The sequence below is a fragment of the Anabrus simplex genome, chromosome 1 (assembly GCF_040414725.1).
Source record: "Anabrus simplex isolate iqAnaSimp1 chromosome 1, ASM4041472v1, whole genome shotgun sequence".
Taxonomy (NCBI): domain Eukaryota; kingdom Metazoa; phylum Arthropoda; class Insecta; order Orthoptera; family Tettigoniidae; genus Anabrus; species Anabrus simplex.
In genome coordinates this window covers 1,723,502,888-1,723,647,066 of record NC_090265.1, presented here as the reverse complement: position 1 = coordinate 1,723,647,066, position 144,179 = coordinate 1,723,502,888, and the positions used below count along the sequence as shown (strand labels likewise).

The window sequence follows — 144,179 nt, the reverse complement described above, 5'->3', positions numbered from 1 at the left end:
ACTAACATGTTCCAGGAACCTTTCATTTTTTGTTTATTTTAAGTGTTCAATTTGCTTGTACGAATAGAAAAGATACAAGATTATGGGCGCGCTATTCTTAATTAGAATCCGTATGTTTTGTTAACATGGTTGCAAACAAATACAGTAGATATATGTCTTATGAAGGCTTTGTTGAATATATGTTCAGTGAATAAAATCCCTTTCAGTTTATCATTTTCTGGCAGTGCGTCGAAGTACTAAAGCAAACAGCCCGTACGAATAGAATTGGTACATACTGTATAACCCTGTCTTGTACAGCAGTAGTGGTTATATTTGGCAGAGAGAAGAAACCTTCACTCGGTCTCGCTTGTCCACATCCTCCGTACAGACACACCACGTTATCCGAGAATGGATCTTAAACACTTGTCATCCCCAAACAATATACCTTCCAGGTCAGAAACCTCTTCCCTGCTGAGCTTCCCAATTTACCGCACGACGAATTACGGCAACTCATTCATACCTGCAACCACACGCTCCTAGAATTCCCTACTGGCTGTAATTAGAGGCATAAGTAGTAAAAATAAATTTAAAAAGACATGTTGTAAATGGTACATAGCCGGGCTGAGTGGCTCAGACGGTTAAGGCGCTGGCCTTCTAACCCCAGCTTGGCAGGTTCGATCCTGGCTCAGTCCGGTGGTATTTGAAGGTGCTCAAATACGACAGCCCCGTGTCGGTAGATTTACTGGCACGTAAAAGAACTCCTGCGGGACTAAATTCCGGCACCTCGGCGTCTCCGAAGACCTTAAAAAGTACTTAGTGGGACGTAAAGCAAATAACAGTATTATTAATGGTACATAGGCCTAAGAAATCAGTATATAATGTAATGTTACTTTATAGTAACTCTCAGAAATTTACCTTTCGTTTATCACGATGATTTAAGGTGGTGGTGGTGATTATTGTTTTAAGAGGAAGTACAACTTGGCAAACATCTTCTATATAACACTAATCAGAGAGAAAAAATGGACACTTCGACAAATGAAGATATCGGCCAAAGGAAGACAAGGGCCACGAAGGGCGAGAAAATGAAAGACACCCTAGCCCTCGCAAACCTAATAGCGTCGGGGTCGGAAAAGAACAAGAGTTGACCAAGAGAGGTCGGATAGGATAGATGAAAGTGAGGAGCCTGGCATAAGTAAGTGGAAGCAATGCCAGGACTCAGCTGAGGGCCCCGTGGTCGCCAACCCACGCTCCAAAGTTCAGAGCCCCTGGGGCTCACGATTATTTAAGTTTAATTTCATAATTAATTATATGTAATTAGGAACATTAAGACACTGTAGTTTGTATACTGTAGCACTGTAGTTTTCCGGCGAATATCGCTGGAGAGGCATGTGCTTTAAATTAAGAAGGGTTAAAAAATTGCGACTGTTATAATTTGAAAAAACGGCGTTTTTCGATTTTAGATATTAATTTGGACTATGAAATCATTTTAAGATTAAAGTTGTTGAATTTACTTGATACATACAGTATATACAATGTTTTTAATGTTTTAGACCTTGTTTTAAGTGATTTTTATATTTGTGCACAACATTATGTAGACAATATCTTATTTATGGCAATTTTTAAAGTAGACTATTTGCAACAGCTGAAGATGGCTCTTAGGAGCCGAAACATGTACTGTATTTTTTGTAAATACAATCGATCGCTGAGAGTGATTGGAAGGCTGTATTGATTTGGTGGCTCTCCTCAACCGTTTTAATTTAAACATGAAAATTTGTGGTGGAAATTTGAATGTGATTTATGCTTTCAGCATCCCTCCTGATGAACTCTTTCCTCGTCTAGGTGTTACCCCCTGTGGGTGAGAGACGCAGATGAAGAATAAACCACGATATCCCCTGCCTGTCGTAAGATGCGAATAAAAGGGGCAACCAAGGGATAATACCTTTGGAACCATGAGATAATCTGTGATTAGTAGCCTACCATTACGCGATGAACACCATGGGTCGACTTTACTTGCGATTAGTACTAATACATGTGCCTGGTTCTGCTCCCTCTTAGAGCAATAATCACTACTAGCTGAGGAACAAGTACCGCTACTGCCTCCAGCGGGGTCTATGATTATAAATCAATCAATCAATCAATCAATCAATCAATCAATCAATCAATCAATCAATCAATCAATCAATCAATCAATCAATCAATCAATACTGATCTGCTTTTAGGGCAGTCGCCCAGGTGGCAGATTCTCTATCTGTTGTTTTCCTAGACTTTTCTTAAATGATTGCAAAGAAATTGGAAATTCATTGAACAACTCCCTTGGTAAGTTATTCCAATCCCTAACTCCCCTTCCTACAAACGAATATTTGCCCCAATTTGTCCTCTTGAATTCCAACTTTATATTCATATTGTGATCTTTCCTGCGTTTACAGACACCATCCAAACTTATTCGTCTACTGATGTCATTCCACGCCATCTCTCCAATGAAAGCTCGGAACATACCACTTAGTCGAGCAGCTCGTCTCCTTTCTCCCAAGTCTTCCCAGCCCAAACTTTGCAACAATTTTGTAACGCTACTCTTTTGTCGGAAATCGCCCAGAACAAATCGAGCTGCTTTTCTTTGGATTTTTTCCAGTTCCTGAAACATTATCATCGGGGGAGGATTACTTTGGTAGCAGTATAATTATATGAAGAACACCATGGGTTTGTGTTGACTGTGGGTGGTGCCATAATGTGTGATACACCGTGGAGCTACATTGCCTGTGATAAGTACCACTATGTGAGCAACACCTTGAGTATAAGTAGCCTGTGATGAGTACCACTATGTGAGCAACAAAATGAGTATAAGCAGCCTGTGATGTGTACCACATACGAGCAACACCATGAGTATAAGTAGCCCATGACGAGTACCATTATGTGAGCAACACCATGAGTATAAGTGCCTGTGATGAGTACCAGTATGTGAGCAACAGCATGAGTATAAGTAGCCTGTGATGAGTAGGACTACGTGGGCAGCACCATGAGTATAAGTAGCCTGTGATGAGTAGGACTATGTGGGCAGCACCATCAGTATAAGTAGCCTGTGATGAGTACCAGTATGTGAGCAACACCATGAGTATAAATAGCCTGTGATGAGTACCACTATGTGAGAAACAAAATGAGTATAAGTAGCGTGTGATGAGTACCACTATGTGAGCACCACCATGTGTATAAGTAGCCTGTGATGTGTACCACTATGTGAGCAACACCATGTGTATAAGTAGCGTGTGATAAGTACCACTATGTGAGCAACACCATGAGTATAAGTAGCCTGTGATGAGTACCAGTATGTGAGCAACACAGTGAGTATACGTAGCCTGTGATGAGTAGGACTATGTGGGCAGCACCATCAGTATAAGTAGCCTGTGATGAGTACCACTATGTGAGCAACACCATGAGTATAAGCAGCCTGTGATGAGTACATCTATGTGAGCAGCACCATGAGTATAAGTAGCCTGTGATGAGTACCAGTATGTGAGCAACACCATGAGTATAAGTAGCCTGTGATGAGTACCAGTATGTGAGCAACACAGTGAGTATACGTAGCCTGTGATGAGTAGGACTATGTGAGCAACACTATGAGTATAAGTAGCGTGTGATTAGTACCATTATGTGAGCAACACAATGGGTATACGTAGCCTGTGATGAGTACCTCTATGTGAGCAACACAATGAGTATACGTAGCCTGTGATGAGTAGGACTATGCGAGCAACACTATGAGTATACGTAGCCTGTGATGAGTACCAGTATGTGAGCAACACAATGAGTATACGTAGCCTGTGATGAGTAGGACTATGTGAGCAACACAATGAGTATACGTAGCCTGTGATGAGTACCACTATACGAGCAGCACCATGAGTATAAGTAGCGTGTGATGAGTACCACTATGTGAGCAGCACCATGAGTATAAGTAGCGTGTGATGAGTACCACTATGTGAGAAACACAATGAGTATAAGTAGCGTGTGATGAGTACCACTATGTGAGCACCACCATGTGTATAAGTAGCCTGTGATGTGTACCACTATGTGAGCAACACCATGTGTATAAGTAGCGTGTGATGAGTACCACTATGTGAGCACCACCATGTGTATAAGTAGCATGTGATGTGTACCACTATGTGAGCACCACCATGTGTATAAGTAGCCTGTGATGTGTACCACTATGTGAGCAACACCATGTGTATAAGTAGCCTGTGATGTGTACCACTATGTGAGCAACACCATGTGTATAAGTAGCATGTGATGAGTACCACTATGTGAGCAACACCATGTGTATAAGTAGCATGTGATGTGTACCACTATGTGAGCACCACCATGTGTATAAGTAGCCTGTGATGTGTACCACTATGTGAGCAACACCATGTGTATAAGTAGCATGTGATGAGTACCACTATGTGAGCAACACCATGTGTATAAGTAGCATGTGATGAGTACCACTATGTGAGCAACACCATGAGTATATATGGCCTGTGATTAATATTGCTATATGAGGAACACCACGGATCTAGCCGCCGCCCGTGATTAGTACCTCTCTGTTAAGAACACCATGGATCTACAGTGCTTGTGAGTAGTACCCTTATGTGAGGAACCTCATGGGTTTGCGTTGCTTGTGAGTATTACCCTTATGTGAGGAACACCCTGGGTCTACGTTGCTTTTTACGTACGTGAGAAACCTCATGGGTTTGCGTTGCTTGTGAGTAATACCCTTATGTGAGAAACACCATGGATCAGTGTTGCCTGTGACTAGTGCCGTTATTTGTGACATATCCTGGGTCTACATTACCTGTGATTAGTACCACCATACTAGGAACATGATTCTTCTTTACCTGTGATTAGTACTATTACTAGGGGCCGGTGACCTGGATTTGGACCCCTTTGGACAACAAGCATCATGCCAGAAAATAAGGCGTTGTGAATCGGACCCACTGACTGTTTTGGACTCATTGTCATTTCTTCATCATCATTCGTTTTAAAATCTAGTCAGTGATCAATTTGAAATTTTAATTATCGTTTCATTTCGTTACACCTCATATCATTAGGGGCTAGCCCGAGTCGTTGGCCTTCGGTTCAGAGGGTCCCGGGTTCGATTCTCGGCCGGGTCGGGGATTTTAACCTTAATTAGTTAATTCCAGTGACACGGGGGCTGGTGTATGTGTTGTCTTCATCATCATTTCATCCTCATTACGACGCGCAGGTCGCCTACGGGAGTCAAATAGAAAGACCTGCACCTGGCGAGCCGAACCCGTCCTGGGATATCCCGGCACTAAAAGCCATACGACATTTCATTTCATTAGGGGCTGATAACCTAGTTGTTGTCCGGCTCCTTGGCTAAATGGTTAGCCTGCTTGCCTTTGGACACAGGGGTCCCGGGTTCGATTCCCGGCAGGGTCGGGAATTTTAACCATCATTGGTTAATTTTGCTGGCACGGTGGCTGGGTGTATGTGTCGTCTTCATCATCATTTCATCCTCATCAAGACGCGCAGTTCGCCTACGGGAGTCAAATAGAAAGACCTGCTTCTGACGAGCCTAACTTGTCCTCGGACACTCCCGACACTAAAAGCCATGCGCTAGTTGTTAGGCCCCTTTAAACAACAAACATCATCATCATCATCATCATCATCATCATCATCATCATCATCATCATCATCATCACCATCACCATCACCGTCTAGGTCTCCGGAATTGGAATGGTGAGGCGATGACAACCTGCCAAGTAGCGCTTCACTTGTTTGCACCTGCTTTACACACCACTGACTCCGCTGTCAGTGAGTCTTTGTAAAAACGTGAATTTATAGACTATTTTATTTTTGCTCGTTTTTATACAAAGAACTAATCACAAGGTTGACTCTTTCTTTCGTACTTCATGTTTAGTTTGCTTTGCAGATTTGAAACATGTTCTGTGAAACTATTCTCGCTTCTTACTCTGACGAAGAAAGAAATGATAAGGAAGATGCAGCTAACTTTCAGACTTACACATTCAAATCTCTCTCTCATCAGTTAAAACTCGAGCACTTCAGTTCACCACCAGACAGGACTATCACAACGGGGCTAAAAGGTTGTGAGTTTCACAAATAGGAAAAGTCCTCTCAGTTTTAATTACTGCGTTATTGGGGTGAAAGTTCTTTTTGGGGATCATTGTAAGTATCTAGGTGTTAATATAAGGAAAGATCTTCACTGGGGTAATCACATAAATGGGATTGTAAATAAAGGGTACCGATCTCTGCACATGGTTATGAGGGTGTTTAGGGGTTGTAGTAAGGATGTAAAGGAGAGTGCATATAAGTCTCTGGTAAGACGCCAACTAGAGTATGGTTCCAGTGTATGGGACCCTCACCAGGATTACCTGATTCAAGAACTGGAAAAAATACAAAGAAAAGCAGCTCGATTTGTTCTGGGTGATTTCCGACAAAAGAGTAGCGTTACAAAAATGTTGCAGTGTTTGGGTTGGGAAGAATTGAGAGAAAGAAGAAGAGCTGCTCGACTAAGGGGTATGTTCCGAGCTGTCAGCGGAGAGATGGCGTGGAATGACATTAGTAGACGAATAGGTTTGAATGGCGTCTATAAAAGTAGGAAAGATCACAATATGAAGATAAAGTTGTAATTCAAGAGGACAAACTGGGGCAAATATTCATTTATAGGAAGGGGAGTTAGGGATTGGAATAACTTACCAAGGGAGATGTTCAATAAATTTCCAATTTCTTTGAAATCATTTCGGAAAAGGCTAGGAAAGCAACAGATAGGGAATCTGCCACCTGGGCGACTGCCCTAAATGCAGATCAGTATTGATTGAAAAATAGAAAAAGAGAGAAGAAAAGTTTTCCAAGGAAAATCCTGGAATATCCTGCTGTTTCAATTTACCTAATAATCATGCGAGGACTATATAATTTAATGAAGATGCAGATGAATGAATACACTAGTTCGGTCGAGTCTACATGTGTATCGCACAAGTATAAACTGTTATGTGAAATCCGGAAGGAAGGAGAACTATCGCAGCTATCTCCAAGCTAGCTAAAAAAGATCGATACATCGATTGAAAATAATGTAAATCGATATTTTTGGTTTTTCTAGCATAACAGATAGATTGTATGCGAATAACAAATGGTGTATAGCTAAAAAAGATCGATACATCGATTGAAAACAATGTAAATCGATATTTTTGTTTTTCTAGCATAACAGATAGATTGTATGCGAATAACAAATGGTGTAATTCAATAATCGATATAAAATATATAACTTGTTGACGATACGACATGAAAACAAAAATCGATCGTAAAAATGTACGCCAACGCTACTATGTGCGGCACGAGTAGCATTACTACACTCTTAGCTACAAACATCAGTCGTGATGCCACCGTAGCGTGCTTGCTACGCGGCGAGCTTATCAGCAGGGAGGTCCTTGTTCAAGTCCCTCCCCTGGAGAGGTTTATTTCTTCTACTGGCGCTCTCACGTCGGTCATAAGCTATGTGCAGATTCAGCAACACCGCCTCGCAAAGCCCATCTGAACTCGCCCGCGAAGCGATCTGATTGGCTAATTTCAGCAGCTGACAAAATGATAATGGCGCGAGATAACAAATTATTGTTTTCCAATTGGATGCCTTTATGCATCATTAGACCAAGCGCCAAAAGTTGGTTTCGAGATATTCGCGTTTAACTTTAAGGTTTATATGTAAATTCGAGTACACATAATTGTGTGAAACATGGTAATCTTGGTGTTGTAGGATAATACAATAGATTGTATCATCTCACCAAATTTCAACATTTTTATACTCACAGTCCACAGATTTTCCTGCAAAAATGGCGCTTAGTCTACTGATGCAATTCAAGGTATTTCTCACGTGTGAATAATGCACCACAATGCTACACCAATAACCCCTCACTGTTAAGTATTTACTGAGTAAGCCTTCAAAAAATATGTGACCGCAGTCGTGATTAAAACCTGAATCTTCTACTGAACTAAGTGCTAGAACCATCGCGAGCCGCGCCACAGCTCCAGCACATTATTCAAGTTTTACATGGAGAAACATTTTTTCTTTTTCTATTTGCTTACGTCGCACCGAATCAGGCCTAATGGCGACGATGGGAGAGGAAAGGTCTAGGAATGGGAAGGATGCGGCCGTGGCCTTAATTAAGGTACAGCCCCAGCATTTGCCTGGTGTGAAAATGGGAAACCACGGAAAACCATCTTCGGGGCTGCCGGCAGTGGGATTCGAACCCATTATCTCTCGGATGCGAGCTCACAGCTACCCGCCCCTAACCGCACGGCCAATTCACCCGGTGGAGAAAGTTTAGCAGGGGAACTATTCCCATAGAGTTAGTAAATTATACACTAGAGGTAGCATTGGCGCCACCGTCTACGAGAGAATCACTGTAGCGAGCGGAGCAAGTTGAAATCGCAGCTGTTTGACAAAAAGCTCACTCCGCTGTACTCATCAATGCAAATAGGGGAATTTTAAAACTGTGTGGTTATAGAAAAGGTTTAAAATGCCTGCATGTAAATATGCTCATATACTACAGTATACTTGCGATGCTTCTCTCCAGTAAAAAAGAAAGCTCAAAAAGCATTAATACAGGACTAAATTTAGGTCTTTCAGGAACCTATAGCTAAAAAATATGCAGATGGTCATTATTACCCCTTAAACGGAAATCTGTACGAAAATTTTGCCAAAATAGTCAGTGCACAGCACACGGTCGTTACGATTTGATTTATATAGATAAGGAATCTGCTCCACCTTTTGTGCTAGGTCTGTTTGATTTAGCCTGAGAAACCGACCTTTCATGATATCTCCCTTATTAATCCTCCTGTTGAAAAAATGCACATGAGAAAAAATAGAATTGGATTTCCATCAAGTTTGGGCGATTTTCAGTTAGGTTGGTCTTGCACTTTATATATTGTGGGAGAGTATAATCACCATTTTGGTTCCCTATAAAACCCCAGTCCATTCTGGGAATTTGAAATGGTATTGATCTTAAAACCTACCCTTGACAGGTGGATGCTAAATATAAAGTTTGGCTCAAATATATCTAGTAGTTTTCAAGTCGTAAGAAATGCGCTTTACACGCACCCGCTCTTGCGTTAAGTCCGGTGGGACTTGTACCGAAAAAAGGTCCGTTAATGATATCTCCCTCCTGTAATCCTGTTATCGAAATGATGCACATGAGAAAAATGTTTAGAAATTATTCATTAAGGCAGGTACATTTCCATTAAGTTTGGTTGTGTATATTTTGAGGGAGTGCAAAATCACGGTTTCGGTTTCGTATAAACCCCCAGACAGTTCAAGGATTTAGAAATAATTTTTGCTCTAAAACCTATCCAAGGACAGGTGGATTCTAAATATGAAGTATAATGGAAATATATCCAGTAGTCTTCAAGTTATAGAAGGACAGAAAAACAGACAAACAGACACCAAAGCTAAAAATTATGCAGATGGTCATCATTACACCTGAAACGGATAACTACGGAAATTTCGCCAAAATAGTCAATGTACAGACACACGGTCATTACGATTTTATTTATATAGATGACGGACAAGCATGAGCACGTTTAAAAGTGCAGACCTCAACTTCGAAATTCATAATTCCTAAACGCTGCATGATATTAACAAACAATTTGTGCCATCAGACGCCTCTTTCATCGCTCTATATGCCTGTTTCTAAACCTTTTGCTCGTATCTCCTATATTTAGCGGGTAAATTGAGTTCAAACATTTGAATAGGGTGAAACTGGGGTACATTTTTAACGCTTTACATTACTTTTTGCATACTTATGTATAAGGTAGAATCATGAAATTTAGTCCACATATGGTCTTTGATCGTGCCAATGTGCTCATCTAACTTGATGATCCTATCATTCTTATAAGTGTGTCAAACAATGAAGTATACTTGTAAAAATCACCAAATTTACGAACAATCCAGAAATACGGCCAAATCTAACGTATAAGGGAGAGAGATGCGACAAAATGTCATAGGACCAAAGTTGTAGATCACTCCAAATTGAACCGAGATTGTGCCATCCATTTTGTGATACGACTTACTGTTTATCCAACAAATACCACAAAAGCCTCCTCAGCGAACCAGGTGACCTTGCCGCGGTGGGGAGGCTTGCGTGCCCCAATGATGCAGATAGCCGAGCCGCAGGTGCGACCATATCGGATGGGTATCTATTGAGAGACCAGACTAACGAATGGTTCATCGAAAGGGGGGTAGCAGCCTTTCGGTAGTTGCAAGGGCGGAAGTCTAGATGAATGACTGATACGGCCTTGTACTAATACTCAACATAGATTAGCTGTGTTGATACTGCTACACGGCTGAAAGCAACGGGAAACTACAGCCGTAACTAACTCCCGAGGACATGCAGCTCTCTCTGTATGAATGATGTACTGATGATGGCTTCCTCCCGGGTAAAATATTCCGGAGGTAAACTAGTCCCCCATTCAGATCTCCGGGTGGGGACTACACGAGAGGGGGCGATCATCAAGAAGATGGATACTGACATTCTGCGAGTCGGAGCGTGGAATATTAGAAGTATGAATCGTTGTGGTAGGTTAGAGACACTGAAAAGAGAGATGGATAGACTAAAGCTAGATGCAGTTAGTGTAAGTGAAGTACGTTGGTAGGCAGAACAGGATTTTTGGTCAGGCGACTACCGAATTATCAACACAAAATCAAACAGGGGAAATGCAGGAGTTGGTTTAATAATGAATAAGAAATTAGGGCAGCGGGTAAGCTACTACGACCAGCATAGTGAAAGAATTATTGTTGTCGAGATAGACACCAAACCAATGCCCACCACAATAGTGCAGGTCTATATGCCTACTAGTTCAGCGGATGATGAAGAAATCGAAAGAATATATGAGGAGATAGAAGATTTAATACAATATGTAAAAGGTGACGAGAATCTAATTGTGATGGGAGACTGGAATGCAGTGGTAGGCCAAGGAAGAGAACGTAGTACAGTAGGAGAATATGGATTGGGACAAAGGAACGAAAGAGGAAGCCGGCTGGTTGAATTCTGCTCTGATCATAATTTAGTCCTTGCCAATACTTGGTTCAAACACCACAAACGACGCCTGTATACGTGGACGAGACCTCGAGACACTGGAAGGTATCAAATAGACTTCATTATGATTAGGCAGAGATTCAGAAACCAGATGTTGGATTGCAAAACTTTCCTAGGAGCAGACGTGGACTCTGACCACAATTGTTGGTCATGAAATGCCATCTGAAGTTGAAGAAATTGAAGAAAGGAAAGAATGAAAAAAGATGGGATCTAGACAAGTTGAAAGAAAAGAGTGTGAGGGATTGTTTCAAGGAACATGTTACACAAGGACTAAATGAAAAGGCTGAAGGAAACACTATAGAGGAAGAGTGGAGAGTTATGAAAAATGAAGTCAGTAGGGCTGCTGAAGAAATGTTAGAAAGGAAGAAAAGATCAACTAAGAATCAGTGGATAACTCAGGAGATACTAGACCTGATTGATGAACGACGAAAATACAAGAATGCTAGAAATGAAGAGGGCAGGAAATAATACAGGCGATTAAAGAATCAAGTGGATAGAAAGTGCAAGGTAGCTAAGGAAGAATGGCTGAAGGAGAAGTGCAAGGATGTCGAAGGTTGTATGGTATTGGGAAAGGTAGATGCTGCATGCAGGAAAATCAAGGAAGCCTTTGGAGAAAGGAAATCTAGGTGTATGAATATTAAGAGCTCAGATGGAAAGCCACTTCTATGGAAAGAAGACAAAGCAGAAAGATGGCAGGAGCATATCCAACAGTTGTATCAAGGTAAAGATGTAGATAATTTGGTTCTGGAACATGAAGAGGCTGTTGATGCTGATGAAATGGGAGACCCAATTTTGAGGTCAGAGTTTGACAGAGCTGTGAGTGACCTCAATAGGAACAAGGCACCTGGAATTGATGACATTCCCTCTGAATTACTGACTGCCTTAGGAGAAACCAGCATGGCAAGGTTATTTCATTTAGTGTGCAAGATGTATGAGACAGGAGAAGTCCCATCCGATTTTCGGCAGAATGTTATACCTATTCCCAAGAAAGCCGGTGCTGACAGGTGTGAAAGCTACCGCACCATTAGTTTAGTATGCCTGCAAAATTTTAACACGTATTATTTACAGAAGAATGGAAAAACAAGTTGAAGCTGAGTTGGGAGAAGATCAATTTGGCTTCAGAAGAAATGTAGGAACACGTGAAGCTATCCTGACTTTACGTCTGATCTTAGAGGATCGAATCAAGAAGGACAAGCCCACGTACATGGCATTCGTAGATCTAGAAAAGGCATTCGATAATGTTGATTGGACCAAGCTATTTATGATTCTGAAGATGATAGGGATCAGATACCGAGAACGGAGAATTGTCTACAATCTGTATAAAAATCAGTCTGCAGTGATAAGAATCGAGGGCTTTGAAAAAGAAGCAGCAATCCAGAAAAGAGTGAGGCTACGCTGCAGTTTGTCCCCTCTCCTTTTCAATGTTTACATAGAACAGGCAGTAAAGGAAATCAAAGAGAAATTTGGAAAGGGAATCACAGTCCAAGGAGAGGTAATCAAAACCTTGAGATTTGCCGATGATATTGTTATTTTATCTGAGACTGCAGAAGATCTCGAGAAGTTGCTGAGTGGTAGGGATGAAGTCTTGGGTAAGGAGTATAGGATGAAAATAAATAAGACCAAAACAAAAGTAATGGAGTGCAGACGAACGAAGGCAGGTGATGTAGAAAATATTAGATTAATAAATGAAGTCTTAAAGGAAGTAGATGAATATTGTTACTTGGGTAGTAAAATAACTAACGATGGCAGAAGTAAGGAGGACATAAAATGCAGACTAGCACAAGCAAGGAAGAGCTTTCTTAAGAAAAGAAATTTGCTCACTTCAAACATTGATATCGGAATCAGAAAGATGTTTTTGAAGACTTTCGTGTGGAGCGTGGCATTGTATGGAAGTGAAACCTGGACGATAACTAGCTCAGAAAGAAAGAGAATAGAACCTTCTGAAATGTGGTGTTACAGAAGAATGTTGAAGGTGAGATGGATAGATCGAATCACGAATGAAGAGATACTGAAGCGAATTGGTGAGAGGAGATCGATTTGGCTAAATTTAACGAGAAGAAGAGATAGAATGATAGGACACATCTTAAGGCACCCAGGACTTGTTCAGTTGGTTTTTGAAGGAAGTGTAGGTGGTAAGAACGGTAGGGGTAGACCAAGGTATGAATATGACAAGCAGATTAGAGCAGATGTAAGATGCAATAGTTACGTAGAAATGAAAAGGTTAGCACAGGATAGGGTGGCATAGAGATCTGCATCAATCTAGTCTATGGACTGACGACTCAAACAACACCACGAAAGAAATGGTTGGGCAGTCATTAAAATTGCCTCCATATTAGGATATCTTTGGGGGTAAAAAGTGAAAAATTTGTACATCTTGGAATTTTCCGTCGGTTAGGGGCAAAAGGCTATAATTTCTCCAAATTTCAATTTTCTACCTCGTCTGGCAGGCTGTGACGCCATCTTTATTTGGGGGACGGGGGATAAAAATTAGGAAATTCCTGAAAATTTTAAGCCAACGAAACCTATAGGTATTCACTTTGGATAAATTACACGGCTGCGTTCTTATGCTGAGGCCCCCAGAGTGCCCCCTTCAGGAAATTTTGATAATTTTCGATTTTTCTAGGGATCCTGGGGTCATCGGCTTCTCCAGTACCAAGTTTCAAAATTCTGAGATTTCTGGAAGTGCCTCATTAATTCACGTCTATTTTCATTTTTAAATATTTATACACTGACTGACAGTGACAATGCAACACCAAGGAGGAGTGGTTCGAAAGGGATGAAAGTTGGGGAAAAAACAGAGACGGCACGGACGAATAATTGATGTTTATTTCAAACCGATATGCAGGTTACACAATGCGCACGGCATCGACTCAGTGGGATGTAGGACCACCGCAAGCGGCGATGCACGCAGAAACACGTCGAGGTACAGAGTCAATAAGAGTGCGGATGGTGTCCTGAGGGATGGTTCTCCATTCTCTGTCAACCATTTGCCACAGTTGGTCGTCCGTACGAGGCTGGGGCAGAGTTTGCAAACGGCGTCCAATGAGATCCCACACGTGTTCGATTGGTGAGAGATCCGGAGAGTACGCTGGCCACGGAAGCATCTGTACACCTCGTAGAGCCTGTTGGGAGATGCGAGCAGTGTGTGGGCGGGCATTATCCTGCTGAAACAGAGCATTGGGCAGCCCCTGAAGGTACGGGAGTGCCACCGGCCGCAGCACATGCTGCACGTAGCGGTGGGCATTTAACGTGCCTTGAATACGCACTAGAGGTGACGTGGAATCATACGCAATAGCGCCCCAAACCATGATGCCGCGTTGTCTAGCGGTAGGGCGCTCCACAGTTACTGCCGGATTTGACCTTTCTCCACGCCGACGCCACACTCGTCTGCGGTGACTATCACTGACAGAACAGAAGGGTGACTCATCGGAGAACACGACGTTCCGCCATTCCCTCATCCAAGTCGCTCTAGCCCGGCACCATGCCAGGCGTGCACGTCTATGCTGTGGAGTCAATGGTAGTCTTCTGAGCGGACGCCGGGAGTGCAGGCCTCCTTCAACCAATCGACGGGAAATTGTTCTGGTCGATATTGGAACAGCCAGGGTGTCTTGCACATGCTGAAGAATGGCGGTTGACGTGGCGTGCGGGGCTGCCACCGCTTGGCGGCGGATGCGCCGATCCTCGCGTGCTGACGTCACTCGGGCTGCGCCTGGACCCCTCGCACGTGCCACATGTCCCTGCGCCAACCATCTTCGCCACAGGCGCTGCACCGTGGACACATCCCTCTTCTCAGCCCGATCACCATACCCCTCGTAAAGTCGTCTGTCTGCTGGAAATACCTCCGTTGACGGCGGCCTGGCATTCTTAGCTATACACGTGTCCTGTGGCACACGACAACACGTTCTACAATGACTGTCGGCTGAGAAATCACGGTACGAAGTGGGCCATTCGCCAACGCCGTGTCCCATTTATCGTTCGCTACGTGCGCAGCACAGCGGCGCATTTCACATCATGAGCATACCTCAGTGACGTCAGTCTACCCTGCAATTGGCATAAAGTTCTGACCACTCCTTCTTGGTGTTGCATTTGCTCTGTCAGTCAGTGTATATACATCGCTCCAGACCGACTTGCTTTTATATATATAGATGAGTCATTTTCTTACATGTTTGAACATTTTGAAGCATTTACGCGCGTGGTTTTGGATATTATCGCAACTTTAAGTGAGGATGAATACGGAGACTTGAGAATCATCACAACGCTTTGTCAATCTGGGGATTAAAAAAAAACTTGGTTCACACTTACTTCTTGGAAATGTTCACATTCCGGGAGAGACTACTCCAATTGGAGAAGCCTTCCTCGTGAACAATCGAGATTTTCTTCTGAAGACGCTAAGCAATGTTCTCTGCGAAATGTAAGGAATTTCAGTCTGTTTTCTTGACATGGCAAAAGCCTAAAAGCTGATTACAATGTCTATTACATAAATATAGGCTGTGTCAACTCTATTAATAAATTGATTGTAAAATTTCATTTAACATTTATGTCACTTTTTAAAGTTTTCTGATCATTTTACTGGATTTTTGCTGTCATTTTATAGATCTTTTTAAAACATTTTAGGTCATCAAAATCCTGGCCCTGCTGTAAGCAAGAAATATCTCTTGTAAACAGAAATCTTATTTGTCATAGCATTGTTCAATAGTACTTTGTCAACTGCTAAAACCTGTGCAAATGAACATTTAAAAATGAATAAATTAAACGATGTGGTCAGCAGACGTCTTGTCTGTCTAAACAGATGAGGTCACACTCATGCTATGTGGGGGAAGGGATCAAGAAAGAACACAAGTTATAATGAAGCTCTAACTTTATTTACAACAAATTACTTACTCACTGTAAACAACTTTAAAATATGTACAAATATGTCTGATGAGGCTGACACCGACAACATTCACAATAACAAGCACAACTTCTCTTCAGTATTAAATACTGCGCATATAAACAGAAAAGAGTGTAATATTGGCAAGAATTCTTCTCATTTATTACATAAGACACAAATTCCCCACAGTGGGGTCAGAACACCTTTAACAGTTCCCTAGGTATGTACATTCTATGTAACTATCATAAAATCTCAGGGTTTATGTTGGTAGAAAAATATTCCACTTTCTTGAGTAAAATATTTCTGTCACTCGGGATTTAGATTTGTAGGGGAAAAATACCAAAGCAGAAAAAAACATTCCTTTCTGTCCCAAAGATCATGAATGAATGTAACGCAATAGATGAGGTGAGCCTTTGATAGCTGCAGTAATATGTGACAAGAGTAGGAGGTACAACGGACATAGAATTAAACAAAGTAGATAAACAGTGCCCACAGGGGTTAAAGGATAACTGTTACATTAAATACCAACATTAATTTTAGACAGATTATCCACAAGAAATGTAGCTAACAGATAAAACAAGATGTTGTGATTTCACAACGTTTGAACTTTATCAAATGAAAATAGAGTCAATTTTCTTTTACACTAAAACATCTCACACCATCTAATTGCCGATGGGCTTTTGATATGTGACTGTTTGTACTTTGTGGTACTGGGCTTCTCTCTTATTTCTAAATACCTACATCTACATCAGTGAGGTAGCAGCAGAACAGCGTGCTCTTGGCGGCAACCGCATTCTCCCTTGATACATAAGACTGTTTAGATCAGAATTATGTAAAGTTACCATGTTTTCTCGAAAGAAGACTGGGACAGATCATTAAGTCAAGTCCAGCATATATACGGCAGATTACGTAATATGTATTTAAGTTTAATACCTGACCTCATTATTCGCATAACTTCGGATATCTGTTAATTGAAATTCAGCACCAAAATTTGAACACAGTTCACAATGGATAATACATTTATTTCATATGAGATTATTCGAATTTTTCACTGAAATGTATTATTAACACCATTTCAAAGGAACAAATAATACATTTCCATGTCGAAAATACAGTATATAAAATCATATTTCATTGTTAAAACATTGACAATACTTGTTTGAGACGTGTTTCTTATCTCTTTTCTCCAGTATTTAATTACTGAAACAAACAAAAACCTGAATTTCGGCTTTCGACTCTGGTAAACAAATATGAATTCAATGACAATGACAAAAGTTGAAAAACACATTTAGACCTTCCAGAATCATGAGAACAAGCAGTTACATAGTTCATCTCCAGCCTTTGTAATGAGCTAGGAATTTTAGGTGTAAACGTTTGGTTAAAAAGGTGCAAAAAAAGGGCTTTAATTTAGTCGAAAGAGATGTAAAAAAAAAAGGTGCAAATTGGTAATATAAGTCTTCATACAAACGTCACCAAAACCAATTTTACATCATATAAAAGAACACAATATTCACTCATGTTATCATGTATTACAAATCTGCCTAAAACAAGTCGCAGAACACAATGTTATCAGAATCACACGTGCAAAATACTGCCAGCTAATAGTTTAACAATCATCAGGTTCGTTCTTAAGCTCCCGAGTATTGCAGTATAGGGAGCCTACGATCCTTGCGGCGTATTGAGGAACTACATAGAACCAAGCTTTGCAGAAGAAACGTTCCGTTTTTCTTTTTTAATTTCTTTAGGAATAAAATGCGGCAAAGGATCCAAGAAACGTACCGTATGAAAAAGTGCGAAAAAGTGCTGACATTAAGAATAGGTGCAAAATGATGTCTGCTTTGACAAAAGGTACAAAAAAAGTGCAACTAAAACACATTTAGGGGGTGTTCATTTTAAGTTTTCCTTGCAAGACAAGCTAATTTGGACATAGTAACAGCGAAAAATAATTAAGGTGTAGCACCGAAAATTCCCAGTTCTAATAATTACGGACTTCACAATGGAAATATTCCTTAAAGTACTGTGCAGACGACAGCTTAGTGGCACGGAGAATGACGGCGTGTGACGTTCAGATTATTTTATTAAAAACCTAATTCTTCATTTGGACGTCCCAAAGGCGCGACAATGACCTCAGATTCGGACTGTTCCGTTTCCTCACAAGCGTTGTACGTGCACTTGTCTCTTTAAAACGACATAAACCCAAAGTTTTCTCAATGAGAGATCAAGTTTCTTACAGCTTTAGAAAATAAACTGAAGACTGGGATGCCAAAGGCTTTGTATGGGACAGGTGAAGTACGTGCAAATGAATATTTAAAGAAATTCTGTAACTAACGCGCTTGACTACGAGTACGGAGATCTAGGGTTCGAGTTGTAGGAAATGGTATATGTATTATATCAATCTGAAGCTTATGAAAAGCAGCCACCAAACATGTATATCTATATCTCGTAAATAATGGAGAATATTTTAGTTGTTCAATAGAAATCAAAAAGGAAGAATTTAAAAGTTGAATGTTGCTCGTGGGTCAGAAATGATCGCGGGGCAAATGGGAGCCTGTTGGCTATAGTGTTCCGCTCCGCTGACTCACTGTGATCAAACTATTTGTGCTGGAATGTATCCCACCCCGTCTTTCTTGTTCGCACGTACATGGACGACTAGCGACACCTTAAACACGCGTGAGGTATTCGGGAGCATTCGACACTTTATGTTATACCATCTCGGCGCGTAAAACACATTTGATGTTAACTCGACAAAACATCGGATTGAGATGAGCCACATCAGTCCACGAACTCAACACAGAACATTTTGGAGCAGTGTCACATCCACTCTATAATTTCAGGGATAGTGATGCGCCACATCAGTCTTCTTCGAACAGAGGATCAAATGTGTTGCGTGCTTCATTCACAATTCCTTTCGATGAGGACAGATTTTTACACTAGACCCCTTTACTTCGATCAGGTAATATAGTACGTGGTTCTACATCAGAAGGATACTTTTAGAAATAAGAACGTGCTATATTTATACATCAAACTGCTTCGTTCTGTGCTCGCTGTTTCTCAAAGCCAAGTAATGGACATATTGTGAGAAGTCAACTACTGGCTGTAAAACTTTATAGACGATTGCTTGTAAAAGAAATGCCTCATAAACTCTTCCAACAACACCAACATGGCAACTGTATACGACCGAGAACAATGCCCTAAAGCAATATGATGCCAGGCCTACAGGTTTTATTGCTCAGTACTCGGGAGTAGAATTACTGAAATACTTTGCGTCCGCCAATGAGGTGAACAGTTTTAATGTTATTGGGCAGGATCAAACCACAGCAGTAATGTTATCGATCAGTTATAGCCCGACTTCATTGACACAAGCTGGAACATGCATCCATGTTCTACCGTAACACTTCACCTTTGTAAATATTGTTGCTGATCAGTAAGCGTGAGCTAAACGGCAATTGTGTTGAAAGAACAAAACATCTTCGAATGAATGCATCTGGCTGATCGTATGTATCAGTTTACCAGCGCCACAACATGTGTCGGCTTGAAAGCTGAGTCACATGATGGAGCGTCAGATATGTACACAGTAATAGTCTGCTAATGTTATGTGAAGAACCGCAACTGACGAATACACTACGTGGCTTTATATTTCACAGGCGAGATAGGGAAAAGAAAAAGCGAACGGGGGTCGGGAGAAGGAGCATTTATGCATCAAAGCAACCATGAACTGATTTCTGGCACTTCCAATCTCCTACTGCCCTGTTTTAAAATTTCGAGGAATTGATAATTACTACACTTTTATTCATATCATTCTAAGCAAATGCTGCAGGATTGTATGTCTTGTAGAAGTAGCACTTACTTAAAGTGTTATTAAAAAAATATGAAGTAATTGCTTGAAGAAATAAAGGAAAACAAATTCCTTGTTTTTGTTCATCATCATCATCAAATGACCTACAACACAGAGAGAATTCGGACGAGTAAGCCAATATCAATTATCATGTCTACGAGAGTGCTCCTAACGACTTGCATGGCTCGTTCTTACAAAAAAGTGACGCGTTAAGATGTGAGTGCGACACGTAAAACACACATTAGTCTAAACCTCTTGACATTTTCATTTCTTGTGCTCGCAGCAGAAAGCGTACATTTGTCACGATGGGAAATGTTCTTCTTTCGCGGCATGAAAGAACGGACTAACAGGGAGGACAAAGTGAGTCCAGCAACAAAACATTTACATTACGGTATTCTTCATCGCGTCTTCGAGAACTGGAAATCTGCTTTGCCACTAGAAATCGCTTCTCCTAACAGTTCACTCTTTTTCGTCCTCTGGGCCCTGTTTCATAAAATATTATTAGTAAGAAACCAATAATATTAACTAATATTATTAGTATTAAGTTTCATACAGTTATTAACTTATCATGTTAGTAATTAGTTTATGAGTCAAAATCATTAGTAAATATTCCTAACAATATTAGTAAATCCCCGGTCTAGAAAGCCAAGAATAACGACCGAGAGGCTTCGTCGTGCTGACCACACGACACCTCGTAATCTGCAGGCCTTCGGGCTGAGCAGCGGTCGCTTGGTAGGCCAAGGCCCTTCAAGGGCTGTAGTGCGATGGGGTTTATATTAGTAAATCGTTTCATAGACAACATGACTAATAAAAGTTGACACATATTATTGGGATTATTTCCATGATTTCCATTAGTGTATTTTGACTCATACTCCGTATTATTAGTGAAATCAAAATGAGCGATATTTTAATATTTTGACATTAAATCGTGAAGATCAGTGAAATGGTCGACTCCGATTTAAATAGTGACGCGCGGCTGTGAGCTTGCATCCGGGAGATAGTAGGTTCGAATCCCACTATCGGCAGCCCTGAAAATGGTTTTCCGTGGTTTCCCATGTTCACACCAGGCAAATGCTGGGGCTGTACCTTATTTAAGGCCACGGCCGCTTCCTTCCAACTCCTAAGCCTTTCCTATCCCATCGTCACCATAAGACCTATCTGTGTCGGAGTGACGTAAAGCCCCTAGCAAAAAAAAAAAATAGTGACGAGGAGCGAGTATTCACCGTCCAATGAATTTTAGATCAAAAATTGCCTGCACTGGTATGTAACAAACATATTAATACAACGAGAGGTTAGATTACAGAACTTTTGAGTATCTGCTTGACAGGATTGATAACAGAATGTCTCACTGCAAGGAATGAAGCATTAACCTCAAAACAGCAGCTTCAGATTTCTCTCCACGGGTTGGCAGTGATACACAGTATCATTGTGTTTGTGAAAACTGCAAATAGACCAGCATTTGTTGGTTGATATGGGAAACATTCCTTGAACGTAATGCTCGTATGTAGACCAAATTTGTGCGAATTGGCCAGGCAGTGTCAGTGATACTAGGGTTCTAAGGCCAAGTGACTTGAACAGTTAGATAGTTAATGGTTGGAGACCATTGCCTGGTGCAGTTCTGCTCGAATACTCCTTCTAGCCTTTAAAATCTTGGCTTATACCACCAGTAAACCAAGATTTTGCTAGTTTATCTCAACAGAGATGTTTAAGAGCACATAAAATGAAAAGGTAAAAAGAACAAGGAGGTAACTGAAGCACTTTCCGCAAAGAAACGTTCTTCACTCACATTATTTTCACTTCTTTCACCCATTCTCATATGTATCAAAGTTACAAGAACGAAAATGTCAAGTGAGCCTATCGAACATATATGCATCAATAGCCGGCTGTAGTCAAGCACTAGTATTCTGCTAGGAACAACCGCAAACCAAAAGCATATGCAACAAACAGATTCTAACCTCCATTTGTATCAGCTGACTAATGAGACATTTTATTAGTCATGTATAAAACTTTATGAAACAGAAGTTGGATACGTAATAATTATTTTTATGAGTTCTAATATTATTAGGTAATATTATTAGTTAGTTTTATGAAACAGGGCCCTGCATTAACGAGCTGGTTGAACCATGAAATATCTCGTAAATGTAACACTGTCGCAGTTGGAACAGTTGACCACGGGACGTCGGGGCTGGAGAGACTGCGTGTTATTATGCTGGAGGACAGTGTTGTGTGTGGACCGCCTCCTGAACATTCAGGTTCATAGAAAGGAGCATCACACATACGAATTTGGTAACCCAGAAAGTCTGGCGTCTTACGAATGTATTACACGTGCACAGAAATATTACGAGACAAAATTGGCATGATGATCATCTTAGCGATCAAAACGTTGCTGTTTGGGTCCAAACGGACATGTTTCTCCCTTGGCAATAGAATCAGGGGCATAATGTTAGGGCTTGAAGGGCCAGTAGTACAGGCAAAATTTAAATTGAGGATATGGTAGTTGATAGTTTCATTGAAATATATCTCGTCCAGTCCAAACAGTTCCCTTGTTCCGTTTTTTCTTGGAACAAGTACGGTAAGGAAATTCCACATAAAAACTATACTGTACGCGCTGTTTGAATACAAACCACACGTAGTCAGAACAAGAATTACTTTACGATGTCGTAGTTTCTCCACGTCACTCAAAAGGGGGACTTGATTCTCCTGTTCGGATGATGTAGATATTCAGAGATACTCCACAAAGTACCCCGGCGAGCAATCATTTCCTCGCTTTCAAGTCTTTCCATACTGACAATAAGACGACGTCTGTCATCTGTAAAGGCATGACTTTTTCGCATTTACGATAAACGGGACAGAAAATATTTTGAAGTATCTTAACGAATCATATGATTCTGGCTAAGAAATGAGGGATTTTGTTCTCGCGAATGAAAGAGACAAGGCCAGTTTAAAGCGAAATTGATTTATTTTGCGAGAAGTGTGAAAATGCAGTGAAATTCATGGAAAATTCGACAAAAAACATCTCTTCGTATTAATATTCTATAAAATCCCTTAATGGCATGGCCATATAGAGTCAAAGTTATGCCCATGTAGGGCGGAAGGGTAATTCGTTATGTAATCTTGATTAAGGCTATATTATAGTTCTAATAAAGATTACATAAGGGGTAATGAATAATTATCGACATTGCTTCTCTTTATTTAGCTATCTTTCACATAAATAATTCACAAATCTCACGAATTGCACTTTTTATGAATAACTTTAGGAAAGGATTAAAGTGAAAATAAAGCGATGGTGTCAGTCCTCTTTCTCGAAATAAAGCGAAAAATTATTTCCATTTCGCGAAATCAAACATAAATTAATGCGAAAAAATCATGCCTCTAGCCATTTGTCTGTTGGCGCACAATGTTGAGAATCGCTACAAATCTTGTGTCTCTATGGCAAGGGGCATTACAAGCACCAATCCGCCGAGCGACCGCTACCACTACCACCGGGTGAATATCACGTCACTGGCCAGTCCTGGTCCTGGGTTCAGTTCCAAGGAAGTAGCGCCGACATGCAGTGCCTCTACGGCTTCCCGTCACTAAAACTATATTTGTACATTACTTGCAGTATCCTCTACAACGAGGTCCCTGAAAACTTTTAGTCATGATGAAACACTAAAGCACTTGAATGTCTCGAAAACTACCACGCAGAACGGCAGTATCACAGAAAATAACTGGCTTCACTGCCCTCTTAAAGCCACAACATACCGGATCTGTGGGCACAGACGGATGTCTTCATGTTTATAAACAATCTCTTATCTAAAAAATACAGAGGATATAAAAGAGGGATCATCCTGACGGAGGATGGATGTTGCAGAAAGTCTCGACGAGTAGCGCAACAGGGGCGCTAGTGGTATTGTGATGGGATCGGGAGGCTTCCTGCAAGATACGTTCCTGCTGGGACATGAGGTGCTGACGTAATCCCTGGACCACAGGGTGTTCCACAGAGTACTGCTCCTCTTCGACCAGGTACCTTATCGCCTCGTCCATGCAGTCTGTGTAGCCCGCCAGAAGGTGCGCGTCGCTCTCGACTAGCGGCACATCCTCAAGCTCTGAAAACATAAAAGCAAATTGAAAATTACTATTTAAACACATAACATCCAGTATTTATGCGATTTATAAAGGTCACAATATAAAAATATTAAAATTTCCACCTGTTCAATACTATGGGTTTCGACCATAAAGATTAGGCTTTAGTCAGTGTCAAGCAATAACACACACATTATACACATTATAGATATCAGATAACAATCAATGAATCAATCAATCAATCAATCAATCAATCAATCAATCAATCAATCAACACTGATCTGCATTTAGGGCAGTCACCCACGTGGCAGATTCCCTATCTGTTGTTTACCTAGCCTTTTCTTAAATAACTGCAAATAATCTGGAAATTTATTGAACATCTTCCTTGATAAATTATTCCGATCCCTAACTCCTCTTCCTATAAACGAATATTTGCCCCCATTTGTCCTCTTGAATTCCAACTTTATCTTCATATTGTGATCTTTCCTACTTTTAAAAACACCACTCATAATTATTCATCCACCAATGTCATTCCACGCTAACCCTCCACTGACAGCTCGGAACATACCACTTAGTCCAGCAGCTGGTCTCCTTTCTCCCAAGTTTTCTCAGCCCTAACTTTGCAACATTTTCGTAACGCTACTCTTTTGTCGGAAATCACCCAGAAAAATGGAGCTGACTTTTCTTTGGATTCTTTCCAGTTCTTGAATCAAGTAATGGTAGTGAGGGTCCCAAACACTGGAACCATACTCTAGTTGAGGTCTTACCAGAGACTTATATGCCCTCTCCTTTACATCCTTACTACAACCCCTCATAACCATGTGCAGAGATCTGTACCCTTTGCCATTTATGTGATTACCCCAATAAAGATCGTTCCTTACACCAACACCTAGATACTTACGATGATCCCCATAAAGAACTTTCACCTCATCAACGCAGTAATTTAAACAGAGAGGACTTTTCCTATAAGTAAAACTCATAACCTGACTTTTAACCTCGTTTATCATCATACCATTGCCTGCTGTCCATCGCACATTATCGAGGTCATTTTGCAATTGCTCACAATCTTGTAACTTACTTATTACTCTATACAATATAACATAATCCGCAAAAAACTCATTCCAGTCTTTACTCATATCATTTATGTATACAAGGAGAAGCGAAATTAGCGCACTCGGGCGTCGCAGCGCGACTCCTCACATGCCAGCAATAAAATAATGTCCCTCACAAACGTTCGTGCAGCGAGTATATCTGGTAGAAAAAGGACGTTGAAGAGTGGCAATCCGGCAACCCTGTAACCACATGAATGGTAACTACCTCTGTCAGCAGGTGTTAGTCCTGCTCTACAGTTGGTGCAGTGGATAGAGTTTCGCGCTAGCATTCAGGAGTTCGAGGGGTCGATCATGGGTTGAGGCGAATGTTTTTTATTTCGTAAATGTAGTCCAGTCCGCCTCTGTGGTGTAGTGGTTAGCGTGATTAGCTGCCACCCCCGGAGGTCCGGGTTAGATTCCCGGCTCTGCCACGAAATTTGAAAAGTGGTACGAGGGCTGGAACGGGGTCCACTCAGCCTCGGGAGGTCAACTGAGTAGAGGTGGGTTCGATTCCCACCTCAGCCATCCTGGAAGTGGTTTTCCGTGGTTTCCCACTTCTCCTCCAGGCAAATGCCGGGATGGTACCTAACTTAAGGCCACGGCCGCTTCCTTCCCTCTTCCTTGCCTATCCCTTCCAATCTTCCCATCCCTCCACAAGGCCCCTGTTCAGCATAGCAGGTGAGGCCGCCTGGGCGAGGTACTGGTCATACTCCCCAGTTGTATCCCCGACCAAGAGTCTGAAGCTCCGGGACACTGCCCTTGAGGCGGTAGAGGTGGGATCCCTCGCTAAGTCCGAGGAAAAAACCGAACCTGGAGGGTAAACAGATGATGATGATGATGATGATGAAATGTAGTCCAGGTGGTATGGTATCTAGCATCTTAATCGTCAACAGAGATTGCAGCGGGTCGGCTAGAAACCATTTGCACTTACATACTACGATCCTAGAGATGGACGAACAATCGTTTTCATTGGTCAGCTTTGAAAGACGCCCTTTCCACGTCGTGGAAGTGAATTTCTTCTCTGTTGACGATTAAGATGCCAGATATCATACCACCTGGACAACATTTACGAAAGAAAAAACATACGCCTCAACCCAGGATCGACCCCTTGACCCCGTGCATGCTATCCCAAACTCTACCCATTGCACCAAGTGTACAGCATGACTAACATGTTCTGACAGAGGTAGTTACCCTACATGTGGTTACAGTGTTGCCAGATTGCCACTCATCAACGTCCTTTTCTGCCGGATATACTCGCAGGACGAAGTTTTGTGACAGACATTTTTTTTATTGATGGCATGTGAGGAGTGCGCGAATTTCACTTCATCCTGTATATACTGCACATATCGTATACATGTTCTACACCGTATTGACAATGGTACATCAAGGACAATTGTCGACATAACAAGAATTACTCTTAGAACCAAATAATTTGGAACCTTTGGAGTATATGGAACAATACAAGTTGTACATTTGTATAAGACTTTCACCATACTTTAACTGTGTTTGTCTCGATCACGTATTTTAAGTGACATGTTCAAGAATATCAACATTGAACTTATCAAGAGACATTTTATCCAACATGCGGAAAACTATTTCATCATCATCATCATCATCATCTGTTTACCCTCCAGGTTCGGTTTTTCCCTCGGACTTAGCGAGGGATCCCACCTCTACCGCCTCAAGGGCAGTGTCCTGGAGCTTCAGACTCTTGGTCGGGGATACAACTGGGGAGTATGACCAGTACCTCGCCCAGGCGGCCTCACCTGCTATGCTGAACAGGGGCCTTGTGGAGGGATAGGAAGATTGGAAGGGATAGGCAAGGAAGAGGGAAGGAAGCGGCCGTGGCCTTAAGTGAGGTACCATCCCGGCATTCGCCTGGAGGAGAAGTGGGAAACCACGGAAAACCACTTCCAGGATGGCTGAGGTGGGAATCGAACCCACCTCTACTCAGTTGACCTCCCGAGGCTGAGTGGACCCCGTTCCAGCCCTCGTACCACTTTTTAAATTTCGTGGCAGAGCCGGGAATCGAACCCGGGCCTCCGGGGGTGGCAGCTAATCACGCTAACCACTACACCACAGAGGCGGACGGAAAACTATTTTATATCTCAATTGTACCGATGATGGCTCAATAGAGCTGAAACATGTATACGATATTTTGTAATGTTTACTAATTAAAACACACAGTATTGGAAGGTGGAAGTCTTAATAGTTCTACATTGTGATTAACTTCAATGGATTTCATTTCTTGTAATTTATAAAGTTTTAAAAACCTAATCAAGAAAAACGGGTCTGGTTATGACCTCACATATGAAGCAGTAATCTAGTAACTGTCTTCAGTTTTAAAACAGCTCACATTTAATCATTATGTTTATGTCAAGAATTGTTCTTACAATAAATAATGCAGTTAAATAACTAATATTGTATTTTTTTCACGAATTGAATTGTTGTAAATAACGATCATAAGATAATACTTATATTCTGTAAGATGAATTGTTTGACAAATATACGGATGAGTTATAAATAGATTTTCGGTTCATCACCATTAAAAGACACAAAATAATTTTCTATTAACGATAGCAATAAAATACGCTAATTTCACACAATACACACACAAAGGGCCTCAAAACTCGGCATTTTTTTTTTCAACTGTGAAAACTTTTCCGCGGGAGGACCCTCGGATCCCTGCTATTCTGAGAGTTATTACATACCTCCCGATGTACACCGTCCAGCCAGAGCTAAATTTATAGTTATATCACTATAAAGAAAGAAGGAAAGAAAGAAAGAAAAAAGAAAGGAAGAAAGAAAGAAATAAATAAAGAAAGAATCAGCTTATATTCGGGAGATAGTGGGTTCGAGTCACACTGTCGGCAGCCCTGAAAATAATTTTCTGTGGTTTCCCATGTTCACAGCAGGCAAATGCTGCGACTGTAACTTAATTAAGTCACGGTTGCTTTCTTCTCATTCCTAGCCCTTTCCTCCACCATGGTCACGACGTCAAATTAGAAAGAAAAAAAGCTGGAGGTGGCAGAAATGAAAATGTTGCGACGGATATGCGGTGTAGCGGGAGTTGGAGGATCTGCATCAGCCGAAGAAGAACATATGAATTTTTAAATTTCAGTGGGGCCTATACGTTTCACACTCAAAAGTCGTGCGTTCCCCGACAGAACGTGTTTTCCTTTACAATTCATATTTAATTGATGAAGAACGCCTAATTCAGAATCAGAAATGTGAATATACGTATGGACCTTGTCTTTCTTTGGCCGACACCTTCATTTTTCGAAGTATCGAATCCCTTCCAATCTTTTCTCTCTGATTAGTATTATATAGAGGATGGTTGCTTAGTTGCACTTCCTCTTTAAACAGTAATCACCACCAACCCTCGTTCGGAGGTTCTGCCTTAAGGGGACTACACATCAAATAGGCAGTCATTGCGATCTATGGCTGACTCATGCAGAGTCGAATGCACTTTTCAAAACAAAAATCAGTCCTCCTGATCGCGGGAATGTAGGCCACGACCTACTTACAACCACCACCCGGAAGCGTTCAATCCTCCAGGAAGTACAGTGAGTTCTCCAAGTTCTTACTTCGTACCTGACATTGTTCACCGACGTCCGGGAGCTTCAGGGGACTTGTCTTAACAAGCATTGGTTTCAGTGGATAGCAGTCTAATGAAGACACACAACTAGGGTTGCCATTTTTTAAAGAAAAGGAAGACTTTTCATTGACATATTTTTTAATAACGCATGCCTTCATAATTTTTACTGAATGCCACTTCCGATCAAAACTCACACATTTATGTCTTAAAACCTATTGCTTTGTAACACGTTAATATTTTGAAACTGATTTAACTTTATCTAGCGATCTACTGTTATTGTTTAATAGGTTTAAAAGCTCTTTGCAGGACATGCCGAAATTTATTACAATTTGAAGCTCTGATTTTATGAGTTCCTATTCCCTAACATCAGTCTACTTGATGCTTTTAGGGCCGGTATTATAACAGAGGTTTAAACTATTGGTTCAGTTTAAACTTCGGTTTATCTGTTAGTCGTGTATTATAAAATTTAATCTTGAGTTTAACTAGAGATTAATTTTACTGCCACTCATCTACCGTTTAAACTGAAGTTTAAGAATACATAACCTAACAACATGGCAGAACGAATCTACCTCGAAAATATTTTTGAGTTGTTTGAAGAAATACTAAGCGATGACGAATGTTATGTTATTTGCTTTACGTCCCACTAACTACTTTTACGGTCTTCGGAGAGCGATGACGAAGAAGGGGTTCAAATTATTGAACGACCACGGGCACGACGAGTTTTCCTAGCAAGGGGACGTCACTTTCATATATGGAATGAAAAATAGTTTTTAAATAGGTTTAGGCTTATAAAACAGACTGTCATAACCCTATTTCAGCAAATTGTGCTAGAATAAAACATGCAACGTAAAGGTAAGAATATAAAAATGACTTTTTGAACTGTTTGGATGTCAAAAGTGTAAATTATAGAAAGTAAAGTAACTTCCTTCTATTTCAGAAATCATGCTGTAGAACCCCTCAGTCAGCTACTAATAGCATTGCAGTTTTATGCCTCCCGTAGTATGTTTATTAAAATGGGAGATTTCGGAGGAATTCATAAGGCCACGGACTATATACATACGAATATTTCTGTACTAATTGCACAAGCAATTATATTTCCTTACAAGTAAAATTAGGACAACATTTATTGTTTTTATCCACCATGTTACCTACAAGAAGTAAACAAAACATTGTCGATAGTCATCTTTTCTTGCAAGTCACTGCAAAAAAACATTATCGACAGTCATCTTTTCTCGCAAGTCAAGTCAAGATCGTATATTTCCTTCTTCACCTCAGTTTAACTTAGGCCGGCCATTATAAGACCCAACGTCGGTTTAAACTAAAGTTACAGTTTAACTCAATTTTCACTTTAAACCCTCATTATAATACCGGCCCTTAGGGCATTTCAGGACATTAACAAAATCACTGATACTTTTAGATGCTAATATGTCTGAGTTCATCTCCCCACAGGAAAGTTTTACAGCTGTTCCTGAATCTGCGAATATACACATCAATTTATTGGCGCAATCCAAACTCGCATAACTGAAGCAATAATAAAAGATAATCATTAAAACAATGTGTATTTTTGTTATATTAAGAAATGTTATGGATTCTACTATAAGCCAGCGCCAAATATTAAAAAAAGAAGAACATGCTGTGCGGGGAAATAAAAAACGTAAAGCTAAATTAACAGTAAAAAACGTAAGAATACGGGGAAAACGTACAACCTGGCAACCCTACACAAGTTTGGTCTACTCTCCTCCGGCTAGCCTATATTGAGTTTGTTTTGCTTCTAAGATGGGGTTGGTTAAATACATGCCCGTGGGTTGCCAACCACAGTTACCCTACCTCACTCTGGTACTGGTTTAACTTACTTGTGTGAGACATCCTCCCTATCCGACCTCCATTGGTCAACTCTTGTTTTTTTCCGGTTTCGACGGTATTAGGTGTCGGTCGAGGCCTAGGGAGTCTCATGTTAAAGCCCCCTGTGGCCCTTGTCTTTCTTTGGCCGATATCTTCATTTAAGTGATTAGTACCTCTTCCAATTTTACCTCTGATTTAGAGTTCCCCAGATAAGATAGTAATCACCATCGCTATCACATTCTTTTACAACACAGGCCAACACCAGCCCAAAGTAAGAAGATAATAGATCACAGTAATAACTAATTGGAATCTGTTTTTCCATTAACATCCCGATCGATGATCAAGCCCATCTCGGGGTGCGTCTGCACTCAAGCATTTGACAACATCGCTGAAAAGTCTGACTTACGACCTAATTTTGTACACAGCGTCTCACAGAGGTGTGTGGTAGAGGGTTGACACCCCATTTTGTACGATTTAAAAGATCGCTCAACACAGGTACGGTATGGTTTACTCTGCCATTTCGCAGAGTAAGACAGAACGTCGAAACTGATACGGTGGCAGCCGAGCGAGTTGGGTCACGCAACAGCTTGCATTCGGGAGATAGTGCCGCTGTCGGCAGCCCACAAGATGCACCTAAATTAAGACCACGGCAACCATAAGACCTGTCTGTGTCGCTGCGAGTGAGTGAATGCCAGCACACGGCTGTTTAGGGAATACGATTGTTATTATTAGGGCCCGAATTCATATGTTATTACATATTCCATTCCTTTACTTGTAGACCACTGAAAATGTCGGCGGATAGTGGTTCTGATATATACCTGTGTTTCATTTTACACATTCTCAGGGTTATGTAGACCAAAGGTATCGACAAAATGTTACTGTAATATTTGTCCCAAATAAGACATAATAATTGCTTTTACACCAATAAAGTGAAAAATCCGCGATAAATTAAGAAATACCGTCGTTACTAGAGAAATATCTAGAGAAATATGTATACGTACTTACGGGCCGTAGACAGGACTCCTTTATGTTGTATTCCACTGCTCGTGCCGTCTTTTGTTTCTTTCGTGAGGTCCAGGGCTTGCACCGACGAGTGGGAGTGCTATGTCTGTCAATTGTCATTATCTTTGTCCATATGACTAGCGCGGGCAGTTCAAACATCAAAATAGCATGATCCCTGGACCAATAAATACATCATTTAATGAGTTAGGGCACAAAACGAATGAGCAATATGAAGGTAACGACACCTAATTAATTCAAACAACTTCAGTGAGCAAAGACATCACATTTCACACCTGTCAAATGCTGGGGCTGTACCTTAATTAAGGCCACGGCCGCTTCCTTCCCACTCCTAGCCCTTTCCTATCCCATCGTCGCCATAAGACCTATCTGTGTCGGTGCGACGTAAAGCCAATAGCAAAGGCATCACACATGAAAGTGTTAGACAAACAAAGCACATATGGATGTGCTGCGACGTAGCAGAAAACATAGTTGTAAGGTAGTAAAGTATGTATCCATATTATTCCCTGCAAGTAAAATATTTCGTTCTATTTCTTAATTTACCGCAGAATTTTACACTTTATTTGAGTAAAATTAATTATTATATTCCATTTGGGACAAATATTACAGTGACATTTCGTCGATACCTTTCGTCTACATAACCCATTCTCACTACTTTTACACATTTTGAAGAATGTAACATTTTGTACTATCTAGGCAATTATTAAAAACATTAAAAAATTGTGTCAGCTCATTTAATTACAGACTATAGTAAAATAACTGGCGAATTTCATCACATATATATTTCAATGGCTAAAGTTGGCTTTAAAATTTGGGTTTCTAACCCTTTGTCTGTGAAGTACAGTAGGTCGGAGTGGCTTAACTGCATACAACAGCATTAATCCTTTCTCAGAATCTGGTATGGCTAGGTGCCTTTATTGGTTAGAGTTTCTAACAGACTCCATACAGTCTTGAAACGAAATTCAGATTAGTCAAATCCTCTCTATTTGTTTGTTAGATCATTAGAGGTGAACAAAGAGAGCCCCCAGGAGATCCTTCACCCAGCTAGTTTTATCTCTTAAAATATGCACCGGTAACCTCCTGCGATGCTGAACGGTCCTTCTCACCCTATAAGAAAACTTTACCGAGCTCAATAGCTGCAGTCGCTTAAGTGCGGCCAGTATCCAGTATTCGGGAGATAGTAGGTTCGAACCCCACCGTCGGCAGCCCTGAAGATATTTTTCCGTGGTTTCCCATTTTCACACCTGGCAAATGCTGGAGCCGTACCTTAATTAGGGCCACGGCCGCTTCCTTCCCACTCCTAGCCCTTTCCTGTCCCATAGTCGCTATAAGACCTATCTGTGTCGGTGCGACGTAAAGCAACTAGCAAAAAAAAAAAAAAAAAAAAAAATATCGGAGCAGCACCAAAACATCACAATGTAAAACACAGAGAAGTATTTGCTGATACACTGCGCATCACGATTTTTAGAACTGTTGCCGTAATAGTTGTGTCACTTAATAGGGGTTAAACGACAGATTCTACATTACTTAGCAAACATTTATTTTTTCCATTTTCAGGGCATGAGGGCAACAATACAATATGTAACATACTCCATGTTTTACAGTGTATTCTTTTAATGCTGAAAACATTTCTTAGCACACAAGGTGGGGGTCCCCACCAAGGGGGGCAAGGTGGGGCTGCGGCCCCCCCTCTAGCTCTCAGGAAAAGGCAAAACTCTAGTGTAGTCATGCGTTTTCCTTTCAAGAAAATGACTTAAAAGTCAGTATTACGTAAAAGCCGTAGTACCGTCCCCCAACAACAGGCAGGGGATACCGTGGGTTATTCTACCGCAGAGTAGAAGTCGCCATTTATCTTCCAAAACATTAAAATTACTATGTACCTCCAGGTCTGGGCCCCTCTCTAGAAACTGTCGTATGGGTGCCCATGGTCCCCACACGAGGAAAACCGTACAATTAAGCAATTTCCTCAATTGTGCCGAAAGTTGAAGGGCCAAAGGGCCCAGAAAGGTTTCAAATTGTGAGTTTTGGATAGCTATATTAAACTAAAAAAGGAAATTTCGAAAATAACTTCCGGCCTAAATGCAGTTCCAGAAAAACAGCCTAAAATCGCTTGTTTCTTTACCCTTTTTCTCTTTGATTCAAATCCTAGCCAAATATTTACATAATTCTTCCAGTAATGTGTTCCACCCTCAGGTGGTTTTTGATTGTTTGAAAAATGACCACACCGAATGTGGTTATAAGAACTCAAGTGAAACACTGCACTGACTCACATTAGCGCTCGTAGTGGTGCTTAAGTGAAACAAACCATCGACTTACATAAGCACTCGTAGTGGTAGAAAAAGGCAAACTGCTAATGTAACCGACCGGATAATGACGATACAGAAAAAAATATAAAATAAGAGTTTTGTCTGTACATTGCTCAGAATGTAAAAAGGATGGTATTTCTGTATTAGTCATGTCCACAGTAACAAGGAAATGCACTTTTTAATTGTCTGTCTGTCTGTCTGTCTGTCTGTCTGTCTGTCTGTCTGTCTGTCTGTCTGTCTGTCTGTCTGTCTGTCTGTCTGTCTGTCTGTCTGTCTGTCTGTCTGTCTGTCTGTCTGAACACGCATCACGAAAAGACGGCTGAAGATAATTTAATGAAAATCGGTACGCAGAGTCGGGGAATAAGTCGCTATAATCTAGGCTGTAAATAATTTTATTCACGCTGAGTGAAATGGTAGTTTAGAGGAAGGCCTAACATTTAATTCTCGAAGTTATAGTCTATAGTATTAAGTTTCCGATCATTTATGTCTTATACATTGTTTACCGTACCGGCTATGATCACAGAGATATTCATGAATTTGGATTTTTGTTACTAAGTCCATATCAGCGCCGAGTTACGAGAAAATGTGTAAACAGAATTTAATGAAAATCGGTATGTAAAGTCGGAGAATAAGGAACTACAGTCTACGCTATATATATATCTTTACGTCGCAACGTCACAGATATGTCTTATGGCGACGATGGGATAGGAAAGGCCTAGAAAGTGGAAGGAAGCGGCCGTGCTTAATTAAGGTACAGCCCCGGCATTTGCCTGGTGTGAAAATGGGAAACCACGGAAAACCATCTTCAGGGCTGCCTACAGTGGGGCTCGAACCCACTATCTCCCGATTACTGGATACTGGTCGCACTTAAGCGACTGCAGCTATTGAGCTCGGTAAAAGACGCCCTAATATCATGAAGTCTTAAGAAAACTAAATGTGAAGGCCTACAACATAGAAAGCTCATAAAAGTGATCAGCAGTAACATTACGTTGACCATTGTTTGTTATAATGTGCTTTGTGCCTTCTGTTGTCACTCATTTCTGATAGATAGGATTACTGCTGTGTGCCAGTGAGGAAAGCAATGGCAAGCTACCTCACTCTTCATCTTGCCTAGTACGCCTCATTTTGGTTCTGCCATTGGTTTTTGGGGTTTCCTTATAACCGCATAACCTTTGGTGGTGCTATTTGAGGATCCAACCAGCCTCTGGGCTGATGACCTAACAGACACACCGAGTATTTTAAAAAAAGAATCCTTTACGTTGCACCGACACAGATAGGTCTTACGGCAACGATGGGATAGGAAGTAAGCAGCCTTGGTCTTCATTAAGATACAGCCTGGTGTAAAAATGGGAAACCACGGAATACCATCTTCAGGGCTGCCGACAATGGGGTTCGAATCCACTATCTCCCGGATGCAAGCTCACAGCTGCGCGCCCCTAACCACATGGCCAACTCGCCCGGTCGTATCGAGTGTAACAGCCTGCCTGAATACTGGCGGGAAGTAGCTGGGGAGTTAAATAACTTTCTTCTTTAGCATGCCATTATTCCTCTGGTTCTGACACTACTGGTATGTAACACACTGGTTCATCATAGTATTCGAGTTATACAGTTCCTACACTGAGGCACTGATTGGAATGAGCAGTGTGCAGATTTAACGGATTAATGGCAGAGGAGTGTTCACGGCAGTCTGCGACCTGGTCATTCCAGCTCTAGAACTTTGGATTGTTAGATCGTCACCTTAGTAATGTTCGTTAAAGGTGAGAAAATGTGCGTTTTTTCATTTGATAGAGTATTTTTTATGATAACATTGCTTTTAATCGCTACACTCCTACTGATGTTTTTGTAATGACCTATGTTGACTTCAGTTAGGAAAACCACAAAGTTAGTCTTTCTGAGAATTCCGTGTAGCGGAAGTACGGGGTACATCAGCTAGATTTTAGGAATAAATAAAGAATATATTCTCATCATCATCATCATCATCATCTGTTTACCCTCCAGGTTCGGTTTTTCCCCCGGACTCAGCGAGGGATACCACCTCTACCGCCTCAAGGGCAGTGTCCTGGAGCTTCAGACTCTTGGTCGGGGGATACAACTGGGGAGAATGACCAGTACCTTGTCCAGGTGGCCTCACCTGCTATGCTGAACAGGGGCCTTTCGGGGATGGGGAAGACTGGAAGGGATAGACAAGGAAGAGGGAAGGAAGCGGCCGTGGCCTAAAGTTAGGTACCATCCCGGCATTTGCCTGGAGGAGAAGTGGGAAACCACGGAAAACCACTTCCAGGATGGCTGAGGTGGGAATCGAACCCACCTCTACTCAGTTGACCTCCCGAGGCTGAGTGAACCCCGTTCCAGCCCTCGTACCACTTTTCAAATTTCGTGGCAGAGCCGGGAATCGAACCCGGACCTCCGGGGGTGGCAGCTAATCACGCTAATCACTACACCACAGAGGCGGACTATTCTCATACTTTATTATATTTTATTTAGCTAAAATTGGTAGCTCATTTCCCTAGGATGAATTTAACATTGAGTTCCTTCCTTAAAGGCGAGAACTGTGGATTTTTAAATATTTGAACTATTTTAATTATGACTTTAATTTGATTGTTTAATACCGTCAACATTTGGAAACCGTAAACTATATAAATTATCTAACGCAACAACGATGACTTCGTCATAAAATATGGAGGTATTTAAAACAATGTTACTGCCTCATATTAAAGGAATATACGAATATTTTTGTAAATTTAGTGCATTAATGCGATAACATACTTTATTTATATTACATATTTAATTACACATTTCACTGATATTTACTGTATTTTATGTACATATTTAGCACTTTGCTATTACATAAAATTTCGGGACATAGTTATTATTTACTTAAAACTCTCCTCAGCTTATCGCAGGTATGTCTAGGGTCACTAGAACCGGTTTTGGCCGGGATATTAAGACCGGATGCCCTTCCTGGCGCCACGTAAATTTTCAAGTTAAAATGCTAACCCGTAATGGACCAGGATTCGAACCTCATGCGCCCACGTGGAAAACCAGAACCTTAGCCACTTATTTCTATATTGTACATAGTGATAAGCACGACTCTTCTTTACGAGATCTGTCGCTGTGTAAGTGGAAGATGCTGAGCACCGTAACGGATTTCCCACGCTCGATCAACAACTTACGGTGCACCCAGTGTTTCATCCCCTTGCTCTAGATTGTAAGATGCAGCCCTCTCTTTCCATTTCTCACGGGGCGGAACAGGGAAGAAGAGGGGAGAACTTAAGAGACGTTGGGAAAGAGAGATTTTGCATCTAATTCGTTATATAGGGCGAGCGTCTTTCAAATGAGAGAGAACAGAAGATTACTAAGATCTAGACTTCGGAATTATTTACAGGCTTCGTGCCCTGAAGGTGCTTTTCTATGGTTTTCAATGAAAAATGAAATGATGTATGGCTTTTAGTGCCGGAAGTGTCCGAGGACAACTTCGGCTCGCCGGATACAGGTCTTTCGGATTTGAACCTGCGCGTTGTGATGAGGATGAAATGATGATGAAGACAACACATACACCCAGCCCCAGTGCCAGCGGAATTAACCGATGATGGTTAAAATTCCCGACCCTGCCGGGAATCGAACCCGGTACCCCTGTGACCAAAGGCCAGCACGCTAACCGTTCAGCTATGGAGCCGGACTATGTTTCCAATTTTATAGCGCGTTACATGAAGATAAATAAGTCCAAAACAAAAGTAATGAAGTGCAGTCGAACGAAGTCAGGTGATGGAGGAAATATTAGATTAGGAAATGAAGTCTTGAAGGAAGTAGATGAGTATTGCTACTTGCGTAGTACAACAACTAGTGATGGTAGAAGTGAGGAGGACATAAAATGTAGACTAGCACAAGCACAGAACACCTTTCTTAAGAAAAGAAATTCGTTCACCTCGAACATTGATATAGGAATTAAAAATATGTGTTTGAAGACTTTCGTCTGGAGCGTAGCATTGTATGGAAGTGAGACAACGACGATAACTAGCTCAGAAAGAAAGAGAATAGCTTTTGAGATGTGGTGTTACAGAAGAATGCTGAAAGAGACATGGGTAGAAAGACTCACGAATGAAGAGATACTGCATCGAACGGTAGGGGTAGACCAAGGTATGAATATGACAAGCAGATTAGAGCAGATGTAGGATGCAGTAGTTACGTAGAAATGAAAAGGTTAGCATAGGATAGGGTGGCATGGAGAGCTGCATGAAACCAGTCTATGGAAGGATGACTCGAACAACAAAAACAACAGTACGGTGTTAAGCAAAAGGAAAAAGGCATCGTGTCTTAACAGAACTGTATGAAGGAACTCTGATTGTGACCGCTCTCCTCATCATGTGTCCTTGCTGTTAAACTCGTATCTCCAGAAATCTCAAATATTTAGGAAGGACATCAATATTGGCAGATAAGAATGATTAACTGTCATCTCAATGCTAAACATACAATTTAAAAACGTTATACAGTACAAAGTATCGGCATTAATTCAATGTCGGGCCGATGACCTCGACGTTAGGCCCCTTTAAACAACAAGCATCATCATCATCAGTTCAATGCCAGCTCTACGACGTTTTGTACTGTAATAGCAGGAACATCAACATAACAAGAAATGTGCTTTTGTTTTTGCCACTCGCAGGAAAATCGTATTTATTGCCTCACCACGAGCTTCCATTTCATTTAGTACACCCAAAACTATGGCCACGGGATTAATAGCAACGTTGACAGTTTCTTCTGAATCGGAACAGTTAGGCCTATCGGAGTTTCTTGAAGCGAAGCATTTTGTCGGAGGAGAACGAAGGAGTATTCGTCAAAGTATTGTGAGCTTCTGAAACGAGTCCCTTTGTCCCATTTTCCTGGGATGACGTGACGGGACGCCGGGTGCCCTTCCTGACGCCAACCTCAGTTCATGAGCTAATGAAGATGAAGATGGTGCATGAAATTGGGTAAGGTGGAAGGAATCGGATGTGGCCATGAATAGGAACTGTCATGGCATTAGCCTGGAAGTGAAAATGGGAAACTACAGAAAAACATTCTCAGGACAGTACCGTACCAAATAATAATAATAATAATAATAATAATAATAATAATAATAATAATAATAATAATAATAATAATAATAAAAATAATAATAATAATAATAATAATAAATAATAATAATGCCGCCTCTGTGGTGTAGTGGTTAGCGTAATTAGCTGCCACCCCCGGAGGTCCGGGTTCGATTCTCGGCTCTGCTGGAACGGGGTCCACTCAGCCTCGGGAGGTCAACTGAGTAGAGGTGGGTTCGATTCCCACCTCAGCCATCCTGGAAGTGGTTTTCCGTGGTTTCCCACTTCTCCTCCAGGCGAATGCCGGGATGGTACCTAACTTAAGGCCACGGCCGCTTCCTTCCCTCTTCCTTGCCTATCCCTTCCAATCTTCCCATCCCTCCACAAGGCCCCTGTTCAGCATAGCAGGTGAGGCCGCCTGGGCGAGGTACTGGTCATACTCCCCAGTTGTATCCCCCGACCAAGAGTCTGAAGCTCCAGGACACTGCCCTTGAGGCGGTAGAGGTGGGATCCCTCGCTCAGTCCGAGGGAAAAACCGAACCTGGAGGGTAAACAGATGAATAATAATAATAATAATAATAATAATAATAATAATAATAATAATAATAATAATAATAATAATAATAATAATAATATAATTTAAATATATAACAACAAAGAATTACAAAATTACAAAACGCACACAAAATTGTCTGGAGCAGATACAACAAAATATCTATCTCTCAAAACGCAAAATTACAACACTACAACACAGTTGTCAAACCATAAGCCCTTTATGCGTCAGAAACTCTGATAATTGGTGGCAGATCACAAATTAAAAAACATCGAAAAACAAGAGAGGAAAATTCTCAGGAAAATTCTAGGATCTAAATGCGAAAATGGTATTTGGATGAAAAGGAAATCACAGGAAATCTATCAAGTAACAGAAAAAATCACAGGCGCCATTAGAAAAAGAAGATTAAAATTCTTTGGTCACCTGACAGGATGGATGACAATAGGCTAACAAAGAAAATACTAAATCTCGCTATCTCTAAAAAAAAATCACAAATGGCTTACAAAAATGAACGAAGATCTTCAGGAAATTAGTATAAATGAAGGAATCTTGCAAGAAAGAAAAACATTTAGAAATCTCATAAACAAACACAAAATTGCTGATCAACCTAAAAGACAGCTGCAGGATTGACGGAAGAACGCAAAAAGAAGCACAGTGAAAGGATGAAGAAAGTTTGGGAAGACGAGAAGAAACGTTGTGATAAACAAGTTCACACGCGCTCGTTAATAATAATAATAATAATAATAATAATAATAATAATAATAATAATAATAATAATAATAATAATAATAATAATAATAATAATCGGGAGATAGTGGGTTCGAACCCACTGTCGGCAGCCCTGAAGATGGTTTTCCGTGGTTTCTCATTTTCACACCAGGCAAATACTGGAGCTGTACCTTAATTAAGGCCACGGCCGATTTCTTCCCATTCCTAGGCCTTTCCTATCCCATTGTCGCCATGAGACATATCTGTGTCGGTGCGATGTAAAGCAAATAGCATAATAATAATAATAATAATAATAATAATAATAATAATAATAATAATAATAATAATAATAATAATAAAATTGGTCTGCATGTGTGGTTTATTGACTAGTGTGATTAGCTGTCACCCCCGGAGGCCCGGGTTCGATTCCCTGCTTTGCCACGAAATTTGAATAGTGGTACGAGGGCTGGAACGGGGTCTACTAAGCCTCGGGAGGTCAACTGGGTAGAGGTGGATTCGATTCCCACCTCGAAGTGGTTTTCCGTGGCCTCTCACTTCTCCTGCAGGCAAATGCCAGGATGGTACCTATCTTATGGCTATGGCTGCTTCCTTCCCTCTTTCTTGTCTCTCCCTTCCAATCTTCCCATCCCCCATAACGCCCCTGTTCAGCACAGCACATAAGGCCGCCTGGGCGAGGTACTGGTCATCCTCCCCAGTTTATCCCCTGACCTAAAGTCTCACGCTCCAGGACACTACCCTTACGGCGGTAAAGGTGGGATCCCTCGCTGAGTTCAAGGGAAAAAACAACCCTGGAGAGTAAACGGATTGAGAAAGAAGATAATAATAATAATAATAATAATAATAATAATAATAATAATAATAATAATAATAATAATAATAATGGTCCGCCTCTGTGGTGTAGTGGTTAGCGTGATTAGCTGCCACCCCCGGAGGTCCGGGTTCGATTCCCGGCTCTGCCACGAAATTTGAAAAGTGGTACGAGGGCTGGAACGGGATCCACTCAGCCTCGGGAGGTCAACTGAGTAGAGGTGGGTTCGATTCCCACCTCAGCCATCCTGGAAGTGGTTTTCCGTAGTTTCCCACTTCTCCTCCAGGCGAATGCCGGGATGGTACCTAACTTAAGGCCACGGCCGCTTCCTTCCCTCTTCCTTGCCTATCCCTTCCAAACTTCCCATCCTTCCACAAGGCCCCTGTTCAGCATAGCAGGTGAGGCCGCCTGGGCGAGGTACTGGTCATTCTCCCCAGTTGTATCCCCCGACCAAGAGTCTGAAGCTCCAGGACACTGCCCTTGAGGCGGTAGAGGTGGGATCCCTCGCTGCGTCTGAGGGAAAAACCGAACCTGGAGGGTAAACAGATGATGATGATGATGATGATGATAATACTAATAATAATAATAATAATAATAATAATAATAATAATAACGCGAACAGAGTATTTGGACCCAAGATTCAAGATGGTAACTGGGTGCGCTCAGAAGAACTGTATTCGCTGACTGAACTATTCACCTCGCTTGCACGGAAAAGACGTATGAAATTCTACGGTGATATAGCATGAATGGACCACTCTGGCTTGACCAAGAAAATCTTCCACGTCTTCAATGAAACCCGACAATCCAAAATACCTGGTTGGTAGACACCCAAGTGGCCTCACAAAAATCGATATTGACCCACTGGCAACTACACGGACTAAATAGAGGCAGAACATCATTACACATAACTTCATACCCAAGAAGCCAACAACTTGGCAGGTTCGATCCTGGCTCACTCCGGTGGTATTTAAAGGTGCTCAAATAAGTCAGCCTCATGCCGGTATATTTACTGACACGTAAAAGAACTCTCACGGGACAAAATTCCGGCACATCGGCGTCTCCGAAAACTGTTTATATTTTGTTACAAGTAGCTTTATGCCGAAGCGACACAGATAGGTCTTATGGAGACGATGGGACAGGAAAGGGCGAGGAGTGGGAAGGAAGCGGCCGTGGCCTTAATTAAAGGTACAGCCCCAACATTTTCCTGGCGTGAAAATGGGAGACCACGGAAAACCATCTTAAGGGCTGCCAACAGTGGGATTCGAACCCACTCTCTCCCGAATACTGGATACTGGCCACACTTAAGCGACTGCCGCTATCGAGCTCGGTCCGAAAACTGGCATAAAGTAGTTAGTGGGATACAAAAAACAATAACATTACTTATTAAGAACCCGACAGGAAGGAATTTTAAACTCAAAAAACCCATAGATTCAAGAATGAAGACGGCCCAAAGCGAAAGGATAAGAAAGTATTGGGAAGATGAGAAGGATAAAAAGAACAAGAAAACCAGTACTAAGTAATGGTTCTACGTGCTCATTAGAGGGCGAAACGCAATAATAATAATAATAATAATAATAATAATAATAATAATAATAATAATAATAATAATAATAATAATATAATCTAGCTTGAGTTCATTTTGTCCGTCCTACGAATTAGAGGAAGACTGTTCAAGACACCCAGAAGTTCCACGTAACTTTAATACTAGTAGTCTCCCAATATTAAATCAGTTTATTTTCACCTATCAGAACCAGGACACAGCACTGAAAGTCGCAGGTAGACTATTCAATATGCACCTTTACACATATACCTGACTATTTTTCAAGAAAATCTCCGAGGGATGTTCTCACGGTAGTGTGGCCTGTGCGAGCTGACCCCTGGGGTCAATACACGGCCCAAGGGTTGTGGTGGGAAACATTCAAGGTCGCCCCTACCACGGAGGGGTGTTTCATTGTGTGCGCCACGGCCGTTATGATACATATACATACCGAGCTCGATAGCTGCAGTCGCTTAAGTGCGGCCAGTAACCAGTATTCGGGAGATAGTGGGTTCGAACCCCACTGTCTGCAGCCCTGAATATGGTTTTCTGTCGTTTCCCATTCTCACACGAGGCAAATGCTGGGGGCTTTACCTGAATCAAGGCCACGGCCGCTTCTTTCCCCCACCTAGCCCTTTCCTGTCCCATCGTCCCCATAAGCCCTATCTGTGTCGGTGCGATGTAAATCAACTTGTAAAAAAAAAAAAAAAAAAAAAAAAAAAAAAAAGACATATACATGACGTAATTAACCAACCTTCTCCTCAGCTTTTATACACTTAGCAGACAGGGCCTGTACAGTGTGTCTGAGTCCAGTTTTGCGGCCAGAAGCCCTTCTCCACTCCCGCGGTGGTTCTTGGGGGAGAGATATAATTCTCTTAGCTCGGGGAATGGGTATTTGTGCCGTTCAGTTTCCTATACAACAATCGAGATGATTGGTAATGTGAACCCAGTGTCTTGTGAACCATTTAGCAAGTTGTAAGTGGTCCATTTTTTACCATTTTGCTTTACGTCGCACCAACACAGATAGGTCTTATGGCGACGATGGGATAAGAAAGGGCTAGGAGTAGGAAGGAATTGGTCATGGCCTTAATTAAGGTACAGCCCTAGAATTTGCCTGGTGTGAAAATGGGAAACCACGGTAAACCATCTTCAGGCTTGCCGACAGTGGGGTTCGAACACACTACCTTCCGGACGCAAGCTCACAGCTGTGCGCCCCTAACCGCACGGCCAACTCGCTCAGTGTAAGTGGTCCAAGTTCACCGCAGCTATCTGAACTCACTCCACAGCTTACGGGAGATCAACTTTTGACACAAGTAAAATAGTTTAACAAATCGACAGTAATTTTTGTTCCATCTTATCGATACAATGTGTTGTGTCCCTTAAGCAAGTTCACAAATTAGTTTAGGTAAAAACATGAAACGTACAAAGACACAGTTTACTCCCTGTGGGTGGGGGACGCAGACGAAGAATACACCAACGCTATCCCCTGCCTGTCGTAAGAGGCGACTAAATGGGGCGACCAAGGGATGATGAAATAAGAACCATGAGAATACTTGTGATTAGTACCAATATGTGTGGAACCCCATAGGTCGACGTTACTTGCGACTAGTACCATCTTGCAAGGAGAACCATGGGTCTACGTTACATGGGAGCAGTACCATTATGCGAGAAACACTAAGAGTCTGAGCGTTGTTTGTGACAACGGTCATCGTGTGTATTCCACCGGTCGGTTCCACTATATTCAGAATGGGTCGGCGTTCCTATCAGTAATATTACTTTGTGAGAAGCATCATGGGTCTACGTGGCCTGTGATTAGTTTCACTAAGTGAGAAACTCCACGGGTATACCGGCGCCCAAGTTTAGTCCTACTATGTGAGGAACACCACGGGTATACCGGCGCTGAAGTTTAGCACGACTATGTGAGCAACACCATGAGTATACGTGACCTGTGATTAGTTTCACTAAGTGAGGAACACCACGGGTATACTGGCGCCCAAGATTAGTCCTACTATGTGAGGAACACCACGGGTATACCGGCGCCCATGTTTAGTCCTACTATGTGAGGAACACCACGGGTATACCGGCGCCCAAGTTTAGTCCTACTAAGTGAGGAACACCACGGGTATACCGGCGCCCAAGTTTAGTCCTACTATGTGAGGAACAGCACGGGTATACCGGCGCCCAAGTTTAGTCCTACTAAGTGAGAAACTCCACGGGTATACCGGCGCCCAAGTTTAGTCCTGCTATGTGAGGAACACCACGGGTATACTGGCGCCCAAGTTTAGTCCTGCTATGTGAGGAACACCACGGGTATACTGGCGCCCAAGTTTAGTCCTGCTATGTGAGGAACACCACGGGTATACCGGCGCCCAAGATTAGTCCTACTATGTGAGGAACACCACGGGTATACCGGCGCCCAAGTTTAGTCCTACTATGTGAGGAACACCACGGGTATACCGGCGCCCAAGTTTAGTCCTACTAAGTGAGAAACTCCACGGGTATACCGGCGCCCAAGATTAGTCCTGCTATGTGAGGAACACCACGGGTATACCGGCGCCCAAGATTAGTCCTACTATGTGAGGAACACCACGGGTATACCGGCGCCCAAGATTAGTCCTACTATGTGAGGAATACCACGGGTATACCGGCGCCCAAGTTTAGTCCTACTAAGTGAGGAACACCACGGGTATACCGGCGCCCAAGATTAGTCCTACTATGTGAGGAACACCACGGGTATACCGGCGCCCAAGATTAGTCCTACTATGTGAGGAACACCACGGGTATACCGGCGCCCAAGATTAGTCCTGCTATGTGAGGAACACCACGGGTCTGCGTTGCGTGTGAGCAGTACCCTTACATGCGAAACACCATAGGTTTGTGTTACCTGTGAGTGGTGCCATTGTGTGTGACATACCATAAGTTTACATTACCTGTGATCAGTACCAATATGAGAGGCCGGTGACCTGAATTTGGACCCCTTTATATAATTAGTATCTTCCTTAATGAAGGCATTGTGAAATGGATCCACTGATTTTTTTTTGTTTCACGATCATTTTTTCATCGTCATTCGTTTTAGATTTTAGTCAGTAGATACATTTTTGAATTTATAATTTTCGTTTCGTTCACATCGTACCATTAGGGGCCTAATGACCTAGCTGTTAGGAACTTATAAACAACAAACATCATCATCAGCATCACAATCATCATCAAGACATAGTCTTCTCAAGATGATCTTAAAAAATACTTGACTAGTTTAAAATATTCAATTTTGCGATCTGCTAATTTTTTTGCAATAAGAACACACATTTTACTCTCGTTTTTATTTAATCACGGTGTGCAAGTGTAGGCCTATACAAAGACTTTTAGAAGAACATTATGACAAATTGTCACAGTTTACATAAGGTTTCAAGTTCGTAGTTAGTAATTGTTTTTAAATCCCTCTTTTACTCCCCCCATCCCAGCCAATCATTACAATTTTCCAATAATTTTACGTAGTCAAGTAATTTTTTTCCGCCTTTGCTGGCAGGACCTAGTGTTTACAGTGCACTATGTCTTCTGGTATGGGCTAGAGCAATGTTGTTACTTTCATTGATCTGTCTCTGTCTTATCCTTGGCTTTGACTATATGAAAGTGACTGAGGTATGAGCGATGCTAGTATAGTAATGTCATTCCTTCTGCAGCCAGACCCTGCTATGAAGGGTGTGAAAATGTTGCTCATAGGGCCGGTTGGTGCATGCATTTCAGTGGGCTTGGCAGACTGATGTGTAATACCAACTTCTGGATCGGCGAGGAAAGCAACGGAAAACTACATCACTCCTCATGTCCGTAGTACGCCTCTTCAGTGATGCCTAGGCCATCTTTGACAGCTGATAGCGGAGCTGTTGAGGATCCTACCAGCCTTCGGGCTGAGGACTAGACATTCATACAAGTATGTTTATAAGATGATCTTGAGAAGACTATGTCTTCGTACATTTAATATTCTCACCTAAACAAAGATATATGTAGCTGATGATGTTAATAATAAAACGAAATCTGTACTTACTACTAATTTGTGAACGCACAGTAGCATAGCCAGGATCGACCGACCGGGGAGGGGGGTTATATATAAAAAATGATGACAGAACATATTGAAGTTGCTTGTGCGTGTGTGGTGCGTGCATGGGCAAATGTTATTACAGTAAAACGTGCTCAAAACGGAACCTGAATAAAAGGAAACTTGTCCACTATGGACTATTTTCACGGCGTTATAATTTTCTTACTTTTGTATAATGCGGAATCTCCTCAACGCGGAAACGGAAACGAAAAATGAAACATATCTTTAAAATCCACTTGTACAATGCGGAAAATATTAGGAACTTATGGAGTCTTACGCACACCGTTTCTGCATTTCTGGTGCTGGCATAATCAATGTCATTATTTGGACGAACTAATGCACTTGTTTGAAGAGAGTGATAATACAGATGGTGGAACGACTGATGTGTTTGAAAACAAGTCGGCAATATCTACTTGTGTCAAGCAAGAAACGTACCCTGCGAGATAGAGAATTTCATTCGAAGTGATGGACAACTTAACGACACACAACACTTTCGAATCAGTCACAGCTCTTCTAGCAGCGAGAAGAGAGGAGAAAGAGTAGGAGACGGAAGAAGAAGAGGAAGGAGGAGAAGAATATCAAAACAGGATTAGAACCCACGAAGAGGCCCACAATGTGACGTAAAGCTATTTGCCATTACATCTAACTCTTCCACTCTTGTTGAATTAATGTAATAAGCACAGGACTGCATTCAGAAAGACTCGATTTGAAGGAAGTTTCTTTGTTTGATCTGGCCTTGGGGTTATGAAGTAATGTATAGAGTTTTATAATGGAAATAATTTTAAGGCACGTATATGCAGAGTTCTGAAATTGTGTAATATAGTGGTGTGATAGTGCCTAAATGAGATATTGTGTATCACGCTGTATGTAATAATAAAGCGCTGTGATAATGATTATTATTAACAAATCAGTGCACTATAGTACTACAGTCTGGATAGCCGAGCGGCATACGTAGGCAGATACAGGTACGTTCTAAATAATATATAATTTGTTCGGGGCGTCGACCCTTGTGGATCTTTTGCCCCTGCTGGCACCATATGAGATGAACCTGCGTGTAAAGTGGAATGGCGGAAGTGTAGAGTGTAGTATGTGAGGAAAGGAACATTAAAGACGACACAAACATCCAGGTGGTGGTGGTGGTGGTGGTGGTGGTGGTGATTATTGTTTTAAGAGGAAGTACAACTAGGCAACCATCCTCCATGTAACACTAATCAGAGGGAAAATACGGAGGGGGTCCGACACTTCGAAAAATGAAGATATCGGCCAAAAGAAGACAGGGGCCACGAAGGGCGTGAAAATGAAAGACTCCCTAGCCCTCGCAAACCTAATAGCTTCGGGGTCGGAAAAGAACAAGAGTTGACCAAGAGAGGTCGGATAGGATAGATGAAAGTGAGGAGCCTGGCACAAGTAAGTGGAAGCAATGACAGGACTCAGCTAAGGGCCCCGTGGTCGCCAACCCACGCTCCAAAGTTCAGAGCCCCTGGGGCCCCTTTTAGTTGCCTCTTACGACAGGCAGGGGATACCGTGGGTGTTATTCTACCGCCCTCACCCACAGGGGGTCACAAACATCCAGTCCCCAGGCCAGGGATATTAATCATTACAATTTAAAAACCCTGACTCGGCCGAGAATCGAACCCGGGCCTCCGGGGGTGGCAGCTAATCACGCTAACCACTACACCACAGAGGCGGACGTGTAATGCGGATACTTGTCTAATTCTGAAAGCAATTTTGGTCCCTTGCGATTCCGCTTTGAGCAAGTTTTACTGTATAAGGACATTGATACAAATGAATTATGTTGATATTCAGATTGCAGTACAGTACAAAATCTTACATTAGAATACAGAACAAGAACAATGCGATCAAAGTAAACAGTTTTACAACGAATGGTACGTTCAGACTGCAATATCAAATCCAACTTTTAAGGCTTCTTAGAAAATATAGTCGAACCTCAATATCTCGAACATCCCATTACTCGAATTTTCAGCATCTCGAAGTAACTTAAATTTCCTGGCAATTTGCCCTATTCTCCACGTGTCTCTATTTCTCTATTACCCGAAATTCGGTTACACTAATTTCTCGAAGCAAACATTTCCTCCCTTGAAACTCGAATTTTGTGCAACAATAACTGTGCAATGCGGCATTTGTGGTTTGTGAGGGACCGTTAACAAGTAAAGAAAGGTTTACAGTTGATGCTGGGAGATAATATGACGGGAACGGAAGAACTAAAACTTCTAGTGATCGGAAAATCGGCGAAGCCTCGCTGTTTCTCGGGTGTGAATTAATTGCCTGTCGCGTACGGAAGCAACAACGAAGTCTCGGATGGCAAGCTCCATTTACGAATCTCGGCAGCGTAGTATTGACGAGAAGTTTCAACGTGAAGGGAGGAAAGGTCAACAATAACAAACAGAAGAGACTAACGGATTTTAATAATAATAATAATAATAATAATAATAATAATAATAATAATAATAATAATAATAATAATAATGTCCACCTCTGTGGTGTAGTGGTTAGTGTGATTAGCTGCCACCCCCAGAGGTCCTGGTTCGATTCCCAGCTCTGCCACGATATTTGGAAAGTGGTACGAGGGCTGGAACTGGGTCCACTCAGCCTCGTGAGGGTTCGATTCCCTCCTCAGCCATCCACGAAGTGGTTTTCCGTGGTTTCCCACTTCACCTCCAGGCAAATGCCGGGATGGTACCAAACATAAGGCCACGGCCGCTTCCTTCCCTCTTCCTTGTCTATCCCTTCCAATATCCCGGCCCGCTTCCTTCCCTTTTCCTTGTCTATCCCTTCCAATATCCCCATCCCCCACCAAGGCCTCTGTTCAGCATAGCAGGTGAGGTCACCTGGACGAGGTACTGGTCATCCTCCCCAGTTGTATCCCCGACCCAATGTCTCACGCTCCAGGACACTGCCCTTGAGGCGGTAGAGGTGGGATCCCTTGCTGAGTCCGAGGGAAAAACCTACCCTGGAGGGTAAGCAGATAAAAAATAATAATAATAATAATAATAATAATAATAATAATAATAATAATAATAATGGTTTTACGTCTCACTAACTATTTCTACGGTTTTCGGAGACGCAGAGGTGCTGGAATTTAGTACCGCACGAGTTCTTTTACGTGCCAGTAAAACTACCGCCACGAGGTATCTGAGCACCTTCAAATACCACCGGACTGAGCCAGGATCGAACCTGCCAAGTTGGGGTTAGAATGCCAGCGCCACAACCATCTGAACCACTCAGCCCGGCTAACAGATTTTTTCCAAAGGAGTTACCCAAGGTATGTTTCTTGTTTCACTACTGTATGTACTATATCCTGTCTTCTAAAGGTAGGTAAGGGTTGTTCTGCCCGAAGGCAGGTCCGAACATCCGCAGAGGTGTTCCTGAGCCGGAGTTTACGTGCGGTAGGGTGGCCAGTTCCTTTCCGCTCCTCCATTCCCTTACCCCCCACCAACAGCGCATGGCAACCCATCCAACTCCTGACCACGCCCAATGTTGCTTAACTGCGGAGATCTCACGTGATCCGGTGTTTCAACACGGCTACGGCCGTTGACTGTCTTCTAAAAAGTTACTATAATAAGGGTTATAATTAAATTGATACCGTAAAATAGAGTTTGTTTGTATATTTTGAAATACTGTTAAAAATGATGTATTCAATATAAGTCCGTAGAGCAAGTATCCAGTATTCGGGAGATAGTGGGTTCGAACCCCACTGTCGGCAGCCCTGAAAATGGTTTTCCGTGGTTTCCCATTTTCACACCTTAATTAAGGCCACAGCTGCTTCCTTCCCGTTCCTAGCCCTTTCCTGTCGGTGCGACATAAAGCAACTTGCAAAAAAAAAAAAAAAGCCCGTAGATGCATATGATCCAACTATGTGCTATGCATGCCCTCCCGTCCCAGAACCCCGGTATTCTCTATATCTCGAAATAAAATTCAGCTCCCGAGGTGATTCGAAATGTCGAGGCTCCACTGTAGATCCTAGAGATCTGTTGGTTTTACAATTATGTCTCTGTGAATGTTCAAAAGAGCCAACCCATTGAGTCAACTTTTACTTGTTTATTGTCAATTTGTGTTCATTTTCTTTTGTAAAAAATCCACAGTGGAGGTGGTGGTGATGGTGGTCGGGGGGCAGGTTTTAACCCCCAGTAACACCCCCTTGGCTCGCCCCTCTTAAACCTCACAGCATTTTGGAATCGATAAGGTGGAATAATAATTACTGTAAATCTGTTAAATAACGCTGCACATCGAAACGAATCATGAAGTTGATTACTTGCAACAAGTAAAATAGGAAGATTCAGTGTTCTAGAAAATCCTTCGGGAACACCAGAGTGCTAAACAAGAAGCAGCCTCTTAATAAATTGTAAGGGTTCCCGACGTGAGAGCATCGCGCATGCTACGTGTGTCATTGGCACGTGGTGTTAGCGGAGCATGAAGGATGTGTACAGATGGTGTTGGGAATTCCATCAGGGGAGGAGTAAAGACGTGTCAAAACTAGGTCAGACACAGTGAAGCAGCCTGGTGAGAACAAAGAATCAACCAACGGATGCCGGTTCTGGTCCGAGACGCCGTTTAAGAGTGGTTCTTGCACGTTCACGTATTCCAAACAATAAACCATCAAGCGTTTCAGTTTCATTTGTACAAACCGTTGAACTGGTACAATAAAATTTTAAAATATCAGGCAATCCCCGATCACTGGAGAAGTTTTGTAATGGCATTAGCTGCCTCTGTGGAGCAGTGGTAGAATGTCGGCCTCCAGAGCCCAAGATAGCGGGTTCAAACCCGGCAGAAGTACAGCAGTCAGATCTTTGAAGGGCGAAAAAAATATAAAAAATAAAATAAAGGGTCCATTCGACACTCAATGTCGTAGGATGTCGGTATGTAAAAGGTCTCTGGTGACACATTTGGAGTTTACCCGACAAAATTCAATAAATCTCGGGCATAGACACAAAATGTCTGCACACGGTCGCTGAGGCCACACGATTATTATTATTATTATTATTATTATTATTATTATTATTATTATTATTATACCGGGAGGTACACCCCAACGCCGCGCATTCAAATCCTGCGCCTAAATGAACTACTCTATTGGTAAAACAGTGAAAGTGCAACTACACCAACTTTAAAATTTAATCAGAAGATGTCACCACTAAAATATTATGTAATTTTGTTATTATGCAGTTTCCTAACATGAGTGAATTTCTACTTGTTTTGTTTGACATTCATCAAGAAGTTTGGACATGCTTCCACAGATGACACCACTAAAAACAATGATTATGCACCCTGGTGCGAAGTGAAAGAACCTATAATTTAAAGAAGTTTTGTATTTATAGGTTTTTTAACTAATTGATGTTCATTTATTTTTGGGTTGGCAATATTTACCTTTTCTTTCCGCCAGTTTTGAATCCAACCAATTACTAATTTCTGCAATTAATGTTCCACCTATCACTGTCTTCTTCTCCGATTCTGAATGTTACTTTTGAAACCTGCCAATAAAATTCAGAGGGTGAAATGAAATGTATGGCTTTTAGTGCCGGGATATCCCAGAACGAGTTCGGCTCGCCAGGTGCAGGTCTTTCTATTTGACTCCCGTAGGCGACCTGCGCGTCGTGATGAGGATGAAATGATGATGAAGACAACACATACAGCCAGCCCCCGTACCATTGGAATTAACCAATTAAGGTTAAAATACCCGACCCGGCCTGGAATCGAACCCGGGACCCTCTGAACCGAAGGCCAGTACGCTGACCGTTCAGCCAACGAGTCGGACAATTCAGAGGGTGTGTCTTGATTAATCGTGAATGATCTCGAAACTTCCCTGGGGGCTTATAAACTGCGGCTATTCTCGTTTCTTGGCCAATACCCCTGTATAATCATTTTCCAATTGTAAGTTGTGCCTTGAGAGGCCAGAAATTGTAAGTTGACGTTGACTTGAGTAGGCTTGGAAAACTGAGAGCCTGATAGCTCTTTTTTCAAAGTTTTTGTAAGATTAATGAATGCCTCTTGAAGGCTAGATGTTGTAATTTTGGGAGCAAGTGCTCTTTGAATTAGGGGATTTCTACCCTTGTTTAAATCTGTGCTCTTTTGTAAATCTGAGCTAGTAGCTCAAGAATCGTAAAGCGAGGGGCTTGAAGCCCAGGACTTGTAGAATTCACCATATTGTATTTTCCTTGCCTTGTTGCTAAATTGCTAATTGTACGTGTTACGTTATTTGTAGATTTTTGAAATTCTAAAGAAATATAACCTTTGTTAAAGCTTTAAATTAACTTTGATATCGTAGTTAGACCCATTCACCCCAGCACCTTCTTTCACTTCGGCGTTCCACAGGTACCCCCGTAACAAGTGGTAGCAGAGCGTGGTTGAATGGGTCCCAATTAAGCCCTTGTTGACGGCTAACCATAGTATCCGTTTCGAACTCGAAGAATTTTCTCGGTCGCTGGAAATTTTCTAAATTTGTAAATTTTCTTTCATCATGTCTGGCCCTCGCGAAGTCCTCCATCCTGACTACTTGCGCAAGGAGGAATTAATTGACGAATTACTTATTAGGAATGTTCAATCTGGAGGCACGGTTGCAGCAGATACAACCAAACTTAAGGAATCTTTAGAATTACCAATTAGTATCCCAACTTTGGGAGAGAAGGAAACTGATGAGACTCTCTCCACTACCACTGATAACACCACTGAGTTAACATCTGTAGTTAGCTTTTTTGAAGTAAGTGATCCATCTCCTAATCAACTTAAAAGAGTACAGGCAAGATTGTTCCACTTTTACAATAGAGTTAGGGACCTATTGTCTCTCAAGTTAAAAGAAGATCATGCTAAGGAGGTGAGTAATTTAGTCGATCATCTATCAAAAATGTTAAATAAGGTTAGTCAATTGATACCTGGGGCAGCTGCTCCCAAAACCGACCAAGCCACTGTGGTAAACATCGTGAGTGAGGAAGATTCTTCCAAGGATGTTGAAAGTAGGAAATCTGTGGCAACTCAACAAACTTCTGCCCCATTAGAAAACGAGTCTGATCGTCGTACCTCAATTCCACCTTTCTTTTTAAATAACAAATATGTGTCTGAGACTTTTCAATCTCCTAGGCTGTTACCTACTATGTCACCTGGGTTTAGCAGTTTGCCTCATCCATTGGCTATGTTGCTTAGGGGAATTTCGAAATGTTCAGTAAATTCTACTAACGATGTCATCTCATTTTTAAGATTTTTAGTTGAATTTCAAGATCACGCTGTAGTGTTTTCTCTCTCTCATTCTCAAATTCTTCAAATTATTTACCCTTACTCCATAGGTGTTCTCTCGGACAAAATAGTCAAAGCAATAGCTGAACAGTCTTCCATAGAAGACTTCCATGGACACCTTTTGGCGAATTTCATTCCGGCTAGGGCAATGTCCTCTCTAATACAGAAGTACTATTTTTAGAGTACAACGATTGGATGAAAATCTGGCAGACTTCATCCAGGATATTAAGTTTTACACAAGGGTCTTCGCTCTTCATTTCCCTGAAGTTCAAATTGTGCAGACGATTGTTGAAGGCATTTCCCCGACCTATAGGTCATATCTGTATTTTGCGTCGCATCCTCAAACCTTTGCTGAATTAGAGGTTATGGCAGTCTCAGCCGAAGGAGTTAGGTATGCCGACACCTTACGAGTTGCTAAGGAACACCCTCCATCTTCTAGTGATTTTCGGCCTCAGCCTCGCCGAACTTTCACCACCCGCAAATGCTATGCTTGTGGTTCTACGGAACATCTCCGTAACAAGTGCCCTATGATCAAATCCAGTGGGACAAAGAATGGAGCAGGGCCATCACAAGGATGTTTCAAGTGTGGCTCCTTTAATCACCTCGCTAAGAATTGCCCTAATGCCAAAAACACCCCCTCCTGCTCAACTTCTGGTGCAACCTCCACGAACTCCAATAATCGAAAGTGACTAGTGTCATCGGCTGAGCCTGCAGGGTCATTTTTCCAAGGCTCAGGCCCCGTTAAACCCAGCGAAAGCTCGGGTAAGGATAACGGTTTTTCTAATCCATCATTTGAATGCCCAAAAGAATGGCTTAGGGTTGCGGCGGAGACCCCCGCACTTGTGCCTTTTCTCAAAATCGAACTGAATAGTGAACCGATCACTGCTCTATTAGACTCTGGGAGTGTTTGTTCCATTATTTCGGCTGGATGGCATTCGAAATTAAAGTCTGTATGTAAATTTGCTGATTATTGTTCGTCCTCGGTCCAATGCGTTTCGGCTAACTCCTCTCCCTTAGAAATTTTAGATTTCACACTCGCCAACATTCAGATTTCTAAATTCACCTGGGAAGTTAAATTGTGGGTGTTTAGGGGTTGTAGTAAGGATGTAAAGGAGAGTGCATATAAGTCTCTGGTAAGACCCCAACTAGAGTATGGTTCCAGTGTATGGGACCCTCACCAGAATTACCTGATTCAAGAACTGGAAAAAATCCAAAGAAAAGCAGCTCGATTTGTTCTGGGTGATTTCCGACAAAAGAGTAGCGTTACAAAAATGTTGCAATGTTTGGGTTGGGAAGAATTGAGAGAAAGAAGACGAGCTGCTCGACTAAGTGGTATGTTCCGAGCTGTCAGCGGAGAGATGGCGTGGAATGACATTAGTAGACGAATAGGTTTGAATGGCGTCTATAAAAGTAGGAAAGATCACAATATGAAGATAAAGTTGGAATTCAAGAGGACAAATTGGGGCAAATATTCATTTATAGGAAGGGGAGTTAGGGATTGGAATAACTTACCAAGGGAGATGTTCAATAAATTTCCAATTTCTTTGAAATCATTTCGGAAAAGGCTAGGAAAGCAACAGATAGGGAATCTGCCACCTGGGCGACTGCCCTAAATGCAGATCAGTATTGATTGATTGTTTGTATCTAAGCACTTGTCTTGCCCCGTTATATTGGGAGCGGATTTCATGTATTCTACTGGTCTAGTGCTCGACATTCAGAGCAAGTCGTGCACCTTCAAATTTGCTAAACATTGTAAAATTCCGTTGCTAAAATGTAATTCTGTGTCATGTTCATCTGTTTCAACTACCCAGGATGAGATGTTGTTAGACCTTAGACATCTTCCTGAGGAGCAGGCTGAGAGTATTCGTAAGTTGTGTCAGTCATTTCCGGATGTATTTTCCGACACTCTTGGTGTTACTGACCTTATTGAAAACAAGATTGAAGTTACTGATTCAATCCCGGTTAGATTTCCACCTTATAGGCTATCTCCTCCTAAAATGAAGGTTCTAAAATAATCATCGACCAAATGCTAAAGGGTGTTATTATTCGACCCTCTAAGTCGGCGTATTCATCGCCCATTTTTCTGGTGCCGAAACCCCAAGGCGGCTTCAGGCCTGTGATTGACTATAGGGTTTTAAATCGGAAGGTGGTGTTATAATCTGTGCCTCTTCCGGACCTTCACTCTTGTTTTTCATGGTTTCGGAAAGCTAAGTTCTTCACCGTCTTATACCTTAATCAGGCGTACAACCAAATCCCTCTAGCTGAAGAATCGAAACATCGAACTGCTTGGATTGGAACTTGTATGAGTACAACCGCCTGCCTTTCGGGCTCCCCACGGGGGCAGCTGTGCTCACGAGACTGCTAGATGGGGTCCTCTCCGACATGAAGTTTTCTTTACTTTTTACAAGTTGCTTTACATCGCACCGACACAGATAGGTCTTATGGCTATGAGTGGAAAGGAAGTGTCCGTAGCATTAAGTAAGGTACAGCCCCAGCATTTGCCTGGTATGAAAATGGGAAACCACGGAAAACCATCTTCAGGGCTATCGACAGTGGGGTTCGAGCCCACTATCTCCCAAATACTGGATACTGGCCGCACTTAAGTGACAGCAGCTATCGAGCTCGGTCAAGGGAAAAGAGAAATTCAAAGTATCTAAGAGGGTTGAAGAGCTGGAAAATGACAGTCAACTGTGTGAGGTGGTTGTGGTTTAAGAAAAAGTACATCTAGGCAGCCATCCTCTATATAACAGAAAGAAAACAGGAAGGAATCCGGCACTTCGTAAAATGAAGGTATCGGTCATAGAAAGACAAGGGCCCTCGGAACTAATAGCGTTGGGGTCGGAAAACAACAAGAGTTGACCAAGGAAGATCGAATAGGATAGATGAAAGTGAGGACCCTGGCAGACGTAAATGGTAGCAACGCCAGGACTCAGCTAAGGGTCCCGTCGTCGTCAACCCACGCTCCCAAGTTAAGATACCTTGGATCCCCTTTTAGGCGTCTCTTACGATAGGCAGGGGATGCCGTAGGTGTTATTCTACCACCCCCACCCATAGAGGGAGTATACTGAAGAGTGGTGATGCTAACAGGCTCCAACACCGGCTGGATATGTCCCAGCAAGCAAGACGGCAAGAGGACCAGAAACTCCATGTCATAGAGATGTGCCAGTTAAGACAGAGCTTCTCGCTTACGTTGGTTTGGTCGTGTTATAAGAAGATCTGAAGATCATATGACATGAGAGTCTATATAAAACGTGGCGTGAATCACATCTTCTTACACGGAGACGTAGGCTATGGAAATGGTGTTCTTTTTTTTTTTTTTTGCTATTTGTTTTACGTCGCACCGACACAGATATGTCTTATGGCGACGATGGGATAGGAAAGGCCTAGGAATGGGAAGGAAGCGGCCGTGGCCATAATTAAGGTGCCTGGTGTGAAAATGGGAAACCACGGAAAACCATCTTCAGGGCGGGCGACAGTGGTGTTCGAACCCATTATCTCCGGATTACTGGATACTGGCCGCACTTAAGCGGCTGCGCCATCGAGCTCGGTCAAATGGTGTTCAAGAAGAGGCGATGCCATAAAGTGAGGATAAGAAAGAAGAAGAAGAAGCTGAATTGAAAATGGTAGAAGTGATTGAACGCACGGTTCGTCTCGCTTAATTCTAATCACCGATCTCGCAACAAACTTTTACAACACCATTCAACACCACGACAACCCTCTCTAATCAGCATCCTAGGCCAATACGACCCAGACAGAAGGGATAAATACCACGTCCGACTCGTTGGCTGAATAGTCAGCGTACTGGCCTTTGGTTCAGAGGGTCCCGGGCTCGATTCCCGGCCGGATCGGGGATTTTAGTCGCTTCTGATTAATTCTTCTGGCTCGGAGACTGGGTGTATGTGTCCGGCCCAACATGTTCCACATCATATTCAGACAACACATTACACTACCAACCACCACAGAAACACGCAATAATGATTACATCCCTCCATATAGGGTTGGCGTCAGGAAGGGTATCCTACCGTAAAACAGGGCCAAATCCCCATGTGCGACGCAGTTCGCATCCGTGACCTCACAGGTGTGGAAAAAGCGGTAGGAAAAGAAGAAGATATAAATACCACTGCCGGCCTAAATATATATTGTTAACAAAAGACATGTCCGCCTCTGTGGTGTAGTGGTTAGTGTGATTAGCTGCCACCCCCGAAGGCCCGGGTTCGATTCCCTGCTCTGCCACGAAGTTTGAAAAGTAGTACGAAGGCTGGAACGGGGTCCACTCAGCCTCGGGAGGTCAAATGAGTAGAGGTGGGTTCGATTCCCACCTCAGCCATCCTGGAAGTGGTTTTCCGTGGTTTCCCACTTCTCCAGGAAAATGCCGGGATGGTACTTAAGGCTACGGCCACTTCCTTCCCTCTTCTTTGTCTATCCCTTTCAATCTACCCATCCCCTACCAAGACCCCTGTTCAACATAGCACGTGAGGCCGCCTGGGCGAGGTACTGGTCGTCCTCCCCAGTTGTATCCCCGACCCAGAGTCTGAAGCTCCAGGAAACTGCCCTTGAGGCTGTAGAGGTGGGATCCCTCGCTGAGTCCGAGGGAAGAGCCAACCCTGGAGGGTAAGCAGATTAAGAAAGAAAGAAACGAAAGACATTCTAACAAACCCAAACTAAACCGCACGCACCACATACACACCACTATCACAACCAACTAGAAGAAGAACTAATACACGCCATAATCCATCACAAACCCCATAAAAGACAACACCACCATTAAGATAAGGCCCGTTTTTATATCCCCTGCCCCTCCCCCCCCCCCCCCCGCAAAAAAAACACATGCCGAACACATAACTGCCAAATAATGCTGCTAAAAACGTAATCCATCCGCAATACTTATTAAACAAATAAGTGGGTGAATATACGTTGCAGATGTTGCAACTATAACAGCAACATTCAGCACGGGCAATCCCTGGATGGGTAACCAAACAGAGAAAATCACACCGCATTACTAAATTACTATGTCAGCCATCGCGAACAGAATACCGAGACCCTGGCAACACACACATACTAAATAACACTACATATAAATTCTCATACATAATGAATAACTATCTCAAATTTATTATCTTAAACATTTTCAAAACCTTACAATGAAAGGCCGACAGAGTGCCAATGGGCGCACCGTCATTGGTACCACACACACCACCGATCTCTTCGGAGATAAGTGCACAAACGGAACATCAGGAAAGAAACCGACCCCGAGGAAGTACCATCAGAAGAGGTGCGATATTTGAATGATATCGGCAAAAGATAGAGAGCAAAATCACAAAGGTTCTCACAAACCTAACACCACACCGCTTGTTTTACGTCGCACAGGGGGGTTCGAACCCGCTATCTAGAGTTGGAGGGAGGAGACTGGAATAAGAAACAACACGCTGTCTTCTAGGTTTGAGAGTTCAATTTCACGGCCTATATTAACTGTTACCTTCACTCTTCACCACACCAAGTCGTCCGGCTTCGTGGTTAAATGGTTAGAATGCTGGCCTTTGGTCACAGGGGTTCCGGGTTCGATTCCCGGCAGGGCCTGGAATTTTGAACATGATCCGTTAATTCCGCCGGCACCGGCGAAGGGTGTACGTGTCGTCTTAATCATTATTTCATCCTAATCACGACACGCAGGTCGCCTACGGGTGTCGAAACAAAAGACCTGCCTCTGGGGAGCCGAACTTGTCCTCGGACACTCCCGGCACTAGAAACCATGCGCCATTTAATTTTCAATCAATCACTACTGATCTGCATTTAGGGCAGTGGCCCATGTGGCAGATTCCCTCTCTGTTGTTTTCCTAGCATTTTCTTACATGATTACAAAGAAATTGGAAATTTATTGAACATCTCCCTTAGTAAAATATTCCAATCCCTAACTCCCCGTCCTATAAACGAATATTTGCCCCAATTTGTCCTCTTTTCCAGCTTTATTTCATATTGTGGTCTTTCCTATTTTTAAAGACACCACTCAAACTATTTGTCTACTGATGTCTTTCCATGCCATCTCTCCAGTGACAACTCGGAACATACCACTTAGTCGAGGCAGTCGACTCCTTTCTCCCAAGTCTTCCCAACCCAAACTTTGCAACATTTTTGTAACTCTACTCTTTTGTCGGAAATCACCCAGAACAAATCGAGCTGCTTTCCTTTGGATTTTGTCCAGTTCTTGAATCAAGTAATCGCGGTGAGGGTCCCATAAACTAGAACTATACTCTAGTTGGGGTCTTACGAGAGACTTATATGCCTTCACCTTTACATTCTTACTACAACCCCTACATACCTTCATAACCATGTGCAGAGATCTGTACCCTTTATTTACAATCATATTTATGTGATTACCTCAATGCAGATCTTTCCTTATATTAACACCTAGATACTTACAATGATCCCCAAAAGGTACTTTCACCACCAAGGAATTTTCGCCACGAAGTGGCACCATATTCTTCCCTGCTGTGCTAGGAACTCAGATCACCTGACATTAGGCCTCACTGCTAACCATTCAGCTAAGGAGTCGAAGAAAACAATAATCACGTCTGGAATAAGTAAACTGAAGTGACTTGTTACTTCATGCCCTTCCCTTCCTTTCGCCGCTACCCTAATTAATGTTAAAACAATAATCAAGTCCTTATTCTTCTTCTTCTTCTTTTTACTACTACTACTACTACTACTACTACTACTTTCCCCACACATGTAGGGTCGCGGGTGCGAACTGTGTGGATCTGACCACGTTTTACGACCGGATGCCCTTCCTGACGCCAACCCCAAGTGAAATAATGTAATCACAATTGCGTGTTTCTGCGGTGGTTGGTAGTGTGGTGTGTTGTGTGAATATGAAGAGGCGTGTGTTGGGACAAACACAAAAACCCAGTCCCCGAAACAGACGCGATTAAAATCCTCGACTCGGCCGAGAATCGAACACGGAACCTTCTGAACTGAAGGCCTCAATGCTAAACATTCAGCCAAGGAGTCGGAGAAAACAATAACCACGTCTAGAATAAGTAAATTGAGGTGACAGAGAGGCTGGTGTTACACGAACAAAATGAGGTCAGTGTACTGCACGCTCACCTTGTTGTTCTTAGGGTATCAAAACTCCCAGTGATGAATGGCTTTAAGATATTGATACGATTTGTGTGAGACAGTGTTCGTTGCACGATTCCGTTACGAAAATTAAGAGAGACCATTTAGTGAGCTAATTACAGTTGAGACATAATTAATATCGTTAATTAATATACTGCTTGTTGCTGTTGTTGTTCTAATTGGCAATCTTGTAAGAACACAGTCCCTAAACATGTAATCTGAGACTTGATCTCCCCCCCGTCAGGAAGATAGCACGTGATATTTCAATCTCTCCCCACATCCTTGGGAGCCGCTAGGTTCTACGACCGCAAAAGATGGCACTCACTCATCCCGCAGTATAACAGCCAATCGTGGGCAGTAACAAATTATTAGAAAATTCAAGACCGAATACTCACAAAGTCAATTCGCCGATTTCATAAACTAGAAAAATGATTTTGAAACTATAGAAAATCCTGTAGACGTCCAAGCTGGAAACATTCGTGTCGCAGTAAGGTATTTAGACCTGTTCAATTACTAAACACACCAAATTAATATAATTTCCAACTAAAACGTCCAGTTCGCTTCCAGTTATTTATGTCTGCTGCTGAATGGCAAATCAATCAATCAATCAATCAATCAATCAATCAATCAATCAATCAATCAATGATCAGCATTTAGGGCAGTCGCCCTGGTGACAGATTCCCTATCTGTTGTTTAGCTAGTCTTTTCTTAAATAATTGCAAAGAATTCGGAAATTTATTGAACATCTCCTTTGGTAAGTTATTCCAGTCCCTAACTCCTCTTCCTATAAACGAGTATTTGTCCCAATTTGTCCTCCTGAATTCCAACTTTATCTGTATGTTGTGATTTTTCCTTCTTTTAAAAACACCACTCAAACTTATTCGTCTTCTAATATCATTCCATACCATCTCTCCTCTGACAGCTCGGAACATACCATTTAGCCGAGCAGCTCGTCTCCTTTCTCCCAAGTGTTCCCAACCCAAACTTTGCAACTCTTTTGCCGGAAATCACCCAGAATAAATCGAGCTGCTTTTCTTTGGATTTTTCCCAGTTCTCGAATTACGTAATTCTGGTGTGTGTGTGTGTGTGTGTGTGTCCTCCGAAGAGGCCTGGTTCAGGTGTTTCGAGTTGACGCCGTATGGGCGACCTGCACGTCTGTGAGTATGGGGTCCTACCTATGATGAATTCTAATGCTGAAGGCGGCACACACACAACCAGCCCCCCCCCCGAGCCATTGTAATTAACCAATTAAGGTTAAAATCCCTGACCCGGGCGGAAATCGAATCCCGGACCCTCTGGACCAAAGGCCAGCACGCTAACTATTTAGCCATGGAGCCGGACAGTAATTTTGGTGAGGCTCCCATACACTGAAACCATACTGTAGTTGGGGTCTTACCAAATACTTATATGCCCTCTCCTTTACGTCCTTACTTCTTCTTCTTTTTCTACTGCTTTTCCCACACCTGTGAGGTCGCGGGTGCTAACTGCGTCGCACATGTGGACTTGGCCCTGTTTTACGGCCGGATGCCCTTCGCGGTGCCCACCCTATATGGCGGGATGTAATCACTATTGCGTGTTTCTGTGGTGGTTGGTAATATGGTGTGTTGTCTGACTATGAAGAGGAGAGTGTTGGGACATACACAAACACCCAGTCCCCGGGCCAGAAAAATTAATCAGAAGAGATTAAAATTCCCGACCCGGCCGGGAATCGAACCCGGGACCCTGTGAACCGAAAGCCAGTACGCTGACCAGCCAACGAGTCGGACGCTTTACGTGCTTACTATAATCCCTTAACACCCTCATAACCATGTGCAGTGATTTATACCCACTATTTACAATCTCGTGTATGTGATTATCCCAGTGAAGATCTTTCCGCACGGCCAACTCGCCCGGTGTGAATTAACTAAGCGCCTCCGCATCCCTTGGTTGTCGTAAACTTGGTGACCACTTTCATCTTTACTACCCGACCTCCCGTTGTCACTGACCACTGGGGACAGACTTGCCGATAGCTCCATTCTTCCAAGGACCTTATTGTTAACAGAGGATAGCTGTACCTCACCACCATCCTCCATTCGCATCACATCCTCCTCCCAATGTCCCACCTGCTTGTTACTTCCATCTTATTAATAAGATATTCTGAGTCCACCCAGCTTTCTCTCCCATACAGTCTTTTTCGTCCGAGAAATGACTTCTTTCTTACAGAATATCGTTGATCGCAACTGCGAGCTCACTGCATTAGCTGTCCTGCTCCTTCACTATCTTGTAAGTTCTTGAGTGATCCACCCGTTTCCATTCCTCTTACCTTTCTTACCAACTTTAGACTTGGTAATGATAATTTTTATTTCAAACTCGCTGCACCTGTTTTCAAGCTCCAAGGCTTTTGGGTAAATAAATAAATAAATAAATAAATTAAAAAAATAAAAAAATAAAAAAAAAAACAAAATCAATCAATCAGTCAATCAATCAATCAATCAATCAATCAATCAATCAATCAATCAATCAATCAATCAATCAATCAATCAATCAATCAATCAATCAATCAATCAATATATAAATAAATAAATAAATAAATAAATAAATAAATAAATAAATAAATAAATAAATAAATAAATAAATAACGCTGTGATAACGGCGAACTCTCACGAATACGACTTACAGTGAATTTCCTTGGGGAAATTTCTGAGCCTTTAAAAATATGTACGGGCTTTCGTCAAGGTGACGTTATCTCCCCTATTCTGTTTAATTTAGTTCTAGACAAAATTTTTAGAGAATGGGAAAGGGACGTCAAAAGTGTGAGCATCGGAAATTGGGGAAGCGAAATGAAGGTGAAATGTTTTTTAGCCTTTTTGATGATCGAGCAATTATTACCAAGACCAGAGATGAAACCAGATACGCCGTACAGAGATTACACAAAATAGCATCAAAGGCAGGCCTCCAGATATCGTACGAAAAAACCAGTGCATGGAAAAATCTACACAAACATAAAAAGAAAACACCACTAGGGACGGAAAACGGCAAAATTTCACAGGTGTCCTCCTTCAAAAACCTTGGAGAAATTATACTACCATCGGGACTAGACAGTAGGGCCAACGTAGAAAGAGTCACCAAACTCCATAAGGCGTACAGACTAACGTGGAATTACTAGAACAAAAGAGTCATATCGCGTAATACAAAATTACGTTACAAGACAGTTGTTTTGCCGGAAGCTTTATACGCCGCACAAACAATATACATTGGAGGTCACTCTAAAATTATAGAAATTGAAAAGCAAGAAAGGAAAATTCTCCGGAAAATTTATGGTCCCGCGAGAGAAAATGGAATATGGATTATTTAAAGGAGAACAGCGAATCTCTACTCATTGACACCGTACGCAAGAGACACCTGAAACTCTATGGCCATATCTACAGAAGGGATAGCGACAGACTGACCAAAAGATTATTTAAAGTATTCAACTCTAAGAAGGTCAAAATAAACTGGCTAGAAGAAACTAAGGCGGATCTCCAAGAAATGAACATCACGTAAGTCATCATAGAAGATCGTGAAGCATTTAGTATAATAGTAGCCAAGCACAAATTCGTGGAGAAATCTAAAAAGAAAACTGGTAGGAAGTGGTCCACTGACCTCAAGATGCAACGCAGTGCATTCATGAAGAGATTTTGGGAAGACCATCAGCCCAACGAACAAGTTCAAACGCTCTCTTTGAATGGGTATAACGAAGAAAGGAATAATAATAATAATAATAATAATAATAATAATAATAATAATAATAATAATAATAATAACATATTGCTGTAGCTAGAACCCGTGAGACCCGTGATCAAAAGAAAAGAGGACCGCTGACGGGAAACTTTACATACCGGTATTCTATTTAGAATAAAAGCACAGCACGCTATTTAAAATGCAAGAAGATGTTTTGAACTCGGTAGCGCCGGAAGACAGTACCAACTTGGTTATCGCAGCCGATCTCCAGTAGGCAGTGATTACATGACCGTGCTAAAGTGGAACAAATTCTTCTAGTAGCAGTACTGTTCGTGATCGTGCCACTCCCGAAATGCTGCCAGCGTCCTATACACTTGATGATACACATTGAGCTCTCAAGTGAATATTTTGTTATATTATAAATGCTCTAGGCGTGATGTCAGTGTTAATATCGATCGCTTTTGAAGTACCGTCAGTGATCGACAAGTCGCTCCTTGTGAAGTCTGCTGCAGCGGTTAGTACGTTCTATTAAAACTTACATTTCTCACGACCCCTGAATGACGTAATAATTTATTTTATTTATTTATTTATTTATTTATTTATTTATTTACTTATTTGAATTATTGTTCAACACGCATTTCTGCTCACTTACAGAACATTTTCACTTCTAATGTTATAAATAATATACAACAAAAATTAAAATATGAAAGCTAATACTATACTTATGAACTATGGGACCGCCTCTGTGGTGTAGTGGTTAGCGTGATTAGCTGTCACCCCCGGAGGCCCGGGTTCGATTCCCGGCTCTGCCACGAAATTTGAAAACTGGTACGAGGGCTGGAACGGGGTCCACTCAGCCTCGGGAGGTCAACTGAGTAGAGGTGGGTTCGATTCCCACCTCAGTCATCCTGGAAGTGGTTTTCCGTGGTTTCCCACTTCTCCTCCAGGCGAATGCCGGGATGGTACCTCACTTAAGGCCACGGCCGCTTCCTTCCCTCTTCCTTGCCTATCCCTTCCAATCTTCCCATCCCTCCACAAGGGCCCTGTTCAGCATGGCAGGTGAGGCCGCCTGGGCGAGGTACTGGTCATACTCCCCAGCTGTATCCCCCGACCAAGAGTCTGAAGCTCCAGGACACTGCCCTTGAGGCAGTAGAGGTGGGATCCCTCGCTAAGTCCGAGGGAAAAACCGAACCTGGAGGGTAAACAGATGATGATGAACTATGGACAGTGGTAAGTGTGTATTTCAACTTGATATTTTAAATTCTCCTAAAATACACATTTCTAATCTAAACTAATCTAAGGACTATTCATGATACACAAGTATGGTACTCTATTTAATTTATACCTCCTCTCTGTGTGAGTTCCATTCTGACTGACCTGAAGAAGACATTCTCCTCGTGAAATATGTCCACGTTCGACATTTTAGTAATCGACTGACATATGATTCTTCTTCTTCTTCTTCTTCTTCTTCTTAATCTGTTTACCCTCGGTAGCGCCGGTTTTTCCTTCGGACTTAGCGAGGGATCTCACCTCTACCGCCTCAAGGGCAGTTTCCTGGAGCGTGAGACTTTGGGTCTGGGGATCCAACTGGGAAGGAGAACCAGCATCTCGCCCAGGCGGCCTCACCTGCAATGCTGAACAGGGGCCTTGTGGGGGGATGGGAATATTGGAAGGGATAGACAAGGAAGAGGGAAGGAAGCGGCCGTGGCCTTAAGTTAGGTACCATCCGGCATTTGCCTGGAGGGGAAGTGGGAAACCACGGAAAACCACTTCCAGGATGGCTGAGATGGGAATCGAACCCGCCTCTACTCAGTTGATCTCCAGAGGCTGAGTGGACCCCGTTCCAGCCCTCGTACCACTTTTCAAATTTCGTGGCAGAGCCGTGAATCGAACTCGGACCACCGGGGGTGGCAGTTAGTCACGCTAACCACCACAGAAGCGGCCCATATGCTACTTAGTGGTTAATTCATATAGTGATTTGTGTTTGAACTTTTAATAAAGAAAAATTATGTCTGTTACTTCCGAACGGTGCATACAGGTTTATTTGGTGGAGTAACTCTCGGTTATCTGCTTTGCTTATGAGAATTCTATGAAGGTATTTTACACTCATTAATGTTTTCTGCAACTTATTTATCCCAACATTTGTCATTAAATCATAATATGCTACATATTCTTTTCTTTAACTCGTTTTAGGCTCTTACTGTTCATTTTATAAGAATGTATTTGTGGTTGTCTATTTCTAGTAAAGATAACTGATTCACATTTCTTAACGTTCAATTGAAAGAAATCGTATTTTCCCCCATTCAACCAGTGCTGTGAGATTTTGTAGTAATTTTTCGCTATCCTGGTTTGAAGAAATCTGCCAGTAAATTTTCATGTCATCGGCATATAACTGAAATTTAGAATTTTTTAACACAAAACCAATATCATTAACAAACAGAATGAACATGTAATTTTGAACCTTTGGTTATGCTATGGATGAAGTTACCCCTTTGAAACTAACAAATTGAAATCTATACCTGAAGTAGCCGTTAAAGAAATTAAGCAGGTTTGAGCTAAAATCAAAACTGTGAGGCTTGTTTAGAAGCTTATGATGATCAGTCCTATCAAATGCTTATATTAAGACCATCTTTAATCCTTCTGTTAAAAATTATATTGGACTGAGTTGTGCGGCATATATATGATTCCTCATGGAAGTTAAACCAAAGGTGCATCTGTCTTTGTGAGCCAAAGAATTATGCTGTGACAGAACATACCATACCCACTGACCATCAAAATCTTCTTAATGAAAAACGCTTCACATCTCGAGTCATTCCCGAGGCGACAACAATTACTCAGTAACAGAATAATTGTAAAAAATGGTCACGGCTATATACGAGGGCTGTACATAAAGTACCGAGCGAGTTGCCCATGCGGTTAGGGGAGCTTAGCTGTGAGCTTGCATCCGCGAGATAGTGGGTACGAACCAAACTGTCGGCAGCCCTAAAGATGGTTTTTCGTGGTTTTCCGTGGTTTCCCATTTTTGCAAGTTGTTTTACGTAATGTTATAGGCTTTACGTCCCACTAACTACTCTTCTACGGTTTTCGGAAACGCCAAGAAGCCGGAATTCAGTCCCGCAGGAGTTCTTTCACGTGCCAGTAAATCTACCGATACGAGGTTGACGTATTTGAGCACCTTCAAATACTACCGCTCTGAGCCAGGATCGAACATGCCAAGTAGGGGTCAGAAGGCCAGCACCTCAACCGCCTGAGCCACTCACCCCGGCTTGACCGACCAAGGAGAGTGAGAATGAAGCGGCCGTGGCCTTAATTAAGGTACCGCCCTAGCATTTGCCTGGTGTGAAAATAGGAAACCACGGTAAACCATTTCCAGGACTGCCTACAGTGGGGTTCGAATCCACAATCTCCCGAATGCAAGCTCACAGCTGCACGACCCTAACCGCACGCCCAACTCGTTTCTTAGTCGTGATGTTAGTTCTTTGTAGTGAGTGACAGGAACTGTAGCAGTGGATATAAGAAGTTCTGGTGAATACTCTTTATGAGTTGAATTTGACAATTCCAATATTATTCTGCAGCAAATTTAATTTCTCTAAGTCCTACAACATCTAGGTATCTTCTAAAATATTAACTAGGAGATAAATCCTATCAGCGATGGAAAGATGTTCATATTATAATTCGAAAGATTGCTCACCAAACTGTGCAGCGTACTTCACATCCTACTGTTTAGGGTCTCCTCCTTTGCACTGTAGTATCGGCAACATAAAAACTACCATCATAAAGAACGTCCACCTCCTCAGCGTAACGGTTAGTGTTATTAGCTGCCGTCCTCGGGGGCCCGGGTTCGATTCTCGGTACTGCCAGAAATATAAGAATGACAGGAGGGCTGGTTTGTGGTTGAAATGGTACATGCAGCTCACCTCCACTGGGGGTGCGCCTAAAAAGACCTGCACCACCTCAGGACGAGGACAGGAGTTTTTTTAAAATGCTATTTGTTTGGGGCGTCGACCTATGAAGATCTCTTGCCCCTACTTGCACCATATGTGAGGAACCTACGTGCATTATGTAAATAGCGGAAGTGTATAGTGTTGAATGTGAGGAAAGGAACTTAGGACGACACAAACACCCAGTCCCCAGGCCAGGTATATTAATCATTTACAATTAAAAACCCCTGACCCAGCCGGGAATCGAACCCGGGACCGCCGGGTGACAGGCGGACGCGTTGCCCCTACACCGCGGGGCCGGCCTGGACACGAGTTTACTTATCATAAAGAACGCTACCATCCATCATTACAACTTTTTTTTCGGAAGTCATTAAATGTAGATACCAAATCTTTTTCACACCACTTACCAAAATTCAACTCGTCTTCCTCGAATACCGACCACTTTCGATTGGAAAAACATCATTTTCCCTAACCACAAGTTTAGGTTCGAAATGTTCAACATACAGAACAATTCAGACCTTCACTTCAAAATTTTCTCAGTGTATATTCCCTAATCGATTCTCCCATAAAGCTTCATATGTTTAGGGAATCTAAAAGTTGAAATATCTGCAACAGTATGACGCACGAACAACGCACATTGGCAAACAACATACACAATGTGGATATACCAGTAACTTCCGATCAAAGTAACATTCCATACGACCAGCACCATAGTCGATAGTAGCATTAAGATCTGAGGGAGGGGCCCGGTGCCGGTATTTTGATTTGACGCTCATAGGCGACCTGTACCCCGTGCCACGGAAATTAACCAATTTTTGTTAAAATTCCCGACCCTGCCTGGAATTGAACCCGGGATCCCCGTGACCAAAGGCCAACACACTAGCCATTTAGCCATGAAGGTGGACATCTGACGTATTTATTTGGACTCTCAACTTGGGAGCACGGGTTGGCCGCCAGTCTCTCTCCTATCCACCTTGTCTTGGTCAATTCTTGTTCTCTGCTGACCCCGACGTTATTAGAGCCTTCGAGGCCTACACGCCCTCCGTGTCCCTTGTCTTTCGTAGGCCGATACCTTCAATTTTAGAAGTGTCGGACTCTCTGATTCGTGTTAACAGAGGATGATCGCCTCTTAAAACAGTAACCACCACCACCAATCAATCAATCAATCAATCAATCAATCAATCAATACTGATCTACATTTAGGGCAGTCGCCCAGGTGGCAGATTCCCTATAAAGCTGACAGCGAGGGTTGCTTATGTCCAATCAATCAATCAATCAATCAATCAATCAATCAATCAATCAATCAATCAATCAATCAATCAATCAATCAATCAATCAATACTGACCAACTCTCCAGCTCCTTGGCTCATGGCATTCAATTCGGAGGGCACCGGATTCGATTCTCGACCGAGGAGAGGATTTTAACTGCGTCTGGCAATTCCACTGGTCGGGGAGTCTTTAACAAATCGCAGTGTCCAGATACACTGCTAAATAATATTCGGCTACAAGGACAGCTTTATCATCGGCCTGAAAAACATCTTCCTTTGTGCATAGTGATGGTAAATGCCGACAAACCAAAAGGTGTTCTTCATCCTGCAGTAGTCCACAATAACAGGCCATGTCTCCTTGTACATAGCCCCTCTTAACTAGGTTAGACTTGCACTTTGAAACACCTGTCTGCAGTCGATTGAGAGTCTTCCAGACGGGATAAGGAAGGCGAAAAGCTGCAGAAGGTTCCTCCTTTAAAATCAGTGATGGATTACGTATTTGCTGTTACCACAGTTCACGCCATCGTTTTTCTGGCGTAACAACACGTGACAAAAATGGTCGTTCTTAAAAAAAAAAAAAAAAAAACGCTTCCTTGACATGAGTCTAATGGGCTGCATTTGATGGCCATAAAGGGGGTGGCGTGGATCAGTTGATTGCACCAGAGATACACGTTAACAGTGAACACAACCCTCCATATAAGAAGGGCTTCCGGCCGTAAATCTGGGCCGATCTCCATAATTTGGAAAGTTGGCACATGATAGAGGCACCCAGCGGGGCGAGCTGTCATCATATGAGTCTCGCATTACAACAGGAGGAATTCAGAATAAAATATGTGTTGATCTTTCAACGTTAGAACAGCACGGCCAAACACATTGCTTTAATTCACTTCCACAACCAATCCAGGCTAATCCCGCAGTGATCGTGAAATAACATGGAAGGTAGTAATTCCAAGCACAGTAAGTGCAGCCTCCTCTGTATTTAAGATGCATGAGTCAAAAGGAACTCACCATAAATATGATCGCTGCCAACTCCCAACTCCTCCAGGCGCAATAAGTCACCACAGTCGGCGAGTTCATCTGCAAACTGGAAGCAGAACACACAATACTATTTTGAACTCGACTTGAAGATCATAATATCTAATGCAATTGATATCAAAATTGGTATTAAAACTGAAGTGGAAAAGAGGAAAATAGCCAACATATTAAAAAAATAGTTTCCAAATATTTTGCTAACTTCATACTACAAAAAACATTGATAGAACTAGAAAATGGGTAAATGAAAATCACTTTGAAATTGAATTTCAAAAAACAGTTCAAATTACATTTTGGAAAGGCGGAAAATCTACTCTTAAAGACACCCTCAAGTTGTACAACGAACCATAATAATAATAATAATAATAATAATAATAATAATAATAATAATAATAATAATAATAATAATAATGTTATTTGCTTTACGTACCACTAACTACTTTTTAAGGTCTTCGGAGACGCCGAGTTGCCGGAATTTAGTCCCGCAGGAGTTCTTTTACGTGCCAGTAAATCTACCGACACGGGGCTGTCGTATTTGAGCATCTTCAAATACCACCGGACTGAGCCAGGATCGAACCTGCCAAGTTGGGGTTAGAAGGCCAGCGCCTTAACCGTCTGAGCCACTCAGCCCAGCGTACAACGAACCATTAATCTTAGTGAACAAATACAATTACCTGGGTATAGCTCTCCGGACTTCGGTGTCGTATCGCTGATCAGGCACTCCCGCATGTCATAAGTCGTGAGCACGCGGTTCGAGAATAAATTCGAACCGCGACCTCACAGTGCAGAAATAAAAGTAGATATAAGAAATTTTGAGTCTGAAAATGAAAATAGGACTTAAGGCATCAAGAAGAAATAATTATATGTGTAAGAAAATGAGATTGAAATATTCATTGGGAATTACTAAAAGAGATGCAGTTCTGAGCTTTCAGGCAGTGGTGAAATGTTTGAACAAACACAGGATATTGGTCATTCCTTATCACTGTATGTACATGGTCAAGGATGACAGAGCGCGGCTTAAACCGCACGTAGTACAGGAAAATTTCGAGGTTCGACCTTCTGGAACAATTGAGAAGGTTGAGAATTCCCTCAGGGAAGGGATGCTGCCAGCCAATGAGAATAAGACAAATCAGAAGTACACAGGGTTCAAAGTTCGGCTGAGCATAGCAACAGCGAAATACAGAATTAACTTAAGGGAGAACTCAGAGAGGTGATCAGTTAGTGAGTTCATAGCTGACAGTCAGAAGAGGTAGTTGGGAAGGAAGCTGAAGGTCTGGCGGGGACATTGAGCCAGTCAGGTCGCGAACAGAACTTGAAGTGAAGTTCGAAGTCAGGAATATTGTAATTGACAATAGTACTCTTAGACAATACATCAGGAGTCTGAACACTCCTGTAAAAGAGTAGTAGGGTGAAGGGAACGCATTAGCGATCCTGTAAATTAACGAGAAAATAAGGGAAGCCTTTTTAGTAAATTAGGCTTACGCGACCAGGGAAAAGTAACGGATTCTGACAAGCAGTGGAAGCATATAATCTCTACTGCTCTAGTAAAGACGTGAAGTAAAGGGTGACAATTAAGGACTTTGACTGTTCTTCTATAGGAGTGAAGTTCTCTGGAGGAACCCACTCAATAGACACTAACTATACAGAGGAGGCTAGAGGGAAGCATCACTCAGGGACTAACGTCTCCTATTATCAAGGAAACAGGGATAAGACTGTACAAGATTGGGCCGGTCAGTAGGGAAGAGGTAACCACGGATCGACAGGTTCCAGTACAACATACGAACTCAATCACCTTGTGATTAGCCTGGACTGTAACATTGTAAATCAGAACTGTATCTCTTGGGGAACCAGTGAAGGGAAGAAGTGTAACAGCGTGTGCTAACGTGTGATAGTGAAACTCAGGCTTCAAGAAAGAAGACGTCGTAGAAGACTCCCACCGCTCGGAAGATAAGTATTAACTAGTATTGAATGAACTAAATAGGGAACTAAGAACTTTTAGCTAGAGAGAAAGTTGTGCAGGTTAGGAAGTTCCCTAATTCATGATCAAATTAGTTTCAAGAGTTGTATATATAGATGTATATATTGTACAGTGAATAACTTTGGGAAATTTCAATATATTAACTCTTGGCATTAAGCCGTCTTAACCTGGTGTTCTTATTGTAGATTGAGTGCATTTTAGAACCCTATCCAGTCCCCAGCTTGCCATATCCTTAGGATATGACAAGTGGACTTAAAAATTCTGGTGTCAGGTGTGGGGTGAATGCACTAACTAAATTGTACTACTGCAAAGTGATTGCCTATAGGTTGATAATCTTAAGCTGAATATTGATTCTCTTATCAACTGTTTCAGAGGTCTTACAACTGTTCGAGTAACAAGTCTTGTAGCTGGAAAGGAGAGGAAGAACCTTGTTCGTGCACTGAGAGGCAGCTAGTGTGTTGCATAAGGAAACAGAGCCCAGTTCCAGTAGTCAACAGTCAACAGTAGGGTGAGTTGAAGCCACATTTATAAAATGGAAGGGTCAGTTAGATCAGCCAGTCCGGCTCCTAGCCAAATAAGTGATCATGATGATTTAGGACATGTTGAGCAATATATGTCAGTGACTGAGGCCTTACGCATTATCAATACAGAATTTGATGGTTCACAACCCCATAGATTGAGGGAATTTTGCGAAACGGTAGAAACCGCATTAGAGGTAGTAAGGCCAGATAAAAGAGGCCTGTTCTATAAATTAATTTTGACAAAAATTACGAAGGAAGCCCGAAGTAAATTGTTAGTACGGTCAGATGTGCGAACATGGCCCGAAATTAAGGCCGCACTAGAAGAATACTATTGTGAGCGTAGAACAGTAGATTTTTACGCATGCCAGCTATTTGCAGCCAGGCAACAGCCAGGGGAATCCATATCGCAATGGTCTCACAGAATAGATAAGATCGGAACAAATCTCCGTGACACTGCGATAAAGGACGAGTCTCCAACAGTAGGAGAAAACCAAGCTAAATTTATTAGGCGACTAATTAAGGCTAGTTTTGTGCAAGGGTTACGAGACGAAAGGATCCAAAATTTAATAAAAAGTAGGGGCGCTCAAACTGTGGAACAAGCTATCGATATTGCCTTGGAAGAAGAAACCGCAATAGTTTCTCAAAAGGCTAAGCAACAAATAATGGGGGCGAAAGGTTCCGCGAATGGATATAAACCACCGTCAGGAAACAAAAGCCCAACTACCACTAACGTTAAGTCCTCAGGACATAGACCTTATAGGAAGGCTAATGTAAGAGTAGTGTGCTACAATTGTAATCGCGAAGGACACGTAGCCCGAGACTGTAGGGCTGCCAAACCGAAAGAAAATGGCCCTCAGGTTTGCAAACATTGTAAGAAACCGGGCCATGCATCGGAGAAATGTAGGTCCAGGCGTACGGAAGGTACAAGCAGTCCGCATGAAATAAAGGTGTGTAAAATAGTTAGGTGTTACAACTGTAATAAATTGGGGCACGTGCAATCCGAATGTTGGGAAGAATTTCACCAACTGGATACACGGAAATGCTTTCTATGCGGGCGAAAAGGACACAGACAGCGTACCTGTTGGTTTCGTGACAAAGGAGAAAGACCTCCTACGAACCAACGTGCGCAGAGCCGATCGCGAACTAAAGGAAAGCCGCCGGCTCGAACGGGAAATGGCTCCCAGTGGAGAGAAAGGGACCAGCCCTCCAGGGTTTTAAACGGGTTCGGGACCGTGACTCAGGGCAAGATCACGGGTCCCGCACAACGTCCAGCCCACGGAAAATCAGAGAAGTAAGTAGGGAAAATAGAAGGCCTGACCGAACACAGCACTGTCAGGGACAGAGCCGTGTAGAACATGATCGCTTGGGTTCGATCCTGGTCTATGCCAAAGAGAGAAAAAGGCCCTTTCGATTTTTAGTCGATACTGGGGCAGATGTGAGCCTTCTAAAAGAACATACCGTGCCTAAAAGAGAGATCTATCATAGAAAACCAGAATTAGAACTGGCCGGAATCACGGGGCGAAGCTCGCGCACAAGAGGTTGCGCTACTTTGCAGATAGGGGAATATTACCCCGAATTCCACATTGTAGGAGATGATTTCAGACTGTCTGTTGATGGAATAATAGGTAGAGACCTACTGCAGGACAGTATTATAAATTTCAAGGAAGGGTACGTTGAAATTTTTGAACAGATATATCCTATGGGACTAAGTGTCCAGGAAGTCTGTCATGTTCGTGTAGTAAGCGAAAACTCTCCGAATAAACCTGAAGGCACTATAGAAATTGGGCTGAGAGACTGTAAAAGTCTACTGCAATGCCTATTGGACACAGGAAGTCCAATATCCCTTTTAAAAGAGCAAATTGTACCTCCCAAAACAGAAGTGCGCAGAATAGGCGCAAAAGTAAGAGGTACGGATGCCCAAGAAATCCGAACCAAGGGCACAGTTGACCTTCTTATAGGGGAAAACTTTAATGAATTTCATGTGGTTAATAATAAAGTACCCCTACAATATGATGCCATTATAGGGCGGAATGTACTCAAGAATAGTATATTGAATTATAAGAGGGGCGAAGCGGAAATAAATGGAGAGCAGTACTGCATAACTAAGAGGATTCCTCCGAATCAAGTTATCAGCCTCCAACCGAGGACAGAAACAATAGTATCGGTAAATACTGATAAAGCGCTGGCAGAGGGAATAATAGATAAGGAAGAGCTACTGCCAGGGGTGTACCTTGCTAGTTGTGTAACTCGAGCACCCAATCGCAAAGCTATAGTGAGTATCTTAAATACTCGCGATACTGAAGTGACATTTGATAGCCCGTTAATAAATATCCACCAAGTACAGTGGAGCGAAGCCCCTAACCAAGCAGAAGTGTGCACGGTAGAACAAGTATCGCAACAACATGAAAATAAGTCTCGTGAACAGAGGCTCATAGAGCAATTAAGGGTAGATCATTTATCACCTAGAGATAGGGAAAAACTATATGCAATTTGCGCCGAATATAATGATGTATTTCATCTCGAAGGAGATAAATTGACGTACACAACTATCTTAGAGCATAGGATAGATATAAAGGAGAATCAACCTCCTATAAACGTTAGGCCTTATAGAATTCCCGAAGCACTGAAAGACGAAGTGCAAAAACAGGTGACTAAAATGTTAGAGGATGGAGTAATCACTCCGAGTACCAGCCCGTGGAATGCCCCATTGTTAATTCTGCCCAAGAAAATGGACGCCTCAGGGAAGCAGAAATATAGAATTTGCCTGGATTATCGTCAATGAAATAGCGTAACCATAGGGTCTGCGTATCCCATTCCCCTAATCACTGAATTGTTAGACGCACTAGGGAAAGCACGCTACTTCTCTACCATGGATCTCGCGTCCGGATATCACCAAATTCTAGTACGTCCGGAAGATCGTGAGAAGACGGCTTTCTCAGCATTAGGACGCCACTACCAGTACGTTAGAATGCCCATGGGGTTGGTTAATGCCCCAAGTACCTTTGTTAGGATGATGAATACAGCCATGGCAGGCTTATTAGGAGTTAAAGTTCTGGTTTATCTGGATGATATTCTTTTATACTCGAGCTCTATAGAAGAGCACCATCAAAGACTCAGAGAGGTCTTTCAGAGACTCAGAGAACACAATCTGAAGCTACAGCCAGATAAGTGCGAATTTTTGCGCACGGAAGTAGCATTTTTAGGACATATAGTAACGAAGGACGGTGTTAAACCAGATGAGCGAAAAGTGGAAGCGGTGAAGAACTTTCCTAGACCCACCACCACTAAACAGCTCAAGGGATTTCTGGGATTAAGTGGCTATTACCGCAGATTTATACCCGAGTACAGTAAAATCGCGAAACCGCTGTATGAACTCTTGAAAAACAACGTCCCTTACGTGTGGACCGATAAACAAGAGACGGCCTTCTGTATATTAAAACAGAAACTGACAGAGCAGCCAGTGCTGCAGTACCCTGATTTCACGAAACCTTTCATCCTAACTACGGATGCAAGTGGAGAAGCAATCGGTGCCGTGCTCTCACAAGGAGAGTTAGGAAAAGACTTGCCGGTAGCTTATGCAAGTCGAACACTGAATAAGGCGGAGAAAAACTACTCTGTAACAGAGAAAGAGCTTCTAGCCATTGTATGGGCAGTTAAATATTTTAGGCCTTACTTGTTAGGCAGACATTTTACAGTGGTTACAGACCACAAACCGCTGAAGTGGGTATTCAATGTTCAGGACCCATCTTCGCGACTGATCAGGTTCAGATTGAAGTTAGCGGAATACGATTTTACAATTGTATATAAAATGGGGAAAACTAACAAGAACGCAGATGCGTTAAGTAGAATCCCAATAGAGTCCGAAAGAGTAGAAAAGACGGAACCTGAGACAGCGGTAAGGGTAGTAAGCGCTGAAGACCAAGAAGCCGTATTAACAGGTGAACAGGAAGGAAACTCCAGTAAGGATGACCTCGAGGACGCACAAGCAGAGAGGTTAGATGAGAATCGAAACCGTAATCCCAGCCCCGTAAATGCTGAGTCAGAGGGAGCTGAGAGTCAGGAGCAGGAAGGTTCACCTGAAGTAGAAGTTCAGAGCCTCACTGAGGAAGAAAAGCTGAACATTCTACGGGAAGCGCATTGTTCACTTGTGGGTGGACATCAAGGCATGACTAGAACGTTGACCCGAATTAAAGAAATAGTCCAATGGCCAGGTATGAAGAAGGACATAGAGAAATTCATACGTTCTTGTCCTTCCTGTCAAAAAAAAACAAAATCGTAGGCCCAGCAGTTAAAGCTCCACTGCAGGTGACCGACACTCCCGAGACTGTGTTTGAAAAGGTGGCTATGGACGTGGTAGGCCCACTCCCGGTGACCGAGAATTCTAATCGCTTTATTCTCACGTGCCAAGATCTGTTATCCAAATATTTAATAGCTATTCCGATCCCTAATCAAGAGGCGGAAACTATAGCTAGGGCACTAGTAATGAACGTAGTCAGTATTTTTGGGATTCCCAACATTATACTAACCGATATGGGTAGTAACTTTATGAGCCAAACGTTCAAGAAAATGTGCAAATTGTTAAAAATAGAGAAGGTGCACACTACTGCTTTTCACCCGCAATCTAACGGTAGCATAGAGAGAGCGCATCGCACACTAGTGGAGTACCTGCGGCATTATATATGCTCAGAGCAGAATGATTGGGATAAGTATCTCCCCACTGCTACATTTGTGTACAACACTACTCCACATACAAACACAGGGTTCACGCCCTACGAGTTAATTTTCGGTCGAAAGGCGAATATTCCTGGTATACTACAGCGAAAGCCAGAAGCCACCTATAATGAATATCAGAATGTAGTTGAAGAGCTAACGCACAGGTTACAGCAGAACCAGGAAATTGCTAGGAAAACTCTCATTAGTAATAAAGAAAGAGAGAAGGAAATTTATGATAAGAAATTACATGAGGTAACTTTTCAGATAGGAGATAAAGTACTCCTTAGAGATGAAACTCTACGCCGAGGACGTAGCTCTAAATTTTCACAGCCTTATCGAGGCCCTTACACAGTAGAAAAAGTAGACGGTGTAAATTGCTTGTTAAGAATGAACAACAGAGGCAAACTCATAAAAGTACACCAAAATCGCCTCAAACTCTTCATTAGTTAGACCACCTCCAAAAATGTATTGGCCCTTATTTCGGCCACGGTAGATGACACCCCCTTCTACCCCTACGGTTTTTTGGAACTATCGAAGGTTGCTGGTGGAGTTATATGAAATACTCAGCCAAACCATCGTGCTAAATTTCCAGGGGAGTATAGAAATTCAACCTAAATCAGAAGGGCCTAGAATATCGGTGCGCAGGACGCAGTGCGCGTAACTGGACGGCACCTTTCAGTAAAGAGTCATGAAAGGCGAGGACGTGACTCATATGTACTCTCGCAACTTAGGGTATAGTTTACCCTGTAATATATTATAGGTTCCCGTCCTATGAATGGACAGGTAAAATTTCGCACCCATCACTATGTTAAAGCAACTTAGCAGTGACCGTTGTTTTGAACACCCTATACCAGGGTACGTAACAATTCTGTAACACATGACACGTAATAACTTGTAATAAGCAAACTAGAGAAGTGCCACACTGGAATGAATGAGTGACTTTAACAGATAAGAATGAGTGAAAGATAAGTTGAACTACCGCTGTGTTAGCAAACGAATGATATTGAGATAAGACGGCACATAGCCGATCCAGTACGTTCCCACATGAAGGAAACAACGCGGAGTATACCCTACTTGGGCAGAACTCCAAAGAAAGAATACCCTGTCATAATAAAGCTCATCTGAGCATAGACACCATAGAACATGTTGGTACTACTCTTGAAATTGAAATTTATGTTCTCTTGCAAATATAGCAGGCAACTCCTAAGTCGAAGGTCACTACCTTATAGGGCTAGCCACCCTAAGTCCACGTGACTATCTAACACCTAAAAACAGTATCCTGAGTCCTATATTGGACATTGTTGGGATGAGATGTGAAATCTCAACCTCACAGTGGAACATGTCATTCACACAACTATATAACGCGACAGACAAGGAGGCATAATAAATTAGCGTGTGCATAAGGCAAGGCGATCTGAAAGGCCTAATTAAAAGTGAAAACTATACCCATAATAATAATAATAATAATAATAATAATAATAATAATAATAATAATAATAATAATAATAATAGAGTGTAGGCTAGCTGTAGGAGGAAGTAGAATGAATGACTTTGTCAATCAAAGCTAACATAACGGTATCTAGTAGATAAAGCGATGCTGAACCCTCAGCATGAATCGCTGTTAGTAAACACAGCACGCCTTACTGCTGATAAGAGAATGTGTCAAACAGACTTGACCAGAGCAAATGTATATACGGGAGTTAAATTACATAATAACCCAACAGGGGTGAACAAGTTAGAGCACATGTATGAATTATGGTGGTGTCTGCACTTAGTAAAACCACGTGCAGGACACGAACGTCGGCATGGGAATCATTCATTACAGAAATACCACATGCGTACCACATAATATGGTGAGCGTAACCCGCATTAGAAGGAAGTTACTATTGTAGTGTTTGTAGTTCACTATGGCAATTGTGATTGTAGAAGCTCACATAATACAGTAGGCTATATGTGTTCAATTGAACAATGTGAAGACGAAATGTAGATTGTCAAACTCATAGTGGAGTTTTAGGGTAGATAACAAGACAGTGTTAGGTCAACTCTGTGAGATAATAAGGGATGTTAAATTTAACTCTTCCGTTCTTTTTTCTAAATCAGATAGAACTGGCAAAATACGCAAGTAGTGCAGTAATATCAAAAGGGATAATAATATGTAAAGAATAGGCGTATACCGTATGCATATTGTATAGCCAGTCCGAAAGTTGGTTGGATCCTCAATAGATCCACCATGAACCACTGTGAATGACCTAAGTGTCACCAAAGAGGCTTACCAGAGAATAAAAAGTGAGATAGTTTCCCGTTGCTTTCCTCAATATTTGAAATGGGCAACGCGTAGAAATGAAGGGATCAGACATGAAAGGAAAGTGAAATAAAAGAGAATTAATACACATAGATTAATCAACATAGTTGGTACCAGAACCAAAACACTGTCGACATGTTAATTAAGTTAACAAAAAAGAACAGATGTCAATGATTAAAATTGCGAAAGACCAAATGTTGGTCGTGCGTTCAACACTCCAGTCAGTGAACAGTACACTATATGACGTCACCAACAATGAATTAAAACTTAGTCAAAGTCTGGAACAAATTAAAAATTTTATAAGAAATGAAACCGAACAGTTAGAACAAGCTTACGACCAACTTAGCATTGAAGTAAACATTAACCAACATTTAATAGAAATTGAGGACTTATTAGTCCAATTACACGGACAGTATAACGTGATAACCTCAGCCCTTACATATGCTCAACTAGGAATCATTCATGTTCAGATTTTAAGCCCTGCAGAAATAATTAAAGCTTATAAAAAAGCATTAGGGCAACTCCCTCAGAAGATGACCCTACCATTTGAATTGGGCACAACTCATGAGTATTTAATTTATAAGATAGCTCAGTTGCAGGCTATCATTAACAAAGATGTCTTATTATATGTACTCACAACTCCTCTCAGTGACGAAAAGAATTTTAAGGTGTACAAGATTCTTCCTTTCCCCACACCAGTGGCAAATGAAAATCACCAATATGTTATAATAAGGCCAACATCAGAATTTATTATGATAAGTGAAGAACAACAACTATATACTTACTTGTCCAAGGACCAAATGCTCAAATGTAAAGCAATCTCTGATGATAAGAATGTATGTCCATTAGGCTTTCCTTTAAAAATTACCCATGGAGAAGATGATTGTATTCTAACTTTGTTAACTGGTACTAGCTCCATGCCAACAAACTGTCCTAAAGATATAGTGCAAGTACAACAGTCGTTTTGGATGTCAATCAGTAGGAATAAATATATTTATGTAACCATAAAACCAACTACATTCACAATGGTATGTAAAGACACAAGTGATGTCACAATAAAGGGAGTAGGTATTCTCACATTTTATGAAACTTGCACTGCCTACGGGTCAAACATAAAACTAAAATCTACAACTCAGGTTAATACCACTAATAGAAAGGATATAGTTCCTGATCTGTTCCTAACATATGATTGTTGTGAGCATTTAAATGTAAACTTAAAATTACCAGAACTAGATTTAAAAGAAACCCCTTTACGTAACATATTAGTGCATGAAAATGAACTCAGATATACGAGTAGAAAGGTAGAAGATTTAGAAAAACTTATTACTGAGAAAGAAAAGGACTTGAAATTCAATCACTTGTATTCACATTTCAATATTTACAAGATTATAGTATGGACAGTGATAGCCATAATAATAATGATAGGAATTTTAACTTGTTGTAAATGTTGTCACCTCTATCTAGGTCCAACATATAAGAAATGTTGGAAAGATACCTCGGGGTGTTGTACTAAAATTTGCCTCACACAAAAGATTGTAAATGAAAGCAAAATTAAAGCTAAAAGTTCTGATGATGACTTAGTAGTACATTTCGATAGAAGTAGACCTGTCACAGGTCGTGTCAGTATTCATGAAATGGAAAGTGAAGATGATACTATTAGTCAGGTGCAACCACCCCTAGGTAAGAAGTCACGCACAAGAGTATAACAGTAAATTCCGAGTGATTATCAGAAGGGAGTTTAGGAACCCCTCAAGGGAACAGAAAAGAGTATCCTATAAGAACGTCCTTACAAGCAAGTGTAAAAGAGAAGTGCCTGCGTCATGTGGACGCACACACTTCTTTTCCGAAGGGGGGAGGTGTCGTATCGCTGATCAGGCACTCCCGCATGTCATAAGTCGTGAGCACGCGGTTCGAGAATAAATTCGAACCGCGACCTCACAGTGCAGAAATAAAAGTAGATATAAGAAATTTTGAGTCTGAAAATGAAAATAGGACTTAAGGCATCAAGAAGAAATAATTATATGTGTAAGAAAATGAGATTGAAATATTCATTGGGAATTACTAAAAGAGATGCAGTTCTGAGCTTTCAGGCAGTGGTGAAATGTTTGAACAAACACAGGATATTGGTCATTCCTTATCACTGTATGTACATGGTCAAGGATGACAGAGCGCGGCTTAAACCGCACGTAGTACAGGAAAATTTCGAGGTTCGACCTTCTGGAACAATTGAGAAGGTTGAGAATTCCCTCAGGGAAGGGATGCTGCCAGCCAATGAGAATAAGACAAATCAGAAGTACACAGGGTTCAAAGTTCGGCTGAGCATAGCAACAGCGAAATACAGAATTAACTTAAGGGAGAACTCAGAGAGGTGATCAGTTAGTGAGTTCATAGCTGACAGTCAGAAGAGGTAGTTGGGAAGGAAGCTGAAGGTCTGGCGGGGACATTGAGCCAGTCAGGTCGCGAACAGAACTTGAAGTGAAGTTCGAAGTCAGGAATATTGTAATTGACAATAGTACTCTTAGACAATACATCAGGAGTCTGAACACTCCTGTAAAAGAGTAGTAGGGTGAAGGGAACGCATTAGCGATCCTGTAAATTAACGAGAAAATAAGGGAAGCCTTTTTAGTAAATTAGGCTTACGCGACCAGGGAAAAGTAACGGATTCTGACAAGCAGTGGAAGCATATAATCTCTACTGCTCTAGTAAAGACGTGAAGTAAAGGGTGACAATTAAGGACTTTGACTGTTCTTCTATAGGAGTGAAGTTCTCTGGAGGAACCCACTCAATAGACACTAACTATACAGAGGAGGCTAGAGGGAAGCATCACTCAGGGACTAACGTCTCCTATTATCAAGGAAACAGGGATAAGACTGTACAAGATTGGGCCGGTCAGTAGGGAAGAGGTAACCACGGATCGACAGGTTCCAGTACAACATACGAACTCAATCACCTTGTGATTAGCCTGGACTGTAACATTGTAAATCAGAACTGTATCTCTTGGGGAACCAGTGAAGGGAAGAAGTGTAACAGCGTGTGCTAACGTGTGATAGTGAAACTCAGGCTTCAAGAAAGAAGACGTCGTAGAAGACTCCCACCGCTCGGAAGATAAGTATTAACTAGTATTGAATGAACTAAATAGGGAACTAAGAACTTTTAGCTAGAGAGAAAGTTGTGCAGGTTAGGAAGTTCCCTAATTCATGATCAAATTAGTTTCAAGAGTTGTATATATAGATGTATATATTGTACAGTGAATAACTTTGGGAAATTTCAATATATTAACTCTTGGCATTAAGCCGTCTTAACCTGGTGTTCTTATTGTAGATTGAGTGCATTTTAGAACCCTATCCAGTCCCCAGCTTGCCATATCCTTAGGATATGACATCGGCAAGATCATTCAGCTATCATATACAGTACAAGAGAGTTGTCAACAGTAACCTGATGCAGCATGTATTTATGTTGAACGATTAAATACTACATTAATAAACAAAATACAAGAGAGGTCAGCGAAAGCCATCAGAGCCATCTATAAGACCAAAAATCTAACAGCCCTATCTTTCACTACAGCTTTGACTCTACTGCATACGTCCATATCATCCATTGTGACATATGGTATAGAAATAATGTGTGATCAGCTCACAACCAATGGTCTCGAAAGAACAGGGAGTGCCAAGTTAAGTCACGTTTCTTAAAATGTGCCCTATGAGCGGGAAAAATGGCCCCTACAAGAATCGTTTAAGAGCTGGTGAAAGAATCCTTCTACATAAAGGACCTTAGGATGAAATTTTTATTGTCAGCTACAGAACCATATACCCACCTATTAGAGTGTAGACAATCAAGTAGAAGAGAGATAAATTAAGACTTTTATGTTACTGTCGCCATGGCGGACGAAACGTCGACCATCGAGAATCAAGATCAAAGGTATGTAACAATGAGACTTGACATTCACGGTTTCCACCATAAGATATGTTCAGTCAGAACATTTCACAGCCCGAGTAACAAATGTGTATGTGTACGATGTTATCAAAGGTATACTAAGTATCATCTAACGACGTGTCACGAAAGAACAAAATCTTTTAGTGAATACAGTAAAAATTAATGCACAATAGGGCGATCCTTTTTCCTTTGTGTTTCAATAACGGATTATATTACTATATTATTTTTGAAACTTAGACGCGCACATAAGAATAAAACATGAAGGGAACATACTGTTACGTGCCAGTCCCGTGGTAGCCCTTTTCAGTACTTCCAGGAAGGGGCTAATGACACGACCTGCGATCTCCCAGTCGTCTTGTAGGGTGGGGCCGGCCTTTCCGAGTATTGTTCTCGTCGGCCGGCTTACCTGCTAGTTTCTTGGAGATTCAACGGGAATGTTCCGCCTCTAGTCACCTCGCGAAAATTCTGGCTCAAATCACCTGAGCTATAAAAACGGAGGCTAGCCGCGGACAGTCAACCACAGTTGGGCTCCGTGGTGGAGTCACGGTCAGCTTTGGACTCTGTGGTAAAGTCAGTGAGAGACTCGGTGTGTTAGGGTTCGGTGGTTGGGCTGAGGGTGACAGAGGTGTTGGCTGTCACTAGGGTCCCACCGAGGTCTGAACGAGGAGCGGTTGTTGTAGATGGGCTGAAGACGACGAAACGGAAGAGTAATGTGTGCTTGTGTATTTCTGTGGACTGAGGATCACCGTGAACTAGCGAGGAAACCCCCTATCGCAAGTGCGAGGATAAAATGGACCTGTGTTAATGTTCGCCGTTGTGAGTATCGTCATGCCGTCGAATACTGTTGAGTTGTTTAGTCGTTCGCTGAATCTGATTGTGTGAATTACTGGACTGTCTGTGGAGTCGAACCAACGAACGGCCGTCGTGTGTCGAATGACCCGTAGCCCTGTGTTCAGATCCAGCGGTCTACACACAGCTGCTGTTTGAGGTGACTGGATTTGGGTAAGTGAAAGTAAGGATTAAGCGTCCCCAAGTAGAGCAACGGACTGGACCGCCTGTTGCGCCATAAGGAATAGCAATTTGCAAATAGACAGTAATTAGTAAGTGTGGCCATTCATAGCTGATTAGAATTGCATGTGTGCATTTATTGGGCCATACTGAAATAAATTGGAGTAATGAAACGGACGGAGTTTTTTTGTAACAATACAATTCTGTGGTTGAAAACTAAAAAGTATACATTTACTTGAAGTAAAGCAAAACCAAATATTATTATACAAAAACTCTTGGATATTAAGAGCTGCGGGCACTGGCCATAACACAAGATTTATCAATATCCGCCATTTTCTGCGTTTTGTGGCCTCTTTACTTGCGGACTGTTTCGATTACAGATCTAGGAACCAGATTTGAAACACAGTTCGTAATCGTTTCAGAACACAGAAAAAAAAGAAAACAAACGTTAGAACTGAACAAACAGTTGCTATGCTTTATGTGTATGTGCCTACATCACTGCAAGCTGACATTACATTACTACGGTCGTCTGACGAGAAGTCGCGTGCATGCGGGGTACGGGGTGCAGAGGGTAAGCGTGGCTGCGCATGCGCCAGTCTCAAGTCTCAAGTCCTGACAATAAACATCGGTTCCGTCCGTGGTGATTTTTGTTAACTAAGGTGCTGCTGTGAAGTTTACGAGTGGTAGTGCAATTACGCTTTAGTTACACTTTTGTTTTTGCTAGTGGCTTTACGTCGCACCGACACAGATAGGTCTTATGGCGACGATGGGATAGGAAAGGCCTAGGAGTAGGAAAGAAGCGGCCGTGACCTTCATTAAGGTACAGCCCAAGCATTTGTCTGGTGTGAAAATGGGAAACCACGAAAAACCATATTCAGGGCTGCCGACAGTGGCATTCGAACCCACTATCTCCCGGATGCAAGCTCACAGCCGCGCGTCTCTAACCGCAGGGGGTTACACATTTACTGTAAGTACTGCGTAATGAACAATTTAATAATGAACATGCATCTCTTTCAGAGAACTCACGCTGTTTATCGCGACCAATGTTTGTAGCTTAGCTGCTACTCGTGGCGTACCTACAATCTACCGCGACTTCTCGTGAGGCGCAGATAGTAGGTACGGACCTACAAGGAAGAATTGCAAAAAAGTACTTTTCTTCCTAAAATTTACGTAGCATGGCACAAACCACCCTCAAATGTTTAAAGGACGAGCCATTTTAATAGAATAAAATGTTTTTGCACCCACGTGTACGTCTTTATTGTAGGTACTAGTGTACAAACCATGCACTTGCCCCAGTTTTACGTCCAGATGCCCTGCGTGTTTCTGTGCTGTTTGTTGTGTGCATAATAATAATAATAATAATAATAATAATAATAATAATAATAATAATAATAATAATAATAATAATAATAATAATAATAATAATAATAATAATTGTACCGGGCGGTACACCTCCACTCCGCTAATTTAAAATGTGCGCCTGTGGAAACTCCTCTGCTGGAGGAAGTCTGAACTTTATTTACCCTATTAATTTTCTAGTTTCTCAGAAGATGTCACCACCTGGAAATTTTTGAGTTTGTGAACTGTGTCATTTCCGACGTACTTTTGTTTTGCTTGAAGTAAGAAGTGTGAACTTTCTCTTCTAGAGGACACCACTGAAAAACTACAATAGTGCACCCTAGTGGGAAGAAAAATAACTGTTCTTTGGAGAAAATTTTATTTCAAAAGTTTGTTCTTTGTTAAATTTCTTTCTGTTATTGTTTAAGTTGGCTGTATACCCCTCTCTTTCCCCTTGTTTTGTATTTGACCAATCCCGAATTTCTGTTATTAATTTCTGACCAATCATTGGTATCTTCCCCCAACTTGAATATGTTTCTATACCCTAGCCAATAAAAAGTTTGTGGGAGGGTGTTTTCTTTCCCCTAACACCTAGAACCTTCCGCGAGAGGATATAAACTGCTGATTTTTGGGTCTTCGGGCCACTTCTGTTCAATCTTTCAGTGTATTAAGTACATAGCAGGAGGCGGGAAGCGCCTCTTTCTCCGGCAGCGGTCAACTATAAGGTAATGGCCGATTAATATATTCTTTCTTTGCTAGCTCAGCAGTTTAACTCTTGGGGCGGGTGCGAAGCGTTCCACCATGTAACCTTTTCCTAAAATGTAAATGTAATTAATCTTTTCATCTATTCTCTTGGAAAGCTACATTCTGGGATAGAGAGTGCTAACCCTCTCGAGCTCCCACTCATATTGTTTTGAGGTGAACTTATTTTTCTCAACCTATTCTTCGTTAATGTAAAACAAATTGTTCTCTTCTTAAGTCACCTCTTTAGTATGGGATTAGCCCTTGTATTAACGGCCTAGCGCCAAGTAGGTCTTAATCTAGTGTATTAGGAGTGCAAGTTCGCCTCCTCTCAAATTGTTATTTTAGAGGTCATTTAATTAACATTCTTTTCGTTTAATAGACCTCAGTAGATTGGGTATTTTACCCCTGTGCTTATGTCCGTTGAGGACAGCTTGAAGGTGGAGTTTGGTGTGGCCTGGGAGAGGCTTAAATTTGAGAGCGAGTGGCTCTTTTGAAAATTGTATGTTGTATGCCTCGAGGAGGCTTTTCAGTGTAATTTGGAGCAAGGGCTCCTAGGTATGAATGGGGTTTTCTGCCCCTCTGTTAAAACTTGTGTTTGGGGTAAAACTGAGCTGATTGTCCAAGCATTGTGAACTCGGGGAGCAAAGCCCAAATTCTGTAAATATTGTAACTACCTTATTTTGACTTGCTATTCTGTACCTGCCATGCTTGTTACTTATTTATTTTGAAAAGAAAATATAACCGTATTAAATTTTAAATTTATTTTACAGGCACTATAATTTCGTAGCTTGAGATCCATTCACACCCGCACCTTCTTTCACCTCTACCTACCGCTAAAACACGGTAACAAGTGGTAGCAGAGCGTGGTTGAATGGGTCTCAATTTAGCCGCTTTTGACGGCTAAACATTGTTTGTTCCGAACTCTAACTATTTTCCCAGTTGCTGGAATTTTTTGAGTTTTTCAAAATTGTTCTGTCACCATGCCCGGCCCTCGCGATGTTCTCCATCTTAACTATTTGCGCAAGGAGGAGTTGATCTATGAATTAACTATCAGAAATGTGCAATCTGGAGGCACGGTTGCAGTAGACACTAACAAGCTTAGAGAGTCCCTTGATTTGCCCATTTCCATCCCCAATTTGGGAGAGAAAGAAATTGATGACTCTCTTTCCACGATCGTCGAGAATATTACTGGGCTAGCTTCTGTAGTTAGTTTTTTTGATGAAAATGATCCGTCTCCTAATCAAATTAAGCGTGTGCAAGGCAGGCTATATCATTTTTCGAATAGGGTTAACGATCTGTTGTCTCTAAAACTGAATGACGTTCAGAGGAAGGAAGCTAGTACGCTCCTGGAAAATATTTCCGAATTATCTAGTAAGGTCACTCAGTTGTTAACTGGGGAAGTTCCTCCCAAATCTGATCAACCCACCATAGTGAATGCAGGTAGTGAGGAAGCGCCTCCCAAGGGAGAAGTTAATAGGATAACCGTTGCTGCTCAAACTATCCCTGCCCCATTGGACAACGAATCTGAGCGTCGTGCATCTTTGAGTAACATCCGTTCTGAATTAACTTCCTTGCCATTGAAACCTTTACCTACTATGTCACCCGGATTTAGCAGCTTGCCTCATCCATTGGCAATGTTGCTCAGAGGTATCTCTAAGTTTTCCGTTAATACCACCAGTGATGTAATTTCTTTTTTAAGATTTCTAGTTGAATTTCAGGATCATGCCCTTGTGTTTTCTCTTTCTCCATGTCAAATTTTGCAAATTATCTATCCGTATGCTATTGGTATTCTCTCAGATAAAATTGTAAGAGCCATTGCCGAGCAATCATCTATTGAGGATTTCCATGCCCATTTGCTAGCTAACTTCATCCCGGCTAGGGCCAGGTCCTCCCTTATTCAGAAGTACTATTACCGTGTACAACGCTTGGATGAAAACTTGGCTGATTTCATACAGGACATTAAGTTTTATACTAGGGTGTTTGCTCTTCATTTCCCTGAGGATCAGATTGTACAAGCTATTGTGGAAGGGATTTCACCACCCTACAGGTCATATTTGTGTTTCGCGGCGTGCCCGCAAACTTTCTCTGAACTTGAAGCGTTGGCCGTCTCAGCGGAAGGAGTTAGATACGCCGATTCTTTGCGTGTCGCGAAAGAACCCCCGCCTTCCTTTAGTAATACTCGGCCTCCACCTCGCCGACCAGTCAATCCCCGTAAATGTTATGCTTGCGGGTCGCCTGACCATCTGCGCAACAAGTGTCCACTGATCAAGTCAAGTGGGACAAGGAATGGAGCCGGGTCATCACAAGGCTGTTTTAAGTGTGGGGCCTTCTCACATATCGCCAAGAATTGCCCAAACTCAAATAGCACCCCCTCCTGCTCAACTTCTGGTGCAAATTCCACCTATGCCAATACTAAAAAGTGACTAGTGGCTTCGGCTGAGTCGGCTAATCCATCTTCCCGAGACTCAGCCCCTAGTAAACAGGTTGTAAATGCAGAGAACGATCAGCCTTCAAATTCATCTTTTGAATGCCCTAAAGAATGTCTTAGGATTGCGGCGGATACCCCCGCACCTGTTCCTTTTCTTAAGATTGAGTTAAATAACGAGCCTATAACAGCTCTCTTAGATTCAGGCAGTGTTTGTTCGATTATTTCGGCTGAATGGTATTCTAAATTGAAAACGGTTTGTAAACTTCCTGACTATGTCTCTTCTCCTGTTCAATACGTATCGGCTAATTCATCTCCATTAGAAATTCTAGGTTCCTTACTGGTCAAAATTCGTATTTTTAAGTTTACATGGAAAGTTAAATTGTTTGTGGCCAAGCAATTGTCTTGCCCCATTATATTGGGAGCTGACTTTATTTCTCACACTGGTCTTGTGCTCGATCTCCAGTCTAGGTCGTGCACATTCAAATTTGCTTCCAATTGTAAAATCCCACTATTAAAGTGTAATTCTGTGTCATGTTCTTCTATTTCGCCTACCCAGGATGAGATGTTGTTAGACCTTAGACATCTACCTGAGGAGCAGGCTGATAGTATTCGCAAACTGTGTCTGTCGTTTCCCGAGGTGTTCTCTGATACTCTTGGTGTTACTGACCTTATTGAATACAAAATTGAGGTCACGGATTCGATTCCTGTCCGTTTTCCAACTTATAGGCTATCTCCACCTAAAATGAAGGCTCTGAAAGAAATTATCGATCAGATGTTGAAGGATGGTATTATTAGGCCCTCTAAGTCGGCGTATTCATCGCCTATTTTTCTAGTCCCGAAACCCCAAGGAGGCTTCAGGCCTGTCATTGATTACAGGGCTCTCAATCGGAAGGTGGTGTTGCAATCTGTGCCCCTTCCTGACCTACATTCTTGTTTTTCATGGTTTCGTAAGGCCAAGTTCTTCACCATCTTGGACTTGAATCAGGCCTATAATCAAATTCCCCTTGCCGAAGAGTCTAAACACCTTACAGCGTTTGCCACGGACTGGAATTTATATGAATACAACCGCGTACCTTTCGGGCTCCCCACGGGGGCAGCTGTGCTCACTAGGCTACTAGATAGGGTCTTCTCCGACATCAAATTCGAGTACTTATATCACTACTTAGATGATGTCGTCGTATTTTCAGAGACTTTTGAAGAACATCTAGATCATCTGCGAGAAGTTCTCGATCGCCTTCGTAAGGCGGGGTTAACTGTTAAGTTGTCCAAGGTTGCCTTTGCTAAGCCCTCTATGTCATTCCTAGGGCATATTGTGTCACCCGATGGTGTAGCAGTCGATCATTCTAGAACACAGGCCATCCGTGATTTTAAACCTCCCAAGGACATTAAAGGTATCGCCAGGTTCATTGGTACGGTGAATTTCTTCAGGAAGTTTATTCCTAACTTCGCTAATAGAGCGGCGCCCTTAAACCTTCTTCGTAGGAAAGGCATCAAATTCGAGTGGGGACCTTCTCAACAAGCCGCTTTTGAAGACCTTAAATTAGCACTTTGTAATGCCCCTGTACTTGCTATGCCTGATTTCTCGAAGAAATTCATTGTCCAAACCGACGCATCGTCGTCGGCGGTAGCTGCAGTCCTTCTCCAAGAGACTGAACTAGGGAGGCGCCCCATCGCCTATGCATCTAGGACTCTCTCGGCTCAAGAAGCAAAGTACTCCATATTTATGAGCTTGAAGGTTTGGCAGTCTTATTCGCCTTAGAAAAGTTCCGTCTCTATCTGGAACACGTCAAATTCGACCTGGAGACAGATAATCAAGCCTTAAGCTGGGTCTTAGGTAGACCGCGTCGTACTGGTCGTATAGCCCGTTGGGCCATCCGTATTTCTGCCTTCCAATTTGATGTTAGACATATCAGAGGTATCGAAAATGTTGTTGCTGATGGACTCAGCCGTATGTTTTCTAACGACGTCGAGACCCACGAACCGGTCGACAGTTCATCACCTTCCGAGTCCATACTATCTGAGGTTAATGCCATCCTAACAGATGCTCCCATGCTTTTTAGGGATATCGAGAAATACCAACGTGAAGATCCGACGCTGGCTCCGATAATGGAAACCCTTTCTTCTGGGGAACATGTTGTCCCTTATGTTCTGAGGAATGGGGTTCTATGTTGCCCTTCGAGACATGATAAGATGAAAGTTGTTGTTCCAGCTGTTCTTGTACCTATGATCTTCAAGTATTATCATGAGACCCCATTAGGAGGGCATCTTGGTATCTTTAAAACTCGTGAAAAAATTCGTGATATGTTCATCTGGAAAGGTATGGACGGAGAAATCCGTGAACTAGTAAAGGCTTGTAAATCCTGTTTGCTTAGTAAACCGACCATGTCCACCAAGGTAGGCCTCTTGTCTTCCCAGCAAGCGTCGCGCCCCATGGAACGCCTGTATATTGATTATGTAGGACCCTTCCCCCAGTCAAAGGGTAATGCCAACAAGTTCATCTTTGTGTGTGTAGATGGTTTTACCAGATTTTCTTGGTTATTTCCGACTAAGCTGGCTACCGCTCAGTCCACCATTACTTGCTTAAATTCTATTTTTGCTTCTTTTGGTCCGTGCCAATATATGGTATCTGATAATGCTAAGGCTTTTACATCTAATTTATTTCGTAAATTCTGTTTTGACTTGTCCATCTCTCATGTAACTACTTCGGCTTATTACCCTCAACCATCTCTGGCTGAACGGGTTAACCGTAATCTCAGGTCCGCGCTTATTGCCTATCATCATGAAGATCATTCCAGGTGGGACACGTCCCTGCATTGGTTAGCTTTTGCTTTGAATTCGGCGGTTCATGAATCACATAAATTTACTCCAGCCTCTTTGATGTTCAAGTTTGTTCCCAACACGCGGCTCTCTAACCTCTGGTCCCTGAATGACATTCTACCTGAGACAATAGATCCGGACAACATTAAAGATATTTGGAAGAAGGCTAAAGCCAATCTTAAAGTGTCTCATGAAAAGGTTAGGGAAAGGTATGATCGTGGACGGAGACCCACCCATTTGAAGGTAGGTGACCAGGTAATGGTCAAGAATTTTGTTCCCGCGGGCAAGCTTGCCCCCAGATTCCATGGGCCGTGTGTCATTCTCGATTTCCTTACGCCGGTTACCTTGTTATTAAGCAATCCAGCCACCGAGAGGATATCTAGGGTTCACCTGTCCCAGGTGAAACCGGTGTAAATTTGTTTCAACTTGCTTCATATAATTTGATAGGAATATGATGGTTATATATTTTTTTTTTTTTGAGTTCCACTCTTAAGGCATTCTGCTCCTTCTATTTTATTTTATATGTAAGCATTTCTTGTACACCTCCCCCGATTGTTAAACTGCCATCCTGTCCTTGTCACGGCCATTACCACGCTCCCGTCTCCTGCTCCACTACACACAGTGGCTGGCTTAGATGAAATGCCATGGATATCTGCACGCCGCTGGCCCCTCAATCTCTCTACATGCCTGTGCCCTCAAAAGAAAAATGATGGTCCAACACAATTCTGCCGCCTAGCTTTAATGTTTCAGTGCCCCCGCAGCCGCGCGGCGCTGTGCCGCGGCTGGGTTCGAGGACGGGCCCCCTCGGCCCCAGCGAGGACGACATGTGCACGGCGAGCCGGAGCTCTCCTCCCGGCCAAGGCTGATGTGCGGCGCACGACCTGCTACTTGCCCGCAGCCTGTATATGTTCACCGCGGGTGCGGCGTGCTTCAACACCTCTGCTCCCCTCATAGTGCGGGCGAGCGGTATCTCAGGGTACTTGAGGGGTCCGAGCGGCTTCCTTTGGACGCAAGCTGTAACGGCCGGTCGGGCCATCCAACTTAGCCTACATCAACTACATAGACATTCCTGTTCAACCTTAATACCGTTTCATGGGAATTCAACAGCAATATTTGGTGGACATTGCAAAATTTTTCTTCACTTTTAAGTATTAAAAGTTTATCCTCAGAATTCAACTACTACAAACAGAAAGACTTTACTTCACTTGCAACAACAAAATTTTGAAACTGAAACAAATCAAATTAAGAAAATCTCATAAATGCTTCTGCAATCTATCTTCATATTCACATCATAACTTGGAACTTGTTTCAAACTGACTTCATGTGTCATCCCTCGAGGAACTTTTGGGGGGGGAGGTCTGTACCGGGCGGTACACCTCCACTCCGCTAATTTAAAATGTGCGCCTGTGGAAACTCCTCTGCTGGAGGAAGTCTGAACTTTATTTACCCTATTAATTTTCTAGTTTCTCAGAAGATGTCACCACCTGGAAATTTTTGAGTTTGTGAACTGTGTCATTTCCGACGTACTTTTGTTTTGCTTGAAGTAAGAAGTGTGAACTTTCTCTTCTAGAGGACACCACTGAAAAACTACAATAGTGCACCCTAGTGGGAAGAAAAATAACTGTTCTTTGGAGAAAATTTTATTTCAAAAGTTTGTTCTTTGTTAAATTTCTTTCTGTTATTGTTTAAGTTGGCTGTATACCCCTCTCTTTCCCCTTGTTTTGTATTTGACCAATCCCGAATTTCTGTTATTAATTTCTGACCAATCATTGGTATCTTCCCCCAACTTGAATATGTTTCTATACCCTAGCCAATAAAAAGTTTGTGGGAGGGTGTTTTCTTTCCCCTAACACCTAGAACCTTCCGCGAGAGGATATAAACTGCTGATTTTTGGGTCTTCGGGCCACTTCTGTTCAATCTTTCAGTGTATTAAGTACATAGCAGGAGGCGGGAAGCGCCTCTTTCTCCGGCAGCGGTCAACTATAAGGTAATGGCCGATTAATATATTCTTTCTTTGCTAGCTCAGCAGTTTAACTCTTGGGGCGGGTGCGAAGCGTTCCACCATGTAACCTTTTCCTAAAATGTAAATGTAACTAATCTTTTCATCTATTCTCTTGGAAAGCTACATTCTGGGATAGAGAGTGCTAACCCTCTCGAGCTCCCACTCATATTGTTTTGAGGTGAACTTATTTTTCTCAACCTATTCTTCGTTAATGTAAAACAAATTGTTCTCTTCTTAAGTCACCTCTTTAGTATGGGATTAGCCCTTGTATTAACGGCCTAGCGTCAAGTAGGTCTTAATCTAGTGTATTAGGAGTGCAAGTTCGCCTCCTCTCAAATGGTTATTTTAGAGGTCATTTAATTAACATTCTTTTCGTTTAATAGACCTCAGTAGATTGGGTATTTTACCCCTGTGTTTATGTCCGTTGAGGACAGCTTGAAGGTGGAGTTTGGTGTGGCCTGGGAGAGGCTTAAATTTGAGAGCGAGTGGCTCTTTTGAAAATTGTATGTTGTATGCCTCGAGGAGGCTTTTCAGTGTAATTTGGAGCAAGGGCTCCTAGGTATGAATGGGGTTTTCTGCCCCTCTGTTAAAACTTGTGTTTGGGGTAAAACTGAGCTGATTGTCCAAGCACTGTGAACTCGGGGCGCGAAGCCCAAATTCTGTAAATATTGTAACTACCTTATTTTGACTTGCTATTCTGTACCTGCCATGCTTGTTACTTATTTATTTTGAAAAGAAAATATAACCGTATTAAATTTTAAATTTACTTTACAGGCACTATAATTTCGTAGCTTGAGATCCATTCACACCCGCACCTTCTTTCACCTCTACCTACCGCTAAAACACGGTAACAATAATAATAATAAAATTGCCGGGCTGAGTGGCTCAGACGTTTGAGGCGCTGGCCTTCTGACCTCAACTTGGCAGGTTCGAACCTAGCTTAGTCCGATGGTATTTAAAGGTGCTCAAATACGTCAGCCTCTTGTCGGTAGATTTACTGGCACGTAAAAGAACTCCTGCGGGACTAAATTCCGGCACCTCGGCATCTCCGAAAATCTTAAAAGCAGTTTGTGGGACGTAAAGCAAATAACATTATTATTATTATTATTATTATTATTATTATTATTATTATTATTATTATTCACACAATAATAATAATAATAAATTACCGGGCTGAGTGGCTCAGACGGTTGAGGCGCTGGCCTTCTGACCTCAACTTGGCAGGTTCGAACCTAGCTCAGCCTCGGGAGGACAACTAAGTAGAGGAGAGTTCGATTCCCACCTCAATCATCGTCGAAGTGGTTTTCCATGGTTTCCCACTTCTCCTCCAGGCAAATGCCGGGATGGTACCTAACTTAAGGCCACGGCCGATTCCTTTCCTCTTCCTTGTATGTCCCTTCCAATCTTCCCATCCTCCCACAAGGACCCTGTTCAGCATAGCAAGTGAGGCCACCTGGACGAAGCAGTGGTCCTCCTCCTCCTCAGTTGTATCCCCCCGACCCAAAGTCTCACACTCCAGGACACTGCCCTTGAGGTGGTAGAGGTAGGATCCCTCGCTGAGTCCGCGGGAAAAATGAACCCTGGAGGGTAAACAGATTATGAAAGAAAGAAAGAAAGAAAGAAAGAAAGAAAGAAAGAAAGAAAGAAAGAAAGAAAGAAAATAATAATAATAATAATAATAATAATAATAATAATAATAATAATAATAATAATAATAATAATTAGCTCACATGCCTGTTGTTGGAGATATTGTCCCAGTTGATTTGAATATGTCAGCAAAATTTGACAGTCTTGGAACAATCTTCCATACGATCCTTAAAATACGCAGGTTTCGGGTCGAAGCGTCCTCTCAGTGACGGCAGCTGAACACCTGCTGTAAACTATTCAAAAGTTGTCAGTCGTCTTCCTGTCTAAATATATTTTTTGCCGTCTTCTACATGAATACCGTTTATAGGAAGTGTTTTAAAGGTGTAACCTAGTCCTCTTGTTTACTTGTTCAGTACAAGTTAGTTATCTCATTCAATCATGCCAACCTGTACCAATTATACACCACCCGCGGCTAGACAGGTTCATGAGAACTGCAAACCCAAGCAGGTAATTTCCAACCTTCGTTATTTATATCACGTTCATACTGGAAGCACAAAACCACTTGGTAATTGTCGGCTCTCGATGTAAATTAAGTATTTCTTAGAGATAACGCAGTTGGCCGGGCGATCAATGTCACGAGGAAAACAAGTTTAATCAAATACCCCTACTCTAAGTTCTACAAGAACGACATGTGTATGAGATACGACAAATGAGAATTGCATTGCCACTAATAATTAGCTAAATTCTAGTACCTAAGGGAAACCATTCAATCTTCAGGTTTAAATGTAGAAAAAAAGACGACACCTGTGGGTGGAGCGGTAGAATAACTTCCACGACATCCCCTCCCTTTTGTAAGATGCGACTAAAAGGGGCCTCAATTTGGGAGTGGGGGTTTGACGACCATGGGGCCCTTAGCTGAGTCCTGGCTCCTCCCTTTTGATCTGTCCTACCCGACCTCCCTTGGTCAACACTTGTTCTTTTCCGACGCCATTGGCATTAGAGCACTCGAGGCCTAGGGAGTCTTTCATTTTCACGCTCGCCTTTCTTTGGCCGTAACTTCATTTTTCGAAGTATTGGACCACTTCCATTTTTTCTCTCTGATTAATGTGTGAGCCGGGCTGAGTGGCTCAGACGGCTGATGCACTGGCCTTCTGACCCCAACTTGGCAGGCTGGATCCTGGCTCAGTCCGGTGTATTTGAAGGTGCTCAAATACGTCAGCCTCATGTCGGTAGATTTACTGGCACGTAAAAGAACTCCTGCGGGACAAAATTCTGGCACCTCGGCGTCTCCGAAAACCGTAAAAGAGTAGTTAAGTGGACATAAACCCAATACCATTATTATTATTATTATTATTATTATTATTATTATTATTATTATTATTATTATTATTATTATTATTATTATTATTATTATTATTGTTATATAGAGGATGGTTGCCTAGGTGTACTTCCTCTTAAAACAATAATCACCATCACCGCCACCAACACCACCACCACACCGTGATTAGCCGGTTCGAGTCCCATTGGTCGAAAAAATATCACCATCAGAATGTTGGCTGGCAGGGTAGGAGAGGGGGTGGTATACAATTTCTAATCACTAGATTGCGTGTCAATAGCATGGATTGAATTCCAAACCTCTACGCAGTGTTCATACAGAGTGAGGACATATGACGCTGTTGATGGTGATTTCGTCCATCGGATGGAGTCTACGTGCCGCCAACACCGGGTTTCACCGTCTTTCTACCTCCTTATCATCCCAAATTCAGACGCGCAGGTCGCCTTTGGGAGTCAAATACAAAGATCTGCACCGAGCGAGCCAAACATGTCCTCGGACACTCCCGGCACTAAAAGCCATGCGGTAAGTAGGCACAGTAGGCAAACAATTGGAGGATGACATGTTTTTAGCCTTCACAGATGATTATTTCAAAAACAAAAAATCAAGTTAGATGCATTGTTAAAACCTATTAAATTTTGCAGAGATGCAGACAGGAAAGATGATAAAATCCATTCATTCTGATAATGAGACCGAATATGTTGACCACGAACTACAAGCACTTCTGACAGGCCATCAACTTAACTGTACCGTACCGTATACTTCACAACAGAGCGGAGTTGCGGGAAGTTTAATAGAACCCTGGTTGTAAAAAGGTTGATATTTATTGTTCGATGCGGACCTCGATAAAGAATATTCGGCAGAAGCAGTTTCCACAGCGACCTATATATAATCACCAACGATAGGTTTAAAGAAGCAAATGACTCCTCCATTGCACTGGACATAAGTCAAGTTTATCTCACTTAAAAGTGTCTGGAAGTATTGCTATGGCCCATATACCGAAAGAAAAACGTCAAAACAGGGACGCATAACACATCCTTGTCGGATATTCAACTGCAACAAAAGGATTTAACCTTCTGACAGAAGAAACTAAACAAGTGATCATACGGAAGGATGCCATCTTCATTGAGAATATGAAAGAAAAACGACCATGAACGAAGAATCTGAGAACCCGACCGCAACTGATGAGATTCGAATAAATGAAACTAAAGTGGGGGGATCGTCGAATTCGTTCACTTTGTTAAACAGTGATGATTATGAAGCTGAAAGAGAAAGAAGAATCAAATCATGATGATTATGATGTTGAAGAAGAGGAATCAAATTTTGGAAGCATTCTGATTTTGAATCAATACAAACGAATGTTGTTCACAAAAATAACAGAGAATTTGAACGGCCTGTTTGTTCAACCAGAGGTCAACCTCCAAATAAACTGGAAAACTGTGTGTTATACAAAGCAACCGCTCTAATGTCAGATCCTGAAAGAGAAGAAAAGGCACTTGCTAGACCAGACGGAGAATTCTGGCTCAAGGCAATGAAAGAAGAAATTAAATTCCTAGAGGAAAATCATACTTGGGAGCTCATGGATATTCCTGAAGGAAGAAGAGTTCTTGACTCCAAATTAGTATTCAAGATAAAACGAGGTGACAAAGATGAAAACTTGCGTTATAAAGCCCGTTTAGTTTTCAAAGGATGTGCTCAAAATAAGGGTATAGACTATAAGGATATCTATGCACCTTAAATACCCTCACCCCCCATGGCCAACAGACCCGAAGGGCCATGGCTTACCAAGCGACCGTTTACAGATCTATCAGAACAAATGTATATGAGACAACCACCGAAGGGATTCAAACAAGGTTCAGAACATTGAAGGAGAACCGTCGGCTGTCCGTGAGCAGGCGGTACAGAGTGGTAACAAAAACTCAATTCCACCTTGAAGCAAATGGATCTTTTTTTTTTTTTGCTAGGGGCTTTACGTCGCACCGACACAGATAGGTCTTATGGCGACGATGGGATAGGAAAGGCCTAGGAGTTGGATGGAAGCGGCCGTGGCCTTAATTAAGGTACAGCCCCAGCATTTGCCTGGAGTGAAAATGGGAAACCACGGAAAACCATTTTCAGGGCTGCCGATAGTGGGATTCGAACCTACTATCTCCCGGATGCAAGCTCACAGCCACGCGCCTCTACGTGCACGGCCAACTCGCCCGGTAATGGATCTTTTAAGGTCAAAAGTGTATCCCTGCATCTTCATAAGAAGAGGGGAACGTACAGAGGCGTGAAAATTATTAGACTCAACGGAGAAGACAAAAATTTAAATTGCCTTAGTTTTAGTTTTTGCCTTCACTTGTCTTTCTAATTTATTCGATGGAACTCCATATCTTTCAGTCAAATATTCATCCGACTTAATAAACTTTTTGAAATACTGTATTATTCGAATTTTTAATTTTACGTTGAGATTAAATATTTCTGCTTGGTTTGTTGCTAATCCTGCAACACCAGTTTCCAAGACATGGGATAGTACAGTATATAGCAGCCCTACAAAGCACATCGAATGATACCAGCGCCCAAGTACAGTAAAATAACGCGGACCGGGCGAGTTGGCCGTGCGCTTAGGGGCGCACGGCTGTGAGCTTGCATCCGGGAGATAGTGGGTTCGAATCCCACTGTCGGCAGCCCTAAAGATGGTTTTCCGAGGTTTCCCACTTTCACACCAGGCAAATGCTGGGGGGCTGTAACTTAATTAAGCCCACGGACGCTTCTTTCCAAGCCCTAGGCCTTTCCTATCCCATCGTCGCCATTAGACCTATCTGTGTCGGTGCGACGTAAAGCCACTAGCAAAAAAAAAAAAAAATAACGCGGAACCACTCCATGTAATTCCATTTTTACTTAGTACACTCAAAAAAAAATTTAAGATCCCCAACATTGGAATTTAATATTGGTAGAGGAGTCTATTGACTAAAATATTGTCACTTATGTAATAGGAAATGTAACTTATGTTCTATACATTAAAAGAACAACTAACACGTAAAATAGCTCCATTGCAGCACGAACAAGTTTCTATGGGCAGGCAAGTATAGGTAATGCGACAGTGAAAATATCCAAAAATTAGTGTTGAGTTTTATAATTTTCACACCTCTGCAACTGGGATTTACGTAGACGACCTATTAAATGTTTCAATCGACACTGGAATGAAAAATGACACCAAAGAAAACTTGACAATTCAGAATGAAAGACTTAGGTGAGGTGAAAAATTGCCTCGCCATGAGGATTAATCGTGATACTAGAGAAATAAGTGAGGTAGTTTCCCGTTGCTTTCCTCACCGAGCCAGAATTTGCTATTACAAATCAGTCTTCCAAGCCCACTGAAATGCATGCACCAACCGACCCTATGAGCGATATTTTCAAACCATGCATAAAAGGGACCGGCTGCATAAGGAATGGAATTACTAACATCGCTCATACCACGGTCACTTTCATATTGTCAAAGCCGAGGGTGAGACTGAGACAGGACAGTAAAAGTAGCAATGTTTTTTCTAGCCAATACCAGAAGACATAGTGCAATGTAAACAGTACAACTCACCAGCAAAGGCACTAACAAAAATTATTTACCAAAATTAGACAACCGGGCGAATTGGCCGTGTGGTTAGGGGCGCGCAGCTGTGAGCTTGCATCCAGGAGATAGTGGATTCGAACCCCACTGTCGGTAGCCCTGAAGACGGTTTTCCGTGTTTTTGCCATTTTCACAGAAGGCAAATGCTGGGGCTGTACCTTAAGGGGAGTTAGGATTGAATTTTAAACTTCTAGAGTTTCAATCCAATTTTTACCAAATTTAGGTACAAATAAACACATGTTTAACCAAATTAGAGGCGTGTATCTGTATTGGTTTAAAAGTTATTTTTATACTTTAAAAGTAGTCCCGTAAAAAGTCCCTTGCGTAACGGTTCTCATTTTATCAAGCTGAAAATGTGTTGACATTTACCTAATGTATGTAGACATAGTAATGGGTTTTAGTATCAAATTCATCCTATTTTGTCAAGAAATGTTTAAAATGTTGTTTCTAAATATTAAAAAAATCTATATTAATTCAACACTGAACATCAAAATTCAAAGTAAAATTTAAAATATTTTAAAACCCACTACAAATGTAAATACTTGTCTTTTGATAACGATCTCACAAAGTTAAAACGAATTCTGATAAAAATTGCCATCGCAAGGAGCATTTTGTACAGAGCAAAATATTGAAAACTTGCAAAGCGAGAGAAAGGCAAAAGAATATCTACTCATTTCAGAACTGCCCTGCGCCATATGTCTCCTCTTCGGACCTCCTAACTCTTCCTTGTATATTTTCTGTCTCTTCTGATGTCTTCTCATTTTCAGTTGACCACGGCTTCTCTTTCTGTCCTGAGCCACAAGGTCATAACATATTGTGCTGCTTCAGGGCGTGTTATAGGCCTTTAAATGCATAGCACTCTCCTTTTAAATGGTCGCCGAGGGCTTTAAAAAGGGGGGGAGGGCGTAATTAATACCATTATCTGATAGAGGAAGGAACGGACTAAATATTTACGAATTAAAATAAAAAATATATGTTTTCGGTCCAAAAAAATCAAATATTTCGTCCAGCTTCATGGCTAAATGGTTAGCATGCTGGCCTTTGGTCACATGGGTTCCGGGTTCGATTCCTGGCAGGCTCACAAATGTTAACCATCATTGGTTAATTTCGCTGGCACGGGGGCAGAGTGTATGCGTTGTCTTCGTCATTCATCATCCTCATCACGACGCGCAGGTCGCCTACGGGAGTCAAATCAAAAACCTGCACCTGGCGAGCCGAACATGTCCTCGGACACTCCCGGCACTAAAAGCCATACGCCATTTCATTTCATCAAATATTTTAGTCATAATTTCCCTTAAGTAAGGCCAAGGCCGCTTCCTTCCCATTCCTAGTCCCTTACTATACCATCGTTGCCATAAGACCTCTGTGTCGGTGAAACGTAAAACAAATTATTTTTAAAACATCAGACAATGTCCATCCATCATAAAACAAATTCCCGTTTTTCAACAGAATGGGCGTTTCAACCATCATATATCAAAATGAATAGAAATTGACTGCTTTTAATTCAGATACATGTTTATTGTTGACCAGTGTAATCTGAAGGAGAAGGTCCGACATACAAAGAATGAACGAATCGACAAAAGAAAGACAATAACAATGACTGCCTATGCCTCTCGGAGTGTAAAAGAACAAGAGTAGAGGTCGGATAGTAGATGAAAGTGAGGAGCCTCGCACAAATAAGTGGAAGAAATGCCAGGACTCAGCTAAGGACCCTGTGGTCACCAGCCCACGCTCCTAAGTTAGTCGCCTTTAGCCGCCTCTTACGACAGCCGTGGGTGTTATTCTACCGCCCCCCCCCCCCACGCACAGGGGAAACACGTATACAGGCAGACAAAAAATAAAATAGGACAGGAAAAAATGAAGGACTAATACCTGATATTCGTTAATCATAAATAAGCTAAAGAGCCACAGCGCCCTGTGAACGTTGGGTCCGAACCTACCAAGAACAAACAACATTTGGTTGGTGGCAACAGATGCAGGTGACAGAACACCATCTGTCTAGCCTCCGGGGGGAAAGTTCCAGGGCCTCGTCCAACTTAGAGACAAACACCTGCCTCATCCCATACCTTACAGATTCGCATTTGCTTTCTGGTGCAGCGTCTCGAGTTACGAGATTTGAACCCACGGCTTATTCACATTGTTATGCGTGCCGTCCGCCTTTCGAATGTCAGTCATTTCGCCAGCCGCTAGACTTATACTGTAGAAAAATAAGTCAAAATATGTAACACTTTAATACGTTTTGAATTGCTTATTTTAAAGAAAGGTTCTTTATTAGATCAAGTTTATAAACATTGCAAACCTGAAGAAGCGATCACTTTTCTCTGGCAGTGATTATTCTTTTAGGAGGAAGAACAACAGTGACGGGAGTGGTGTCGGTGATTATTGTTTTAAGAGGAAGTACAACTAGGCAACCATCCTCTATACAACACTAATGAGAGAGAGAAAAAAATGGAAGGGATCCGACACTTCCAAAAAATTATCGACCAAAGAAGGACAAGGGTCACGAAGGGCGTGAAAATGAAAGACTTCCTAGGTCTCGAGTGCTCTAATACCGTCGTGTTCGGAAAAGAACAAGAGTTGACCAAGGGAGGTCGGATGGGATAGATGAAAGTGAGTAGCCCTCACAAGTGAGTGGAAGCAATGCCAGGACTCAGACAAGGGCCCCGTCGTCGCCAACCCACGCTCCAAAGTTAAGAGCCACTTAGGAGCCCTTTTAGTCGCCTCTTACGACAGGCAGGGGATACCGTGGCTGCCCCGACCCACGGAGGGTAACAGTGATGAGGGAAAATGAAGTCGAACCCCTTCATCGGGAAAGTGAAAGACGCCGCAGCCCTCGAAAACCTAATAATGCCGGGGTTGAAAAAGAACCAGAATTGACCAAGAGAGGTCGAACAGGAAAGATGACTGCGAGCAGCCTGACAAAAGTAAGAAGCAATGAAAAACTCGGCTAGAAGCCTCTTGATCGTCAACACATACTCCTAAACGTAACTAACATTACAGTCGGCTAGAAGCCTCGTAGTTGTCAACACACACTCCTAAACTTACAGTCAGCTAGAAGCCTCGTAGTTGTCAATACACACTCCTAAACTTAAGTAACATTACAGTCAGCTAGAAGCCTCGTAGTTGTCAATACACACTCCTAAACTTAAGTAACATTACAGTCAGCTAGAAGCCTCGTAGTTGTCAACACACACTCCTAAACTTACAGTCAGCTAGAAGCCTCGTAGTTGTCAATACACATTCCTAAACTTAAGTAACATTACAGTCGGCTAGAAGCCTCGTAGTTGTCAATACACACTCCTAAACTTAAGTAACATTACAGTCGGCTAGAAGCCTCGTAGTTGTCAACACACACTCCTAAACTTAAGTAACATTACAGCCAGCTAGAAGCCTCGTAGTTGTCAATACACACTCCTAAACTTAAGTAACATTACAGTCGGCTAGAAGCCACGTAGTTGTCAACACACACTCCTAAACTTAAGTAACATTACAGCCAGCTAGAAGCCTCGTAGTTGTCAACACACACTCCTAAACTTACAGTCAGCTAGAAGCCTCGTAGTTGTCAACACACACTCCTAAACTTAAGTAACATTACAGTCAGCTAGAAGCCTCGTAGTTGTCAACACACACTCCTAAACTTAAGTAACATTACAGCCAGCTAGAAGCCTCGTAGTTGTCAACACACACTCCTAAACTTAAGTAACATTACAGTCAGCTAGAAGCCTCGTAGTTGTCAACACACACTCCTAAACTTAAGTAACATTACAGTCAGCTAGAAGCCTCGTAGTTGTCAACACACACTCCTAAACTTAAGTAACATTACAGCCAGCTAGAAGCCTCGTAGTTGTCAACACACACTCCTAAACTTAAGTAACATTACAGCCAGCTAGAAGCCTCGTAGTTGTCAATACACACTCCTAAACTTAAGTAACATTACAGTCAGCTAGAAGCCTCGTAGTTGTCAACACACACTCCTAAACTTAAGTAACATTACAGCCAGCTAGAAGCCTCGTAGTTGTCAACACACACTCCTAAACTTAAGTAACATTACAGTCAGCTAGAAGCCTCGTAGTTGTCAACACACACTCCTAAACTTAAGTAACATTACAGGCAGCTAGAAGCCTCGTAGTTGTCAACACACACTCCTAAACTTAAGTAACATTACAGTCAGCTAGAAGCCTCGTAGTTGTCAACACACACTCCTAAACTTAAGTAACATTACAGCCAGCTAGAAGCCTCGTAGTTGTCAATACACACTCCTAAACTTAAGTAACATTACAGTCAGCTAGAAGCCTCGTAGTTGTCAACACACACTCCTAAACTTAAGTAACATTACAGCCAGCTAGAAGCCTCGTAGTTGTCAATACACACTCCTAAACTTAAGTAACATTACAGTCGGCTAGAAGCCTCGTAGTTGTCAACACACACTCCTAAACTTAAGTAACATTACAGCCAGCTAGAAGCCTCGTAGTTGTCAACACACACTCCTGAACTTAAGTAACATTACAGCCTGCTAGAAGCCTCGTAGTTGTCAATACACACTCCTGAACTTAAGTAACATTACAGTCGGCTAGAAGCCTCGTAGTTGTCAACACACACTCCTAAACTTAAGTAACATTACAGTCAGCTAGAAGCCTCGTAGTTGTCAACACACACTCCTAAACTTACAGTCAGCTAGAAGCCTCGTAGTTGTCAACACACACTCCTAAACTTAAGTAACATTACAGTCAGCTAGAAGCCTCGTAGTTGTCAACACACACTCCTAAACTTAAGTAACATTACAGCCAGCTAGAAGCCTCGTAGTTGTCAACACACACTCCTAAACTTAAGTAACATTACAGTCAGCTAGAAGCCTCGTAGTTGTCAACACACACTCCTAAACTTAAGTAACATTACAGTCAGCTAGAAGCCTCGTAGTTGTCAACACACACTCCTAAACTTAAGTAACATTACAGCCAGCTAGAAGCCTCGTAGTTGTCAACACACACTCCTAAACTTAAGTAACATTACAGCCAGCTAGAAGCCTCGTAGTTGTCAACACACACTCCTAAACTTAAGTAACATTACAGCCAGCTAGAAGCCTCGTAGTTGTCAACACACACTCCTAAACATAAGTAACATTACAGTCAGCTAGAAGCCTCGTAGTTGTCAACACACACTCCTAAACTTAAGTAACATTACAGGCAGCTAGAAGCCTCGTAGTTGTCAACACACACTCCTAAACTTAAGTAACATTACAGTCAGCTAGAAGCCTCGTAGTTGTCAACACACACTCCTAAACTTAAGTAACATTACAGCCAGCTAGAAGCCTCGTAGTTGTCAATACACACTCCTAAACTTAAGTAACATTACAGTCAGCTAGAAGCCTCGTAGTTGTCAACACACACTCCTAAACTTAAGTAACATTACAGCCAGCTAGAAGCCTCGTAGTTGTCAACACACACTCCTAAACTTAAGTAACATTACAGTCGGCTAGAAGCCTCGTAGTTGTCAACACACACTCCTAAACTTAAGTAACATTACAGCCAGCTAGAAGCCTCGTAGTTGTCAACACACACTCCTGAACTTAAGTAACATTACAGCCTGCTAGAAGCCTCGTAGTTGTCAATACACACTCCTGAACTTAAGTAACATTACAGCCAGCTAGAAGCCTCGTAGTTGTCAACACACACTCCTAAACTTAAGTAACATTACAGTCAGCTAGAAGACTCGTAGTTGTCAATACACACTCCTAAACTTAAGTAACATTACAGTCCGCTAGAAGCCTCGTAGTTGTCAACACACACTCCTAAACTTAAGTAACATTACAGTCAGCTAGAAGCCTCGTAGTTGTCAAGACACACTCCTAAACTTAAGTAACATTACAGTCAGCTAGAAGCCTCGTAGTTGTCAACACACACTCCTAAACTTAAGTAACATTACAGTCAGCTAGAAGCCTCTTAGTTGTCAACACACACTCCTAAACTTAAGTAACATTACAGCCAGCTAGAAGCCTCGTAGTTGTCAACACACACTCCTAAACTTACAGTCAGCTAGAAGCCTCGTAGTTGTCAACACACACTCCTAAACTTAAGTAACATTACAGTCGGCTAGAAGCCTCGTAGTAGTCAACACACACTCCTAAACTTAAGTAACATTACAGTCGGCTAGAAGCCTCGTAGTAGTCAACACACACTCCTAAACTTAAGTAACATTACAGTCAGCTAGAAGCCTCGTAGTTGTCAACACACACTCCTAAACGTAAGTAACATTACAGTCAGCTAGAAGCCTCGTAGTAGTCAACACACACTCCTAAACTTAAGTAACATTACAGTCGGCTAGAAGCCTCGTAGTAGTCAACACACACTCCTAAACTTAAGTAACATTACAGTCAGCTAGAAGCCTCGTAGTTGTCAACACACACTCCTAAACGTAAGTAACATTACAGTCAGCTAGAAGCCTCGTAGTAGTCAACACACACTCCTAAACGTAAGTAACATTACAGTCAGCTAGAAGCCTCGTAGTTGTCAACACACACTCCTGAACTTAAGTAACATTACAGTCGGCTAGAAGCCTCGTAGTTGTCAACACACACTCCTAAACTTAAGTAACATTACAGTCAGCTAGAAGCCTCGTAGTTGTCAACACACACTCCTAAACTTAAGTAACATTACAGTCAGCTAGAAGCCTCGTAGTTGTCAACACACACTCCTAAACTTAAGTAACATTACAGCCAGCTAGAAGCCTCGTAGTTGTCAATACACACTCCTAAACGTAAGTAACATTACAGCCAGCTAGAAGCCTCGTAGTTGTCAACACACACTCCTAAACTTAAGTAACATTACAGTCAGCTAGAAGCCTCGTAGTTGTCAACACACACTCCTAAACTTAAGTAACATTACAGTCAGCTAGAAGCCTCGTAGTTGTCAACACACACTCCTAAACTTAAGTAACATTACAGTCAGCTAGAAGCCTCGTAGTTGTCAACACACACTCCTAAACTTAAGTAACATTACACTTAAGTAGAAGCATTGGTGTCTCCAACCGACGCTCCCAAAGTTGATTAATTTTTCCTATATAGAGGGTGTATCCGTGATGATGTTACCAACTTTTAGGGATGATAGAGAGCGGCAAATGGATCAATTTGAGATAACGAACCGTAGTCCGGAAACGTTCGATCGAAAATTAATAAAAGTTGTTAACGTCCGTCCGTTCTTAACAGGCGCCAGAGTCTCACAATAGTTCTTTAACGTCCCGGAAGCCAACGACATGGGTTTGTCACCTTTTAACACCCTGAAAAGCCATCGAACTCAGTCGGGTTTGAACCCGTTAACTTGGGATTAGTATACTAACGCCGTATCCATTACACCACTGTGGCTGGCAGTCAGAAGTTAAAGCAAAAATCGGCCTAATACCTCCGATTGTACTGTACACTGTACTGATGATGGCTTCCTCCCAGGTAAAATATTCTGGAGGTAAAATAGTACCCAATCGGATCTCCGGGTGGGGACTACACGAGAGGGGGTAGTCATCAAGATGGGACGTTCTGCGGGTCGGAGCGTGGAATGTTAGAAGTTTGAATCGTTGTGGTAGGTTAAAGAATCTGAAAAGGGAGATGGATAGACTGAAGTTAGATGCAGTTGGTGTAAATGAAGAACGTTGGCAGGAAGGGCAGGATTTTTGGTCAGGCGACTACAGATTTATCAACAGGGAAAATGCAGGAGTTGGTTTAATAATGAATAAGAAAACAGGGCATCGGGTAAGCTGCCACGACCAGCATAGTGAAAGGATTATTGTTGTCAAGACAGACACCAAACCAAAGCTTGCCACAGCAGAGGAGATCTATATGCCTATTAGTTCAGCAGACGATGAAGAAATCGAAAGAATGGAATATTTAATACAACAAGTGAAAGGTGACGAGAATCTAATTGTGATGGGAGACTGGAATGCAGAGGTAGGCCAAAGAAGAGTACATGATACAGTAGGAGAATTCGGATTAGGACAAATGAATGAAAGAGGAAGTCGGCTGGTTGAATTCTGCACCGATCATAATTTAGTCCTTGCTAACAGGCTTACGTGGTTCGAACACCCACAAACGACGGCTGTGTTCGTGGACGAAACCTGGAGACACTGGAAGGTATCAAATATACTTCATTATGATCAGGTAGAGATTCAAAAAATAGGTGTTGGATTGCAAAACTTTTCCAGGAGCAGACATGGATTCTGACTACAACTTGTTGGTCATGAAATGCCATCTGAAGTTGAAAATTGAAGTCAGGAATGCAAGGAGATGGGATCTAGACAAATTGAAAGAAAATAGTGTGAGGGATTGTTTCAAGGAACATGTTGCACAAGAACTAAATGAAAAGGCTGAAAGAAACAATCGAGGAAGAATGAGGTCAGTAGGGTTGCTGAAGAAATGTTAGGAAGAAAGTAAAGATCAACTAAGAATCAATGGATAACTCAGGAGCTACTAGATCTGATTGATGCACGACATAAATACAAGAATGCAAAACATGAGGAGGAAAGACAAGAACACAGGCGATTAAAGAATGAACGGGATAGAAAGTGCAGGACAGCAAAGGAAGAATGGCTAAAGGAGAAGTGCAAGTATGGTTCTAGGAAAGGTAGGTTCTGCGTACAGGAAAATCAAGGAAATCATTGAATAAAGGAAACCTAGGTATATGAATATTAAGACGGAAAGCAACTTCTAGGGAAAGAAGAAAAGACAGAAAGATGACAGGAACATGTCCAATAGTTTTATCAAAGTAAAGACGTACGTGATTATGGCTATGGACTGATTACTCAAACAACAACAACAACAACAGTATTACCATTACTTCGAATGTAAACTAAGTAAGGACACAAGCAATGGGTACAATGGCGTATGGCTTTTAGTGCCGGGAGTGTCCGAGGACAATTTCGGTTCGCCAGATGCAGATCTTTCTATTTGACGCCCATAGGCGTCGTGATGAGGATGAAATGATGATGAAGACGACACATACACCCAGCCCCCGAGCCAGCGAAATTAACCAATTATGGTTAAAATTCCCGACCCTGCCGGGAATCGAACCCAAGACCCCTGTGACCGAAGCCAGCACGCTAACCATTTAGCCATGGAGCCGAACAATGGGTACAATACTCTTGCTGTATTTTATGTGCAGTAAATTTTTCGTGGTTGGTTGAGGACATCCCAAAGGATAGGTTGCAATATGTCGCTGAAGATTCACTTTCTTATCTTGACTTCTTTCCAAGCAAATCACCCTGTACGCGGGGGCGGTAGAATAACACCCACGGTATCCCCTGCCTGTCGTAAAAGGCGGCTAAAAGTGGCCCCAGTGGCTCTTAACTTGGTAGCGTGAGTTGGAAACCACGGGGCCCTCAGTTGAGTCCTGGCATTGCTTCCACTTATTTGTGCCACGCTCCTCACTTTCATCTATCCTATCCGACCTCCCTTGGTCAACTCTTGTGTTTATCCAACCCCGACGGTATTAGGGCACTCAAGGCCTAGGGAGTCTTTCATTTTCACGCCCTTAATGGCCCTTGTCTTCCTTTGGTCGATACCTTCATTTTTTGAAGTATCGGATCCCTTACATTTTGTTCCTTTGATTAGTGTTAATAGGGTTGCCGAAGATCTTCCGATTAAAAAAAATCCAGAATATACGAAATGTAACGTCTCATTCTATACATACACATCAGTGGGACATTGTATGTTTAACTGCTAAGTGAATTTGGGGTGCGATGGTACGGGTCTCTCTTAAATGATAGCCGACTGAGCTGGGGTAATTTCCAAATTGGTACGGTCTTTCTACGCCTACGCAAGAACCATATCTGACGGGAAAGAGGAATGGGAGGGTAAGGAAAGAGGGAGATCGTCTGATTAATGACAAAGCTACTCAGTTTTATCGTTCAATGTTAATTCTATGATCCCTTCATTTTCTGTAAAATAATAAAAATGGTCATATTTGTGAACGTCTTCCAAAACTGTTTCTAAATTTTCCCAAATTTTTGAGCCTTATACTTTTTAGATCTGACAACACTGTCCCTGCACGAGCAACGAATGGAGTGGCCATCCAGAACAAGTGTGGGGCAACGCTCAGGCCCATGAAGCGAGGGGACGTCTGCGGCGCCTTGGCAATGCTCCTACGACCACGGACAAATTGTTGTTGTCGTCGTCGTTGTTGTTGTTGTTGTTGTTGTTGTCGTGTATTGGACACTTTGCATTTCAATTGTTTTCTTTTTCTGTTTCATTTTACAAGCTGCTTTACGTCGCACCGACACAGATAGGTCTTATGGCGACGATAGGATAGTAAAGGTCTAGGAGTGTGAATGAATCGGCCACGGCCCTAATTAAGGTACAACCCAAGCATTTGCGTGGTGTGAAAATGGGAAACACAAGAAAACATCTTCAGGGCTGCCGACAGTGGGGTTCGAACCCACTATCTCCCGAATGCAAGGTCACAACTGCGCGACCCTAACCACACGGCCAAATCCCTCGGCAGAAGAAGATTTATTTATTTATTTATTTATTTATTTATTTATTTATTTATTTATTTATTTATTTATTTATTTATTTATTTATTTATTTATTTATTTATTTATTTATTTATTTATTTATTTTTGCGCTAGCAGTTACTCAGTAATGGAATAATCGATATGGCACGTTACAATAAAAATGCCACCTGAAGGGTAAGTCACATGAGATCCATAAAGCTAGTGTTCGATAATGTTTGCCGTGCTAGACACACAATTCAAGGGCTCCTCTACTCACTCCGGGCTATAAGTCCACTCCAGGTGACTAATAACAGAAAAAACACACTCCAATCTCAAGTGTTGCCATTCGTTCCAACTTGCGATTTTAACATAGATATATTTTTGGGTTGTGGGGTCTCTCTGGAATTGCCCAGGACAGAGAAACAAGAAAACAGACACCGTGGTAATAATAATTTCCTGTGGCAATTTCTAGCCGAGTGCAGCCCTTGTAAGGCAGACCCTCCGATGAGGGTGGGCGGCACCTGCCATGTGTAGGTAACTGCGTGTTATTGTGCTGGAGGATAATGTTATGTGTGGTGTGTGAGTTGTAGGGATGTTGGAGACAGCACAAAAACCCAGGCCCTGGGCCTTTGGAATTAACCAATGAAGGTTAAAATCCCCGACCCGGCCGAAAACTGAACCCGGGACCCTCTGAACCGAAGGCCAGTACGCTGACCATTCATCCAACGATTCGGACAACCCCGTGGTGTAACCATAGCAACCAGTGTTCGTCATCTATCTATACCAAGTCTTCCTCACATTATTATCGTGTTATTCTACATGCAGCAGGTACAAATAGCGCCATGTTTTAAATGAGTTTCCACTGTCTTTGGCGTTTTGTCTAGGTCAGAGCAAAGCCCGTTGCCACTGAAGGCATTATAAATATATTATTATATACACTGCTATTAGTCTGACTCCTTGGCAGAATACACAGCGTTGAAGCCTTCGAATCGGATGACCCCGGGTTCGATTCCCGGCCTGGTCAGGGATTTTAAGCGCGTATGATTAATTCTGGGTGTTTATGTTTGTCCGAACACTCTCCTCTTCATATTCAGACAACACACCTCACTACTAACCACCACAGAAACACGCAATAATGATTACATCCCTCCACATAGGATTAGCGCCAGCAAGGGCATCCGGCCGTAAAACAGGGCCAAATCCATATGCGCTACACTGTTCGCACCCGTGACCCCACATGTGTGGGTAACGTGGTAGAAGAAGAAGAATATTATATATGTTGCTGTAGGAACACACGCTCATTTCTTTGCGAAAAACACTTAACTGAACCTCTACACTCCTCTCATCAAGTACACTAGCTCTACAAGGGAACTGTCTACATCAACTCGCTCTCTCATCTTCTAAGCAGTGTTGCCAACTTATATTTTCAAGATCCGCTAAATACTACTAAAATCCGCTAAAATTCCGCCAAGAATTCCGATCTCAAATCTTGGGCAATAATAATAATAATAATAATAATAATAATAATAATAATAATAATAATAATAATCTGAGGAAAATTCTCGGCCTCCGAAAAACAGAAGACGGATATAGACAGAGGTCACGCAAAGTGACAGAAGAGCTTTCCAACATTGCAGCAGACATCCGCAAAAGACGTCTGAATTTTTATGGGCACGTCCGCAGACTGAGACTAACACACAAGAGTCCCACCTACATAGAACATTTAAAAAATATTCCATGGGTACTGGAAGTGAAGAAGGATCTGGAAAAAGCCCAGATGAACTAAAATGACACCGCGGACAGAAACCTTTATAGGAAAAAAATTAATGGATGGAAAGTGCAACCAGAGAACGAACTGAAAAAGAAGACTGGAGCAAAGTGGACAGAAGAACGAAAAAGGATCAACAGAGAAAGGATGAGAGCTGTTTGGCAACTCAGAAAACAGAATCGTTAGAGCTTTGCGTGATCCATTGGGTCCATACGCAAATAATAATAATAATAATAATAATAATAATAATAATAATAATAATAATAATAATAAAAGACGCAGTTTATGGAAGGAACTAAATCAAGATTCGACAATCAACCATTAATCACCAACTGTGGAATAATTTCCCAAGTAGACAAATTCAAATATCTAGGTGAAATTATTCAGCCAGCAGGGTTAAATCAGGAAGCTAACAAAGAAAGAACTGCTAAACTGCAAAGGGCTTACAAAATCACATGGAACAGATACAACAAAAGATGTATATCAAAAAATGCAAAATTACGACACTACAATACAGTCATCAAACCAGAGGCACTTTATGCATCTGAAACACTGATCATTGGCGGCAGGTCACAAATGAAAAGCATTGAGAAACAAGAGAGGAAAATTCTCAGAAAAATCCTAGGACCAAAGTTCGAAAATGGAATTTGGATGAAAAAGAAACCACACGAAATTTTTCAATTCACAGAAAAAATCACAGATACCATCAGAAAGAGACGACTAAAATTCTACGGACACCTACACAGAATGGATAACAACAGGCTGACAAAGAAAATTCTAAATCTAGCTCTAACCCTGAAAATCCGCAACAATTGGTTAGCAGAAATTCATGAAGATCTACAAGAAATGGGTATTGAGGACGAAACCATTCAAGATAGAATGAAATTTAGAAGCTTAGTAAACAAACATAAATTTGCAGAGAAACCAACAAGAAAAAATGTAGGCTGGACAGAAACACGCAGAAAGGAACACAGTGAAAAAATGAAGAAATATTGGGAAGAAAAGAAGAAGAAACATTGTGCAAAATAAGTTCAAACGCGCTCCACAGCTGGGCACAACGAATCAAAATAATAATAATAATAATAATAATAATAATAATAATAATAATAATTTTAAAAAATGTCTGTACTCACCTGATCTGTGAGTTCCACTGGGATTAATCCCCTGCCTGCGAACGGCGCGCTAAAACTTGTAGGCGTTTTACTGCCGGGTGCAAACTAGGTGAATCTTCTACCTCAAGGGCCACACACAGAATAGGCCAGTTCATTAAACGGCCTTCCTTCATAGCATAAATATAAATGCTACTCTCTCACAGTCTCATTATCTGTCGTCATTCGTCAACTAAGAGATAAGTACCCTTTCCCCACGCATTACAAATTTATGATACCACGATCTCATAACATCAAATCCACATAACATGTTTTTATCATGTGACTGCTAGCTCCTGGCAAGAAATACGGAATAGCTCAGAGACAGACCGGAGTACAATTTTTTTTTTAAAAAGTAAAATGGATAAAACGCTAAATTCCGCTATAATAAATCTAGAATTCCGCCAAAAAATCCGCTGTCCGCTAAATGGTATATTTCTCCGCCGACAGTCTTCTAATTCCGCTAAATTTAGCGGAAAATCCGCTAAGTTGGCAACACTGCTTCTAAGCAGATAAACATATCCATGGCTTTCACATTTTCCGTGAAGCAGAGTTGTTGTTTTTTTGTTTATTTTTTATTTTTTGTATTCTAGCGAATACGAAACACTTTCGAAATTCACATGATAAGTGCACACGGAACACCATGCACGCTTTGCCTGTGTCAGTTAGTAAAAGGTATACACACGAATGTAGGCCTAATAACTAGACCCCTGCGCGGATATACAAAATAATATTCGCATGTGCACTTCCTTCATCCGCACCTGCATCCGCATCGGCGAATGGTTACCCGCATCAGCAAAATGGTTATCCGCGATTAATTTAAATATATAACTACAGTACATTACACCCAAAGTATTGAAACGGATAGATCTGTTAACATAATACACCTGGCACCAGACCCCCTACAGTCACCGAATATAAGGGATATTTTTCTTGCGACAACTACCGACGTATTGACCTTCGTTCCTTCCTTCCACTAATTGTGGACAGGATCCAGTTAGGCTTAGGTCAGATTTACGGCTTTATGGTCTCAAGGTTCTTTATATATCACTATACTCCCAAACCCATGTCAAGGGTCGCCTAATCGCAAGCACAAATAAGAACATACCTGAGTGAAAAATCAATAAATGTCATTATTTAGAAATTATCAGAAAAATTATCCGTACCACCATACAGTTTGTATCCGCCAAGACATTAACTTCGCGGATATCCGCATCCGTGCAGGGCTCTACTATAATAATTTCGTGTGGCTATTACTAGCCGAGTGCAGCCCTTGTAAGGCAGACCCTCCGACGAGGGTGGGCGGCATCTGCCATGTGTAGGTAACTGCGTGTTATTGTGGTGGAGGATAGTGTTATGTGTGGTGTGCGAGTTGCAGGGATGTTGGGGACAGCACAAACACCCAGCCCCCGGGCCACTGGAATTAACCAATTAAGGTTAAAATCCCCGACCCGGCCGGGAATCGAACCCGGGACCCTCTGAACCGAAGGCCAGTACGCTGACCATTCAGCCAACGAGTCGGACAGGGCTCTACTAACATCTCAACATCAATATTTTAAATATAGATCGTCACAAAGTTTTCCAGCGTTATTAGTCAGAATTGTTCGAGAAGTAAACTTCACTTCCTTCCCTTTCGTATGCCATTATCGCTCTTATATGATCGAATCATCTATTTTCTAAACCTAAACGGTTGCAATAATCGTGACGCAAGAAAATGAATGTATTTATGGAACTAAAACTACGGCTTTTACCTTTCTTGCTATACTTCCTGAATAACACCCTAATGGCATAAAAATAATAATAATCGTACGGCCTCAGCTACCGTGCGCGGACATTTTAATTTGACCCATCTATCTGCCTGCTCTTCAATTTCGACGTCCCGTTTTACTCTAGGCCTACTACATGGCAAAGTAAACAGAATCTCTTGTGGACGTCGATGGCAGAGTTTTAATTAAATTTGTCGGGTGAGCACCATGGCTCACTTCATACTACATGGAGTGTCGAATGGACTTTTTTCGCCATTCAGAACTGGCATATACAGAACCGATAATACCAACGTGAAGGCATAGAACAGAATCAAGACCCCTGTAAGTGCGGGACGCAGATGAAGAATACACCCACGGCATCCCCTGCCTGCCGTAAGAGACGACTAAAAGGAGAGACCAAGAAATTACTGTAGTAACATCATGCGAGGACAATATGGGTCTGTGATTAGTATCATTCAGGGTGGATCACTATGGGCTTACAGCACCCGTGATCAGTACCATTACATGCGGAACACCATGGGTTTACGTTGCCTGTCATTTGTACCACTATGTGACGAACACCACAGGTCTGCGAGAAGCCTGTGATTAGTACCACTATATGAGTGACACTGTGGACTTACGTTGCCTGTGATTAGTACCACTATGTGAGGAACACCACGGGTCTGCGAGAAGCCTGTGATTAGTACCCACTTCAGTATGTGAGGAACACCACGGGATAGCACGGGTCCTTGTGATTAGTTCCACTATATGAGTGACACCATGGCTCTGCGAGAAGCCTTTGATTAGTACCACTATATGCGGAACACCATGGGTTTATTTGGCCTGTGATTAGTACCACTATATGAGTGACACCATGGGTCTGCGAGAAGCCTGTGATTAGTACCACTATATGTGTGACACCATGGGATTACGTTGCCCGTGATTAGTACCACTATGTGAGGAACACCATGGGTCTGCGAGAAGCTTGTGATTATTACCACTATATGAGGAACACCATGGGTTTACGTTGCCTGTCATTAGTACCACTATATGCGGAACACCATGGGTTCACGTTGCCTGTCATTAGTACCACTATTTGAGGAACACCATGGGTTTACGTTGCCTGTCATTAGTACCACTATGTGAGTGACACCATGGGTCTGCGAGAAGCCTGTCATTAGTACCACTATATGCGGAACACCATGGGTTTACGTTGCCTGTCATTAGAACCACTATGTGAGTGACACCATGGGTCTGCGAGAAGCCTGTCATTAGTACCACTATATGCGGAACACCATGGGTTTACGTTGCCTGTCATTAGTACCATTATGTGACACCATGGGTCTGCGAGAAGCCTGTCATTAGTACCACTATATGCGGAACACCATGGGTTTACGTTGCCTGTCATTAGTACCACTATGTGAGTGACACCATGGGTCTGCGAGAAGCCTGTCATTAGTACCACTATATGCGGAACACCATGGGTTTACGTTGCCTGTCATTAGTACCACTATGTGAGTGACACCATGGGTCTGCGAGAAGCCTGTCATTAGTACCACTATATGTGTGACACCATGGGTTTGTGTTGCCTACGAATGGCGCCATTATGTGAGAAACACCGTAGTTCTGCGTTACCTGTGTGTAGTACATTTCCTGTAAGTAGTACCACATTGTAAGGAACACCGTGAGTCTTCGTTACTTGTGATTAGCACCACTACATGAGAAACACCATGGTTCTACTTTACTAACAAGAAGTACCATTATGAGGGGCCGTTGACCTGGATTTTGGACCCTTTTAGACAACAAGCATTACCGATTTAGGATTTTGCTTTGGAAACAGTCCATTGTTCAGTTTATACCATTGTTTTAAGTGGATGGGATTTTAACATTCAATATTGTGAGTTGGATCCACTGATCATTTTAAATTCATATTAATTTAATTCATTCTTGAATTATGGTCAGTGGAAGAATTTTTGTATTATAATTGTCATTACATTTCGTCTTATCTCGTACCATTAGAAGCCGATGACCTAGATGTTAAGCCCCTTAAAAAACACGCATCATCAACAGAATCGAGAGAGAGGATATGAATGTATTACTCTCCATTCCGAACCTGCATCTCGGATCCAACTATAGCCTGTGTCAAATGGGAAGCTGTTTCCCTTGCGGTGTTTTTATTTATTTTTTATGAACTCTGGATCGAACTAGCGAGCCCCCCAAGTTCTCTCGTAAATCATATTTTTCTCCGAAAACGACAAATCATTTGGTAAGTACGCGTCAATAAGGAAATATTAAAGAGGTAGCAATGTGGGAAATGTTCACTCCTCAGAAATAAGAATATTGCCGGTATCTAAAAGGTGAAGTAACGAGGAGACAACATGGTGTAAAGTGAAGGATTTCAAACTATTATATGACTGTACCCCTCACTCATGGCTAAAGTTCAATGTACCCCCCAACAAAATATACCTAAATGATAGGTTAAAAAAATGATTACTTGGCTTTATTATTAAGCATTTTAATTGATTATAAACCATTCTTTTAAATCATCATCATCATCATCTGTTTACCCTCCAGGGTCGGCTTTTCCCTCGGACACAGCGAGGGATCCCACCTCTACCGCCTCAAGGGCAGTGTCCTGGAGCTTCAGACTCTTGGTCAGGGATACAACTGGGGAGAATGACCAGTACCTCGCCCAGGCGGCCTCACCTGCTATGCTGAACAGGGGCCTTGTGGAGGGATGGGAAGATTGGAAGGGATAGGCAAGGAAGAGGGAAGGAAGCGGCCGTGGCCTTATGTTAGGTACCATCCCGGCATTCGCCTGGAGGAGAAGTGGGAAACCACGGAAAACCACTTCCAGGATGGCTGAGGTGGGAATCGAACCCACCTCTACTCAGTTGACCTCCCGAGGCTGAGTGGACCCCGTTCCAGCCCTCATACCACTTTTCAAATTTCGTGGCAGAGCCGGGAATCGAACCCGGGCCTCCGGGGGTGGCAGCTAATCACGCTAACCACTACACCACAGAGGCGGCCATTCTTTTAAATACACATCGTAAATAAGACAAGATTGTGAAATTAAATACATTTTTATAGCACATAACAAGAATAAGTAACTAATCTCATTTTGTTCCGTATTGAAGATACAATAAGTAAAACTCTTTCAAGAATACAATTATTGTGTCCACCTGTTCAATACAAATATATATTTTTAGTGATTAAATTCTACATGAATTATAAACACCAGTTATGGACATGTTGTGCCCTAGTTATGGGCATCTTCAGCCTAATACTAATCTTAAGGTCAAGATTTAAATATATAAGATAGGAACTTACTAGTAAACTTAACTTAATACTAAATACAATGGTCTTATACTTTTTTACATCGTTTACAATATGTACATTATCTTTGCCAGAATTTGTGAACAGTGAATTATTTTATTTTATAATGACGAGTAATCCAAAGTGTAGATTGGATTGATCACAGCGTGAATTGGGGCTTCTTCAACTAATCACTAAAAATATATATTTGTATTGAATAGGTAGACACAATAATTGTATTCTTGAAAGAGTTTTACTTACACAACAAGAAAGAGTCTGTGTCTGTATGAAGTATAATAAGGTAACACGGGATAACTTACCCTGTTTGAATGAAAGTATCACAAACCGCTAGATTTTAGTCTCAAGATCAAATTAATAAATAAGAATGAAATATTTTCGATCTTAGTTCTGGAATTCAGACATTGCGAACTATCAGAATTTCAATGAGATGGATGTGTCTACATGGCGTGACACAGTTTTCTGAGTGGGTCTGAACCCCACTGTCGGCAGCCCTGAAGATGGTTTTCCGCAGTTTCCCATGTTCATACCAGGCAAATGTTGAGGATGTACCTTAATTAAGGCCACGGCCACTTCCTTCCAACTCCTACCCATTTCCTATCCCATCGTCGCCATGAGACCTATCTGTGTCGTTGTAACGTAAAGCCAATTGTAAAAATAAAAAACATGATGGGTCTTAGTCGAGGTGAAACTTTCAAGCGAAGTGTAGCTCCATATATACATATTTAAATTTCTTCTTATTTATGTCCATATTTCAATTTTCTTCATTTTTTTCCCCCCTGAAGGCAGCTCGCGTACCCCGCTGAAAGTCACAGGCGTACCGCTAGGTGTACGCGTACCATACTTCGAAAACCGCAGGTGTAAAGTGTTATCTTGAGAGCAGGTGCTTCTCGGTCGTGCACTGAGCGAATAGTAGCGTGACGGGATGCTCTGCCAGTCGTAAGAGTTGAGCCTGGCATTGCTTCGGTTACACTCATTGCTTTCTTATTTCCTATCCCAACTCAATGCGTCAACTGTTGTTCTTTTCCGACCCCGGTGGTGTTCCTAGGGAGTGTTTCATTTTCACCGCCTTCTTGACCCTAACCAATACGTACATTACTAAGGAGCGGAACTCTTCCTGCTTTTTATTCTGAGTGTTGTTAATAGTGTATGGTTACTGAGTTGTTCTACCTCTTAAAAATCCCGAGTACCGAGCAAGTGGCTGTGCGATTAGAGAGTGCAGCTGTGCGCTTGCATTCGGGAGATACTGGGTTCGAACCCCACTGTCGGCAGCTCTGAATAGCGTTTTCAGTGCTTGCCATTTTCACACCAGGCTAATTATGGAGCTATACCATAATTAAGTTCACAGCCGCTTTCTTCCCACTCCTAGTCCTTTCCTATCTCATCGTCGGCATAAAACCTGTGTCGGTGAGAAATACAGCAACTTGTAAATAATAATAATAATAATAATTATAATAATAATAATAATAATAATAATAATAATAATAATAATAATAATAATAATAATAATAATAATAATAATAAATCCACTTCGCGTCTGACTTGTAGCAAGCGGCAAGTGGTCAGCGTCTGATCACCAGAGGTGCGGCTGTAAATATGCTCCAGGAACTAACAATCCCTGGTTCTACACCACTAGCGAAAGCTAGAAGATTGCTTACAAGCAGACATGACTCGTACAAGTAAAGACAAAATTACCCCAGGTGGACAATCCACCCACTCTAAAGTGGCAACCAAGCATTCGGATTCTGGGGAGCTTGGGCGAATACGAGAGAGCAAGTCGGAGTGCTCTGATAAACTTCCACGAAAGACTCACACTTTCATTGGCACATTCAACATTCAGACACTGATTCAAACAGGAAAACTGCACAATCTCACAACAGAACTTACAAAGCAGAAAATCCAAATTCTGGCCCTGCAAGAAACACGCTTCACCGATTCAGAAACGATGGATTACAATAATTATAGGATCTTCAAAAGTGGAACAAACAAGAAAATTGGTAAAGGAGCAGCATTGTTAGGAATGGCCTTCTGTGTAGACAAAAAAGTTTTGGATTCAGTAATAGAGGTGAAACCCATCAACAATAGGCTTATGACCTTAAGAATCAGGCATACAAACAAAAAATACACCTTTATTAATGTGCATGCACCAACAAACGGAGACAATAAAAAGGAGCCTGAAAAAACAGAAAGATTCTGGGAAGAACTTGAAACAGAAATGGCCAAAATCCCTAAAAATGATGTGAAAATTCTACTCGGTGATTTCAATGCACAGCTTGGCAGGGAATACAAATACAGGAGGACAGTGGGAGACTATCCAGCCCACAGATTCACCAATAAAAATGGCACACGCCTCATTGAGTTATGCCAACAAAATAACCTCAAAATTATGTCAACATCACTCCGGAAGAATCCCAAAAAGCAAAAAACTTGGCGATCACCCATCCATCATTTAGGAGAATTTCAGATTGATCATGTGGCAATATAATATGATTACCAAAAGGAAATTCATGATGTGCAAGTGCGCAGAGGTGCTAACATCGATTCGGATCATTATTTAAGCAGAATCAAAATTAAATTCACACCCAAAGGGAAATTCAACAGGAAAACATCGGTGATTCCAAAATTTGATCTACACAAAATCAAAGACTCCAAAATTTCAGAAGAATGGGAAAAACGACCTGCAGAGAGCTGGGAGAATTTCCAGACTAAAATCATTGAAACGGCGAAGGACCTAATCCCTCTTCGCAAGAAACCAAAACATCCTTGGTGGAATCAAGAATGTGAGACCGCACTAGAAGAAAGGAAAAAGGCATTTCAAAACTACAATTGTAACAAATCAGAAGAAACACAGAAGAAATTCTTCGAAGTTCGCAAGCATGTATCCAAGATTTTAAGACAAAATAAACGGAAATACGTCAATGTCCAACTGAAGTCAATTGAAGACAACTTCAAAAATTACAATACACACGATTTCTACAAGACCTTTGCGAACCAAATTAAAGGATATTCCCCACAGAACCTTTGCTTTCGGAAGCACGATGGTAAACTAGCCTTGACAAATAAGGAAAACTGCCAAGAATTAGCTACATATTTTTCACAGCTTTTAAATTGTCCAGAACCCAAAAAGAGATTCGCGAAAGTACAGCCAGAAATCATACCGGAAAATTCGTCACCACCAACTCAAGAAGAAATTTATTCACATATCAAGAAACTTAAAGACAACAAAGCATCAGGGGAAGACGGAATTGTAGCTGAACTTCTGAAAAATTTAGGCCCAAATTCACTCAGAGAAATTACACAAATAATCCAAAACATTTGGCAAACCGAAAAGCTCCCGGATGACTGGAAGATTGCTCTAATCCATCCACTACATAAAAAAGGCAGCAAGTTAGACGTAAACAATTACAGAGGAATCTCACTTGTATCAGTCACATACAAAATACTATCAGCCTGTCTCTTGCATAGAACACAACAACAATTAGAACCCAAATTATCAGAATTTCAAGCAGGATTCAGACCAAACAGGTCATGCCCAGAACAAATTTTCAACCTCAAAACCATACTTAAACTACGAGCCCTCAGACAAAAGCCTACAGTATGCACATTTGTAGATTTCAAAAAGGCATATGATTCGATAGACAGACCCTCACTATTCCAAATTCTAGAAGAGAGAGGACTAGATCCCAAAACCCTAGAACTCATAAGACAAACACTAACGGGCACAAAATCTAAAGTGAAATTTATGGGAGAAATTTCAGAACCCTTCGACATTCAAACAGGTGTGAGACAAGGTGATGGACTCTCTCCTATTCTGTTCAACGTCGTCCTAGACAAGGTTATGGAAGAATGGGAGAAGGAACTCAAGAAACGTGAATCTTGGAAACCGATCCGATTGGGCTTTCCCAAAAACAACCTCTACGTACCATACCTTGCATTTGCGGATGATCTGGCGATTTTAACAGAGGATGAGGAAACTGCCATCAAGCAGCTTGAGATACTTAAGGAATCTGCAGAAAAAGTGGGACTACAGATTTCATTTGAGAAAACTAAATTCTTCTGTTCAAAGACAGATATCACGAGCCTGAGAACAAAATATGGTAAAATCGACCGGGTCTCGTACTTTAAATACCTCGGAGAATTCATCGAACCGACAGGCCTTGAGAAGATCTCGCAGCAAAACCGTCTCCAAAAAGTCAAGAAGGCATTACGGTTAGTTCAAGACATCTACAATAAAAAATGCATGTCAAGACAGACAAAAATTCGGCATTACAACACAGTCATAAAACCAACAGTCCTTTACGCAAGTGAAACATTGTCACTTAACAGTAAACAAGATTTAGAAGAAATAAAAAAGCAAGAGAGGAAGATCATCAGGAAAATCCTAGGAGCAAGATATACCCAAGATGGTTACAGGCTACAATCAATCAAAACAACAGAAACAGTTTCAAACATTGAAATTGACATAAAGAAAAGACGAATGAAATTCTTTGGACACCTCACAAGATTACCAGAAAATCGACTGTCAAAAAGAATATTAAATTATGTTAGCTCACTTAAGAATTCAACACCTTGGCTGGACGAACTTCGAAAGGACCTCAAAAACGCAAACATATGTGCAACAGACATTTTAGAAAGAGACACCTTCAGACACAAAGTCAACAAGTGGGAAGTTACATCAGAGCAACCAAAGCAAAAACAGTGCAGACCGAAATGGTCGGAAGAACGTAAACAAGCCTTCTCAGAGAGAATGAAAGCCTGGAAGAACAAGAAGAACCCAAAGAAAGCTTGATTGAGTTGTTTGCTTAACGTCTTCCATTATTGGGAGAATACGCTAATAATAATAATAATAATAATAATAATAATAATAATAATAATCCGTCTCGAGTGTTATTAAAATGGTGGATTCAAATAAATTCAGGGCCAGATGTTAACATATTGCAGAGTCCCACGTGGTCGCTAATCTAAAACCGCGTATCCCTTTTTATTTTATTTGTTTCCTAATCCGTTTACCCTCCAGGGCTGGTTTTTCCCTCGGATACAGCCAGGGATCCCACCTCTACCGCTTCAAGGGCAGTGTCCTGGAGCTTGAGACTTAAGCTCGCGGAGATACAACTGGGGACGCGGACCAGTACCTCGCCCAGGCGGTCTCGCCTGCAATGATGAACAGGGGTCTTGTGGGGGGCTGGGAAGATTGTAACAGATAGATAAGGAAGAGGGAAGGAAGTGGCCGTGACCTTAAGTTTGGTACCATCCCGGCATTTGCCTGGAGGAGAAGTAGAAAACAACGGGAAACCGCATCGAGAATGGCTAAGGTGGGAATCGAACCCTCTACTCAGTGACCTCCCGAGGCTGAGTGAACCCCGTTCCAGCCTTCGTCCCACTTTTCAAATTTCGTGGTAGAGCCGGGAATCGAACCCGGGCCTCCGGGGGTGGCAACTAATCACACTAACAACTACACCACAGAGGCAGAACATCCCTTTTTATACAGGACAAAAATACTGACGACATGCAAGTGTTCGAAAATAATTAATAACTTCCTATTAAAGCACATAACAACACTGTATTGGGACGGAAATAAATATAATTATATACTGATACTAGCTGATGTTCCCGTGCTTCGCTACGGAATTCTACATTGTGTACAGAATCCTAGGTTAGGTAGAGTGCAGGTTGTGAGCAAGATTGTATTCAATTACATAGCTCTTAACGTTACCCTAGAAACGCAACGGGGAAGTCACCAAACGTCTTTTCTCATATGAAGACTGGGTGAGGGAATTTTCATTGTAATGGTAGGCCCGCTTGCCTATCATCAGTCACAATCAGGTTGGGGAGTTTTCAATATAATGGCAGACCCTCACACTACACCTGCCTTTTTACATCCTCAGAAAGACTGTCTTGGTAGTTTTCCCAACAGAAATGAACATAGGTCATTACAATGACGTCAGTTGGAATGGCGCGATTAAAAGCAATGCTTTCGTATGAAATACTCGATCAAATGAAAACCCACACATTTTCTCACTTTTAACGAACAGTACTACACTGCCGATCCAACAGTCCAAAGTTCCACAGCTGGAACGACCAAGCCGCAGACAGTTGTGATCCGTGAACACTCGTCTTTTTTTTTGGGCTGGGAGGGGTGGGGGCAGGTGGTCGAATAATGGAGAGTCCCAGGAAAAAAAAACAAAAAACTATGCCCTTTTACTAATCTGTTTTCTAGGAGTACCCGATAAGTGGGAAAATCTCAATTCACTACATTGGCGGCGGAAAAAATTTCTGACTTGGAGGCAAATTTTTCTTCCAAGCCGGAGGAGAAACCCCCTCTTTACTGCTAATTTGGAATAAAATGAATATAGAATTTAATAAAAGAGAAGATGAAGAAGCTTTTCTTACGAAACGGCTCTTTTCAGGGTTGAATTTTTATTTAGTGAATTGTGGTGCGAGTCCGCCTCTGTGGTGTAATGGTTAGTGTGATTAGCTGCCGCCCCCCGGAGGTCCGGGTTCGATTCCCGACTCTGCCACGAAATTTGAAAAGTGGTACGAGGGCTGTAACAGGGTTCACTCAGCCTCGGGAGGCCAACTGAATAGAGGTGGGTTCGATTCCCACCTCAGCCACCCTCGAAGTTGTTTTCCGTGGTTTCCCACTTCTCCTCCAGGTGAATGCCGGGATGGTACTTAACTTAAGGCCACGGCCGCTTCCTTCCCTCTTCCTTGTCTATCCCTTCCAATCTTCCCATCCCCCCGCAATGCCCCTGTTCAGCATAGCAGCTGAGGCCGTCTGTGCGAGGTACTGGTTATCCTCCCCAGTTGTATCCCCAACCCAGAGTCTGAAGCTCCAGGACACTGCCCTTGAGGTGGTAGAGGTGGGATCCCTCGCTGAGTCCGAGGGAAAAGCCAACCCTAGAGGGTAAGCAGATTAAGAAATAAGAGAATTGTGGTGCTATAATTTGGACCAGGCCTAAATTGAAATTCTAGACCAGGTCATACTACTACTACTACTACTACTACTACTACTACTACTACTACTACTACTAAGTGAGCTTCTGTCTTAATTGTGCACACTGCTCATTCAAAACAGCGCGTCACGGTAAGGATCGAATAGCTGGAATACTACGATGAACCTGTGGGTTACGTACCAGCAGTATGAATGAACCAGAGGAATGGCATGCTAAAGAAGAAATTTTTCTAACTTCTCAGGTATTTCCCGCCAAAATTCAGTAATCTTATTATACTCGGTACGCAGCAGTAATCTCATCTATCGGAGTAATGATAATGGCGTATGGCCTCCGACGAGGCCTAGTGCGGGTCTTTTTCTCGTAGACGGCCTAACCTAACGGCGGACGACCTGCATGTCTGTGAAGATGAGGGCCCTACCTGGGATGATATCTTATGCTGAATACGCCACACACACCCAGCCCCCGAGCCATTGGAAATAACCAATTAAGGTTAAAATCCCCGACCCAGCCGGGAATCGAACCCGGAACCCGCTGACCATTCAGCCAACGAGTCGGACATCTATCGGAGTTGAGTGGCAGCATAAGAGACAAAGAACATCACAACAAACAATGGATGTCATATTATTGATCAATGTTATGCGCTTTCGATATTGTAGGCCTTCACATTTAGTTTTCTTCCGACTCTGTGAAGTACCACTCTTATCATAGTCGGTACGGTAAAACTGAACAAAACATAAATTATCGGAAATTGTATTCTCTGTAACTTTTGTTATGTAGAACTTTCCGATAGGGCCAATAACATAGGTATTTAAAAATTAAATTTTAGGTGCCTTCCCCTAAACTACAATTTCATCCAGAGTGAATAAAATTGTTTATAACTTAGTCTGTAGTTTCTTATTCCCCGACTCTATATACCGATTTTCATTTCTGTCAACCCATTTTCCGTGGCTCGGCGCTGATATGGACTTAGGAACAAAAATGTAATCCAGTAGTCGGGAGATAGTGGGTTCGAACCCCACTGTCGGCAGCCATGAGGATGGTGTTCCGTGGTTTCCCATTTTCACACCAGGCAAATGTTGTGGCTGTACCTTAATTAAGGCCACGGGGACTTCCTTCCCACTCCTAGCCCTTTCCTATCCCATCGTCGCCGTAAGACCTATCTGTGTCGGTGTGATGTACATCAGCTTGCTTGCAAAAACGCAATTCATGAACATCTGTTATCATAGCTTGTACATTAAAAATGTATAAGACATAAATGATTAAAAAATTTAATTCTAACCTAACTTTAGTTATGTAGTGTGTATCGATAGGACCACTAATAATGTAAATATTTGAGAATTAAATTTCTGGCCTTCTCCTAAACTACCATTTCACTCAGCGTGAATAACATGATTTATAGCCTAGATTGTAGTGGCCCATCCCCCGATTTTACATGCCGATTTTCATTAAATTCTCTTCAGCCGTTTTCTCGCGATGCGTGTACGTACATACACACACACACAGACAGACAGACAGTCAGACAGACAGACAGACAGACAGACAGACAGACAGACAGACAGACATTACGGGAAAGTAAAAAGTGCATTTCCTTGTTATTGTTGACATGACCGATACAGAAATATCATTCTTTTCAAATTCTGTGTGATGTACAGACAAAACTCTTATTATATATATTTTTTCTATACGAAGTGTCATTAGTAAAATGTAAAATCATTTGGACTAACTTCATGTCCAAATCATGATTTTGTGAGGCTTTTTTTGCCATTAGACCGAAAAACTATAATTATTGCAACATGGGGTTTGATGGACATCTGAGGATCGATATTTTTCATAACGCGTCTTAACTCAAAACTTCGGCTTCCATGATAGTTCGAGTTATGAGGTTTCATTTAAGATCGGAGTAAACAAGAACTGTCTGGCCGTCGGCAATAGCACCAACCTTGTTGGATTGTCAAAGGTTATGGGTAAGTGAGGCAGTTTGCCATTGCTTTCATCGCTGGACTGTCAAATGAGACTGCAGCTCTGCACCAACAGGCAGATGAATCTATCAAGAAATAGCATCTCTCGATTTAAAATTTATGGCGTTAGTCCAGCTCCTTTAGGTTTCAGAACATAACATTACCAACCATAACAGAAGCGCGCAACAGAGAATAGGTAGGGTAGGGGAACCGGGCGTAAAACTGCACTTCCAAAGCAAGTGTCGACCTTAATAAACTGAAGAAGGAGAAGAACAGGGAATGAACAAATAATAATAATAATAATAATAATAATAATAATAATAATATAAATATACCCTCACTTTCCGTGTGCAGCTATTTTAATTTGACGCCATTTAGGCTACTTGCACCTCAATTTCGACGTTCCGTTTTATTCTACCAGAGCACCTGTTGAGTAATGGGGTGCGACTACCTGTGCCTCAAAGTGAGCCATGTGGAGTTACAAGACAACGGACATGAGTTCGATACTACGACGGAAGTACGGTGTCTACGCCCCAAGTGAACCGTGACTCATAGTTCCGCTGCCGTATGTCACGTGTACTTTTAAAAGGAAAAGGAAAAGGAAAAGGGTTCATTAGCCTGCACACCTGTACGTACACAAGAAGTTAATATTCTGGTTTGTTCGTCTGTGTTGGTGGAAAACGCTATCGGCAAAATACAGAGCCTGACTCTTAAGCAGAGGACGCGGGTTCCATTCCAGGCCAGGTCAGGTATGTTTACCTGGATACGAGGAGTGACCAACAACTGAGGGAGTATCTGACGGTGAGATGGCGGCCCCAGTATAGAATAAGAGCCGAGAGCATTTGACGCAGTGAGCGCGCGTCACCTCTCCAGGCTTTTAATTTATTTATTTATTTATTTATTGCTCATTGAACATAGCAGGCTTTCGCCCAAATACATGTTCACAATACCCATAAAACAAAATGGATCATTCCTCCTACCGCCTCCTACCATATATCATTACCAGGCCTAATTTACATCTAACCCAAGAAATAAAAAACTCATAAAACAGAGAGAAAAATAGCTCCTACTCGGAGACCTTGGCAATACTGCCACACTGTATAAGGAAAATAAATCGAGGCTTTTAAAAACTTGTTTTTTTTTACGTTGCACCTACACATATAGGTCTTATGGCCACGATGGGATAGGAAAGGGCTAGAAATGGGAAGAAAGCGGCCGTGGCCTTAATTAAGGAACCACCCCAGCATTTGCTGGAAAACCATCTTTAGGGCTGCAGACAGTGGGGTTGGAACCCACTATCTCCCGGATGCAAGCTCACAGCTGCGCGCCCCTAACCTCACGGCCAAATAACTCGGTGCTTTCAACAACTAGACCAACTCCCAAATGTCCTTCCAGACACCTGCTGTGCAGCCCGTCCCCAAGACAGAGGATATCGTATGATATTATCGCAGCATTCATCTGAAGTGACAGTCGGCCAGAAGAAGAGAGCACCGAGCTCGATAGCTGCAGTCGCTTAAGTGCGGCCAGTATCCAGTATTCGGGAGATAGTGGGTTCGAACCCCACTGTCGGCAGCCCTGAAGATGGTTTTTCGTGGTTTCCCATTTTCATACCAAGCAAATGCCGGGGCTGTATCTTAATTAAGGCCACGGCCGCTTCCTTCCCAGTCCTAGCCCTTTCCTGTCCCATCGTCGCCATAAGACCTGTCTGTGTCGATGCGACGTAAAGCCAATAGCAAAAGGAAGAAGAGAGTGAATATTGGGTATCGAATGACTTGCCAGGTTTGGGTATGAAAGTAGAACTGAATCATTTTGGCCTTCCACGTGCCAATTTCAGTATACGTAAAATACAAACAAATATTTAATTCTGTTTCGGATTCGGTCGCTTAACTCTTGATGCATGACGGAGCAACAATCTCCTCAGTCATGGTGGAAAGTGTATCCCACAAGCACCGCATTCTTCTTCTCATCGAGAGAATTCGGTCAGCGGTTCGGGTTCCGATTGTTCGAACCAACCCCGCCACCAGCAGTCCTCAATATGGTCCTACCACTTTCATACAAGGCAAAAGAGATATCGGATAAAATAATTTCAGCCTTCCAAGTGGAAACTGATCCAACTGACTGGTTAGAACATCTCACATGAATTGTAAATGACTTGACAGTTATTAGCCCTGCTCTGTCCGGCTCCATAGCTAAATGGTTAGCGCGCTGGCCTTTGGTCACAGGGGTCCCGGGTTCGATTCCCGGCAAGGTCGGGAATTGTAACCTTAATTGGTTAATTTCGCTGGCACGGGGGCTGGGCGTATGTGTGGTCTTCATCATAATTTCATCCTCATCACGACGCGCAGGTCGCCTGCGGGAGTCAACTCAAAAGATCTGCATCTGACGAGCCGAACTTGTTCTCGGACACTCCCGGCACTGAAAGCCATACGCCATTTCATTTCATTAGCCCTGCTCTACTCGGTTGTCTAAGACATTAAAATCTGGACGTTGAGCCCATTCCAGTGAATTTGAGGATAAATAATGTGATTGAGACATAAGGATTAGCTCTCGTTATGCAGAACTTAGACCTTTCCGGGCGAGTTGGCCGTGCGGTTAGGGGCGCGCAGTTGTGAGCTAGCATCCGGGTTCGAGCGCCACTGTCGGCAGCTCTGAAGATGGTTTTCCTTCCCTAGTTTCCCATTTCCACACCAGGCAAATGCTGGGGCTGTACCTTAATTAAGACCACGCCCGATTACTTACCACTCCTAGGCCTTTCCTATTCCATCGTCGCCATAAGACCTGTCTGTGTCGGTGCGACGTAAAGCAAGTTCTAAAAAATGTTGCCTCTTACGACAGGCAGGCCATACCGTGCATGTTATTCTACAGCCCAGGACTTGTCATATATAGGTTGAGGCACTAATTCTTATGGTAGCTTACGTTTTTCTACCGACGGTAATGTCTTTCAGTGAGTACACACACTTAGATCTGAAGTGTAGGCGTAGTGAGGTGAAACTGACAGTAAAACAGAGAACTGCAATTATCTTTAATTCTCTGCGGACCACAGATTGGGAATGGCTGATATAAAGAATGGTTGCTTCGTTGCATTTCCTCTTGAAACAATTATCACCACCACCACCACCACCACCACCACCACCACCACTACTACTACTACCCTTCTTAAAAATTCTTATGCGAATTTCGAGAGCTATACCCGTAATATTGAAAGAAGCATTCTGACAGTTCTTAGAAGGAGGTCCGTTTACTGCCTGCCTGGGAGGGGAGAAGGGAGTAGGGGTATGGTTGCTATGGAAACGTGGGCGTGCACACTGCGGTTGCCATGGAGATAAGCCTGCTGGCCAGGTCGAGTTACTTGGAATTGCCAAACCTCTCACTTTTGAGCGGTCGGAACGAACGAACAAGTGAGCTAGAAACGAGGGGAAGGAGAACGGAATGCAGGAATGTGGCAACACTGTACAGTGCTCTTCCCTCCAGCCCTATCTGTCAGAATGCTTCTTTAAATATTACGGGTGTAGGTGGTAGGAATACTTTCCTCAAGTAAATTCAAAGTTGGAAACATTCACATTTTAATACAAATTCATGTCCTTGCCCGAAGTGGCGGAGCTCTTTTCGGACACATGATCAAAGGAGGCGAGTTGGCAAGAATCGAATCTGGGCCTACGAGGCCCAAGGAGAAGAGCCGTACTTCCTATTCTCTTCACCTGCAATCTAATGCTTTACTTTTCCCGGAACTATTTACAACTGCGCGTTGATCTGGGAAATGGAACAGAGCCAACACCGCTAGCCTCGTTCCACTCAGTTACACAAACATTATACAGAACACATTTAAAGTCCGGCTTGAGAATTTAAATGCAAACATAATTGGTCTACAAGAAAATAATGTATTGTTGCGTTGCGTCATACCGGAAAGGCGTCTTCGTCCATGGGCATGCAAATGAGATGTAGACACATTTATAGAGCAACTGGCTGGTTAGAACACCTCACATGAATTGGAAATGCCTTGACTTGTTATTATCCCTGCTCTACTCGGTCGTCTAAGACATTAAAATCTGGACGTTGAGCCGATTCCAGTGAAGTGAGGATAAATAATGTGATCGAGACATAAGGATTAGCACTCGTTATGCAGAACTTAGACCCTTTCGACGCTCGAGATTGAAAAGAAATGTACGCAAATACAAGATAGGGATTCCCAAAATATATTTTTATATAAGCCTAGGTCAGGGATGGCGAACGTATGACACGCGTGCAATTAGGTGACATGCCAACACGATTTTGTGGCACGCCACACAACATGCTAAAATATTTTAGCATTACATTTTAATAAACAAGTATGTAACACTTAATTCTATGACCACATTTCTTACAAGTTGTCTTAGGTTAAAGCAGAGCCTCCGTGGCTCAGGTGGAAACGCGCTGGCCTCTCCCCACTGAATTCCGGGGTTCAAATCCCGGTCACTCACTGTGAGATTTGTGCTGGACAAAGCGGAGACGGGACAGGTTTTTCTCCGGGTACTCCGGTTTTTCCTGTCATCATTCATTCCAGCAACACTCTCCTTTATCATTTCATTTCATCTGTGAGTCATTAATTATTGCCCCAGATGAGTGCGGTGCAATACCTATCCTCGCCGCTAGTTTTCATTAGGTTGAAGAATATATTTTATTCCTAAAATGTACCTGTTTTAAAAATGTAATTTTCAATGATGTTTGGAAAATAATATCATGAAATATTGAGTCGAGTGGATTTATATACACTGCAATCTAATACCTAAAAGAAGTCGAAGAAGGGGGTTTCATGATGATTTTAAAAAGGAAATAAACAACCGCACACTCAGACAATAGAAGACAATACACAGGACCTTAACTGACACACTAGTTGGACAAGGTTTGCCATCTGGCCTAGGTAATATAGAAATATTTTGTGAAGTCCGGGCAGCCCAATTCAGAGCGGCGATCTTGCTACTAATAATTTCCTGTGGCTATTTCTAACCGGGTCCAGCCCTTGTAAGGCAGATTCTCCGATGAGGGTGGGCAGCATCTGCCATGTATAGGTAACTGTGTATTATTGTGGTGGAGGATAGTGTTATGTGTGATATGTGAGTTGCAGGGATGTTGGGGACAGCACAAACACCCAGCCTCCGAGCCACTGGAATTAACCAATGGAGGTTAAAATCCCCGACTCGGCCGGGAATCGTACCCGGGACTCTCTGAACCGAAGACCAGTATGCTGACCATTCAGCCAACAAGTCGGACATCTCGCTACTGCAATGTTGACTAACTTATTGCCATACCTGGCCTACGAAGTCCGAGCAGTCCAATTTCGCTACTGCAATGTTGATAAACTTACACAAATAGCACGAATTTTAGACTGAGCAACAATTGAACCAGCATCAAGTTCGTCGACAATCACAGATTGATGAAAGATCCGTTGACCTGATTGTCTCTTCAATCAATCACTTCTGATCTGCATTTAGGGCAGTTGCCCAGGTGGCAGATTCGCTCTCTCTTGTTTTCCTAGGCTTTTCTTAAATGATTGCAAAGAAATTAGAAATTGATTGAACATCTCCCTTGGTAAATTATTCCAATCCCTAACTCCCCTTCCTATAAACGAATAGCTTCCCCAATTTGTCCTCTTGAATTCCAACTTTATCTTCATATTGTGATCTTTCCTACTTTTAAAGACACCACTCAAACTTATTCGTGTACTGATGTCATTCCACGCCATCTCTCCACTGAAAGCTCCGAACATACGACTTAGTCGAGCAGCTCGTCTCCTTTCTCCCAAGTCTTCCCAGCCCAAACTTTTCAATATTTTTGCAACGCTACTCTTTTGTCGGAAATCACCCAGAAAAAATCGAGCTGCTTTTCTTTGGATTTTTTTCCAGTTCTTGAATCAAGTAATCCTGGTGAGGGTCCCATACTCTAGTTGGGGTCTTACCAGAGACTTATATGCCCTCTCCTTTACATCCTTACTACAATCCCTAAATACCCTCATAACCATGTGCAGAGATCCGTACCCTTTATTTACAATCATATTTATGTGATTACCCCAATGAAGATCTTTCCTTATATTAAGACCTAGGTACTTACAATGATCCCCAAAGAGAGCTTCCACCCCATCAACGCAGTAATTAAAACTGAGAGGACTTTTCCTATTAGTGAAACTCACAACCTGACTTTTAACCCCGTTTATCGTCATACCATTGCCTTCTGTCCATCTCACAACATTATCGAGGTCATTTTGAAGTTGCTCACAATCTTGTAACTTGTTTATTACTCTGTACAGAAAAACATCGAAGCCTCCGTGGCTCAGACGGCAGCGGTCGGCCTCTCACCGCTGGATACCGTGGTTCAAATCCCGGTCACTCCATGTGAGGTTTGTGCTGGACAAAGCGGAGGCGGGACAGGTTTTTCTCCGGGTACTCCGGTTTTCCCTGTCGTCTTTCATTCCAGCAACACTCTCCATTATCATTTCATAGCATTTATCACTCATTAATAAAATCACCTTGGGAGTGGCGACCCCATATATATGTTTCATTCATTACATCCCTGACCCGGTCAATGACTGGAAAACAGGTTGTAGGTTTTTCACAGAAAAATATCATCTGCAAAAAGCCTTATTTCTGATTACACTTCTTTACACATATCATTGATATATAGGTATAAGAAAACATAAAGGTCCAATAATACTGCCTTGAGGAATTCCCCTCTTAATCATTGTGCGATATCGAGTTGACTGTTGAGGATCCCGGGATGTGGCGCCAATTCCTTTAAGACTCTCGATGTCTGGGCACACTGCTATACTGAGAGTCAACTCAAGACCTTAGCGGTCCCTTTGATGTTAGTCAGACTTCTGGTCGGTGAAAAGGCTTCCGCAGCGCCAAATAGTTCCCTAGGTTTGTTACTTGTTCCTGAAGTCAGGAGCTTCCTTCAGTTTGGTTAGATATTCTGGTGAACTGACTAGACAAATTACAAATTTTTGCCCTGCATAAATATGGAAAATATATCACAGGTTGTATGTTATTCGGGTTCGTTACCAACTCTTGTATTTGATACGTAGATGGCAATGAATAGTTATTGTTCTCAGTGGTGTTTGTAGCAAAATAATAATTATTTAATATGATATTGATATATTATTGCACTGTGTACTTAGTAAGCTTTGTTCGAGTTCATTCCATTGCTGATACGTTCGCATAATATGTGCGACGTTGAAGATGGATCCAAGAAAACTGTTGGCAATATTGGCTGCAACAGCATGCTCTGAATTCATAATGGCTGCCAGCTGTGAGCAAGACGTGTGTGATGCTGTGACGCTTGAGTCCGCTGTGAAATACTTTAAAGCTAACAAAAGTGGAGAAAAATTAAGTAGGAAATCTAAACTAAATTGTTTTAAACGTTTACAGTAGCCTACGAGATGAGAATCCGCTGTGGACTGTGGAAGACATGGTGAAAAACACCGCGCAGCTGACCGGCGTTTCTGTGTACAGTGTTTACGCCGCTCGCGTGGAATTTAAACTCCACGGAAAATCCAAGTCTCCCGCGATATGTTGATGTGTCAGCTCAGCACTCGCCGTAAATAAAACAGGAAGGGCCTTAACACGGTACGGGAATAAGATCCTTGGCGTATTCGATGATAATAATAATGATTTGTATTTTGCTTTATACTCGTAACCGCCCTCTGCCTGCAGAAGTGTTGGCATAAGGGGGATCATGAGTTCCTTTTTACCTTCCGAATGACGAGACTACAATATTTACAACATTCCTGAAAACATTGTATTTTACAATCCCACTCACAGGTGTTTTGTTTCAGCTTTTTGAAATGTGAGAAACTACTACAGACAGTCGTTGCACGAGAGCGCTGTAAGTCCCCTTGTGCCTCACACAAATTGCATTATGAAATAAAAATAAACCTTGCTTCTCTTGCCTCGGTATTCGTCAGTAATCTGTAGGTTTTACATGGTCAGTAAAGGAATAAATAGGTATGGTACGTAATCAAAGTACAGCTATGTGAAAGGATGTGATTTCGTTTGATGCTTTACTATTTCAGAATGAAGTACTTGTCAGATAGACGCGCGGCGTTAATGATAAGCTGGTTGTGGCGGAGATGGAGAACGGAGATGGGAAGGGGGAACAGGGGACGTGCTTACGTGCGGAAGGATACTTTTCCTAAGCTCTTGAGTTGAATTTCAGTATAGCGTTAACACGAAACTGATCTGAGATGTTGCAAACAGACGTGAGCGTCGTCTGGCTCACTCGCAACTCAGTCGAGGTAATATAGAGCTGCTTTCACAAGGATGAGCATTACACGAAAAACTTGTTTTCCATCCAAAAACAGAAAGAAAAAATACGAACATCAATTTTAAATTCACTAACTCTCGCTCATCAGTACGAGAACACAAGGAAATAATTCGAACAAATTTCTCCGTTGAAATGAGGTGCTTATTGTATGCGCACTTTTTAGTGATAGATTTTTGTACTCGGTTGAGGAGTAAGAAGGGAGTACTGCCAGTTCGGGTAGTACTGCCAACTGAATGGAAATGAAATCTGAATTGAATCGATAATATGATCGATCTATATGAATTTTCTAAACCTTTATTATCTTACGCCAACAAATGTGTCAAGAACACAATATATAATAGTATATAACACTTCCCGATGCGAAACGTGTTCCTAGCATGAATTCTATAGTTTGTATTTACTGTGTAAACAACAACAGTACGAGTACTTAAAGTGTACGCCAGATGTCGCACAGCTATGATAAGCGATTCTTAGTTTATGTTTGAAAGGTTGCCGATACGAATCTCGAAGATAACCGAGGTCAACCGATTCAGCATTAGGGTGTAAATCTATCGCTAAAAAGTGCGCAGATAATACACCAGTAGCGCAGCCACGATCAGCCGATTGGAGGTGGTGGTGGTGGTGGTGGGTTATAGTTAGAAAATGATGATAGAACACAATTAATGTGCCTGTGTCTGTGTGGTGCGCACATCCAAGACTTGTCATTCATTATAACCACATTGAAACAAGTGAATTATGTTGATATTCAGACTACAGAACACTACAAAATCTTACATTCAAATACAGAACAAGAAAGATACGATCAAGGTCAACACTTTTTCAAAGAATGGTAAGTTCAGTTTACAATCTAACATCCAACTTTCGAGGTTTCTTAGAAAATAGACTCAACAGATCTGTTGGTTCTACAATTATGTCTACGAATGTTTATTTAGTTTACGTATTGTTTATTGTCAGCTTTTGTTTATTTTATTTTATTTTCTTTCTTTCTTTCTTTCTTAATATGTTTACCCTCCAGTATCAGTTTTTTCATCGGACTCAGCGAGGGATCCCACCTCTACCACCTCAAGGGCAGTGACCTGGAGCGTACGACTTTCGGCCCGGGATACAACTGGAAAGGAGGACCAATACCTCACACCTGCTATGCTGAACAGGGGCCTTGTGGGGGAGATGGGAAGATTGGAAGGGACAGGCAAGGAAAAGAAAAGGAAGAGGGAAGTAAGAGGCCGTGGCCTTATGTTACGTTCCATCCCCACATTTGCCTGGAGGAGAAGTGGGAAACCACGGAAAATAATTTCGAAGATGGCTGGGGTGGGAATATAATCCACCTCTACTCAGTTGACCTCCCGAGGCTGAATGCACCACGTTCTATAACTTTTCAAATTTCGTTGCAGACCCGGGAGTGTAACGCGGGCCTCCGGGGTGGGGGTGGCAGCTAAACACGCTAACCACTACACCACAGAGGCGGACGTTTATTTTATTTTTGTAAAACTTCCATGGGAGAGGGGGATCTAACCCTTTAGACTAACTGCCGTAGTTTCTTTAATTACAAATGAATCCCCTCACGTACTGGAGATCAATAGCGGCCTGATTATAGTAAACGATATGGCTGATCTCTTCTCCTCGACGAGATACGAACAGGTTGTTTATTTCCTAGCTTCAAAACATCAAGTGTTCAACACACGCTCTGTGCCATCACAAGGAGAATTTCATGATTACACATGAGCGGGGCCTCCCTCTCCGGCTTCGATTGTCAGCCGGGTCGCCTGGATCTGAAGGCTGGTTCGAGGTCTACTCAGCCTACATGAGGTGCTATGTGACTGTGGGATAGTGGGCTCGGTCGCGCTAACCACGCCCTCACCTCTGCAGGCCATCGCTTGGTGAATTCACCAAATAAATTCCATTCTGTATGAAACAGGAACTCCAATTTTATACTAAGTATTTATCCTACAATAGGGATAAAGAACCTGACACCCGTGCCACTAGGTGAGACGCCAACACAACTTGTGTAGCACACCACACAACATACCAACATATTTTAATGTTTTTAACAAGTAATAAATAGGTCAGTCCGCCTCTGTGGTGTAGTGGTTAGTGTGATTTGCTGCCATCCCCGGAGCCCCGGCTCTGGCACGAAATTTGAAAAAGTAGTGCGAGAGCTGGAACGGGGTCCACTCAGCCTCGGGAGGTCAACTGAATAGAGGTCGGTTCGATTCCCACCTCAGCAATCCTCGAAGTGGTTTTTCGTGGTTTCCCCACTTCTCCTACAGGCAAATGCCGGGATGGTACCTAACTTAACGCCACGGCCGCTTCTTTCCCTCTTCCTTGTCTATCCCTTCCAATCTTCTCATCCCCCTCGCTGAGTCCGAGGGAAAAAGCGCCCCTGGAGGGTAAACAGATGAATAATAATAATAATAATAATAATAATAATAATAATAATAATAGGGGAAAATATAGTTTATTATTAATATTTACGTTTTTAAATGCCATTTTCAGTGATGCTTGCAAAATAAAATACCGTAATGAAATATTCAGTCAAATGGATTTATATATATAATGCAATATAATACCTAAATGAAGTCAAATGAGGGGGATTTCATGATGATGTAAAAGGAAAATAATCGATGGCACACTAGACAGTGAAAATGAAAACCTACAACTTCTTTTCCTGTCACTGACAGAGTCAGGGATGGAATGAATGAAACCCCCATCTTGTGGCGAGGATAGGAACTGTGCCGGCTGCCGAAGCCTGTCGCAGTCCTCTGGGGCAATGATTAATGACTGATAGGTGAACTGAAATGATACTGGAGAGTGTTGCTGGAATGAAAGATGACAGGGAAAACGAGAGTACCCGGAGAAAAACCTGTCCCGCCTCCGCTTTGTCCAGCACAAATCTCACATGGAGTTACCGGGATTTGAACCACGGAACCCACTCTCTCTCTCTCTCTCTCTCTCTCTCTCTCTCTCTCGACAGCAAAAAGCAATAAACAAGACCGTAATTGACACGCTGGTTGGTAAAGGCTGATCATCCATGTTCTAGACAGTGTGGTCTACCCCAGAAAATGATCTGATTTCTTAGTATAGAGTAGATGCATTTTAAAATATGATAGTAAAATAAACGAACGAAGGAATATTAACCTAATGACACTTCTTCACCAAATACTCTCGACGAACATTTCTACTTACCTATTTTCTAATTTTCGTTTCACCGAGCTCGATAGCTGCAGTCGCGTAAGTGAAGACTTGGGAGAAAGGAGACTAAGTGGTATGTTCCGAGCTGTCAGTGAAGAGATGGCGTGGGAGAACATCAGTAGACGAATAAGTTTGGATGGTGTCTTTAAAAGTAGCAAAGATCGCAATATGAAGATAAAGTTGGAATTCAAGAGGACAAATTGGGGCAAATATTCGTTTATAGGAAGGGGAGTTAGGGATTGGAATAACTTACCAAGGGAGATGTTCAATAAATTTCCAATTTCTTTGCAATCATTTAAGGAAATGCTAGGAAAACAACAGATAGGGAATCTGCCACCTGGGCGACTGCCCTAAATGCAGATCAGTAGTAATTGATTGATTGTCAGTATCCAGTATTCGAGAGACAGTAGGTTCAAACCCCACTGTCGGCACCCATGAAAATGGTTTTCCGTGGTTTCCCATTTTCACACCAGGCAAATGCTGGGGCTGTACCTTCATTAAGGCCACGGCCGCTTCCTTCCCACTCCTAGCCCGTTCCTGCCCCATCGTCGCCATAAGACCTATCTGTGTCGGTGCGACGTAAAGCAACTAGCAAAAAAAAAAAAAAAAAAAAAAAAAAAATAGAAAAAAGATTAATTTCCTTTCCTCATTCCATAGCCGGCCCCGTGGTGTAGGGGTAGCGTGCCTGCCTCTTACCCGGAGGCCCCGGGTTCGATTCCCGGCCAGGTCAGGGATTTTTACCTGGACCTGAGGGCTGGTTCCAGGTCCGCTCAGCCTGAGGAGCTATCTGACGGTGAGATGGCGGCCCCGGTCTAGAAAGCCAAGAATAACGGCTGAGAGGATTCGTCGTGCTGACCACACGACACCTCGTAATCTGCAGGCCTTCGGGCTGAGCAGCGGTCGCTTGGTAGGCCAAGGCCCTTCAAGGGCTGTAGTGCCATGGGGTTTGGTTTGGTTTGGTTCCTCATTCCATGAAATTAGTACCCGTTCTGGTTCACAAGTTGAAATTCCAAAAAATCGGACGAATTCCTACAATAATTCCCTTAGTTACTGAATCGAGACTCTGGATTACACTCCCACTTCGGCACGTTACTTCCTCTCAAAAATTCAAATCTGCCTGCCTAAGGTTTTTCCTGGGAACATAATAACTAAATTGTGTGAGTCACATTGTGTGTATGTTGTGTGAATGGGTTTTCTTTTATCTATTTTGCACTTCAGTCATTATTAATATTATTATTATTATTATTATTGTTTCCTCTTTATATTACTACTGTCACACTAATTGCCGTAGTGATTTGTAACCTAATCTTATTTTACCTGTCCGTAGTATATTTCCTAGTAGAATTACTGTATCTTACATCCTTCTTTTATATTTTTAAATTTTATTATTTAAAGTGATTAAGTGTAAGAAAGGGCCGTAAGCTCTAACTTCGCCACAAATGTAAGTCTGGAATGAATAAATAAATAAAATAAATAAATAAAATATTTACCTCGAGCATGAAGCCTTGATCGTCGATCGTCCACGATAATCCTTCCTTCATGATGACTTGTAGTTCGGGCACTAGTGTTTAGTTCTCCGGACCTGTCATTCACTAGAATACATTCCGATACGGTAAGAAGGAATTGTACACACTGGACTGAACAACACTCGATCTGTTGGCAGCCGCCGGCAATTACTAGATCAATAAAACTGGTGACAAACGGAATTAAAATATATTCTCGTTTAAAAACAGACTGGGATGCACAAACACTATTTTCTTGAGTGTGACATCTTGGCAAGACACCGGATATTCTCACGAACGGTAACAACAAGAACGTTAAGCAGATTGAAGACGACCGTCAGCGACAGCCTTCAGCGGCGCAATGATCTTGCTTCTGTCTTGTGTGCTACACCATCTGCTCCCCCTACCATGCCGTGATCCCAAGCCGCCGACACCAGACACTCAACAGCCAATCAGAGAATCTGACGTCACACAATATACCTGCGCGGAAAAACATGCGTAACAAAACGAGGAGATGTCTGTTCGCTTCTCGTATCTATCTTCCTCGTTAAATCCAACCTCCTCCCCCCCTCCTGCACAAATCTTGGAATGTAATTAAACTTCACCTCGTTCTTTCAAAGACCAGCTCCATTTTTCTACTTTAAAATAATGTACTAGCAGTTGTTAGTAGTCATGAGATCTTCGCAGGCAAGGGGCAAGGCTGAACAAAGTTGTGTCAGGCTTGTTTCTCTCTTGGTTAACACCTGCTCTCTTCCCACCTGACGTCATTAGGGAGTCTTTCATTTTCTCTGCTAGTTGCTTTACGTCGCACCGACACAGATAGGTCTTATGGCGACGATGGGATAGGAAAGGCCTAGGAGTTGGAAGGAAACGGCCGTGGCCTTAATTAAGGTACAGCCCCAGCATTTGCCTGGTGTGAAAATGGGAAACCACGGAAAACCATCTTCAGGGCTGCCGACAGTGGGGCTCGAACCCACGATCTCCCGGATGCAAGCTCACAGCCGCGCGCCTCTACGCGCAAGGCCAACTAGCCCTTCCATTTATTTTTCCAAGACCTTTGCTTTTTCCTCTGGTGTCAGGGTCGTTTTTCTTCATGAAAACGCTACTACCACTTGGACGAGCCGGGGATTGAAACCGCTACCCATACATCACGGAGCTTCTTCTTCTTCTTCTTCTTCTTCTTCTTCTTCTTCACCAAGTAAGTGGCTGCGCAGTTTGGGGGTACGTAGCTATCAGCTTGTAATCGGGAGATTAGTGGGTTCGAATCTCACTGTCGGCAGCCCTGAAGATGGTTTTCCGTGGGTTCCCATTTTCACACCAGTTAATTAAATCCACTGCCGCTTCCTTCCCACTCCCAGACTTTTCCTCTCCCATAGCCGCCGCAAGACTTATCTGTGTCGGTGCGACGCACAGTAAAGCAGACTGTAACCTTCTTCAGTTGTGGCCTTACACCAACTTCACTACATTTGATCCAAATGCCGTATATTTCCCCCGGTGATACGACTGTAACTGTATTATATTATTATTATTATTATTATTATTATTATTATTATTATTAGCCTCCGTGGCTCAGGCGGCAGAGCGCCGGCCTCTCATCGCTGGATACCGTGGTTCAAATCCCGGTCACTCCATGTGAGATTTGTGCTGGACAAAGCGGAGGCAGGACAGGTTTTTCTCCGGGTACTCCGGTTTTCCCTGTCATATTTCATTCCAGCAACACTCTCCATTAACATTTCATTTCATCTGTCAGTCATTTATCATTGCCCCAGAGGAGTGCGACAAGCCTCGGCAGCCGGCACATTTCCTATCCTCGCCGCTAGATGGGGCTTCATTCATTCCATTCCTGACCCGATCAAATGACTGGAAACAGGCTGTGGATTTTCATTATTATTATTATTATTATTATTATTATTATTATTATTATTATTATTATTATTATTATTATTATTATTATTATTATTATTATTATTATTATTATTATTATTATGTATTTGAAATCATATCAATTTGCATTTCTCCTACGATTAATACAAGAACATGATTACCGGTTTAGAGGTTACAGTAGAGTAAGTCCGGGAGAGATGGCGCATGGTAGGCCAGTGCGGCATTTGTCCGCTAGATCGCACGACCACTGTTTCCCGTGTGTACAGTGTGCATGTCAGAACTAACGCTATTTGCTGGACGCCACACAGTGCAAGTGTTTTCCCTTGAAAACGTGGATACTTCTGGCAAGTACATCTTCTCTACCTTCAAAGTTGACTAGGTCAGTCAACGACTATACTGGTGTGATATGCGCCATGTTGGGCCAACACATTTCCTGGAGCATGGGCGAGCCGTCTCTCCCTAAGCGTCGGGTGAGATGGCGCGCTGCATTTCTGGGAGAGTTGGCGCGGTATTCTTTGAATTTCCATTTATGACTAAAATGTGTTTTCATTCTCTGATCAGTTTGCTAATAAAATATACACGAGTGGAAATGGAAAGTGTTACACCATGAAGCACCACTCCGATATTTATCGAACTTTGTGGAGATGTTCATCACATAGCAGGTATTAAACGATTAAACTTTCAGCCCATTCGGAACTGCCCATCACCATCATCATCAGTATGAGTTATGACCCTCACAGGCACGAATACACTCTTGTATTCGGCGTGGCATGGAAGCAAACAGCCCCCGAATGTCATCTTGAGGGATTTCTTGCCATGCATGAAGATTGCTGGTTGGAG

General features: G+C 42.2%; 1 protein-coding gene across 1 annotated transcript; it reads right to left on the bottom strand.

Moving 5' to 3' along the window:
• Positions 1–23,599: 23,599 nt before the first annotated feature.
• On the bottom strand, positions 23,600–141,603 carry LOC136864083 (uncharacterized). The gene is made up of 3 exons (XM_067140635.1): positions 141,444–141,603; positions 70,760–70,835; positions 23,600–23,862 (listed from the first exon to the last, which is right to left on the bottom strand). Exons 1-3 carry the CDS (start codon positions 141,492–141,494, stop codon positions 23,600–23,602), a joined length of 390 nt encoding a protein of 129 aa, XP_066996736.1. The 5' UTR covers positions 141,495–141,603.
• Positions 141,604–144,179: the final 2,576 nt, after the last annotated feature.

Excerpts from the sequence above, each read along its gene's own strand:
- LOC136864083 (XM_067140635.1), bottom strand. The coding sequence starts at position 141,494 with ATGAAGGAAGGATTATCGTGGACGATCGACGATCAAGGCTTCATGCTC. Across the intron at positions 70,836-141,443 it reads ATCAAGGCTTCATGCTCGAG|TTTGCAGATGAACTCGCCGA; the intron begins GTAAATATTTTA and ends TTCTGCTTCCAG. Across the intron at positions 23,863-70,759 it reads TGGCAGCGATCATATTTATG|AGCTTGAGGATGTGCCGCTA; the intron begins GTGAGTTCCTTT and ends TTATGTTTTCAG.